This window comes from Ixodes scapularis, unplaced genomic scaffold, assembly GCF_016920785.2.
Source record: "Ixodes scapularis isolate PalLabHiFi unplaced genomic scaffold, ASM1692078v2 ptg000340l_1___fragment_2___debris__unscaffolded, whole genome shotgun sequence".
Lineage (NCBI taxonomy): Eukaryota > Metazoa > Arthropoda > Arachnida > Ixodida > Ixodidae > Ixodes > Ixodes scapularis.
In genome coordinates, this window is record NW_024609974.1 from 6,526 (window position 1) to 150,704 (window position 144,179).

At 45.9% G+C, this 144,179-nt stretch overlaps 3 protein-coding genes across 4 annotated transcripts in view; 1 reads left to right on the forward strand and 2 right to left on the reverse strand.

Annotated features, from left to right (window-relative positions):
- Window positions 1-22,030: 22,030 nt before the first annotated feature.
- Window positions 22,031-76,231, forward strand: LOC8024579 (putative tyrosine-protein kinase Wsck). Of its 2 annotated transcripts, none has more exons than XM_029991563.4 (17): window positions 22,031-22,522; window positions 29,043-29,116; window positions 35,024-35,133; window positions 37,089-37,278; window positions 39,339-39,435; window positions 40,830-41,076; window positions 42,193-42,280; window positions 43,760-43,935; window positions 50,568-50,814; window positions 54,770-54,886; window positions 55,280-55,443; window positions 58,438-58,539; window positions 64,176-64,246; window positions 64,726-64,766; window positions 66,920-67,016; window positions 68,448-68,544; window positions 71,486-76,231. In XM_029991563.4, exons 1-17 carry the CDS (start codon window positions 22,458-22,460, stop codon window positions 71,555-71,557), a joined length of 2,055 nt encoding a protein of 684 aa, XP_029847423.2. In that variant the 5' UTR covers window positions 22,031-22,457; the 3' UTR covers window positions 71,558-76,231. The 2 variants fall into 2 exon arrangements, with proteins under 2 accessions (XP_029847423.2, XP_029847425.2); XM_029991565.4 differs by having other exon boundaries at window positions 22,033-22,522; window positions 50,598-50,814.
- A 4,004-nt stretch (window positions 76,232-80,235) lies between these two features.
- LOC8024578 (protein patched) lies at window positions 80,236-123,930 on the reverse strand. The gene is made up of 19 exons (XM_029991562.3): window positions 123,848-123,930; window positions 120,748-120,840; window positions 119,076-119,197; window positions 116,029-116,176; window positions 112,533-112,688; window positions 111,384-111,638; window positions 104,420-104,688; window positions 101,937-102,091; window positions 100,575-100,717; window positions 100,038-100,350; window positions 98,635-98,780; window positions 97,270-97,490; window positions 94,904-95,135; window positions 94,143-94,280; window positions 92,832-92,974; window positions 91,721-91,820; window positions 88,350-88,676; window positions 84,372-84,591; window positions 80,236-81,782 (listed from the first exon to the last, which is right to left on the reverse strand). Exons 1-19 carry the CDS (start codon window positions 123,854-123,856, stop codon window positions 81,703-81,705), a joined length of 3,270 nt encoding a protein of 1,089 aa, XP_029847422.3. The 5' UTR covers window positions 123,857-123,930; the 3' UTR covers window positions 80,236-81,702.
- A 12,764-nt stretch (window positions 123,931-136,694) lies between these two features.
- LOC120849018 (protein patched-like) overlaps window positions 136,695-144,179 on the reverse strand; it is a 22,075-nt gene continuing 14,590 nt past the window's right edge. The window contains exons 3-5 of the mRNA XM_040221108.2: window positions 140,605-140,794; window positions 138,871-138,940; window positions 136,695-136,796 (exon numbers count right to left, since the gene is read on the reverse strand). Coding sequence (XP_040077042.2) covers window positions 136,695-136,796; window positions 138,871-138,940; window positions 140,605-140,794 — 362 coding nt within the window. The remainder of the gene's footprint in view (window positions 136,797-138,870; window positions 138,941-140,604; window positions 140,795-144,179) is intronic.

Genomic DNA, 144,179 nt, shown 5'->3' on the forward strand with positions numbered 1-144,179 from the left:
AGCCGAAGAGGGACAAAACACCGTTCCATAAGCCACCGGCGGAACAGCCGGACCACAGCCGGAAAAGCGCAACCCGTCCCATCCAAATCAGGACGTCCGGTCGCTCCGGGTAAGAAGCCAGAAACACTCACAGTGTGTGCAGAGGGCCGGGGTCACGAGGAAGAGGTCGACCAGGCGGTGTTCGCGGCGGCGTCTTGGAGCTTGCACGGGTGGTGCTGCGGACAAGGAAACGCGCAAGGTCAGGCACTCGAGTCGTGCTTCGACAGCCGCAAATTCACATCCACCACACAAATTATGACTCCAGACACGTTCGAAGCGTACGCATGAGTGAAGCAGACGTGATTCGAACAAGCCCGAGGCGTGTCTGCAGCAGATGTCACCTTTTGTGGCGTGTACGAGCAGCGCGACTGCCGCTTTAGAGACCTCTCTGCACTCCGTCGTCCTCGATGAGCAGTCAGCGTTCAGCCGATCCGCCACCTTTTCTATACTTCCGGCTCGTTCTGAACCAACGCTCTAACCAGGCGTGCTCTCAGGCAGATGTGGGATCGGACGAGTCTTCAACTCATGCCGTGGTCCTCACCGCAAAAGTTAACGAACTAACGAACCGAAAGTTAGCAAAAAACTGACTTCCGATTCACTCGGTCAAGAGGTCGGGGCTCCTGTTTGACGCAACACCCGCAACGCCACCCCTTCGAATTTGCGGAGACGGGTGTTGGGGTGTTGGTGGGAACCTCTTTGGGACTTGCATTATCATTCTTTGCGAAAACTCCCGCTACCTAGAGTGTGCGCGTGCACTTTGAGCACGTGTCGAAAAGCGACAAGCACGTGCAGGAGGCCTGGCATTCGAAAGAGGCGCCGCTTTCACTGCTGGTGGCTCTAGCGAACACCCCACTGCACCGATGCACGCACACAACCGTCACAGCAGAGAAATTTGCACGCTGTATAGCTAGGGCTCGGAGAGTTCGTAACAGGTCCGAAGAATACGACTTTCAGTTACGGCGGGCCGAGGATGGACGGAGTAGAGATCGGGCATGGGAGTGCAATTGAGAGCAGAAGCGAAAATTGCTAGAAAATTCTCAGAACTGTGTTCGAGAGGGAGAAGTAGAAATGATGTTGACGCGAGAATGAAAGGAAAATGTGTGAGCGCCAAGCTGTCGTCGCTGTAGCACACGTTATGCTATGGTGTAAATGTGATCAAATTTTTCATTTCTTGCCACTACTATAGTTTTTGACAAGGTGAAAAGGGCAGGGAGGAGCTTTCGAGAGCTTTGTCCTTTGCTCGACAACTGACTCGCCGCCTTTTTATTTACTCCGTGTCCATGCACTACATGGTGGCATAAATAAATGCCACAAAACTTTTCCAATGTCGTAAAACATAAAGTGAGAACTTTGTGCAGCCCAGACCGCATGCCTTCTTGCATAATTACGCCAAAATTTAGGGCAAATGTTTAAAGAGACAATGAAGACAATTTTAATTAATTTTTTAAGAGGTGTTTTTAGGTTTTTTGGGATCCTAGCACACTACCCAATTTTTTTGTAGACATTTGTGATGCGTATGTCTGTGTCTACAAAAGAATTAAAGAAACCAAAACAGAACTATCTCCATTCTCATTTCTGGGTTTCCGAAAACGGACGTAACGTAGGGAGTGATGTCAAGTGTGAATAGTCGGTATCGGTAGCATTTAGGAGATCAAGATTCTGGTTACCGCGGTAGGTTACAGCACCACGGTGGCACGGTCATTTCGTTGGATCTGTCAACATGGACGACAATGCCGCTCTCGCGAGCGACTTCGGGCTTCCGTTCAGTGACCTAACACCGACGTAATGGGAGTACATGAGTGGCGGCCTCCGCCATCACCCGACGGTGACCACCTAGCCGGCAACGAGCGGCCCGCAGGCTCTGAGCAGCGAGCAACATTCACGCGGGCGAGACGAGAGCGGCGCGTTGCCAAAGGACAGGGACATGGGGGAGATGCCGACAAGAAAGCGGCAGCGACCCGTTCTGGGAACCGGTTCCTCCGCAGCAGACACTCCCCAAGAAGAAGAAAATAAACTGCACCATTTTTGCTTTTCACCAGAGTCAGACGTCCTCTCTTATCGTGGTCAAAGAACACAAACAGCAACCCATACGTGAAAACTAGAGTCGCCCGAACGATTACGGGTCTTCAGTCGACCGTTTGAACAGCCATCTACAGCGCACAAATTTGGCATGACTACCACTTTGCAGAATCCTTAGAGTACCGTGTTCCCAAAGTAAACACGACACCGACATTACAAACCAAAACCAAACGCCTCCCGCGTTTATTTTTTTTTATTTTTTTTTTTGCTTGCTAATAATTGTTTGTTGTCTGTTTCGCGTCCAGAGTAATAACTACAGTCTAAGCTCGTTAAAACAGACCTTGATTTTGACCAAGATTTCAGTCTGTTGTAAGAGAAGTATGTTGTATGCAGATATGAAGTTGAGTCAATGGCATGTAGAGGAAAACCAATCGAACTTCACAAATTGATATGTTATATCCATTTGTCTGTTAAAACCAGGACTTTTGTAATGAGCTCAGACTGTATGCTGTTTTATTTCCGGCTTAGTAATCATTTCCGGTTCGATTTATATTTCTCATCATCATCATCATTTCATCATTTATTTTCCTTGAGGGCCCGTGGGGCATTATACAAGGGGGTGGCAATAGAACAAAAACAAATAGAACAGTAAACACAATTATAACACTGTAAGCTAGCTAGGTAGGTTAGATAAAAAGAGGGTAATGGCTTCAACAAATTTAGTAGTATCATTAATACAAACGATGTTATGAGGTAGTGAATTCCAATCCTCGATGGCCAATGGTAGTGTGGAAGTCTGGTGAGAAACAGTTGATGATCGAATTGGACGTAATTTACATAGGTGATCTAGACGCGGGAAAATACGATGGGGAGGTGATAGCAGTGATTCTTTAAGGTGGCTATTGTGATAGAAAATTCGATGGAGGAGAGAAAGGCGTGATACTCGGCGGCGAAGGGAAAGTGAATGAAGGTTAGCTGAATGGCGTAATCCTGATATGCTGGTATATGGTGAGTAGTTGTTATAAATAAAACGAAGGGCTCTGTTTTGGACGGATTCTAGATTATTTGCAAGGTAGGACTGCCATGGGGACCATATAGATGAGGCGTATTCTAATTTCGATCTTATAAGAGTAGTATACGCTAGTCGTTTTACGGAGGGTGTAGCAAGTTTAAGGTTACGGCGCAAGTATCCGAGAGAACGGTTAGTATCAGAAATAACAGAAGTTATGTGAGTAGTCCATGATAGGTCAGAGGTGAGATGAACACCCAGGTACTTATAAGATGAGCATGCTATTACTTGAGTGTTAGAGAGGTAATACGAAAATGGTGTGGCACGCGAACTGCGGGAAATTGATAGGGATCTACATTTATTGAAGTTTAATGTCATCTGCCATTTTTCACACCAATGGATTACAGACTCTAGATCTTCCTGGAGAGCATGATGATCATGGTTTGAAAGAATGGGTCGGTAAATGACACAATCGTCGGCGAACAGCCGCACAGAAGAAGCGATATTAAGGTGGAGATCATTAATATAGATTAGGAACAGAAGGGGGCCCAGTACGGTTCCCTGGGGGACACCTGACGTTACGGTAGAGGTGGGAGATTTTACGTTGTTAACGGAGGAATATTGCTTACGGTTAATTAGGAATTCAGAAATCCACTTAACAACAGAGGGATGAATATTAATATCGTTAAGCTTTGTTAAAAGACGTTGGTGGGGTACTTTATCAAATGCTTTGGAGAAGTCAATGAAAATGGCGTCGGTCTGAATATTCGAATCAAAGCTTGAGTAAATATCAGTAAGGAAGGCGGTTAGCTGGGTTTCACAAGAGTAAGATTTACGAAACCCGTGCTGATGTTTAAAAAGAAGGTTATGAGAGTCAAGAAAGTTTATTATATTTGAGTAAAGTATATGCTCCATGAGCTTAGATGGAACACTGGTGAGAGAGATGGGACGGTAATTACTTATTAGTTGGCGATCACCAGTTTTGTGAACAGGTATTACGTTAGCTATTTTCCAGTCACGTGGAATTATGGAAAGCGTGAGCGATTGTGAGAAAATGTCACAGAGAAAAACAGAGGAAATATGTTTAGTGTTTATTAATACCTTCGAATTAATTTGGTCATCTCCAGAGCTCGAGGAAACCTTTAGGTTTTCTATTGCTTTCAATACACCTGCGTGGTCAATTATGATAGGATTCATCTGGGGGTGAGTTAATGGGCATGAGTCGGGAACGTTTAGCAAGTCTTCTTTAGTAAAGATTGATGTGAAGAAATTGTTAAGGTAAAGAGCGCTATCTTCGCCTGAAAGTGGGATGCCGTTGTCGTTAATGAACTGCAATGGAAGAGACAGAGCTGGGTTGACCACTTTCCAGAACTTTTTGGGTTTATTTGTTAAAATGTTGGGGAGGTCGTGAGTATAAAACTTAATTTTAGCATCAGCAATGGCGGTTTTGTATGTTCTAGCACACGCATGATATGCATCCCACGAGGCTGCATTGTTGACAGATTTCGCTCGTTTATAAAGTCGCTTTTTCTTGTTAGCATGACTATGCACCGTTTTGTTATACCATGGGTGACAGTTATCTGATATGATGCGGGTCAATGGGATGAAGCGCTCAACTAAGTGGGATAGCTTATTTTTATAGAGCGTCCAATTTTCATTGACGGTTCTTTCCTCGAGATTAACAGAGAATGATTGGTAAAAGTCTTCGAGGCATGCGTTGATAGACACATAGTCGGCCCTCGCGAAGTCGCGAATGTATTTGCAATAATGTGATTTTCGAGGAACAGCGAGAGAGAGTGTTATGTCGATGACAAGATGGTCGCTGATTCCTGTTAAGTAGGTAACGTTGCTAAAAAGAGAAGGATCCTGACTTAAGCACAAGTCGAGTATATTGCTGCAGCAGTCGGTAATTCTAGTAGGCTGTGTGATAATATTTGTTAGGTTATAATCTAGGCAAAGATCTATAAATTCTTGAGAGGAAGTGCAAGTGGATGTGAAGGTAGACCAATTAATATTCGGGTAATTAAAATCCCCAAGAAGTACAACAGAAGCGTTAGGATATTGAGTAGCGAGTTCAGAAAGACACTTATTAAGCTCAAAGGTGAATTCCTTATTACTATCAGGTGGCCTATAACATACGCCCAGTACAACAGAGGGCGCCGTAGGGAGATAAACCCATACGACTTCTAGTGCGGTAGAAAGTGGAATGAGCCGAGACGTGATTTGATTATTAATAGCCAAAAGTACGCCTCCCCCCTTTCTAGTAATTCTGTCGCACCTGTACACACGAAAGTTTGGATAAGGAGGAAACAATTCAGCATCTGATATGTCGGGATTCAACCACGTCTCAGTAAGAACAATGAAGTCGGCGTTGCATGTTTGAATCAAGGAATTCACATCATCTCTCTTTGGGATTAGGCTTCTAATGTTAGTAAACAAAATAGAATGAATAGAAGATATCTTGTTGATAACGTGAGGTTTGGCAGTTTGATTGTGAGTGGGCACACGCGAAGAACGCTGGCATTGCTACGTACATTTTTCAACAACCGAGCCGATAGCGTCATCGAACACAAAACACTTGCCATCTATGAATAGTTTATCGTGACGCAGCCGAAAAGGCGTTCCCTTTGGTTTGGCAAAATCAAGAAGACGACGTCGTGCGAGCCTTACAGAAAGTGGAAAATCTTCACTAATTGCAACGCGTGAGCCCTTAAGCTTGTGCGCAGAACCAAGAATGCCCTCTTTTTCTTTGAACGATGAAAACTTGACAATGATGGGACGAATTTTCTGCTGATGGAATGCTCCTAACCGGTGAGCTCTTTCAATTCCGGAAGATAAAACTTCGATACCGAGTTTCTCGGAACACAGGCTTGTGATCAAGCCCTCAGATTGAGCCCAAGTTTCTTTGTCAGTGTCAGCGATTCCGAAAAATATTAGATTAGAACGGCGTGATCTGCCCTCCGCGTCATCGCAGCGCGCTTTTAATTTAGACAGCTCGTTTAAAGCCTCCGTAAGGTGAAGTGGAGTAGATGTATCGCAATCACCTGTTTCTTTCCGGGAATTCAGTTCACTTGAGAGCTGGTCTACGCGCTCCTCAAGGGCCGAAACGGTCGCTTCGTACTGCTTTTGCTGCTCTGTAAGCTGAGTGACTTCCTGCTGAAGCGTAGAATGACTCGCCTGAAGTTTAGTAACAGTGTCTTTAAGATTATTGAATTCTTCTATTTGGGCTAGAGACATGGGGCCTGGGTTCCTTTCCACATCGCCGGAAAGCAGCAGCAAGACTCTAAGAAACTCGATACAGGCTTTGCATGAAAATACAAAAATGACTGCGTCGCAAGAAAGGGTTAGTAGGCGCTTCATGTCGATGGGGCACGACATTTCAAAAGGTAGGGTGTTATTTGGTTGTTTCCAATTTGCGTTTTGCATGTAACTAACCTGCGTCATGGTTATTCAAGTGGAAACTGGAACAGCGTTCATAAAAATCGCGAACCAAAATGTGATTGAGGGCACGTCTCTCGTTTCGACCAATCGCTGACGCGTCTTTTGTGACGTCGCGCTTCTTGGCCCCGCAACAGTCATGCGAACTCCGCTTTTCCTGTTTCTCCCGCAACTCTCAAGGCATCGCTGCAATCGATCCCAGTACGATTATTACCACGACTGTTTAATTGATTTGTGCGGCACACAAGCACCGGTTTCGACTGAAATTTGGTCAACGTTGCCTGGAACATGCCTGGAACCCAGTTTACCCGCCAAAAAAATAACCGAAATTGCCTTCATCGTCCCTTTAACTGATCTTTCATGTTTCCTTGTTGTTTTTTTTGTTTTCTTTCCACTGGCCTTTTGCTCGATGACCGTTGCAGTTTTTTTTAAAAAGGGGAACCCTTTATCACCATGCAATTACCAACAATTCTTTTTAACCTGTACACTGCATGGCACTGTTAACATGAACAAACAATTACTGTGGTTTTTTTTGTTTTTTTTTTTTTCACTTTTTTGTTTAGAATTGAAAGGTGGTCATCAAAACTAGGGGGCTCAAAAGTGCTCATTCAGGGCACCAATGTAAACGGTAAAACTTGGCACTAAACAGCCGTTTATGAAGAGTGGAATGGGGAAACCAAAGTTCCTGGGTGTGGTCCGCTCCCTTTGTGTTGGGCCCCGAAAGCCAGACTGCTCGTACATGATACAAAAGACATGGCGTTGCTGCAGACAGATTCAAAGCACGTCAGAAGCTTGGTTGCTTCGTATGTATGTACGCCTTGAGCATGCCTGTAGGTAGTTCTTCTGTGACCAATGACGCCACACAAGGAAGAATAAGGTGCACTAGCAGCGGGATTGCAGTTTGAAGGAAGGAGGCGGCAGGCGCATCTTTTACTCAAAATTGCCTTCGTAACAATGTAACATTCTGTCTTGCACCCATAGTGAACAGTTGTTCTCTAACAACGTCTAAGGGAGAACACTTATATTAGAGCTTTCTTCCTTGTTTTTAAAAAAACAAAAAATAAATTCACCACAAGCTTGTTAAAATTTTTGTGATGATTTATTTTAATGAATAGTTCAGTTCTCGAAAGAATTATAATTCACCCGCCTTTGTTTTTAGAAACAATGCAGGGCGCAAGTTTGTTTGCTTCTTGCACGGGGGTTGCGATGATGTCAGGTCACCGAGCTCTTAATGGCTGATCTAAAAAAATACTGGCATTGAGGTCCCTCGAATCAAAGCCAATCAGAACTCTGTGTCGTTCTGATGACGCCGCAACTCGTGCGCAGGAAGGAGATAACTTGCTCTCCGCATAGTAAAAATACATTTAAAAAAAAATTGTGTTTTAACATATGACCAGATGCTACAAATTATGAAGCATAAAATGTTCGAAGCACTTTTTACATTGAACCATTCCCAGTGACTTTACAGAACAGTGAAGTTCAGTGTTCAATGTGTGGCTACCAAGCAATAAAACAATAGTTCAATGAATATTTTCCTGTTCCTATGTTGAAAAATCTACTTCCAACATTGTATGTTTAGCTTCATGTTGCTACTAAGGTTATATTTGTCTACCTTAGATGCTAAGATATCCCACCCCTGAAAATTTGCAGAAGAGTACAAAATTTGTGTTCTGAGAAAGTGTTCTTTTCGCATCAACTTTGCCGCAATATCAGCTCGCATAGATATTATGAAGTGATACGATGCCTCGCATATTATTCTTCAAGATAAGAAGTCTTGTCAGATCAGAAGAAAAATAGCCGTAGATTTCAAAATCATCATTTTTCCAAAAAAAAAGTTTGTGTTTTTTTTGGGTTTTTTTTCCAATTTTTTGGGTCCAAAAATGTTGTCTGCCTTAAAGGTGCCCTAAAGACGTTTCTGAGACTGCCTGTTCTTGGTTACAACTCATTGTACAGAATCTTAGCATCACAGAGATCAAAAAATTATGCTCGTTCGACGTTTATTTCCCTGCAGCTAGTGCCACGCCCCTTTCTGAGTGAATAACTCTGGAGCACAGAATCCAGTGGAAGTGCCGGCGCCATGAAGACGGGCGCGCGGGCTGGCTAACGCACGCCTGTCGTCACGCAAAAAAGTTCTATTCGAGAATATGTCAGAGGCTGGAGGCATATAGACATCAATTAACTTTTTTTTTTACCCATAAAATAGTGCATCTTTTATAAAAACCTGCACTCAAAGGGTTAACCTGTCACCGACTACATAGGCTGTTTGTTTTAGGCTTTACTGATTTGTTTTAAAAAAAGCTGCGAGAGCTACACTAATGCAGTCTGTGCAGGTGATTTATATGGCCAGGGGTATATAATACAAGGGGCTAATCGTTACAACAGGTCTGTCAACTAATATTTGTTAATTCACTTTTTAATTAGCAAAGATAAACATATGGTTCCAGTTAGAAACTCGCTGGTCATCATCAAAACCACTAAATCAGTAAATTTTAGAAATACTCAGACCGTTTAGGAATTGCGGTGGTGCACTGAAGTCACCACTTGGAGTGAAAATGCACACGCATGGTTTCTCAGTCTCTTATGATCCACGTTTTTGCACTGCCAGCCTCGCACCTGTAGCTCGAGTGGTAACTTTAGTGCACCATCACACTTTCCACACAATACACGTCTTTCTAAAATTTACCAATTCAGTGGTCTTCGGTGACGCCCGGCAAGTTTCTAGTTGGCACCGCATCATTACCTTCACCAACTAAAGGGTCCATCAACAAATTTTAATTAACCGATTTATCGCAACGATTATCCCCCCGTATATTATGTCCCCCAGACCGTATAACTCCCCCGCATAAACTGCACTGGTGTAGCTGGTACAACACTTTTTAGGGACCACTAAACGCATCGGTTGGAGACGCCGGCACGTTTACTGGCTGCACCACATCCTCACCGGCGGGCGAAGCACCGAGCTCGCAGTAGCCGGAGTCGTTTCCTTCCTCCCGGGCACGGGCGGCCGCGACGGGCCCCGCCGCGGTGCGCACGAACGACGCGGGGAAGTAGCCTGACTGCCCTGTGCGGCGGCTGGTGCCCAGAAGCCAGCCCGGCGCCCCCTGCTGGTCCCCCTTGGGCACCTCCAGGAGGTCCCCAGGGAGCAGGGACACCTCCCCGGGACGGCGGGCCTCGTAAGCGTACTGCGCCTCCCACAGTGTCACCGGTGGCGGAGGGTCCTCCATCGCCGACTCGGCATGCCACGTTCGGGGGCCCGCAAGATCGCTTCCCTGCAACTGGTTTGTGGGGCTTGCTTTACCAAAACTGTTTGCGATGGCGATGACGCCGGAAAAAAGAAAGCAGTGAGGATGATAGAAGGCACTTCAGACGACGACGCGCCCTGTTGGTTGTATTGTCTTCTATGTCCCACTTTTGTTTGTTGTAATTCGAACACCCAACACACTCAATTATCTACATAATAGTGAACACAGAATTTAATGCTCATATACCTCCTTTGTTTCAAAAGAAGCAAATAATGCCTTTTAACTTTTACTTTTAACACCCAAGAAACACATTTTTTTAAGTACCTGGAAGGGACGCATATGTAACAAAATAAATATATACACTCACAAAAATGCTTTTAGTGCAATTTTCGAATTGTGAAAATCATTTTGAATTGGGAGCGATTCTGAATTATGCATGTGTTTTGAGACGTCGACTTTGAAACAGAAGCAGGCTTTATAATTACTTGTTAATATTGTATATAATAATAAAAATATATGTAAATATTGTGCATTTTCTTAATAGGGAGGAGATTCATTTCAAACATGTGGCACCTAAATTTTTTTTTTTTTTAGTTCAGTGTTTTTGGTGTTTATTTTTATTTCAACAAACATTTATTGACATACATTGACATACATTTATCTTTTTGATTTGTTTCAATCAATTGGTCGACAACCGGTTAATATATATTATAAAACTACCGTTAAGGCTAAAACGCATGTAAGCAATTTCGTGAGCAACGAGACGAGCGACAGCGCAAGCGATAGCGACGAGCAATGGAAATTTCTCACTGCCGCTCGTCGCGTCACTCGGTTTTTGAATTTCTAGAAAATGTCGCTCATCGCCTTGGTCGCTTGCTCCCGTCGCCTTCATGCGGTTTGCCTTGTCGTGCAACTGGTCGAACGACAGCGAAGCGGGTCGCCGTCGCTTGTCTCGTTGCTCGCCAAATCGCTTACATGCAGTTTACACTTTATGATGCACAACATTTTTGTATAAAGTACATTTTTGCAATTGAAAGCAATAGACCCTTTCCGAAATTCAGTTTGGCCACCTTGATCACTATCATCATCTGTGGAACGGCACCTATGCCATACCAATGGCGGCCTTCTAGTGACTGATAAAGGAAGACGTTGAAGATGCTCCTAAGCGGATCTTGCGAGGCCTGTACATTCAGGGGGTTAGTACGACGCGACGTCAGAATGAAACACAAGAGCTATGTAAGTGTTCATTTCAAATAACTCGGATTCAGTCAATCTGTGGGTGGCACACAATTGGGTTCAAAGCACTTTGGTGTATGGAATTTTTTAGAGGCATCCGAGTGGGCTGAAGCTTTGTTGTGAATGCAGGTTCTTGGTCACCATCGAACTGAAAGTGACCGAGAAAGAACTCACACTGAACAATTCCTCGCGTGCCGTTGACTTGCAAAAGTCACGATGCCGATACAAGTTCATTTCCACCATTGATATGGCAAAACCTAAACTGCTTTACAAACCATCAGATGGCATTGAATTTTGGAAAGGGTCTATTGCTAGAAATATTCTTTAAAATAATTTTTTACATACTATTACCTCGCAATACGGACAACTAATGATACAGTGTAGGGGAACTAAAATATGATATCCCCTAAGTAAAAGCATTAAAAAAAGCAAAACCATCATTACAACACTTAAAAATTTCTACGATGAGCAAGTAAGACATTAGTGTTACTTCTACCGTGCAATTATAGGTACTGGGAAACCCTCGCATACAAATTACCATACTTTTCGGTGTATAAGCAAATTTTATCCCCTAATTTCCAGTGGTGCATCTTATACAATGGCGCGCCTTGTACGCATTTTTTGTTATTAGTATGAATCTTGAGAGTGTAACATATAGGCCGGATCAACATTTACGGCAAAGGACGAATGGCAGAGCACCTACCAATGGCCTGCTCTTCCGGCGGTTAAAGACAAAGGGTCTGGTGGAACCTTTAATGTTTGAAGCAGCCAAGACGCTCTTGCCAAGCCTGTTTTACACTGGCACTATCGCACAAGCTTTACCACTTTGACCATTGCATGCGTGTAAAGTTGTGCCACTTTGCATTGGCTTTTCGGGGAAGCAGATCAGTACTGCAGGGTTGCCACTTCAGATTAGGAAAAGTTCCGGAATCATTCCACACCCCTGTGACCCCAGGATGGGAATAGAATGGGCTTGGTTCTTATGCAAGCTGCATCAATCTACAACTAGGGCCTACATCCTGCCAGCTCAATGCTAGTGCACAGTCAAAGTGGCTCTTGAAACAGCATCATTGCACTTCAGGTGACTGATGGATTGCCTGTCTAACGGGCTCATGCTCCTTTGAGGATGAAAGCGGCATGCCCCAGTGGAGCAACCTAAACTGGAAAGTTTTAGACAGACAAGGTGTCGTTCCCAGCACCGAGAGACACAACAAAGCGGCTCTTGTAACCATGTGCAATAGACCGATCTAACCAAGCAAACTGCCCAGGCACACGCATTCCAGAAGTGGTGGCGCCGCCATGCAACTTGAGGTCATCGCTTTCTGACTTACCGGCTGTATAGGGATGCGCTGCACATACATTATTGTACATCAGCATGTGGCACGCCCCGGTATCGGCTTAGATTTTCCTGTCGTGTGTGCTTCATAAGACTGTGTTGTTTGTGATGCCTTAGTTTGTCAGCAAGCACAGAAAAGCAGTTGCTTTTCACATTCCAGTCGTTCACGCGGTGGTCCCACTGCGGCCACGGGAAAAACAATGACGCCAATACTCGAGCACTCCAGCTGCTCGGATGTCTGAATGAACTTGAAAGCAAGTGAACATCTAGTTCAATGCCACAGAACACGAAAATCTGAGGAACCACTGGCTCAGTGTAACAGCACGGAACAGCACTGAGTGCGTCAATGGGAAAAGGAGCTTGGTAGTGCTCAGGCTTGTGCATAATGTTTATTCGACAGTAAAGTAAGAAGACCTAATTAGACTTTCTTGGCGAGCGATAGTTTTTTCAAAATCGTTTCATTCTGGCTGACAGCCTGTGTGACAGGGTACAGATCAACTACGGGGAGAAGTCTGCACCCAACTAAAAACAATCTGCAAAAAGACCATGCCTGATGCGCCGTAACAACTTGCATCTATCAAAAAGCAGCAACCATGCCAAAATCCTTAAAATATTGGGTGGAGAAGAGTTTTCGTGTACAATTTCAATTAAATTTTATTTTGTTTGCGCAAGCTTCGAACGCTAACAGTCACCTGATTGTGGAAGCTTATTTCTGGGGCCTCGATTGGTGTTAATGCAGAACAGATCAGTAATGCCAGCCAAAATCAAGTATGGCATTATGCACCACCACAAGGAGGGTGAGGTTCTCTTGTCGCCTCTCTGGTGGTAAGTGTTGCACTTCTAAATTGCATTACGTGACATTTTCATGTTTTGTTCGGAAAAAATAAAGACTGCTTTCGAAAAAGTTGGTTTCATTTCAAGCAATGTATATCGGGAATAATTGTTCTTTTTTGTGATTTTACTGACCTTCTGAGGCACAATGGACCTTTTTCCAGTAAGCTTCTGCACATGCGCCCATTTTCCGCTGTCGCCATTTTCGCAGGACACCGGGATACGGTGCCCTGTGAAAATGGCGACAGCAACGTTGCCAGATCTATCTTCGCGCATATTTAGTCTATTTTGATGCTTTGTTTTTTAGTATTGGTAGTATGGAGTATAAAAAACACTGAAAACAGGTACAACGGCACAATGCTAATGTGTTTTGACGAGCAGAGACATGTTGGGCTGCTCTTCGATTGCAGTTTGCAGACAACTCCCCAGACGGTGCTCGTTACTCAAAAAAGGTCCATTGTACTTGAAACATGTTGTTGCATTGACAGTTATAACCACCAAAACCAGTGTTGGGAAGTACTTTAGTACGCTACTACTTCAAGAAAATTTTAATACTTGTACTTGGAGTACATTCTTTGAATATGTACTTGTGCTTTATTTTAAGTATTTTTTCTGGTACTTTCCGAGGTTAAAGTACAACTCCCGACTTCGATGTAAGCTTCCCAAATTTGGTCTCATTAAATTTGTACCACAAAATGATTCTTTGTCAACTCTGAAGCCACTTGCCTTTTTCCAATATTCGCTGCAATTTCCAAAAATAACTGATCCACCCACCCGATTGCCCCTGAAACAGTGCATACCAATTAAAAAAAAAAAAACTTTATATAAAGGAATGAAAAGGCATTATGAAGGATTGCGTTAAAATGTACTTTAATTTGAAAGTACATTATATTTACAGTGATGTGATTGGCCTAAGCCGTTTTGGAGCACCTTTCGGAGCAGCCAAAACAGTGTTCTGGAGCAGCAAAAGTGGCTTTTGGAGCAGCTAATACAGTGTTTCGGAGCAACAAAAGTGGCTTCTGGAGCTGATATTTTTGGAAAAATAAAAATATATGTTTCAAGTGCTGGACAAACAAAGGGCACTTTGCTCGCCGCAGTAAACAAAGTATAGTCAAGTTAGACTACCTGGGAGTTTTTCAACATTTAACTGAAATTCCAATGCCATGCCACATTTTGCAATGCTTCAGTTAAGTGATACATATAAATGTACCCGCTATAGGTAGATAAGAACCAAACTGCACATATTAAAATTTATTCCAAAATGACCAGCTTAGTGTTAAATATCACAACATTAGGTTGACTAGCTATATAATAAATAGAAGTAGTCTCTAACTGTCGATACACGTGACCACTGCAGTGCAATGCGAAATTGTCACGCGAGCGGAGATGGTTGTTCGATCGAAACCATGCCACTCCGCTCCGTCGCCAACTAGTTCCCAAAATTGAACACAAAATGTAACTGTCCAGCATACGACAAAAAACAGTCAGTCCAGCCGTACGTGCTTCCCAGACTGGCTGGCGAGGTACAAGCTAAAAAAAAAAAAAAATTAGCACATTGATGCAAGATATTGCGAGCCAGTGTCAAAAAGTTCTCGGAGCGCTTTGTGCAACGACTGAACTCGAGACAAACAAGCGCGCTGTGCGGGTTCACCGTGCAGACATTGCCTTCTTTGCTTTAGCTCACTTTTCTTCACTAACTTTCTTTCGCGACGGATTTTTCGCGCACCGGGGTCCCCCGAAAAAGCTTCGACACAACAGTCTTCGAGCAAGAGGTTTTTTTTGTAGTAGCGTATTAAACAAGAACAAGGATGTTGATGAACATTAGGGCGATCCTTACGTTTCAGTTTAGAAACCATTATATCTGCAGCGACATGGCAACGGCAACAACCGACGTCGCGCGACCACGGCAACTTGCAGGCAGAGAGAGACCACATATAGTTTTCCCACGGCCGTTGGTTTGAGGAGCAAGTGCTTCAGCTCAAAAAGTAACTCCCGCCTCGCCAAAACGTGGTTTCGCTTCACAGCATGAAGGCGTGGCTGGTACCCAACACGCTAGTGTCGAAGCGTCCACACATGCCCGCGTCCATCCCGCGTCTACCGTCTACCATTGAAAAAGTTTAAAAAAGACGCGAGACGACGAGAGCGCTAAACGAGAGACGGCGGGAAAAACCCAGTGGAAAAACCATACAAGACCGGATGAATCACGGCAGAGCCGTAAATGTAAAGAGTTTGGCCATTCGTTGGGAAGTATAGGAGACAAATGAGGAGGCGCCATTGGCCGAAAGCAGGCTGGGCGTGCTCCAGGGCGTCTTCAGAAATTTGAATGTGACCAACCAGAAGCAGGAAATAATACCCTGGCGGTGGTCGCAAGAAACAAACCTGATAACTGCAATGGAGTAACTCTCAATGGCTGAAAATATGGTACACGTATGTTTCAATCACGTCAATCCAAAATGATGGTGGACGAGTGCGACTAGCGGAACGATCGACATAATCCGTACGCCAAGCGCCGAGGGCCGGGAATCTGCCGTCCGAGCGGTCACACTCTGCCCGCGCAAAACAGATTTGCGCGGCGCATTCGGTTCTTACATCTTTCTGCATGATCATGATCAAAACAACACGTGAACCCTATTTTCAACCACAAAGAGCTACTACACTTCACTCTTACGCGCTTGTTAAAACCATATACGAACATAGACTTTTGATCAGAACTGTTTGCCGCTACCACTGCTAGGGGATTCTTTTCGGCTTCTGGTTGGTCAAGAGAGCAAGCCAAGCCCTCTTTCTGACTCTGCCGCACGCCCTGACACTGCCCGCGCCTCCCATTGACCAAACTCTCTACATATACGGCTCTGAATCACGGATGAACGATTGATGCTGGGCACTTTTTGTCGGGCGGCCGCTTGCGCCACCTAGCTCACGTGTGCTCGTTGCGGTACTCAGTTTAGTCTCGGTTTTGAAAGGCGACCAAATTTGGTCATTTGGCGCAGGCCGGGCGCAGATTACCCATATTTCGTCAAAATGTAGCAGGATGTAGCAGAGTTAGACCCTTGGCGCAGTTTGGCGCAATTGGCGCAGCAATCACATCACTGTATTTATAGTACTTCAAGTACATTGCACCCAATGTACCTACTACTTTACTTGAAGTATGAAACCTCTAACTTATTTTGTACTTTCACTCAAGTACTTTTTAGACATGCTTTACCCAAGGCTGACGAAAATACATAAACCAAAAGTGTGTTAGAAGCAGACGCAGCAAAGCAGCACCGAGGTCGTGATTGAGATAAGCTGCTACGGAACGAGTGCTCATGGAGATTCCAATGTACGGAACACTTCGGCACACTCTACCATATCTCGTGCCCTCTAACCTCACACTCTTTAGGCAACGTGCAATGGTGTGAATACGAATTCTGAAGCAAATAAAAAAAAATCTAAAAACGCAGTTTATTCTGTTGCTCGTTCCAGCTTTGTTTACCTTTACTTAGTAACTCATTTTAGAGGCGGTCTTCTTCAGGGAAAACAACGTCCTATGTCTTTTTGCCTGGTGTTGTAGCACCCTGGCACAGAACAGGTCAAACCACCCTTTAAAACCACGAGCAAACGCTTGATTAAAAGTCTCCTGATAACCCAAAAATTTCCAAACGTCGGACGTACAACACTGACGTGGCCGGACAACTGGGGAGAAGTACAGGTATCAGAATGCATCGTGACAGTGCATTATCCTGGTGAGATCGGTCTATTACCATGTAGCTTTCAAACCTAGCAGATCCTCTAGAGTGTGTGAAAAACAAACAAGGAATTGGATTGCATATGGTAAGAAATCGAGAGAATTATGCAGCAAGTGTTAAAGTATACTCTTTAAGGCAGGTTCAGTAATATGGTCATCCAGTCCCTTGTGCTCGCCTATAGCGATTGCACTTTTTCAGCGGTTTCGTGTGTTTGTGGCAGTGCATGAAGATTTGGGGAAGGTGTATGCGGCATCCCTTCTGTCAGCGTACTAGAGGTGCTGTTGTGCAGGTTTTGGAAACAGAAAGCAAGGTAGCTTCTTCTTCTGCCACATACAGATTACACACTTTTAAAGGGATACTACAACAAAATTTCGGCGCTCATTTTTTGGTCTATATGTGTTCAAAGGAACAGCATCACATCGAACATACCAATATCTTGCTAAGAAAGTCACGAAAAGGAATTTTAAAACGAATTAAACGATTAGCAAAAAGCACCTGGTGGATGTCGCTAACGCCTTGCTTGTAATGCCAGTCTAGGAACCTTGACAGCTAGTGACAGAGGTTGTCTCGCCTCCGGCCACGGGCCACGACGAGAGAAGAGGGGCAGGAGGAACTCCCCTCTTCCCGAGAATGCCTTTTGTGTGTCGCAGAAGTCGCTATTGTCCCCCTACAAGATTATAGGAGATTAACTCGTCACTCAAAATTCGTACAAAAGCAGCCGTTTCGGGGGCTGGAACGACTAGGCCATCCTCTCGACGTCAAACTCGCCGTAGCTTTGCTCGTCCTGAGACGACCTACGTCACGATTGCGTTAAATGTTACGTGGTCTCCGCTGGGCCTTCTTAGAGCGCTTGCCAGAGTGGGCCATTTATAACGAAAAATACAGCCACCAGGCTCAAAATACAAACGTGCGATTGTCATTTACGGATATTGTGGATCATGTTCAACCTATTTTTGAACACGACGGGAATCTTTCAAATTTCGTTTTTAGTATCCCATTCTGCAATACTTAAGCAGTGATCTGATGGGTCGGAATCATTTTGGAGCCCCTTTTGAAGCAGCAAAATTAACTTTTGAAGCATAAGCACACATTTAGTTTTCCTTCATACCAGAGTGAACAATATGTTAAAATTCATATGTTGGGCCGTCCAACTGAAAGACGGTGTCTCCTTTGTTTTCCCACTTCTGTGCAACCTTTTGTTAGCATCAGTTGCATACCACTTTCGATTCCCTTGAACGCAGAACAAGCTGCTTAGTTGTGTGAAGAAGCACTCAGCATGGCAAGAAGATGCTGATTAACGAAGGACAATGAACTGCAGTGCAAGAGAAAGATTTACAGGATCCCTAATTGGTGTTGTGATCAAATTCTCAAGGTTCTTTTAAAACTGCAATTCTTAAATTAGGTAGAAAACAAAGTTTCTGTATTTGATTACGAACATCAATAACATTATATATGTAGAACTTCACAAAAACAAAACTCGGCATGTGAATGATAAATATGCCTTCTTAAAAACAATCCCTACAGACTTGCTAAGGTTGTTCCCAAACTTCCATCCACTGCTCCAGCTAATTCAGTTTCAATTTACTGTATTCATTGTGCCATCGAACAGATATGAAGCAGTATAAAGGTAATAACAAAACAAGAGCGTTGACATAAAAAATAACCAATGCGCCGAGAAACTGAGGGAGAAGCGGAGACAAGAGTGTGTGGGGACGTTAAAACACCGAACTCTGGTTGGAACGATTAGTGGCTAGACCTAAAGCTAGCTGACTTTGTCTCCACTGCACTCATCGAACGCGTTAGAACCCGGAACGCCGGCGTTTGGCTTTTTCATTCAAATGCATTCAACGAGCACAGTGGAGACAAAAGCAGCTGGCTTTAGGTCTGCCTACTAATAATTCTAACCAGAACTCGGCGTTCCGACACCCATGCGCGTTCTCAACTGCTCCTCTTACCGAGTTTGTCGGCGCAAGAGCAGTCCATACAAATATCTTAGCAATATTCAAGTATCCTTGCTAAATCTCAAATTTGAAAAACATTTAGTGACAACATTGCAGCCCATTATTTATATATATAATAATAGCTACAGTTTTATTCAGAAATCGTGTCATGTTCTGCTCTGGAAGAATGCTTTCCCCTTAGCACGTGGGTGCGCTGTGGCAAAGCAAGATAGGCAAAATCGCAATGTTCCTTTGCAGTTGTCACTTCACTGCAGAACACCAGTACACAGTGAGAAGCGCACTCAACAGAGCTAGCTAACCTGTCAGGACAGGATGAGAGTCGTGATGCATGCGAGTTGGATCATGGTAATCGAAAATAGCTGCCCATCTGCCCAGTGCCTCAATGAAAAACAGAGAGCTTGCCTACAATGTGGCCTCTACGGTATCTGGTTATCTCGGCATTCATTGCCGCGATTGTGGCTGTATTCCAGAGTTCCAGCGACGTGAAATCGTGAAATGCCATTATGATCAAATGACACGTGAAATTGTCGAGGCATTAGAGATATCTAGATTAGGTGCTGAATGTGTCAGCTGCCCGTCTGTTGCCCAATCTGGCATGGGAATAGACTTCCTTGTATGTGACTAGTGTAGAATGTGAGTGTGCGATACGGTTTTTGTGGTGGTGATGTAAATCATTCAGACATGGCCGTCTTATCTTTTCGTGTTTTCTTGTTCTTGACCAAACAGGTATTTATGGTGCAGTTACGACCAATAAGATATAGTCGAGAGTCGGCGCTGTGCCTCTGTCCTACTTCTCGTCCCTCGTCTGTTGCACTGTCTTAACTTTTTTATCATGTTGCACCAACAACCCAAAGCTTCAACCATAGCTTCTCAAAACCTTGGGCTTATGAAAACAATATCTGTCAGCTCTACGAACAGCACCAGATAAAACGTAATCCAAGAGGATTGATAAACTACAATCTGAAATCACCCCAAGATGCTTCATATACAGACACTTCGCCCCAGGTAAATGATACCAATGGCATCTCGATTGTCAATCTCCGCCCTGCCGGGAAGACAGGTTTATGTTAAGAAATGTCTTCAACTGCAGGGCCTTGCTACGATTTCTGGAAATTCCAGAAATGTACAAGGTTCTACAAATAAAAATTTATTTCAGTCTCCAAATAATAAAAGTTCTAGTTTGTACTGTACCCGGCTACTTGTCTTACAGCCCTCGTATAGTACATGTTGAACATGTTGACAGATTAGATCTAAACAGGCACTTCCTAAATTGCGAACTATGAACAGTTTATTACCCTCTGACATGTCAGCTGTTCTCCTCACACCCTACATGTTTCCGGAACACGCCGACCTTCTGGCTGTCAATTTGCGAAACCATCGAGTGCCACGGCACAGGCTCTTCTTTGCGCTCGGCAACAAATCTTTACCAACCACGTATTCTGTCACATCGCCCACAAATTGAAGGGCACGATGACAACCATCCCAAACCCGGAAGTGAGGCAACGTCAACACCGCTCGACGCTAGCTCCGAGCTCACTCTCCCCCGCACTTGGACGCGCCGACAAGATTGAGTCCGTAATAACCTCGTGGCAGAGGCCCCCCACTAAACAGCAGAAAATGGTTACGGGAGTCCATTTCAAACTTCAGAAACGCAATAGAGGCGTTCCTTAGCACATCTTGAGTCGTAACTTCGACGAGTGCAACGGCCTAAGCCTAATCTCAAAGTCAATCGCTGTGCTACGGTATTAAGCATTCTGCTGTCAGAAAGCGGTGTACAAAACGCGAGAGCAGCGGGTTAGTAATCCGCTCCAAACGCGTTTTGAATCGAACAGAACAATCGGCGGATGTGCAGTTGCTGCACCCACGGCGAGTGCACCTCGCCGAACTTTGAAGCGCGAAATCGCACAAACCGGAGCCGTTCAAACACCGCCTCCGTTATTCTCGGGCTGTCAGTAGTCCATCTTCGCGGCGTCTTACCTGGGAGTCGATTTCCCTTCGGTGTGGAGCGTTTTAGAGGGATTTTCTAGGATGAGACACAAACTGAGAGTCGAAATCACGACGCGATTATTTGAACGTGCTACCCGTGTGGCGCTTTCACGCTTCCACGAGCTTTCGACGTGACCCGCGAGAGGCGTTGTTGATTGTTGAGAGCGGCGGTTGCCTTCCCGGATAACAGAGGGCACGAAGATAGGACTAAACATCACTATCATCAAACCGAAACAAGAAAATGACTGCAGTAAAGACGAAGGCATAGGCGCGTGAGCCTAGCTCAGCAGTACCCTTCAAAGTAACGCATTTTTGCCCATGCCTTTGTTTGCACTGCAGATATTTATGAGATAGAGTATACATCGAATGGCTGAACCGGTTCAACCGCTGCTCTCCGTGATGAAGAGATCAGGAGGCTCGACGGCACATTAATTCTTTATTCAAATATTACCCCGGATTGCCCGAAGGCGTTACAGCAGGGTTTACGGAAGATTTTGTAAAAACAAGTCTTTATTGGCAAAGCAAACTTGCTTGTTCGTCCTGACGCGGCATTTTCCGACTTCAAAGGCATGATCATGCCGATGAGAAACATAATATGTTTCTTGATATGTTGCGCTATTGATTCCTGTTTGGTTATTAATTTGAAAAAAAAAGAACCTTAATCGCAATATTGTTCGTCGAGAGGACAGCGATCTCCAATTTAGTTAATTTCTTGTTAATGATGTTTGATGCAACAGTGGATCCGAAAGACAAACAAGCACCCCAAAGAATTGCACTCACTCAGTGCTAACTGAGTGTTTTGAAAGTAAACATCTTCGACAGAAATCTGTCTGGTTTGGGGACCCCTGAAGAAGGAGTCAAGTCGACCCCGAAACGTTGGGAACTGTTGTTTCTAAACTTTTGGTTTGAGTTTTCTTTTTTTCTAACTGAGTGTTTGTGTGCGGGGTGTGTGCTTGGTTTGGGTTTTTTTCACGCACCATAAGCGTGAACCGTGAACCCCCCTACCGCTCGCCCCCCCCCCCCCCCCCCCCCCCCTTTTCTGCCTATAAAACTTATCTGACTGTTTGGGTAAACGATTGTGCGTGCGCGCGCTAGATCTCTGTGCGTGTTCCTTTGTTTCGCATCATTATGCGATTACCACCTGGACATCCGTTCCCTGACCTTCACTTTCCCTGGCTATGGAACCGCCTTTTTTTACTTCTGTTCATTGTTTAAAGGTCTTGGCAGGCATGTCTGGCGTCAGCGTGTGACAGCCGGTAAATGGCCCGTTTGACCAGTTTTCGCTCAAGGCAAGCGGTTCCGTTTAGTGCCGCTCATCGGCACCAGATGGCAGCACGCTACACGCACGCGTCAACAAGCGTGCTGGTTCGACTGGACGGGCTGATGATCTGCTGATGGCCGAGTTGGGGTGGAGGCAGGAGAAACGTTTGATGTCATCATCTCCAGACGAAGATCGCCGGTGACTGCTCAAATAGTGTGTACCGTACTCGTGAACGTTGCGACCACGGTGATTGGAACTATCGCCTGGAAATACTCTGGCGGAGCGCGACGGGATGGCAACACCGCCAGCGCGACCCGCACTTCTCGTCGTCCTCGACCAAGCTTTTGTTTGAGTCGGGCGTCCAAAAACAAATGCTCGCGGCCTTCAGCTCTTCAAGCGTGTCGAGCAAAGCGAAGTCAAGATCGGACAGAAACAAGTGAGTGTTGCGTCACCACTTAATTCAACAATGGGCTCGAACAATAGCGGTGATTTCGCGAAAGCAATTCGCTCCGAAACAGATCTCTGAGTCACTGTCATGATTACGACTGGTGAAGGCGGATTTCTTCTGACTGGACCACGGTCCCGCGGCTGTGTAGGGCAGTGTGCATCACTAGAGGCGGTCACTACTGATCGCCGATGCTGTTAGAAGTTTAAGTAGCCTGATGAACGTCCGAGGTAGGAATATGTTGCTTGAGCGGGTGTGGTCAGTGTCGGCTTCGCGCTTCGTTTGAGTTGTAGCGGGAATAACATGCATCGTGTTGGCTAGCGATGCGTGACCTCTTGGTTTTGTTCCTTCCGTGCGCTTTTGCGGCTAAAGCAAAAAAACTATAAAAATTGCGTAGCGTGCTTCCTCGCATGACTGGGTTACGCAAACTGCGCAAACTTTAAAGTTGAAACTCGTCTTTTTTTCTTCTTTTTCTTCTCTCGTTTGGTGTGTAATTTGATTTTGGCCACGTTACAAGGAGGAACTTTTTGCCGACAGTCTTGACAGGTCCCAAACAATGACGTTAAAAAACAGCATAAAAACGTTTAAACTTCAAAGAAGAAGTAAGAAAATAAATAAAAAGGAAGGCCGGTAGTGTACGGGTCGACCCAACTCCGGTATGACAACAAATGGAGGTGACACAGCGCGCTTCAAGAACCGGTTACCGTTGGCGTGATCCTTATTAATAACCTGAGCGCTCTGACACCGCATTTACGCAATCACTCTACATTTCTATATGCTGAGGCAGTACACAATCTAATCGACGTTACAGGGTGTCTCAGAAATTAAGTCCCGCCTTGGACGAGCATCACCACTAGAACGCGTTTAGTGGTTTCGCTCGTGCTCGCACCTCGCTTCAGGAGAAAGCCGCAACAAAATTTAAAACCCGAGTTTGGCATTTGCTCCAAGTGTCAGAAGCGAAAAACCAGTTTTTTTTGCTGCTATGCTAATTCAGGAACCCTTGCGGCAGTCGCGGGAAGACCCTACCAAGAGTTGGTGCTGCTAAGCGAAGTAATGGTTGACTACCTGGGAGGGGCGTGGCTTTTATTTAATTCCGGAAGGTGTTCGGGGAGACCGTGGAGCGGAAACGGGGAAGGGAGGGTAGGTTGCATTATATGTTTTAGGTATTTTCGGGCTGAGAGTGCATATATTTTTATGACTGAACAGTATGCACAAATAGACTTATACTGTAACTATTCAAGAAATGCCCAATTGTGCTATACTTATTCATTAGAAACTGAAAATCCTCTAGAAACTAAAAATTCCAGAGTCAACCTGAGTAGAAAACGTGAGTGGCTTTTAAGTTCAAAGCAAATAGTGGTTTTAGTAGAATAGTTTCTGATCTAATAGTCTCTACGAAAACCCAGCTGAACTTGTGAAGGATTTTTCTAGGCTCCCAGTTGTTTATTTCTGAGCTAAGTGAATTTTAATCTATATTTTTGGACTGTCGCCTTAGGAAGTCCAATGCCTACATTGGGAGGGCAAGTAAATGCTGGATTTGACATAAAGTTAAACCTATGTGGAGACCAAGTCGTCTGCTTCTTGCGCAGGGGTTACAGTGATGTCAGAAGAACGCTGAGCTCTGATTGGCTTTGATTGAAAGGATAGACTTCAATGCTATAAATGCCTTTAGGTCTACCCACTATTTTTTTTTTTTTTCAGTCAGCCAATAAGAGCTCAGCATTCTGACATCATTGCCACCCCTTTGCAAGGAGCAGACGAATTTGTGCGCCATATATAGATGCCAGTAGAATAACAGAAATTTCTCAGAAAAGAAGTTATGTTTTTTCCTAAGCATTTTATGTTTTTTTAAAGGGGTACTCCGGCAATTTTTTGAGCAACCCCACCTAACTATAGTTTCTAAATCGCCATCTTTTACTCTTTCCGGTATGCTATTTAATATCGCAAAGTTCAAAATAGTTATTGTGAAATTGGCAAATGAAAATGACGCCAAAACCAAGATTCGAATATACCCGCACTTTTCATTGCCATGACGTACGGGATGGCAGGTTTGGGGTTCGAGCGGGCTGTCTAAAAATTAACTATGCCGAGCATTTGTTTCGTGCTGCTGCAAGAAAGCTTGAGCGACCTTCCAAAGCATTCATTTGACGCCATGAAACTGTAATCAGTTGGAAACCAATTCTACAGCCCAAAGAGTGAACCCCTGCCCTCCCATGACGTCACTTTTTCAATGTTGCCAGTAGAGCTTTTCACTTTGAAAAACACGATGAGGTCCAAAATTGTAAATTCTATAACTTCACGAAAAAAAGTTATTTTGGCCAAATATTTGGTTTAGTATTTCGGCAATGTTTGTTAATGAGTTTAGCAAAACAACGTTAATATTTGTTTTATTATTGCAAACAACTGAAAATGGTTCCCAGGGATAAATAGCAAGTATAAGATTTGCATACTTGCAGAGAAAAAAAAAAAAAAAAACATTTTAATGAAATTTGATTTGAAGCTCCCACCCGAATCTATGACATAATTAGTGAAATTGTGCACACCTTCTCTTTTTGGAAGACTTTAAGCAGAAAGTGCCTTAACTTTCTCTCTTTTTTCTTCTTATCGTTCGTGGGCACGCAACACCCAGCCAACCACGAGAGTGTCTTGCAAGACCTTTCTTCGCATGCAGATGACGCGTCACTTTTAAGGGCCGCTTTTTTTTAGTAGTGTTAGTCAGTCGAAAATTATTTTTAAAAAGGTAAGGAAGAAAACAGCGTGTAGCAGCCCTTGGTGAGCGACGTGAGGGGCGATGTTGTAAAGATGCTGCGTAGTTATCCGGTGCCGAAAAAAAACAACTCATCCGAGCCGTCCTCGACTTCACTGTCATGCGCATCCCTAACACCCTCAGCACATTCGCCGGGTGCTGTCATGTTGAGAGTATGAAGAAAAAGCTAGAAGACGACTGATGATTCGTCATGAACACTTCCGGTCTCTGACTTTAATTTATAGAAGTCAGCATTCTAGTGCCTTTACAGTCGTCGTAAGAAAACATATTTTATGAATGATAGTAATAGTTATTATGGAGACGCAACTTGCGACACCTCTTAGCTTTTTTTTAAAAATGCCTGCACCAATTACGTCACCAAAAAAAAAAAAAAAAAGAAGCAAGGAGGAGCTCAAGCATTGACAATACTCTTTTGCATGTGGACTTTTTTTTGCAATGATTTTTTGTGTGTGTGTTTTACCACAGATTTTTGAAGTGTTTGAGATGGTTAAAAACATATTCATCTTGGGGTTGTCAGTGGCCCTTTAATGTTTCTTATGAGCAACTTTGGACAATTTCAGCACGACTTCATGTCAAGGACTCAAAGCAGTTACGACCTTAAAGAATGCACCGGTTCATTTCAAATTTTGCCCAGTAGAGGAATGTGTAGCCAGATTTGAAATATCTCTGCACCTCTTCTCGCAGTTTTGAGGCTACTAATGCACACCATCATACCTCACATCCACTCTTGGCTTTGGGTTTAAAGGGATACTTACAGGTTATTTATGCTTGCCAAGGTTTTTATTTGTACATAACATATGAGAGCGCAACCACCCAAACAAAATTTGTGTCTTGAAATTCGTTTTCTTTGAGCCCGAAAACCGCCGATCGAGAACTGACCAGTTTGAGTCGCGTTCACTCTCTTCTCAGTGGTCACGTGCCGTTTTCCACGGTTTAGACAAAACCACCAAAGATAATCGAAGTTGTGGGTCATCGAAGGCACACACTCACTATTAAATATAGAAACAAAATATGATTCATATTTTTTGTGTCTTCTAAAAAGTTGCAAATACATTGATTGAAGAAAAAAACAGTTGCACAGCCACACGTAACTTCCTGCAACACTCTTTTTTTTTCTATATTTTGTCTTCCTCCCCAGTCCAGTTTCAGTTTCGAGTAGCGTTTTTTTTTTTTTTTTTTTTTTACTTTATTAAAAAATACATGTGATGCTGTAGTGAAATATTGATTTGGTAGTTTTCTGACACCATAATGGCTCGCCTAACAAAAAATTATAAGAAGATATCTTGGGGGGTGTCAGTGTCCCTTTAAAGGACAAATGATCAGTTTCGACATTGAAATCGATCCTTCCTGGCTAGGTGCAGGTATCCTTGCCCTTGCAACAGAGGGTACTAAATTTATTGAGGCACATATGGCATGAAAGAAAATAAATAATTCTTGAGTTGTTGCTTCTTGGCAAAGCTGAGCATTAAAGGGTTAAATACAGGCACTTTTTTGTGCACCATTCCAATTTGAAAGTGTGCTTTTCTCCTAAGCACACTACTTTGATGTTCATTCTTTACGAAACATTGATTGCCGTGATGTTGATTGTGACGGGTTAGCTCGTTAGCCCATTGAGCGCGCCTTAAACCGAGCACCGGTGCGCCGCAGGGAAGTAGCACCCGCTAAGCTCGCTTTCGCAGGTGTTGCTTTTCCGCAGTACACCAGTTCTCAGTAAGGAGCATGCTTAACAGGGCTAAGGGTCTGTCCAAACGGGGTACTTGAAAGCGCGTGAAGCGACACAACACCGGCATATGAAGTGAAAGCTAATGGCCTCCCGTCCGTCTTCTGTTCGGACATCAACCATGCTAACATAACGGTTTTCTTCCTCACCTCCTCTGCTTTTCTGTGACGTCGGTGCTGTTCCGTCTTTGGCCGCTGTCGCCACGGGAGGAAGGTCGAAGAGGTCAGGCCGTTCAGGCTCGGCTCACGTAAAGGGGCTTCGCCTCCTCGCCCTCGTATCCTTCCCGACCTGAATGGCATCAGAGGCCTTGATGACAGGCAACAGAGTGTGTTAGTGGCTGTCCGGACCCACGGGATGAGCAAACTCTAGGCCTTCGTCAATAACAAAAAAAAACAAAAAACTTTTCTCTTGGGGGGGAAAAAAAAAAAAAAAAAACGGACAGAAGGAGATTTTAGCACGTCATATGGTGAAGTTGTGTTGCTTCACGCGTTTTGAAGCGTCCTGTTTGGACAGGTCTTAGCCAGCCGTCATCAGCTCTTTGAGAAGTATGAATATCGCAGTTCATCAGAAAGCGAATATCAAATGGCATGTTATTCAAAATTACTTTTTGAATATTCTCACCGAGTGGCCGTGTTCTCATGGTCCTAATAAACTTACTATAAATCGAACAAAAGTGACTATTAATGAGCACCTACTGGAGCTTGCTGATGCCTCCCTGTTGCATTAAGCCACCATTTGTACCAAAGCATGGATCCACTGCTCAGACCGTTCAGGTATTGAGTCACTCAGGTATTGATGCTGGGTTGCTAAAATATTGCGTCTTACAGAAATTCATTTCGCTACTTCTGAGGCTCTGTGACTCTTTTGTGGCAGTTGTTTGTTCCAACCCCATTAGCCCGGCTAAAGGGTTATCCAGCAGTAAGAGATAATCCTCCCCCTATTGGTTCATCTGCCCTCAAGAGGGCGGCTGGTGAGCAACAGAGAATTGTGAACATTGTCACTGCTTTTTACTTGTTCCTCAAAAACCACCTTATGTAGACAAAAATGTATAGCTATTTTGTGCTTTACGAAGACAAAGATATTTTGGTCAGCACTATTCAGACAAACTTAAAAAATAGCTGTATGGTCAGGTCAAAAAAATCTTCCTTGAATACCAGCTGATGGTAGAGGAAAATCTGACACAAAATATAAATAATTTTGTCATAGTAGTTTCTCGGTGTTATCATGCAACATAATTTAGTTTTTATTGTAGCTTGGAGTCCCTTTCTGTATTCTGGAAGTCAAATGTGTCAAAATCGACATTCAACTGTTTGGTTTCACAAACTGCGACACATTCATATAAAAGGGTGTCCGAGAGAAGGAAGATGTTGCTTATTGTGAAGGTACCACTGTTGCTGAGAGTTCAAGAAGCACAGGCTGTGGCAAGTTTCTAGCATCTTATCACCTCTACGTAGCCAATCAGATTGCTGCATCAGCCAACAAGAACGCCGAAGGACCAATCACGAGTGAAGAACCTTGATCATAATAGGCCCCACCCTGGTTTCCGAAATCTCGGGGATCTCATCGGGTGTAATGACAAGCAAGCATGTAAAGTGGCGACGGGATGCAGATCCTTCTCTCTCTTGGTAGGTCATCTCATTTTGAGGTCATTAATGAGGTGCCCTTTGCTGAAATTGATCTTTTGCGGAGGGTGCTTCCCTTTGTCCGCCTCACTGCTTCCAAGGCCTTATTGTCCCACTGTAGGGTATCTTCAGCTCCATGTCCGGTGGGATTATATTCATCTCTTGAGGATTAACCTGCTCGGGGAATTGTCCTTTGGGGACGGATAACTCCACTGGAGGTGTTGGCCTTTCTCGAGGGACAACCCGGCATTTGAGGAGAAACAACAAATTCGAGCCTCACCACTGCTTTCTTTTTTTGTGTGTTTTATGTAAAAGTGCTTACATGGTCCTTCAAACAACTCCACCTGAGAACTTAATTCATAAACTGACTTGACAGTTGGGGTTCTTTTTTTTTTTTTTTAGGTCACTGTGTGCCATTATGGGTTCAGCTCAGGTGAAACCTACCTGCTGGCTCTTACTACTTGTGTTCCTACAAGGTAAGTAGAGTCTTGTGTTTTTTTCTTTTATATACTGCTTTGGTACAAGTACTTTGTTGTTAATGTTGCCAAGAGTGAGTCGGTATTTTTCGTGTTGCACCCTCCGTTTAAAATTAGCAAAATGCTATTATATACTTGATTACTGGCAGAGGTGCTTTGCGTGACTAAGAATTATTTTTTTATTGTAAGATAATTTTGTTTGCTGTCTCTGACTGAAGGTAGGTGGCTCCTTTTACATTTGTCCATATTTTCATGCAACGGCCTATATTTAATGTTTCCAGATAGGTTTAAAGATGAAACTTGAGAGACAGTTACTTTAAAATATTTGGAAAGCAAGTGAATTCAGCATGGCTTTTATTAAACCTTTCTGATGTGCAGCATTGAGTTGCATGTAAGAGCAAAGAATCCAACATATTAGTAGCAAATGCATGACTTGCACCGGTGTTGTTTCTGCGACGAGATAAAATCATTTGGGATTCATTATTTGAGGAACCAAATCTGCAAGGGGGTGCGTGTTGAGTGCCTTCACCGTGGACAAAGAACAAGGCGAGACAGAAGTTATTTTCCTTTAGTCATTTCTCGGAACACTGAGAAACATTAGCATTATTGCTAGCCAAATACACTGTGTGACACTATTAACTTTGAGTCAGCTGTTTTATTTACGTTTTTTCAACGTTGCATTTGCGGTGAGCAAACAATGGCAGTCCACTACAGCAATCGTATTCAATAAATGTCATGCTTTCATATTTTCAATCATTTTGCCTTTATGACATCTGCAAGTTTTTTTGCTACGGTAAATTTCGTAGGACCCAGTTATCGGAACAAGTAGTGTGTAAAAATGCTGTGATTTAATTGTAAAGTGAAGGGCAAGGCCTACAAAGCTCTTTCATGCAGCTCTCGTCCTGCCAATGACTGACCCGTTGTCACAACATTCCTGTTGTCATTTCTGGTGCTGCTTAGCATTCGACTCTCAACACTCAATTAGTTGTTGAGTTGTGCTTTCAATGTACTTCTAAAAAGCTAGTGGACTGTTCAATCATACTTGCTGTGCAGGGAAGGTTAATGAGTTTTTGCACAGGGGTGGAAAGAAAGAAAGCATTATGTTTCAGTTGGAGAGGCTATTGCACAAATCTTAATGTAAAATATGCATATGTGCTCCAAGATTCCTTTTCGCTGCTCCAAACGAAACGCCCCTGACCAGTCGCATCACTGACATTGTCAAACACGGCATCTTACGCTTGCGTGCAGCAATTTCTGAAAGGGTGTGTTGATACTTCTGCATACTTGCTTACTATGTGCCTTCACCCAGATCACTAATGGTTAGGTTACCAATCGTCCCGGACTTTGCGGGACTGTCCCAACTTTTTATTAAGCGTCCTGAGTCCCGCATCGTCCTTGTCGGGACAGCTACAGGTCCCGGATTTGGTTCAGACCATCCAGTTAAACATTTTATATGTGGTCCAATTCATGCCCAACAATGAGCATCATGCTGCAAAGCACGGATCGCACGAAGCAATGCTGTGCTAGCAGCGTTGGCTGTGAGAGGCCTTAGCCACTTTAGCATGCAAGCAACAGCAAGCCGGAAATCGGGGTGACATTGGTGCCGGGCAGTACCTGTTATCACCATCATCGTTTGTACAAACATCTCTGTCTCCCTTCTTCTTCCTCAAGCTGCCCCCTCTCCTGACTTCCCTCATTGAAGAGTTGGTAACCCTACTAATGGTGTTTTTTTACTGTGGTAGTTCTCGTAAAGGAGAAACGATAAATTTGCAATTACTTTCATTTTGTCTCAAAATTTGTGAATATATATAGTTTTGTTGCACGATGTGAAGAGTAAGGGATTTGAAGATGTTAAATTGCTAGGCAAACCTTGAAACGGGTCAAGTTAATTCTGCTGTGATTTAATTTCCAGAGCAAATAGTTAGGATACATTAGAAGCACTGCAAAGTTAAAGGGGCGGTGCAACAATTTGCGGACTTTGGCTAATTAATTGCGGGAATCCCGGCCACATATGAAACGAAGGACCGAAAACTATTCTTTCCTGCTTGCCCTAGTTTTCATTAAAAAAAATAAAAGAAATTGGTATCTGTGGCACCCCTCAACTCAACATTGAAGCGGCACCAGCTTCACCTGTGACGTCGTTTGGAGTGGCGTTGGTTTCCGGTTGGGTTCTTCTGGCTTCCGTTTCCCCAGCGCTAGCCGGCTCGCCAGGCTCGCCGCTCTCCCGCTCTCCCGCCGATTCCCGACCAACATGGCGGCATGGGCGGACGGCCTGAGCGACGTCGAGCGCAAGATGCTTGCGACGCGGCAGGCAGTCGAAGTCGAAGTCGAGGTCGAGACACCAGGAACAATAACGATACCACGATACTACGGACCACGACCAACGCACTCCGTCGAGCGAGGGAAAGACAAAACGTCCGGGTTGCTCATGTAGCCGCCGTAGGCGCCTCGGACGTCGACGGATGACGGCGACGGCAGGTTTGGTTGACTTGCGGTAGATGGCGTTACAAAAAATTCATACCCTTTTAGCGGCAATATTAAGCTTTTGAAGCGTTTCTGCATGCCTAAACAACAAGATTTTTTTAAACTTAACCTTAAATCAAGCTTACAATCGCCTAACACTATCACTTACAAAAACCACTCCGAATGACGTCACACCACAGGTTCCATTTGCGGCCACCATGTGGCCGCAGGTTGGGAAAAAAAGTGTTTTTTATTTTACGATTGTGCAGTGAAATAGAGGTATTTCGCAGTATGGTGGCACTTTTTCTCTTACTTATGCCTAAGTAAACAATATAAAAAATACAAGCTGCACATTCGTTCAGTTGTAAAATCATTGCACCGCCCCTTTAAGAAGATAATTAAAATTTTGGATTGAGCTAGTTGGTTTATCTATTCTGTTTGCAGAATTTCTTTTATGTGTTTAAATTTAATTTTATGCAATCTTGTCGTAAACATTATATGCGAATACTAAAAGGAAAAGCCCTGTCAAACCCCAATACCTTGCAACTGACCTCATCAAAAATGTGAATACGAAAAAGAAAAAGCGCTATCAAACCCTAATACCTTGCAGCTGACTTTAAATTTACGAATTCTGAGCCATCAGAGGTGAAGCAACTTGAGTCTTGCATTACTCAAGTGAAATGACTTACCATTCAAGATGTGCTTTACCCATAATAAACTTCATGTTTTCCGGACTGCAGCCCAATTCTGGTAAATAGTCCGCAAGGTGAATCTACGCTGAAAATTAAGCTTTTGCTTAGATAGTCTGCACTTGGTCCATATTCTGCACATAAAACAATTCTTCTACACAGCACACCTTAAGAAGTGTCTCCTTTAAGGCCCATTCACGCACTTGCGACTTCTTAGAACGGAGTAAAAACTCTGAACATTTCTGAGGACGAGAGAACACACGGGCAGACTGGCGCCATTTATGCGGTGACCCTGGAACTGCATTTCACTAGAGCAAAGGTTTTGCGGGATTTCCAAGGTCAAATGTGCGTAATACCTATGAGAAAGGCTCGTTTGTAACGTTGACAAAAGTGTTTCGAGCCAAGAAAGAAAAGATAATGCACGAGAGAAATAGGAAATATGCGGGACCGCCAAGTTTCCACTGCTACCCAACAGATGATGTCACAAATTAAGCGAACTATGTACGGCGGGCAAAGTAACTAAAACAACATTCATTTACACTTCACCCGTGACACCCGCGATTGCGGCCTTCTCGAGTGAAACCTCTTCAGCTTTTAGCTGAGAGCGCGTGACTGTGTTCGAAAAGGTAGAAGACGAGAAAAAGAAACCTCGGCGACGTGAAAAAAGAAGAGAAAAAGAAGAGAATTGAGGCCAGACAATGATGCTGAACGGGCGGAACACTAGACTGATCGCGAACGGAACGGGCGGAACGCCACAGTGATCAGCGAACGGAACGCCAGCTGAACGCCAAACAGTGAACGGAACGCCTGCTGAACGTCAGACAGTGAACGGAACGAGCTGAATGCCAGTGAAAGGCAAGCAATCGGATCGAACAGGACGGATTGAACCAGACGAACGCCATGAACTGACTGAGAATCTTCAACTGTAAATATTTATATGTTTATTTTATCAGTGTAAATACAGTTTTCGTTTTCTTCTAAGTTATCGGCCATTATTATAACGACGACACCCACTCACTCTTTAATTCTGAAACAGATGATGCCAGTGTATCCTCTCTTCAAAAGAGATATTAAGAGGCTCCAAGGCACTCGGTCTTAAGAAGTCGCAAGTGTGTGAACGGGCCTTTATTAGCGCACAAAGAAGCTTGTATCAAACAGGAATCATCATTAACATAATCTGTCATCCACAAAATTTATCACATCTCGTCATAAGTAATGATTTAGAAAAACCAGATCCTTGTATGCTCTGCAGTTGTAGAGAGTCAGCACTGCATACAATTTCAACCTTTAGACATGCATAGTCTTATAGTCCAGAAAATATGGTAGTTGCAATGATCCATTTGACTGCAAAGTTCATCTCTTACAGCAATAGCAGGGTTCTCTCCGCAGTGGGCGGCTGTGGTTTTTCTGCCCACCAGTTTGGCTGACTGCCCATCTTTACCATATTCAGCCCACCTCTTCATGCTTTGCCTGGGCTGGACAAGACGATGCTGATTTTGACAATGCACAACACCCCAGATTGCCGTGTTTGGCAGACCTGTGTGGCACTATGCAACAGAACTGTAGAATCTGTGTTAACAAAACCACTGCTGCGTGGCAGAGAAAGTGCCGAGAATACAAAAAGTGGCTGCAATTGCCCCCTCCTCCTCCTCCCAACACCCCAGAAATTGTCGGGCATCCACACCACAAAATAATTCTGGGGAGAATCTTGAGTGATTGCTGTTGTGGGCTCTTCCACCCCACTTGAAATCATATAATAGTAGGGCGTCCATCGTAGATATCGCCAAATTTTTGAAAAAGAAAATCCCCGAAACCTGCCACGGTTTTCTCAGGATTTGATCCCAGTTCCACCGATTATTAACTGGGCGCTTTACCACAAAGCCAAAACAGTTGGTCTAATGTGCCGCCCAATAAACCGCACGTGTTATGGACATCTGCACATATGAGTCTTGTGCAACGCCCGCTAGTCGGCCCCAGTTCGGTGATGTCGCATCACAACACCCGAATCTCACACCGCGTCCGTTAGAGGTCTTCCGTGTGTATAAAATAAACGAGTCTCACACTCCATCCGATAAAGGCTTGGTGCACACGTGCAGTGGTGTCACAAGGTCCTCATGGATTAATCCTAAAGTCATTACAACGTCGTCATAAGGCAATCACGGATTTACTCTGAGATATACATAAGTCTACATCATGAGATGAACCCTCAAACTTTTTATTCACAAGGGACGCCTATATTTCCTGATAGATTTAGCCAAAAAACCCCTCTCAATCTTGTCATTGATGTAATAAAGCAGTGCAGAAGCCTGCAGACCTTGTAAGCAATGATGTACATTCTAGGGAATGTCTGACACATAGTCAGACATCAGTGAATGGCTTAGACCTTACAAAATATTGCTTAAACGGGATGAACACTTAACTTGCGGGCAGGGTCATCTGACAAAGTTTGAGAGCTTGAGAAACCCCCCGGCTACTCCGGGAAACTCCTGGGGCTTTAATCTCTGTGGCAGGACCAAGAAACCGGGTCATTGCCGCCTGCTGCGATTGGCCAGCTCCGCACGGTTGACCAATCGCAGCAGGCAACAATGTCTCGGTCCCTCTTTGTCCCACCGTGTAGGTTAGGGCCCCTGAGTTGCTAAGAGCCCAGTTTGATATACTACACTTTGGGGTCCGATAGCTATGGCTGTGACTGTGCCGTCAATTCATGCAGGACTGACCAAGTTTTTTCTAAGTTTGAACACATTTATTTTTAAAGATGGCTGCTGCCTCAAGGGCCCGAGACTTGTGGAAGTGGAGAAGACGATGGAAACTCAGGTGGACATAAATTGGACCCCCGTGGCTTCTTCGAAAGTCACTCAGTACACAGTGAGTCTGGCAAGCTTCCTCTCTCTATTTATGGGGGTTCTTCAGTGCCACAGGAAAATGTTCCCGGTCACCCGTCTCACAATTTTGCTGCATTGATGCACAGTTTGCATTAATTTGAATGCTCCTTTCACGAGAGTATTCATGTCTCGCATACTACAGATTTCCTTTGGTAGGGGGGGGCGCTGCAACACAAAAGTAATTTGTATTTGTATTTATTAGCCATTTGGTGGGGTGGCAGGGATATAGGGTGAACAAAAACACCCGACAAAGGTCCCATTCCCCATACTTGTTTCAGCAGGGCACACAATATACAGAACACTGGATGTAGAAAAACGAAAGGGTTGATACTTCGCATGCGCATAAAACCTAACGAAACTTGTTTGTCACCAGCCCAACCCAAAAACCAAAGGTCCAATTTAGAAAAGGGAGTTGTTATTATTACAAAAACTAAAGAAAGCTGCAATTGATTTCCTCCTTTGAAAGTTGAAAAAGAGAAATCATCTAGAAAGCAACGTGGTTTGTCACCTAGTAAACACCGCCAAACAGAAAGAAAAACAAGAAACAAAATCACCTTACTAATTAGTGCCAAAGATGAAGCTAGTAACTAACAAAGGGTGGGGGGGCAAAGGCTTTGCCATATTGCAGATTTTATATAGAGGCTTCTATTGTTTACTAGACAACAGTGCATGAATGAAATCGCCAGAGAGTGACTGATTATGACTGGGGTATTATGACTGGCGTTTAACGTTTTCTGAAGTTTTTCTTCTTTTCTCTACAAGCCATTGTTTTTTGTTTTTTTTAATAGGGCAGTGGTTTTTTATTTTTTTTTTTTTTTTTTTTTTTTTTTTTTTTTTTTGGGGGGAAGGCATTTTGAGAGCGCGTGACAGGAGAGTGCATGTCATGTGAGTGCCGAACGACAGATGCAGTCACTACGGTGCCTTTCCCCGTGGCAGAAGGTTCAAGTATTGAATCCGCTTCTGTAGTAACTGGGTCGTTATACATTGAATTAACTGTTATGCGAAAGCCAGCACAGCACAGTATGTGAGTGCAGCTTCATATTTTGCCAATATTCGTAGGAACTAGCAGATTGATTTCTAGTGCGTTTCAAATTTGATGTTTTCCCAACGTTTGCCAGAATTGAACATGATAATGATGTAACACCAGCATGCACAGTAGTCTCCTGTAGCCCTACTCAGTAAAGAACTAAAATTTTTATTCCTGAAATAAAGGCTAATCACCAAACCCATTTGTTTTTTTTTTTTCACCCATATTGATATGTGAATTGATTTTTTGTTTCTGAAGGACAAAAATGACGAGTAAAATTGTCTCGAGGGCGAAAGTATTGACCAATTTAAAAAGGAGCACTCTATGAGCGGCAGCGATGACAACTGCGCGGTAGTGACTTCCCACAGGTCTCTGCACTCCGCCAATTAATTGACATCAAGCTTTTAAAATGCAACTCCCTTTGGTGTCAAAATTTCTACTCCGTCAAAACATGTGTTTGAAGATCCGAATATCGATGATTCCCAAGGTGCTCACATGCGCTTTTGTGATGCGCGCTCTGATGACATGCGCTTTCATGTTGCGGCGCTCTCCTGTCGTGCCCTCTGGTGTCATGGCACTCTGCTTTAGTGCGCGTGTGCTCTGCTGTCGTGACGCTCTCCTATCGCACGCTCTCCCGTCAATGCTTTAGTGTCGTGCACTCTCATATTATACAGCCATTTCTTTCACAGATTTGGTGTTTTTCTGGACCTATTTTCCTTGTCGGCAGGGAACTGGCTTTTATGGGTAATGTTGAAGGAAGCAGGACACGTCACTGGGTTTCCCCAAACTTCAGCTCCAATGCAGGGTTTTGCAGTTTATAAAACAGGCTCAGGGGTTACTTTGTAGAATGTTATCAACAAATACCAAAGACACGGGACCCGGTTTGTGACCGAATACCGTTGGGAACCCAGGTTCGTGCGGTGCCGCTGAAGAACTATGCACCCCACCTGGGCGGTCCCCTCGAGTGGAAGTACACAGATGCCAGCCGTGCCGAGCTGTTCGGGCTGAGCGCTGGCACCCTCTACAACGTCAGCGTGTGGGCCGAGACCTCGGACGGGCCCTCGGAGACAACTTCCATCTTTGCCTGGACTCAGGTTGGAGGTATGCGCTTCCTGCCGCGGCCACGGCCACAGCTTCTGATTGGCACCTGTGTTACTTAAATTGGTTCTTTATGAGGCATTAATCGGACCTAAGCTAGAAAATGTAGCCTCAATTTGGGATCTCGGTTGTGACATTCTCGTCACTCTATTAGAGACCATCCAGAATAGATTGGCTCGTTCCATTTTATCATCACACTGCAAATGTTGCATCGATGAAAATTAACTTATCTTCACCACCTCTTTTCTTTTCCGCTGTAAAATTTATCGCAAACGTTTACTTCATAATCTTTATTTTCATAATCCCACCTTACGCTATCAAATAATAACGGTCCCTTTTTATATCTTATCTCATGTTGATCATCAGCATAAAGTTGGAGTCCCTAGCTCGTGGACAACAGCCTTTCACTCTTTCTTGCACAGCACAAGAATGGGACCATTTCCTTGTTATGATTGCTACTATCCCTTAGCCTGTTTCCAAATGGTATCGCTAACTATTTTTGCAATGATCCATGACCTGTTTGATTGCTGTTTTTGTTATATTATTAATATTGTTAATACATTACAGTTTTACTATCCGTTTTTCTTTCTGCTCTTTTTCTCTACAATGCCCTCAGGATATGTTCAATAAATATAAAAATAAACTGTGGCCATGGCCACGGCCGTGTTGCATCTGTTCGGCGACTGCATCGGGTAGATGGTAGTGGTGTCTGTTTTGCACTCGCAGCATGTCTTCAGTACCAATATGGTGCCTGAAACCTGTCTCTGACCTGCATGTTTACGACGTCCTAAAAAGCGGTCCGTCGATTTCTGCCTGATGATGTCGTAGAAATGTCATACTGTCGCCAGCCGTGATCCATCTGGTGTCGAAGCAGCTTTGGTGGATTTTGCAGCCAGCAGTTGGGAAGCCTCCATGACGGCAGCACCCACACAGCGGGACACATATTGAGTGAAGATGAATTCCAAAGTGTGCTTCTGTCACGGCACATCAACTCAAAGTAGAAGCATAATTCGGAATTTCTCGGATAAGTCTTAAAGTGTAATTTTGGCGCTAAAATTAATTTTTTTTTTTTTGTGAAAGCTTATTTGTAATTTTAATACCTGAACACAAATTTTTTTTTTTTAGTTTAGTGTCTTTTTAAACGGATTTCCACGGTCACCTCCACCCCTTCCTTTTACCCCGCAGTGATAGTTTGGTCAAGTTTAGCACTTTCCTTGTCCTTTGTGCTTGTAGCAGTCTACTAGCATTGTATAGGATACCCAGAATACACCTGGGGAAAAGGCAAAGAGGTTACAATTGGTGGATATATATCCAGCGTTTATTTATAAGAGAAATCGGTGGAAGTTTTCTGGTGTTTAGTTATTAAATTCTTCCTTCAAATATCGGCATATATTTTGGGGATTTGTTTTGGACGGACATTAAAAATTTTGAATATTGATGGAAAAATATTGTACGATGAACTAGCATTTCAAGTCTAAGAGGGGAGGTTTTCGATAAAAACAGTTATAGCTGGAACCAAAATTTTTAGATATCGGTGTTTTTCGGATTTCATATTTTTCGCGCCAATAGATCTTTTTGCGGTTTTCACCAATTTCCTATGTTAGTCACCGACAGTCGTTTATTGGCATTTTTTTTTGGTTAATAGCAGAAAGTCTACGGCCTAGTCATGATGTCAACAACATTGGAACAATAAATTCAGTGAGCTTGTGCAGCCACAGCAGCACACACCAAGGACCTCCAACGGCACTTCCTTGACCGCTGCAGCCTTCGGCCATAATGTTAATGTTGTGTGTGCAATACCTTGCACGGTCCAACAGTTACATAGGCCACCGTTACATTCTTTTGTGTGAGATTACCCGGAGCAGCGACATTGCACTCTGCAAAAGCGTGTGGCAGGAGCAACTCCTCTGTTTCCCTGGTCGTTTGGCAGGTGGGTACATAATGAAAAATACACAGCGCAAAAGGACATAAAGGGAAGAGACACACGGATAGAACCAAAACCAGCTAGCCCAACTTTCTACTTTATTAAAGGGGGGTACAAAGCGCGACCGCACCTTTTGCAGAGCCTGACCGCCCTCCGCCGGTCGAGGTGCTGTCCAGGGACGGGCCCAGGATGGTCGTGCGCGTGGCTCGAGGAACTAGCACCAAGGGCCCGATCACGTGAGTGTCTTGGACGGAGGAACCAAACGGGACTTTGTTCCCCGTTTGGTTCCTCTGCGAGCCTTTGGTAGTCCCCGCTTGGACGAAACTTTGGCCAGCTTGAGGGTGCTTGGCTCACATCTCATTTCACTTACTTTTGGTGTCCGACGTCCTGTAATGCCGGCTCGAACCATGGTGCTTGGAACACTTCTTAACCGGTGTGTCTACTGTCCTATCCGGCCTATCCGTAGAAATGGCGACGAATTGCGTCACGAGTTCCCGTGGTTCATGCCAACGGATGTCGTGATCCTCGTGGTTGGTCATACAAGTACCGGCAAAAAGCAGGAGAGAATGCGAACATTGCCATCGTCTTGGCGTCCAAACTCCCGGCTGCCGAAGTGCTTGCGAACTGTCAACCTGGTTTCGAGCTACGAACATTGATTTTGACAAAGAAAGCTGAGTTGGGGTGGCCGAGACGCACGCTTCGACGCAGGAATCTCCCAAATCCACCCGAAGCCGGACCTGTTTGGCCTTCCTGCCGAGGCGACGGCAATAGCGAGGTCGGCGACTTGTGTGTGTGTGTAGGCATTGTAGTGAAAGTTGAGGGGTAGGAGAGGGTCTATCGTCGGCGACTTCGTGAGCCGCGGGAGAGACAGGCAGCAGGCACACCATTGGCAGGTGGCGTGTGACGTCAAGTCTGACGAGCACCGACTTCAAAGAAAAGTGGAGGGGGCGATGAGGAATTTCGTGAATTTGGCTTGGCCGGTGTCCAAACACACATACGACTGACTACTGGACGCTTCAGTTTTGACGATTTTTGCAGGAGTTGTGTGGCCTGACGATTTTTGTAGTAGCCTGTTTGGACAGGCCTTTACATGACATCGTGATGTCATCTTACATGAGGGTGTCATGTGACATCATGGTTTCACATGACGTCAACAATGTCACTTAGTGTCGTGATGTCACGCAAAATATTGTATAGAATTTTTTACAAATCCTATAAATTACTTTTAGAAATCTTACAGAAGTCGAGTTTGTAGGAAATCTATAGAAATTAATTCTATCCAAATTCTAAAGAAATCATTGCATGATGTCAACTAAGCTATAAATCTATCTAGATGGAGGATGTTATAACTACATCTATTTAGATAGATTTATAGTTATAGATAAGTGTCCACTCTCCAAGCAGACGTCGATGACGGTTCCTCCACGTAACATGCAAGGTACATCGGATACATTAGGGTCCGACAAGACGTCGCAGTCATTGCTGCGACTGCACCATGTATTCCCCCGGGGCTCCTCTTTTTTCACGCCTTCCATCTCTCGTGTGCGAACGGACGTCTTTTGGCATGCCCTGCCCGAAACGGGGTGTAGCATTGCGAGTGCCGGCTGCAATGCCCCTCTCTCCGGCGCAGGGGCTACCGCCTGATTGCCTTTGAGGAGAGCAGCCTGATGTCCTTCAAGCCCGAGAGGCTGGTGGGCCACAAGGAGGCCTCGGAGGCCGGCACGCCCTTCTACCTGGCGGCCGAGCTGGGGCCCGACCACGGGGGCCGGGAGTTTGTACTGGGGGCTGGCAGCTCCCACGGTGGCTTCTTCAACGCCCCCCTGCTGCCCGGGGAAAAGTACCTCCCCATCCAGGGTGTCGCCAGCACCCTCAACGGGGTAAGCACGTGCCCGCGTCTGCCCGCGCTCCGGTACGCGGACGTCGGATGAAAATCGAGGGTCCATTAATGAGTAGGCGCGAAATGCACTGCTTGGCAATGCCAGACTTAGCCTTCTGCTGCCCTTGACAGGCTTCGAAAGCACCCCCTTTTGGGTTGTTGAAAACCTGTGTATGTATCTAATTGTGCAGTCTAATTTCCCGAGATTCTAAAAGGAGTTCCATTTGCACCAAGCCATGTCCACGCGGTTCGTTTTGAAAGGGTTGACATTGCTGTAGCCAACCTACGAAATTTGACACCCCTCAAAATCTGCCACCCTAGGCAGCTACCTACACTGACCATTGGTAAGTCCACCCCTTCCACTTGGGTATACGTTCCAGGTGCTACAGAGAAAGCATAATTGATTGCCGTATTTTCTTGCGTGCACTCACAGATTTTTACGAAGAGCTGCCCGTCTTGAGGAGCGTCTGGGAGCTTGTCATCGTGATTTAGAGAAGAACACCCGTAACTGTGTGAAGTTTAGCTAATGGTTTCTGTTAAGCCAGCAAGCTGCAGTTGCTGGGCACGACATTTGCTTGCTTCGGATCGAAATGCACTTCTTCTTTACGGGAATTCAGAATTCAGTTGTTGTCCATGCTTTGTCATTCACTGTACTCCTTCAATGAATCTCCGTGATTGGCTCTTATGTGTCATGTGCGAAACACTCACAAAATCTAAATCATAGACACAAAAAGAGGAAGAAGACGCATAAAAAGGACACACACATGCTCACCATCTCTGACACGGAGCTCGGCCAGAGACAATGGGTGTCCTTCTTTGGACGTGCCTTCATCCTCTTTCCGTATCTCAGGTTTAGTCATGTTAAGTACTCGTCAGCTCGCCTGCACACTCACTCATCTTTCAGTTGCCCAAGAACACCCCCTTTCTTGAAGCTGTCGGGCAGAAAATCCAAGTGCTTGGCGATTTTCAGCGGACCTGACTTTAAATCCCTGAAAACAAACGTCACCATTTACTGCGTGTCACTCATGCTGGTGTCGGCGATTGGCGAAGGCGACAATCACCGGGCGCCTGTGTCGCTTGAGAAATAACGCCCTGTGGCAATATCTGTGTCTTTCAGATAACAAAGTATGCCTACTCTGTCGTGGCACCCGACGCCAGCGCAGGTGGCGCAGAGGAGCAGGTCATGACGGGAGAACCGCCTCGGGGTAAGCAGCAAGGACAGTTTTTCTTGAACAGCCAAACGTGTAACGTTTCGAGGGATGTCAGTGATGTGACTGTTGTCACGTGACACCAAGCATGTGACCATGTCGCATGACATCACGTTATGGTGTCATATGAAGTCGTCAGCATGACTACTGTCATGTGACACCGATCACATGATGCAGCATCATGTGATGTTTTTGTGTTCCAGTGTGGACTCGTTACATTAGTTACGGGACACCATGCTATCTGACGTAGCGTGATCCGACATAACTGCGTCAGAATGGGGTCAAAAATGTTCCAGGACTATGCGATATATGACGCCAGTGTGCCAGTATGCCCTATAGATCACGAGTTCTCAAACTACCGTAAAATACCCGGGGAGCACCCCCCTTCCTTTTACTGAAAACCGGGTTAATCTAGACATGGGTGCTTGTCCAGTCAAATCGGGCACTTAACGTATCATTTGCAGAATCCCCAAGTTAGTGAAATGTTAATAGTGGACACTTAAACGGAGGTGCACACTTCCACGGTATTTTACAGTAGGTTCCTAGGAGCCGAGGGGTAGCCTAGAGAACCTTGACGGTTTCCTCGAGCTCCCAAACTTCCTCGACTGCCACTGCCCCTAAGTAAAGTGCTCCTCCAGTTTATGCACTATTTGAGCGGATCTGAGCCACTTGCTCATACATAAGTCTAAACAGAGCACTCCATGGTACGCACATTATTGCTTATGAGGTCTGTAAGCTTCTCCACCGCTTTATTGCATCCATGCCAAGACCGGGAGGGGTTGTTTGGCCATCATTCGAGGCAAACAGACATTCCTCGAGATAAAAAAAATTTTGAGGACATCTGCTCTAGAGAGCCTAGATTTAAACGGGAAAACAACTCAAACCACGGAGTATGTTTGCAATTTAATGGCAAACACCTCTTGGGCAGATAGGTCGCAAGTGTGCGTGCGTTGCGTTGTCGCGTGGCAAGGAAGAAACCAGGTGAGGAGGCGGAAACGCTTGCAGACGATCGACGCCTTCGTCACCTCCCTGCAGCTCATATTGCAAGCGCGACTTACAAGCCGCATGACCCCGATTGAGCGGTTGGAAGTGCTTCGAAATATAGGCGCATTATACTTAGTTTCGGCTAGTCCAGATACAGCCAATGCTACAAGGTAGCGGGACCAATCGAGCGGCTTTGAAAGTGCAAGTCACTGTGCCTTTTTTGTTAACGATTGGTTCGGCGACGATAGAACATATATATAAACATCAACAACGTGATGGTACGCTTTTGACCCTGTCTGTTTGGTGGCGTTGACTGCGTCTTGGCTTAAGGTGAAACAAACTGTAGTGTTCTCTCGTCGTAAGCGGTTACGGGAGAATGCAATGCATTTGAGCGCACTCGGACGCATACGTGTCGACTGACCTTTACGATGTAACTTCGCGTCGTGTCGTCGCAACCGCCGACCCTCTCGCGAAACGGCAACTCCTTTCTAGGGCCGCCCACGAGGGCAGCCCTGGTGTCGCTGCTCTCGGTGGCGGTGGGTGTGTGCACCTTTCTGCTGGCGGCTTTCGTGGTGGCCTACCTGCTGCTGCGGCGCCACTACGGCAAGAAGAAGCGGCGCTCGGAGGAGATGATCCTCCAGTGCCACCCGCCGCCTGACCCCGAGACGGTGAGTCTCCCCGCCCGGAGCCGTCGCCATACTGAGAACAGCGGGGTGCGTCTTTCGAATGCCCGAACTCCAGCACACTTTAACTGCATGTGCGCACACAAAGTACGCAAGACATTGAAGCTTCGTCGAAGTTTGCGCTGCACCGAGTGCCAAAAGGGTGACGCACGGAAGAAAATTGGAATGTGAAACGCTGACACAAAAAACTGTAGCTATTTATTGACTCTATTCTCTCTAGTAGAATCTTACTTATTCCACGATGTGATCATGAGTGCTCTTAAGTTGTAAAGAAAATATACATATAAATCAACAGAGTCCAATAAAACTGCACAAAGGTGTTTTTAGGTTATGCATTTCTCATACTGTAAACGACTTAATTTTCACGAGGACCTAACTTTCGCAAAATTCGCGAATCACCTACAATTTGCAAAAAATAGGTCCCACAAGCAATTCCGGTAAAATGTAAACAGATTGGAATCTATATTGAGATCCCAACATGTCGCGAAAATTAGAACCCATGAATTATTCCAAAACTTCAACTTTGACATAAATTGCGAAATATTGAGCCCGCAAAAAATAAGTTGTTTACAGTACATACTCGAATTTCGTGAGTGTGGGTTTCTGGGAAAGAATGCAAGAAAAAAAAAAAAAAAAAAATTTAAATTCCTAGGCACATAAAAAAAAAAAAAAAATTTTTGTTTAGGAGCACTGTTGCGGCAAAAAGCCATTGTTTTATAATCTATTCTCGGTACATCAATCCTTCCCGCTAGCGACGAGAAGGCTAAAAATTGTTATTCTTGAGAATGGCTCTTGAAACATAAATATGGCTTGCTTTCGTGACTTTCAATGTCAAAATGTCTTATATTTACATTTTAATTAGCAAATTATCAAAATTAGTCTTTTGTCTGTCAGTGGTCCTTGCCCTTTAAAGACCGACGTGTAGAGTCAGCCTTGTGCGAGGGAAAAAATTATTTTGTGTTTCTCCGCTCCCCGTTTTAGAAGGCAGCCGAAGAAGGGAACTATGGAAAAGGGACATAACTTTTTTACGCTATCAACTCGGGGGGGGACTTTAGTCACTTACAAAACGGCAGAAGTTGCTGGTGAGCCACTCTTAAAATGATGCAGCCGAAATTCGGTGCTGATGAGAAGGTAGCAGAAAACACAAAATGACCAGGGCTAAGTCTCAAATTGGCATTTGACTCTGTCACTCTTGTCTCGTGCTCTTTGTCGGCGTTTTCCTCATTCCCGAGTTTTCGTTATGGTGGCAATACTGAGCTCATCATCTCTGCTCAGGTTGGTTCAAGAGCAGACACTGAAGAAACTGGTTCCACAGAAAGTCTTTATAATTTCAGTAAAACAACCTGAATTTTGTTACCTTTCTAAATTAAGTGCAATTTGGCTTTTCTTTTACCGTATATTCATAATAAAGGACTTAATAGATTCTAAATTTAACAGTTCTGGCAGTCCAAAGTGTCAATGACAGAACCTATATGTACAGCCACCCGCCATTTATTCCAACAGTTAAACGTCCATTAATGGTCATTCCTTTTGGAATTTTTCTTTTGAGGAGTACAACACTTACCACAGTTGGAAATGTCTGCATTGGGGAAAGGTCACATGTGTCGTTGCTAGTTTGCTTTGCTGCTGCGCATGGCTTCGGATTGTCCGAGGCTGCACTAACTGCTCGTTCGAATTGCATTGCCGCAGAATGCAGTCTCGATCACTCTTAACGCGAATGCATCTTAGTGCCACTCGTGAGAGTTTGGTCATTTCGTTTTCTTTGGGTGCTTGTGCACCTTGCTGCATGCTTTTTGTTTTGAGGGGACATGCAGGAGAGTATAACAACTGTGACCCCAGGAACGCATCTCCGACTTTTATCGTGTCCTCAATTTCTTCCTGCTGATGTCACGCTTGTGTTCTTGCCTGCTGACATCACGCCGCAATCCTGGCGGTGACACAACAGGGGGGGGGGGGGGGGGGGGGGGGGGGGGGGGGCAGTTTCGTCAGGTGCCCATTCAGATAGAAGTTGCTCTCCAGCTAGGATTGCCACCTTTCCTCGAAGAAAAAACCGGCCATCCCCGAAGGGGGGGGGGGGGGGGGGGGGGGGGGTAGTGTAATTATGCGAGATTGAACTGGTAAAAAGAAAGACGCAGAAATGGTAGTCCTAATTAATACACAGACTCAATTTATTTTGATACAAGCTTCCTAAAATGAAATAAATTAATGCGGATCTGTTAATACATCATAGCACATGTAAGTACACAAATACACAACACTGAACTCAATAACATACATAGATGCATACGATTTAGTCAAAACTAAAGCGCCAAAAATAAATCTCGTACCTCTATTCATCCTGTGCAGCAGGTGGAGAACCGGTTACTGGAGTTTACGTAGAAATGGCTAAGAACTAAATAATGCTTTGAGTAAAAACATCTCGAAGACACTGAGCATGATGCTCAGCACGCAGGTTTCGAGCGTAAATTTATCTTTTTTAAAAATTGATGGTTCCAAAGGTTCTGCTAATGAACACGGGTGCAGACCACGAGCACCGGCATGAGCTTGAAAGCTTTTGATCACTCGTGAATTAATGTAACACGAGCATGTTTTCATACCTCTCGCATCATGAATTACGAAATAACTGTGTCCTCGGATTCAAAGTGATATCTTGCTCGCCATTCTCTCGATCTCCTTTGGTAAATCGAAAGTCTCTATATGTGCTACACTGAACAGTAAACGCACCAGACTTTTACGAAAAGGATGTCTTCTTTGTAGCTAAAAAACAATTCCACGTACCAAGACAGTGTTTACAAAACTAGCTTAAAAATAGAGTACTATGCATATGCCTATACCCAAACTACCCCTTAAAAAAAAAAAGGAATTGGTACTTGGGCAGTTAAAAAAAAAAGAAACGGCAAATCAGGGCCGGTTTTAGATACATACCGGTAATCGGCCTTTTACTCATAAAACTGACAGTGCCAGTGAAACACCGGGCAGGCGGCAACCCTATTTCCAGCATAATAGCTCACTGCAGCTTCAGCAATCCAGAATTTGGGATGCTGGGACGACAGCGGCTCTCGTGTTCGCTTGTCTTTCTTTCCGGAATTTTACGGCCAACCGTCAGGATTGCGACGTCTGACAGCGTGACACGTCGATTCCTGCGACACATTCTGTTGTCCCTTCGGGACCGACCACTGTTAATGCGCGGGCGGTATAAGACGTTAAATACACCAGTCGAAGACGCATTCCAGGAACAGTGTTAAAGGGACCATGAAATGATTTTAAAATCGAATTTCATCCACTGCACGTCGTAAAAGGTGTGAAAAGAAACACAAAAACACAAAACTAGGGAGCCAAAAAAAATTATTTGCTATAGAACTTTTAAAAGAAAACTGGACTCTTTTGCGACTTCTTTCCTTCGAAAGCTCTGCCTTTTCACTACGATGCATCCGCAGAAACGGAGCACGTCAGCCGAATCCACGTCGCCTATTGGGTAAGAGCCTACCTCACCAGCACCGCGATCGTAAACAATAAATAGCCGGCGAATGTTTCCTAAAAGTTTTGTTAAATAATATTCAGATCCACATTTTGTAGCATAATTAGAGATGTGTGGCGAAAATTGCCAAATTTGATAATGCTGAGAGCCAAGCGCCATCTATCGTGTGGTAAACGAAGCAACTACTGCGCGTGCGCAGTGGGGCAGGGCCGACTTCAGAACAGTTATTTCCTTTGGTTTCCTTCCTCTCAAAACTCTGACTGACTGAATGTTTATTTTTCTACGTGTTCAGCTCGCGCGTGCCGACTTCAAGCAGCAAGAAAAAAATGTACTTAAAACAGACCACGACGAACAAGAACGCTGGATCCACAAACACCCGAGAAGAGCGACAACAGCCGCGAATCCCGCTCCGACGAAGCTCTCAGAATATAGGCCTAGCAGGCACTCCGACTCGGCGCAGCGTTGCTTCGTCGCAAGACCGTCTGTCTGCCTACGACCGGCTGGCGTGCTGAATGGAATAGGCAGTGTCTATTCTGCCGGCAGCCGGCAGAATAATTTTTCCGAAATTCTACCGGCAGTCACCTCCGGCGCCTTTATCAGTGGGGAGCTCGTTAACGTAGCACCCCCCCCTCCCCCTCCTTTAGCGGCTCATTAGAAATATATTGACCTATTTGGCCGACCAGTACCACCGCATTGCGGCGGCGTGCCGGCCGGCCCAAGCCCCGCTGTCCTCCATTCACCCCCAAAAAGGAAGTGTTTCGTCAACAACATTCGTGTTTTCTTTTTTTTTTTTGTGTGTTCTTTTTTCAGTGTTAATTCTAAAAGAGAGATGTCGTAAATATCGCCTAATACCTCAACAAAAAACAAAATTCCGAAGAAAAAAAAAAATTTTTTTCTCAGGGGATTGAACTAAGATCTTGCTGTGTATGAGGCGCACATCTTACCCACTGAGCTAATCCACAGCTTAGAATAGGCGTGTTTACAATCCCTTTTATACGAGACCCAATAGGCGACTACTGCCGGCACTTTTTCCCCCCGGTTATTGTGCCGGCTGCCGGCAGAATAGACACTTCCAATGGAATATGCCCGCGCTACCCTTGTGGACCCTTCCCGTATTATAGTTTGATCGCTGACCTCAATTTAGGTTAAGAGGTGAGGTCAATCTCTTCCCCTTGTTTTCCGAGGCAGTGTTGACGAACACTCGTCGAAAAGGGACCCTCGTCGATTCTCTCTTCTTGTTTTGTGTGATATAGAGCTGAAATAAACGCTGTATGGATTACCTTCGTAACACGGTCACTTTGTTATTGGTATGCCATTTTTATTCTGACAGACTGCACGTCACTGCCGAGCTGTAACAGTTCGTGGGAGGTATAAGTGCAATACCGGTCCAACCTTTCTTTGCCGAGTGTCGCTTCAGTATCGAGTTGCAATCGTAAAAGATCGGTCCCGAAGCGCTTACCAACAGCGCGAATACAACACTTCCATCAAACGCGCGCGTCCGCTCCGAGTGTGAACAGGTATTTACGTGGCTCTTGCTGACACTCGTTGTTCAAACGTATCTTTTTTAGCGTTGGCTCGTTCCTGCATCTCCGAGACCGCGAAAAATCGCCGCGGCAATTTGTTTCCATCTACGTCGCTTTGCAAACGACTGACACTGGCCGCCTTTTACCAACAATGACAGTTGGGTTGACTTCTGGAGTCTTCACCGAGCCCCATGCTGTCGCTGTAGCGCAACATATCTCATTGAATTTCGCTCAGCTGCGATGCAGCGATGAGAGGCGCCGAATCAGAAAATACGTTGGTGACATCGGCGCAGTAAAACCTACCGGCGCACCCCAACTCGTCGCCGCTAACGCTCCCATCTCCTACTGCCGAGAGAACTTCCGGTTCCGGAAACAGCGTACGTCACGGCTTGTTTTGCGGTCAAGAAAAAGTCGATATTTCATTAATTTTTTGCGTAGAAGTTAATAAACCGAGACGAAAACGGATGCCTGTTCGGCATTCAGTGAACATTAACGGTTTAATGTAAAAGTTATCTGGAAAAAGTAAAAAAGTCATTTCATGGTCCCTTTAAAATCGAGTCATCGACTAACCGCAGTTTAGAAACCTGCACGTCTAAAACATGTCTTGAAACTGAAAAGATGTGAACAAGTAACCATGGAAAGCTCGGGTTTGGCTCAAACGCAGGAATTAACTTGCACCAACAAAAACCAGTGCCTGTTTCACGCTTCACAATCGTGAAAGTTTATCACGATGGCTAGTCAGCCAAAGTCTGACGCTAGCGTTGTGGCTCCTTGTAGGCCCTTTATGAAATTCAGTCCGACTGTGGCGTCTGTGCCATGCTAATGGTGGCATTTTAATGGCTGAGGAAGGAACAAGTTGAAGACGTGTACCAGAGCGAGTAATAGAGAGCCTGGATGTTCTAGCCATTAGCCCTATATATGACGCAGAAATTGGATATAAGTACCATGCCAGCGTTTATTTCAGACTCGCATCGAGTCAATCAGTTGACTGATGCTCTACTCACAGGCCCCTCGAATGTCATCAACAATTTTGAACATTTACTCGGGTCAGTGCTTCGTAACGAGCAGCAGTTTCTCCGTCACCGTCGAAACTAAAGCGAATCGAGGAAGAACCGTAAGGCGAAGACTATGTTCTTGTCTGCCGTTGACGTACAGTGCATGACACTGTTAGCATGAACGCAACATTGGCAGTTTTCTGAATTCTATTCGCAAAATACTGATAGGCGACAAACATTACTGCTTAAGGGTATTGCTTTTATTAATTAAGGAGTTTCCGCCACAATAGTGGCTCCTAGGGCAGCTGTTCAGTTTGAAGAGAAAAGCATAAAATTCCGGTGATCGCATCTTCGAGCTAACAGCGTCGCGCCGTGTATAAAAGTCGCAGTGCTTAACAAAGTGCAACATTTTCGCCACCATTAGGACTAAAAAGTCAGTCCAACATTTGAGCCACTAAATGGCGCCGGATTTCGGAAAGGGTCTACACAGAGGCCACCCCTCTCAGTTTTGAGACCGACGTTTTGCACATTCTCGTGGCCATGGTGGCACGTTTCTCCCGCTAAGCCTTGCATGCCCGGGCAGTAACGCTCCGTCTCCCGCCGGCGTTCCTTCGGCCACAGACGCCGCTGTTCGCTCCCCGACGCTCGCAGGAGGACGGCCCCTTCTGCGCTGGAGCCCTCCAGTTGGGCGAGGGCGCCGACCTGGGTGCCTTCTACGGCCAGCTGCGCGCCATGTTCTGGCAGGTGCCGCGCCCTCAGCTGCTGGTGCGGGACACCACGCTGGGACAGGGGCGCTTTGGCCCGGTGCGCGCCGGTGTTGTGCACAGGGACGGCAGCGACCTGTCCGTTGGGGTGCAGCGATGCTCGGGTGAGGTTTTAGTTTTGAACGCGTGCATAGCTAAGGCCAGTCTTGGGGTTTTTTGAATCCGTGTATCTAGCCTCAGTGATGTCACACTGTCACATAATTTATACAAGATTTCCCCTAAAAACAATTAATTTTTTTTAAGTTAAAGAATAAATTATACATTGTTAAACGCTCAGTTTCTGACAAAGTGTAGCACTAGCAATCCGATGATGCCGAGGTTTCGAGACATACCGTTGCCTTATTAAATATTTGCGAGATGAGATGCCTCGCAACTTTGAGATGCCGAGGTTTCGAAACATACCGTTGTCTTATTAAAGAGTTGTGAGCGATTTTTGGAAATTTTTTGATGGTAACATGATGGCCGACGACGTCCACGAAAGCGTGGGGCTGAAGGGTGCAAACTACCAAGAGGAAACTACATTTTCCCATTGAGAGTTTAGGGAAATTACATATAACTTTTTAATAGGATACGGTTATTTTTGAAATTTCGGCACCTGGTCCCGACTAGTACGTCACATTTCGGTGGAGACTGAGCATTTGACGATGCTCACAGTGATGTAATTGCTGCACCAAAGTGCTTACCTCGCTACATCCTGCTACATTTTGACGAAATTTTAGGAATTTGCTTTAACATTGCACCAAAAGTCAATGTGACTTAATTGATACTGAAAATATAATAGCTCAAGCCTCACTACACGGCCAGATTGTTATGGTAGACTTGCGGAAATTTTCAGAACTTCTGATTATTGCGTCAAATAATGTACTACTTGATTTCTTCTCTATCAAACACTGGCCGAACTCGGCAGTTTCCCAATATTTCTCGTATGCGTGATCCGTTTTGACAGGTTTGTTAGCTTTGTTGAGTGCGTTTCTCACCATGCACTGGTGTGTTGCAGTGAAGTGACAAGTGCAAAATGGACTTGATAAGGATAGATAACTGGGCAAGTTGGTAAGGATTCATGTTGAAAAACAGCGTAACTGGGACGAGGACAAAAAGACGAAGAGAACAAAGCTTGTCTTGTGTTCTCTTTGTCTTTTTGTCCTCGTCGAGGTCGCACTGTTTTTCGGCAAAATGGACATTACAATTTTTCGTACCTTGTTTTGCCGCAGTGCATCGGTGTACTAAGGGGAAAGCATTTTCCTAGAGCAGAATGTGACACGATTTCTGAATAAAGCTGTATATATAGTGGGCCGCAATATTCTGACCATATTTTTTTTCGAATTTGAGATTTAGCAAGGATACTCCAGTATTGTTAAAATATTTGTATGAACTGCTCTATAGGTTTATTTGTTACGTCAACTCTCCTGTTTAGTTACAGTCAAATGCCTTTATAACGAAGTCCACAGGACTGGCAAAGTTTTTCGTAGTACAGGTTACTTTGTTTCAGTAGCTGAGCATGGAAAATCTATCGAGCGAAGCCAAATTTATGCTATACAGACTGACATATTTGCACGACATTCGAGGCATTTTAGGAAACAGTATAGCTCCAAATGTAGCGTGAGCGATGTCAGAAACAAGGTTCTGTACAGGACGCATAGCAACGGAGGCCACACTGGATTGGCTGATTATACGGGGCGATACCGTGACGGAACATTTGTCATTGATGATGCTGCAGGCGCTGCCATCTTGAACTCGGTTGGTGGAACTCCATTCATTTAAACTGAAGTAAATAGAGAGTTTTAGAATAGCGTAAAGACCCTTACGTCAGCACTGCGTACAACGCACACTAGCTGTCAACTTAACGTTACGGAGCACATTGAACGTGCACTTTTAGTATAGCGGAAGGCAGATGCATACGTAACGATACGTAAAGACTTGCAGCGCCATCTAGATGTGCTCTTACGAACTGCCTCAAACAATCCAAGGCGGGTATTCGGTAAAGCCAATTTAACACTGGGAATCTTTTCGCTTTGCTACGAAGTGCGTGATTCTCTTTCCAGTTGCCTGTTGTGAACGTTTTATGTCTTTTTTGTAGGGCTGTGCGACCAGCAGTTCGATCTATGGTTCGCTTCAGTGTGTTGTGGGATTCCTACTATCTTATGTTGGCCTCGTCATTTGCTTGGAAGTATGCAAGCAATATGTTGCACCGCTCGCGTACCGACTGCAAAAAAACACCTTTTTGGGTTCGACGGCATCGCCAACGTTCTTGGCTACCGACACCAGTCTTTGTGGGCGCTCGAAAGGGTTCGTCGCACTGATTTTTTTTTAGGAGGTTGTGTATCGCCTGCCAATACTGCCCGATCAAGCCGAGTTCCACTCGCTTCGAGGAAGTCACACGGGGAAGCGCTACTATTGGGAAAAGGTTTTATCTGTACTTAAGTTCAGAGTCTGATGAAGAGGAGGGCCAAGGCTGTCTAGTGGTCCGGGTCTTCAGTTGGAGGCCTTGCTCGGCACCGGCTCTTTCGTCTGTCTCCATCTCCGAACTCCGCTTATCCTCACCCGCCACGAGCCTCGCCCTTTTTCTCTTCTTCTTTCTCTTTCTTCCACAAGGTTGAGGTCACCTTCGATGGTGAAGCGAACCCGTACAACGCGCGTAGCACTTCGACTGGTTTGCCTCACCGCCGCTATTTTTCAAACTGGAGAAGTCTCGCGCTTTCCCGTGCGTGGCGAGAGCAACGAGAATGGTACGCAGGGGACCGCTACGTACGCTCGCAAAAAGCGATAGCGAGCGTACGTACGCATAGCTTGCTGCAGTACGTACGTTTGGCTCATGCACAGTATGGAGGACGCAGCGTTAACACTAACGTAGGGGGCTTACGTTTGCTGCTATACGTATTACTAAAACTCTCTAATGATCTCCATTGAGTTCAACCGTCGTCTGCGACTCAACGGCAGTTGACGCCGCTGCATACCGTATTTGCTCGCATAATGAACACACTTTTTTCTAAAAAAATTGACATTACGCTGGGTAAAATTTTTGCATTTGCACTCTTCGTGCAAATGTCACATTAGGTGCCAATATGACACGGCAAGGTACTGTGGCACGTCTCCGCTGGTTGGGGGCACGCCACAGTAACCATGCTTTATAAATTGCAAACCTTTTTAGGGCGCTCTAGGCATGCCTTTTGCCGAAAGGAAAGCGCTCTATGAAGCTCACTCAGCATGGAAAGCAACATGACTGTTCTTAGGTGATATATGTGTCTAGTATTCGGTGGTGCGCTCAGGTATAATTCGCGACTACGCGTATGAGAACTCTTACGAAGTCCAACCGCCGACCCCCAAGGCCCGCTCCCACAGATCAAGTTTCGTTTACGGAGACTGCTCTTACCAGACACACCCAACGCGTGCACCTCGCTGCGCCGTTCTGTTACCGATTAAATGCATGGATTTACTTAAAGTATGTGAATTTACACCTAACCACTTTCACAATTTCGCTGTCCTTAAGCAAACCACAGACGACGGCGTGTTTGTTGACATCAATGCATTCGATAGGCAGAGAATGTCTGGGGCTGGGCAATTCCTCGACCCAAGCTTCGTCAAGTGTGCGCACTGCTCGGGTTTACGGTTGGTCACTTCTGCAACTAAGCATTTGCGGCCATTATGAGAGCGACTTGGCTTGGTTTGGCCTGACCGCTTGGCTGCAAAAGAAAATTGGCTTAGTGGCTAGCTAAATTGGATGCAATGCGAGACTCGCGGAGCCGAAAATTGAAAGTGCGTTGATTGCACGAGGGAAAAAAAAAGTCCAAATATTTGTACCCGTCGTGGGGGGTGCGTTCATTATGCGAGTGCATTCATTATGTGAGGAAATACGGTAGTTACAATCGTTCGCTATCAAGTCATCTGTCATTTTGACTCAATAGCGGTTGTACGGGCCCGTGTAACAGGTGTTACACGAATTTGATGCCATGCGGAGGGCTCTGGATCGGCCAAGACGGGTCACAACATTCGTTCCGGTACATCGTGAGGTGAAACGGAGTTTGGAAGGGGCACACGTTTACACCCTGCCCGACTGTGCAGCCCAGTGGATGTTGCCAGACCGGGAACGCAGGCAGCTGCTGGCCGAGATTGAGGGCATGGTCCGCCTGGGAGTCCATCCCAACGTGGTGCTCTTCATTGGGGCGTGCGAGGACCAGGGTGAGTCGCTCCCCGCAACGCATGCTTATCAACGTGCAATGTCTTCGAGGGCTGGGATTTCCGAGGAACACGCGACGGAACGCCACGAAAAACCGTCACGAAACATGTGGCACGGATTTTAGGGGAATCATATGTACGCAAAGGAACAGATGATAAAGAAGGAGTAACGTTCCCTTATTCTCTAAATTATAAATTGCGCTTTTTCTTTTTCTGCAGTTTCCGTTGGTGCGTAAACTGCTGAAAATAAAGCTTTTAAAAATTTTTTAGCATCTTCAAATTTAGATTGACCCCGATCGTATCATCGAGATTTTACCCTATGATGCATTCTACATTAAATCAAAGGCTGTCGGTTGGTTAATGGTGACGAGCGCCTTCCTGCCCCCGACGTTGCAGAGTTCCTCCAGCTGGTAGTGGAGCACCCCCCGCGCTCTCTGCGGGGCCTCCTGCTCACGAGCCGGCACAGCTCCGAAGGCCGCGTCTGCTCCCTGGAGGAACGCCAGCTCCTCGAGCTGGCCAAGGGCGTCGCCGCCGGAATGTCCCACCTGGCACGCCACGGGGTGAGTGAACCTCCCGGGTAATGAGTCCATAGTTCTAGCGCAGAATGTGTTTTTTTCTGCATTTTTCATGTGGAAATGATCATGAACGAGCATCATAACTTGCGTCAATAACGACTGACACGCCAGAAGCATTACAGGCGTTAAGGTTATATATAAAATAATGTATAAATTTTGAGCCACCAGCATGACTCAAATCTGGGTCGGTGTTGTGGCAGTCGGATACTGTAGCTTCAATGGCCGCTCCAAACTAGTAATTTGCCTGCTACAAACCCTACTATGAAAGTTTATACGTTGCTTCCAACACTGCTCTGAGCTACTTGCTCAGTGTAGTGTTGGAAGCATCAGTGCATCCTGAGCAAACGCCCACTAAAATTTGGAGATAATCATGTAAAACTGGGGGATGGGTGCTTCTCAGGTCAACAATTTGTAAAGACATGTCCTTTGTGTATTTTCCGAACATTACGAAATTGAGGGGTGGGCGCTTATTGCGCATTGGGTGGATGCTAGGTATATATTTTATGATAATAAACTGATAGAAAAAACTAGCCCAAACGACACACGGAGTGTGGTTTGTGCAGAACATTTTCTTTGCTCCCTAGTCTTTGTCAGCGCGATGAAGCCGGTTTTCTACGAACCACATTCAATGAAAGTGAAAATACACAAAATAACTCCATAATGGTATATATAAGACTGGAAACAAATTTAAAAAGAAAGTACAATTATACACATTGTCTCAAAAGACAGCTACCGATTTTATTTTACACTGTCAAATTAATACAACCGTCCACCGGAAGCTTACCAGCGCCTCCTTGCTAGAGGATAACAAAGGAATGAAGAAACAGACTTGCAGCTGCCCCCAGATTACTCCAAACCAGAGGCCTGACCAACAAAAGAAATGGACACTCGCTACGCCGACCTTTTCCTGAACCCCATTAGTCACCCCCAGAAACCTTTTCATTTCTCTATTCAAGAATAAAGTCAGCAGGCTTACGCAATTCCCGCTGCTAACGATAGGCATTGTTAGCTGCGGTGAATCGCTGCATGACGGCAACGAGTGCCGTGACACTTGTACCACTGCTTGATTCGCTTCATTGGATCATAGTGCCGGCTGCGGTCAAACTTAAAAAACACTAAACATAGAAAAAATAACAAGTTTGTCTTTTCCACTTACCGTAAAATACCGGGCAAGCACCCACTCAAAATTTAAAGATGATAGCGAAAAAATGGGGGATAGCTGCTTGTCTGGTAATCAATTTTACATATATGTACTGTACAAATTTTTTCAGATTTCACAAATTTGGGATTGAGTGCTTAATGTGGAATGGGCGGATGCATGGTATCCTATGGTAATTAGGAGAGGCACGCTTCAAATAAAATGTGTTGAAAAAAAGGTTGTTTTTTTTCCCAATATTTAGGATAGAATACAAACTTTTCGATTTGCGGGCAAAACCGAAACTGTACGCCTGTGGGATGTTGATGATAGCATTTGTCCCCATCTAGTTTGCACTCCGAGGTCCAGTGAACTCTAAGCACACACAAGTCGGGTACAAACGCTATCATCATTGTCCCACAAATGTATATAATTTCGGTTTCACCCACAATCTAAACATTTATATTGTAGAATAAATATTGGGCAAAAAGAGTATTTTTTGTGAGGAGCATTTATTTTGAAACATAACCGTCGTAACAGAGTATAAGGAAAATAAATTTTGCAGCGAAGCTGTAAACCTCTACCTTTCAAGGAAATTTTCGTGTCATTGGCATTGTAAGCAAAAGACTCCCGGCAAACAATTGAAGGCAAAACAGCATATCTCCTTTGAAATCAGGCATACAGCATACAGCTCAGTATCCGTTTCAACAAAGAAAACCTCAAAGAAAACAACAAAACAAGCTTCAAAACCACACGATGGATGATAAGGCACGTGTGAGCATAAGAACACCCTCCCACATGTTCCGGTAAAGGTTAGGTCTGTGGCTGCTTCGAAAAGGGTTGACGTCATTCGAAGCCCTCGTGTGAAGTGCAGACCACATAATGGATGATGACGGCGCCTGCGAACAATGCGAAGCACGTTCCTTCTGCCCGCATGTGTTTTCGTGTCGGTGTTTCATGGAAAAGAAGACTTCAGAAGATTGAAGCGAAAAGTACAAACACCACGCATACAACATACAGCACAACATTCGTTTCAATAAATAATAAGAAGAAAACAAGCATCCTAACTATATAATGAATGATAAGGAGCTCCTGAAAAATTGCAAAGCACGCAGCACTCACCACATACGTTCCTGGTGAAGATTACTGTTGCCCAAGCTGCCGTGGCGATGGCAGCTTGCGACGTGGGGAGTAACGCCACTAGTCTTTCATATATAAAAGAAGAACAGGCCTATACCCCACTTCAACTTACGTCCGGACGCAGCGGATGCTTTGAGCTATCTTAGCCAATCCCGTTCTGTAGACGTAGCCCGTGATGCTGTCCGTGCGTCGCTGTGTCCCCTCTCCAAGGTCATGTGACACTCACATGGCCTCCGATTGGCTCTGATGGCTTGTAACATCCGCTGCGCTCAAACGTAAGATGAAACGGAGTATAGCAGCTGATTTCATTGTTGCTGCAGCACCGCGATGAATAGGCCACACATAGTTAGCACTCCCGAGGAGGAGCGTGAATACTAGGAGCGGCAAAAGGAAAAGAAACAGCAATACGACCAGCGGTGGCGTACTGCGACAGGCGGCGGCATTTCGTATAGTGCAGTAGGCAATTGTTGCAGGTGATACCACGGCTCCGCTGACCAACCACCTTCACTAAGTAAATTGGGGCCCCAACTTTTTTTTTCCCAAGTTTAGTGTTTCTTTAAAGTGAAACGGAGGATAGTAGGGGGTCGGCCGCACCACTGGTCATCATCAGCGTCCACATGCTCATCTCTCGGTGCCTTCACCTTCCTTTTTTTCCTTTCGTGGTGTAATCACGTGTTCTTTGTTTTTCCGCTCGTCTGCTGCAGGTTCATCACGGGCAACTCTCAACAAGGAGCATCACTGTTGTGGACGACTTGGTCCCCAAGATATCCAACTTTGGCTTGGCAAGATACACTCCGCTCGGCAAGGTGGGCATCTACTTCGGCTTTAACCAGTGCCTCCTCTATAGGGTAACGCCTGGCAAGAAAGTCCGAAGGGCACGTTCATGCCCTCTCGTAACCTCCTTTCTCGCTCAATGCGCCTTGCCGCCAGGCGCGCTCATATCTTATCGCTCTGTGTCGACGCCGTCAACGCCGTGTAGGCCCAGCTGGCCGTGCTGGCTGTGTGGAGCCTCGGAGCGAGATCGTTGTTTTTTTATACGGGAATGTATAAAAGAGCATGGGCTTTCGTGTTACATGGAGGATATTTCTGTAAGGGTTAATATTAGTTGTGTACTACTAGCGAAGAATTATACTTCGTTCACCCTTAAGCTGAGACTGAAAGCTCCGCCTTTCGCATGAGCTCGCTGCCTTCCCCAGTGCTTTGGTTGCACGTGCCTGCGCGTTCCCACTTATGTTAGCAAGGGCAGAACGCTCACAGTGAAGGCGAAGCTTCTAGTCTCAGCTTAAGGGTGAACACAGTATGGGGGCCTGCGGCCGGGTATGTTGGCCTGCTGGTAGGACATGGGGAGCGAAAGTGCAAGCTGCAGAACCCAGGGATCCCAGGCTTGATCCCTGCCACTGTTTGTGCCGACCCGAATGAGCGTCGCACTGGGGAGTGGTCAAGTAATCACTGCTGCGGGATGCACAATAACTATGCCGCTTAATCATAAGCGAAGAAGCTACGAAAGCGTGAAATGCCTGCTGTGCACCCGCGCTCGTGGCATTATGCTATATACTATTTCGTCACAAGTGTGGGCGACACCGCTGCTACAATCGCGAGCATGACGCATTGGCAACGCTTGCATTTCGCGAATGGATGAGCTCATCACTACCCTTACAGCACTGAAAAGGTGGATCTTATTACAGCACAGAAAAAATGTGTAACCCCTGCAAAGCAGTGTGGAACGCGCTATGAAAGTATAGTGATGGAACTTCTCATTTTGACGTGAAACAAGACGATAGGCAGCACACTGCACGAAGTTTGTCAAGTCCCTGCCCAAGAACTATGCAGTTACGCAGCTGACATCATGGACTAGATACCGATCGTGGCAAAACTGTATGATTCAAAACCCTTATCTAGGAAGTTTGTGAAGCTAAACTAATTTGATTGGAATAATTACTTTTCGGAACTCCGTTTGTACTATTAAACTATTTTTATTTAGGTAACTGCAGCAATGAAATCAAACCACTGCATCAATGTTTTTTTTTTTTTCTTTTTACAGTGTTACAAAGAAAATTTTGATTACAGTTTCTTTAAATTGCTTTTTAACTTATCATTTTTGTTTCCCTCACATACAGTGTAAATTTTATTCCTGATTCACACCTTGCATCTGATGATTTATTTTGAAGACACCCCACGAAAGAGCATAAAAAGCTGCGCGAGCGGTTTCTCGTGCTCCGTTGGCTCGGGTCACTGGGATAGGATGCGTGTGCCGCCTGGTGTCGCAGGCGAAGAGCCGGACAGCCCGGTCCAGCTGGGCAAGAGCGGGATCTGACAGGCATTATCCTAGAGGAGGCGCTGCTCCACTGCGTATCGCGAGTTCCGAAAGTTGGCTTTCGAGGTGCTAGCACACAAACGTGCACATTGGTTTAGGCCTGCAAATTGTCTCGTTCTGGATCTTGAGACATAGACCATACGCCTAAAAAGTGTCACAGCAGCCATTCATTTCCTATTTTACTCATTGGGTTGTTTGCAAAATATTAACGAATGAAAGGCCTCTTTTTAAGCCTATTCTTAGATGAAACCAGTCTGAAGCAAAACTTCCGCGCTTGATGCGAAACAGCATGGCGCCAGTACGAATGTATTTCAGGAGTAGTACATACCATAGTTTGGGACGTGCCGGAAAGTGTGATACTTTTTTTTTTTTTTTTCTCATTTAATAAATAGTACATTTTTTAGCATGTTGAAGCACTTCGGGACAGCACGGACCTTTACCCCTTTGCCTACGGCAAAAAGTTTGAAAAAAACAATTTGAAAATACAGAATTTTTTTATGTGCCCAATATTTATTTTATTTATTTATTTATTTAGGAATACTGCAGGCCAATTGCGGCCCAAGCAGGATTGGGGGTTACAAAAGTTAAGTAAAAAAAGAAAAAACGCAACACCAGGTAATCCGTAAAATGGGAGAGGGGAACAGGGGAAAAGTATGCAAAAATTGTAATAAAGCACATGTAATAGCTCACAACAAAGTTGGGAGGAGTGGCGGTAGTGGGGAACAGGAAAATAAAACACAATGCAAAGAGTTACACATCAAACAAACGCTCAATCGACTCCAAAACATTGTCAGATATGAATATGTGATGAGGTAGGTTGTTCCATTCTGTTATGGTTCTGGGAAAGAAGGAGTATTTAAATGCATTTGTTCGAGCGAATACTGGAGTTATTTTATGCGGATGGTCATGCCTTGTGTGCCTAGTCGAGGATGGGTGAAGAAAGGACGACGATCCAAGCCGGAGTTTTTTAAACCAGAGTTGATAAAGAAATTTTAGTCTAGCTAGCTTCCTTCGTGATTCAAGAGAGATGATGTTGTTACTTTGAATTAAGGCAGCAGGTGAGTCATGCGGGTGGTAGCGATTAAATATAAAACGAGCTGCTTGCTTTTGAACATCTTCCAGTATCTTGATATCTTTTTTTGTGAATGGATCCCAGACTGTACAGGCGTATTCTAACTTTGTTCTTATCAATGTGTTATAGGCTAAAAGTTTCACATGAGAAGGCACGTGCTTAAGCTTGTGCCTTATCATACCTAGTTTTCGACGGGCAGCTGCATAAACGTGTTCAATGTGTGAGGACCAAGATAAGTTGCTAGAAATTGTAATACCAAGATATTTAAAGCTCATCGTCCGAGAGATGTAGTTATCACCAATAAAGTATTCATACTGATGAGAGGACTTTTTGTTAGTGATGCGCATGTACAAGGACTTTTCTTGGTTAAGCTTCATCTCCCAACGATCGCACCAGCTAGAAACTGCATTAAGACTTTCGTTCAGAACAACTTGGTCCCTAGTAGAGTTAATATCCTTGAACAATAGACAGTCGTCCGCAAATAAACGAATACTCACGCTTTTATCTATACAAAAAGTGAGGTCATTAATAAAAATTGAAAAAAGAAGAGGGCCAAGGACACTCCCTTGCGGAACACCCGAAATTACAGGAAGAGGATCAGAATGGTGACCGACTACATCGACGAATTGTTTTCGCATTTGAAGATAAGCTGAAATCCATTGAACAACTGTGCTGGGAAGGCCAATCTCATTTAGTTTGTATATAAGACCGGAATGAGGAACTCTGTCGAAGGCTTTGCTAAAATCAAGGAAGATGACGTCGACTTGACCAGGCCTATCTACTATAGAAGCAAAAGAATGAATAGTTGAAATGAGCTGAGTAGTAGTAGAAAGTCCCTTTCGGAACCCATGCTGAAAAGGCGAGATTATTTCATGTTTATCGAGGAAATCATTGATGTAATTAGAAATTATATGTTCCAGTAGTTTGCACGAAGAGCTGGTAAGTGAAATTGGGCGATAATTCGTTAACATCGTACGGTCTCCTTTTTTAAAAACGGGTACAACCCGAGCAATTCGCCAATCTGAGGGAACAACGCCGCATGAAAATGACATCTGGAAGATAACAACAAGGAATCTAGAAATCCACTCAGCGTAACGACGAAGAAATGCATTTGGTATATCATCAGGACCATTTGACGATTTAGGTTTGAGGTTAAGTAGCATAGAAAAGATACCTTCAAATGTGATGAACTCTGAGCTTATCTCAGCTTCTTCGTTAAAGGAGGAATGTCAGACTTCGAGAACACTGACTGAAAGAAAAGATTAAACTCCGTAGCTATTTGTTGTTTGTCGTGAACCAACATTTCCCCAATTTTGACATAATCGACAGTTTTTTGTTGATTTGAGCTGAGGTGTCGCCAAAACTTCGCTGGATCTGTCTTAAGGAATCGTGTGAGTGTATTGGAATGATAGAACTGCTTACTTGTGCGAATTTTAGCTGCCAGTGCTCGCTTTAGGCAGGGGAGGGAGGAACTGTGAACTGGACTTCTACGGTTTCTTTTTACTTTCCGTACTAGATGAATTATTTCGCGTGTCATCCAGGGGTTTTTGCGGCGCACATATTTACTTTTATTAGGAATAAAGTTTCGAAGACAAAAATGACAGATTGATTTAAATTTATTCCACAAATAATTAACGTCGTTCCTAGAAAATGTATCTAAGGATAACTCAAGGTAATCTAGAACAGATTCGTCATTCGCCCTAGAAAAGTCTTTAATAGTTTTGCGCTTCTGAGCCACAAAATCATCCGAGCTGCCCATGAGGCAGGAGAAAGAAACAAGCTTATGGTCGGACAAACCATCCTCCACTGATACCTGTACCTCAGACAGAGACCTACTATAAAGGACAATATCTAAAATGGACGATGAAATTTAATATGCAGTACAAAGTACAAAATGGACGATGAAATTTAATATGCAGTACAAAGGCCAAAAACAAATGCCAAAATATTTATTATATGAGAAATCTTTGAACATACTGCAAAAGAGACTGAAGTTCCGCTTCACTGCATTACCGCAGACAGTTCACATCACCTTGCACATGGACGTTCAGGCCGGGCGTAGCAGTACTGCAGACAAGTTTACATCACATTGCACGCAAAGTGAACGCAAAACGTGGAGGGGCTGGAGGGGAATTTTCTTCACTGATTCTAGTCCATGCCGGCACGATGTCCTCATGGAAATCGGAGTCGTCTGAGCTCAAATGCAATAACTCAGTTGCATTGCTCTCGTTGTTCGATGAAAGGTTCATCTCCTCGTCTTCTGAATCTAAAGAGACGTCGCAGTATCTTCGTTTTCGCCCCAATTTCAAGGCAAGATCGTCACTATGAATGCAGCGACCAGAAGTTGTCGCCATTTTTAAATCCCCTGTTGCCTGCGTTGGAACAATTTTCTGCCAAATTCAGAAATTTACCAGGTTTTTATTTTCCGTGAAGTGCCATCTATCCACGGCAAAGCTCACTAGAAACACTTGGACTAGCCCTGTTTGTCCATGGTAGCGATTGGAGCCCAAATGAACGTGGACGAGCCCAGCTCGTCTTCGGGGGGAGCGGTACAAACAGTGTGGACGAACTCAGGTCGTCCATGGTAGGGAAAGGGTTAATGTGTACAGATCAGTTGTGTCCATTTGTTTTTATTTTCGGCATCTTTCTAATTACTCTTCCTTTCTGTGGCGATCTAAGCAGTTGTATGCCAAACCGCACCTTTTTTGAGATTTGGGCTTAGGGAGTTTACATTGCATATTCAGTAGGTAAAAACATTGACACTTTTGGAATTTTTTTTTTTTTTTTTATCTTGGACATTTTGCCGCTTGCAAATTCAAACTTACTTTCAAGCTGCAAGTGCAGAGCAACATGTCAGTAACTCGAGTTCTATAAGGGACGTCTAATATGTGCATTCTCACAACCATATCCCACTACTATAATCTTATACTTTTTCCTCTTCGTGTGCCTCGGCTATCCTAAGTATCACGCACCAACTAGATCAACACGAGCCCGTCCCATTTGCAGAAAGCTGCATGTGGTCACTGTGGCATCGCGTCGCTTTTCGCTTTCCGCAGAAACTGGACTTCGCACGATGGCTGGCGCCCGAGTCCGTCAAGACGGGCAGTCACACGGCCAAGAGCGACGTGTGAGTGAAACGCACAATGCGACCGCCTTCGTTATAAGGTACCAAACGCGTCTCCGACTCGTGCGTGTACCCCGTCCTTCTTTGTGGTCCCTCGATTTCCGCTGGATGATGTCACGCATGCGTCATGTTGTTGTCTGCTATGATTTTTTGGTGGCACAGCAGCAGAACTGCATACGACAGAGCCCCATTCCACCGTAAGTCGCTCTGCAGCTTGACAGTCTACAGCGGCTTCGGCAGCCAGGAGTCGGGATGCTGTGACTTCTATGGCCAACTGCAAGGACCGCAACGTCTGACATAGCGACGCACCGGCTCTTGCGACGTAATCTGTTGCCACTTTGGGACAGCTTCTTGTGTATGGGTGGGACGGGACGCTAAACACGCGAGTCGAAGATGCGTTTTGAAGCACTGTACCTTCGTTTGTGACACCTGGGCGTGGTGTGGTAAAAGAAGATTCCATGAATTCCCGTCTGTCGTTCCAGGTGGTCCTATGGAGTGCTTCTGTGGGAGGTCTTTACTTTGGGTAAGCCTGCGTCGTCCCTTCTACTGCAGGGACAGTTTGCACTTTCCTGCATGTTTCTGAGCGTGGTGGCGCTTCGTGCAGCGAGCTATTTGACTTCCTAAAACCCTGTTTCACTTTCAAATATGAAATGCCTCCTTCTTTTGCTTTTTTTTTTATTTTACATGTGATATTATTGTGATTGGTGTTGCAGCCCAATTTTTTTTGGAAATAGTGGACTGTTCATTACTGCTGCGACCCAGGATGTATTGTCCGCTTTTCGACTAGCCGGGATACTGTCGAGACCGGTTATTACAAAGTCAACGGGTATCAAAAATCACTTCACCATGATCTGCTATTTCGCTATAACCGACTTCGTTATAACCGGTCTGGACAGTATTTTCACATTTTTTATTAGCCTTTAGTATTTTTTTCTTACAATTTCAGATATTAGTGCACTACACATAAGGCTTTTAGCTGTTTGTGCATACTTTGGAAAAATAAAGTATTATTTTTAACTATAATTAATTAATATTAACCTAACTATAAATTTAAAAAATGTCATTAGTGACTCTTGCTAGTATCTATACCATATTGAAATTCCCACCCTGAAATTTTGTTATCTGGTAATAAAATAATTAAGAAAATCTAACTGAGATAAATCCAGTGAATTGCACAGGGCACACCGGGAAATTCTTTGAAATCAACTCTGTTTACTCACAATCTCCGTCTTTTCACTTGATTGTTTATATTGTGCTAATTTTTTTGTTAGCTTCGATATTTCTGATGCACAACAAAATTTAATGAAGAACAATTTATAGATCAATATGGGACAATGATTAAGAACAGGCATAAAAAGTGGCAAATGGAATTGAATGCAGGCAAATATGGGCATATGCAATTTTCTAGGAAATTGTCAAGCTTATTTTGTCGACAAGTGTATGCGTTGGACAAATAATCGTTCATTAGAAAGTGTTTCTAGCATTCTCTACTTTGCTGTTATTTTCTCCAAGATTTAGCGGGGGCATGCATGCCGATTACTTTACTAAAAACACCAACATAATGTTCGACTTTCTCAAAAGAAATTTTAGACATTGTAACAAAGAACCGGGAACCACTTTGTACTTTACATTTATTTGATCAACTCTAGAATATGCTTGTATTGTATGGAACCCTCTTACAATCATGCCAATTGACAACATAAAAGAAATACAAAATTAAAGTGCTCTATTCGTTTCAAATAGCTATCATCCGCATCAAAGTGTTTTAAAATTAAAGACAGACTGATTTGGCCGTTACTATCTACCCGACGAAAAAACTTCGGGCTGAAATTTTTCCTGGATTTTTTTCCACAGCCAAAGGATAATTCAAAAGAAAAACTACCTGATGACGTTGAACCATCTATCTCGGAGTCTGAATTTCCCGTTTGAAGTTGAAACTCTATCAGACTGTCACTCGTCATTTTTTGTTCATACTGTGATAGACTGGAACCGCTTGTCTTCTTCACTATTTCCTGTGTCATATATACACCATGCTAATTTTTCATCTACCCCTGTCCCTGCTATAATGCCCTGAAGGGTGCAGCAGGATCAAGTGGAAACAAATGAATAAATATAACTTGCCTGGTTACATACCAGAAAATCTGGTACTCTTTTTCATCAATCGGATCCGTCTGCTATTATGCTGGAAGTGGGACAGCAACCACAAACCATGGGAGCGGATAGGCCTCCCACTAAACTTTTCCTAACCAATTTTTCACAGCTTCGTACCGAGCCCAAAGTTTTGAAACTAGATATGGTCACTTATCTGTGGCCACACCAAACTTTCCTGGCATGTTGTGGCCAAAACATAAAACCGAGGAATGCAAGGTTTTGCTGGGGTTGCTAACACTATAGCCAGATAAGAAACATAGGACAAACTCCTCTCAAAAAGCCCTCCACTGTTTCCACTTTAGTAGAGTGAATGTTAGAGAGGAGGAAAGCATCTGTCATGGCGGGCAGCAAGCTTTGTGAGAGGGGCTTCTGCTATCCTTAACCCGCAGTAGAGTATAACCGCGTCGACGACTTCTCTACAAAAAGCGGCTTTGCCCTCTTTCCAAGCGTAGCGGAAAGCTGCAAACTCTGTCTTGTTCTGAACCTCGGTTTGGCCGATGTGACCGTGCCCTCTTGGTCTTGCAGGCGGCACTCCCTACGTGAACCTCAAGACGGCCGAAGTGGCCGAACGGGTGACGAGGGGTCTGCGGTTGTCCCAGCCAAAAGGGGTCCGCGAAAACATGTGAGCGCTCCCCGTCTGCTCTTACCGCCCAGCCAAACACTAAGTTTTACCACTGGTTTACGCTTTGAGGCTAATCCAGACATTTGCATTCGAGTGTGAGTGACGCGTCGTCGCTTCGCTGCGATGCATTGCATGAACCTCGATTGCCATAATAACCGTCCCGTCACGTGCATTTGTAAATAGTCGTGGCGCAGCCGGCCACACCGAAATGCAAACGTCCTAATCAGCCTTTAGGTTTCTGTATCAGTGGTTTGGTTTCAAAAGGGCGACATAATCAAGCTATCTAACCGAGTTTGCGAATAAATTCGGAAAAAAAAGCATCGCTTTCTTACCTTTTCAACAAAGTCATCTTCGAACGGAAGTTGGTAATTTAGCTTCGATTTCAAAAGCTAATGTTTAATTAAGCAAACCAAAAATTATGCGTTTGTAATTAACGCCTTGTGATTCTGTGATTATTTAACGGCAGTTGTTTCATGTGCCGGTTGTAAGCCAGAAACCTGCGATAAATGGCAAAAGCAGTATGTGACAGCTCGGTCGTTGAAAGCATCCAATCCGACTGCCTGTTTCTAGAGTGTGTGGTTGTTGAAAACAGTTAACCCGAAGAAGCAGTATCCGTTTCTTCGAGGGCACAGCAAATAATCACTTATGGTTTTCTTCTCTGGTGAGCAAGCAGTACTGCTATTTACTCAGTCGCAACTCAATATATAGAGCACAGAAAAAAGGAAGAAAGAAGATGTTACGAATCGAAAAAGAATGTGTCCATGGCACGAGACCACGTCCCCTTTTGGTTTGTATCATCTTCTATCTTCCTTTCCTCTGTGTTTATATATTGAGTTGCGAGTCAATGCTTGTCCTGTCTATTTTCTTCTGCTGCGTCTTTGTCTCCTGTGCACCTCTTATCACCATGTTCCATGCATACCAGCTCACCCAACTCGCCACCTCGCTATATTTACTTCGTGATTGTATTTTGGACACCAAACTATATCTCACTAGTTGCGCACAGTGCTACCAAAGGTACAGGGTCGGGAGTTGAACCCAAGCAGCTGGAGAGGAGGAGAAGGAGGAACTTCCCTCTTACCCGAACCCTCTTTTGTGTGTCTGGGACATCAGTTTGGCCCTCTTGGAGATTAGCCAGTCGGTCAGAATTCCTACGAAAGGGGTTTTCCTCTCTCTCCTGCCTGTGGCTTTCCCAGCCCTGCACTCAACAGGTGAGATAGAGTATAGGAAAGCTTTATTTTCTGGCAATTTATCTGCATTTTTGGATAGATGCAGGTTAATAATGATTGTCACAGTGCGTACTCAAATAACTCCACATCTGGGATCTTCGTGAGTTTTGCACCGTGCTAGACTGACGAATTAATGGAAGGGTTACACACAGTAGCGGGAGCAAATGTCTCATATTGGTGGTTATTGTTTATCTTTGCTTTCTAGGTACCAGTTGATGCTTCAATGTTGGGAGCTTGACAGGGATGAAAGACCCACTTTTGAGCAGATGCTCGGCTCTCTTCAAGAGATGCTGTGTGGAGAGGTGAGCAGTTCTTTGCGTCGTGCTGCACCATGTGGATTTCAAGTGCTGCCTTTAGTGCGTGGTGCGAGTTGTCCCCGTATGTTTATTGCATGGTAAAACGCAAATCTGATGCATCCGCGATCTGCGGTATTGGTTCCCACGACATCCGTGTTTGTGATGGGTTCCCACGTGCCCTTCGTGCCGTGCAAGGCGAATCCGCTGGGTCCACAATCCGCGATACTTTTTACCATGACACAGGAGTTTGTAGTGAATTCTCGCGTGTTTATCGTATCATGAAGTGCAAATTTGCCGTAAGGACACCCACCCAAAATGAAGAGATAAATGGTGAAAAACATGGGGTGGGCTATCATTCGAGATGCGACAGCAAAACTTATGAAAAAAAGCTCAAATACACCCAAGCACCTCTTATGAGCTCTGAATGCGAAAGCCAAAGATGCACATCATTCCTCCGCTTCCTTATTTCATCTGCAGCGTATTCGCGTCGACGGCAGAGCGCGCCCTCTCCTCGCTGCTCTGACCTTGGACGTTTCGTGTTAGCAGTGCACCGACGGACACGGAGCGCTATGAGATGGCAGTCGTGGAAACTAACGCGCAGCGGCCAATGGGAGCCTTGTCGGCGCACGCCAGCCAATGGGACCGAAGCCGAAAATCTATCAGTTTTACTTTGCTCCTTTGGGATCAGGGAATTTAGGTGCCGTCGTATACGCTTTTCATGTGGTTTCATAGCTGGGAGCAGGCTTCATTTTGGAGAAGGAATTTAAGGTGGCGTTTGGCATGCATCAAAGTTGATGACGTCGGCTCGCTCCATGGGACAGTTAAGCTCCATGGGACAGCTTTTGATTAAAAAAAGTGATAAAACACTGGGACATCTGCTACAAACCATGTGAAATGGGGACTGATACGATTGGCGGTGTCCACCCCCATTTCACATAGTTTGTAGCGGATGGATGGCCCTGTGTTTTATCACATCTTTTTATAAAGCTTTGCTGTTGCATCCCGAAAGATAGCCCACCCCATGTTTTTCACCATTTATCTTTTAGGGGCGAAGCTCCTTAGGGTCTAGCCTTGTCCGTCCAGCGTCCGTGCTCACATCAATTGCCATCCCATCTGTCTTCTCAAAAAAAAAAAAAAAAAAAAAAAAGAAATGTTTGTGCAGTCAACAGGATTCAAACCTGTGCGGGGAGACCCCAATGGATTTCTAGTCCATCGCCTTAACCACTCAGCCACGCCTGCAGCACGAGTGGGGGCTCTGAGATATGGTAGTAACTCAAGAGTTGGGGATGTCATGGATGAAATATTGCATGTAGCCGCTCAACGTCTATACAGGAGAGGGCGCTGCGGTCAAATGCGTATATAATCGCGTTAAGCTTTGCATGCATTGGCTCAACGTTTATAGATGAAAGGGCGCTGCAGTCAAATGCTCAAATGCGTTTATAACCACGATCCATACCACACATTCTCTTTCTGACATGGACCGTTGACTTAAGCGGTGGAGATTCGTTCCCACAGCTTCTAGCGGATCCAAGCTGATCCGCTAGAAGAACCACTGGCTCTGCATTTCACTGACCATAAAGCAGTAATAATGAAGTCGAAACGCAACCCAGAACTCGGCACTACCTATGAGCAATAAAAAAATCAGCACCATCAGCACTACCTATGAACAAAATCAATATCATCAGCGCCACCAGAGCTTTGCCCCAATCAACATTATTCACCACGTGGAAATGCGGTCATTTTTTTATTTTGGGTGGGCGTCCTTACAAGATTTTATGGTATATGAATTTTTTCAGCAGAGAGGATTTACACACTGAAGAGCTTCTTATTAATGCATCAGGTGATTTCAACTAACGCCTGTTTCCTGAAATTCCACAGCTTCTTTTAGGCCCATTCATTATTAGTATGGTTGATTCCAAGTAATTCAGTTACTTCATTCCAATTTTTGCTTAGTTTGCAGCACGGGTATGGTACCAGCATCATATGTACGAGTTTTTTTTTTTTTTTTTTTTACAGTTAAGGAAAAATTACATAATAGACACTTTCCGAAATTCAGTCTGGCCACTGATCGCTATCGTCATCTGAAAAATGGCATATGTGCCGTACTAATGGCGGCCTTCTGTTTTCTGATGAAGGAAGACGTGGAAGATGCTCCTAAGCTGATGGTTCGAGGCCTACATACATTTGAGACGTTAGCACGATACATAGCTGGAATTGCATGCAAGAGCCGCGTAAGCGTACATTTCTAACTAGGCTTCAGAGAGTCTGTTATTAGCACGCAATCGATTTCAAAGCCCCTTGATGTATAGAACTTAATCAAGGCGTCTATGTGGGTTGGCGCTTCATTCTGACTGGTTGCATCTTTTTTGTGGCCATCTACACTGAAAAAGACGATCGAGGAAGAACTGTACAGTGGAGAGCACATTCTCGTCTGCCGTTCACTTGCGAAAGTGACGGTGCCCGATACAACACTGCAAACCAGAAGTTCATTGCCACCATTAGTACGGTAAAAATTAAACTGCCATCTGAGCCACCAGATGGCACTGAATTTCGGGAAGGGTCTATTAGTGGTGTAACTGTTTCATAATTAAACAGTTGAGCTTTAGGAGGCGAGCAGCCTGCTGCTGCCGATGCAAGTACTTTTTTCTTCTACTGTATGTTTGCTTATAATAAAATATGCAGATCAAAAGGACAAGCACTCCTAGAAAAAGCAGGACAAGCACTGTCCTGTCTTCTCCTTGTGCTAGTCCAATTGTCCTCTTGCACTGTATGTATTTCATTATATCTGGCCAACTAACCCACCACTTGATTTTCATGCTGTTATTCCTTTGAGGTAATGCTCACGAGAGTTTTGTGCACAACGATTTTCCTGCTGCACCAGCTGAAATGTAGAACATGTTCTTTGATGTGCCTAACCTCTTGCCTCTCATTGCGGTTCCTCCCACAGATACCCGTGAAGTTCTCTCACACTCCGGGCTACACGTACGAGCGGTTTGACCCCCTGGCCGACGAGACGTGATCAGTCCGGCTACCAAGCCACTTGCCAGTCAACCAAGCAGCCTCCAGAACCCCGGTCACTGCGTCAAACGCACTGTAGCGCGAATCTGCTCAGCGGACGTACGGAAAGGTGGCAAATCTTTCCTGTAAAGTTGGTGCTAGAGCCGCCGGATGTTCTCAGAGAACCGCAATTTGTGTCTGCTACTGCCGTAGGCGGCTCTCCAATTGGTTACCGGCGCACATAGCTAGAGTCACTGAATGTTTCCAGAGTACCGAAACTATGAAGCTTTTTGTGGTAACCATGTTACAGCACGGAGATCGATGGCCACAGTATGGTGGCCCCTGTGTGATCAAATCAAACCATGTTTCACTTTGTGTTCTGCATTCTCTTTTTCTGCGGGCCTGCTAGTACCACTTTGTTTTTATTGATCTTTTTTCTTTTGCTCTGAGCAGTTGTGTCTTACCTCTGGCTCCTCGAGGCCCAAGGGTCACCCAAGTCAAGGCCTAGCATTTTAAGCCCTAGCATTTTAAGCCATGCGCTTTAGGCATATAGCATTCTAGACCTAGCGTTCTAGGCTTAGCGTGTTAAGCACCAGGTGCAACCAAAGTTGGCAAACATGCCGAAATTCTTTTTTTGAAGACAATATTACAGGCTACTTGACATAGAAAACCTTAGCAAGCATTAATGTGCCTTTTATTTTCTGTCCAGTTGTAATTCATAGACTGTTTGTGGCACTCCTGTGTACAAAGTGCCCCCCCCCCCCCCCCCCCCCCCCAAAAAAAAATATATATATTTACGGGGTTTTTGTTACTGCAAAAATAAACTATGCATTGCCGAGCACTCGTTCTCTACTCAAATGTAGCGCTAGAAGTCCAGACCAGAGGCACTAACCGTTATCTTATTCAAAAGTTATAAGTGATTTCCTGAAATTTTGATGGAAAAATGGCTCTATGGCGTCAGTTACCGAAAACGGAAAAAAATGGGCCCTATTTTTTCATTGAAAATTTCAGGAAGTCACATATAACTTTTGAATAATATAATGGTTTGTGCTGAAACTTTATTATCTGGTTTGGACCTCTACCACTACTTTTGGGTGGAGAATGAGTGTTCGGCAGTGCTTAGTTCATTTTTGCGGTTAAAAAAACCTTGGTAAATTTTAAGGGGGGGAGGGGGGGGGGAACACTGTATATCTTTTACATATGTTTTCTTTATTTTGATTTTCTGGCACCTATATGACCTACATCTGCCACCGAAATCTGCCATTCAGAAAGCTTGGTTGGCTGACACTTCTGGAACACTCAGTGACTCTACCCACACATATGCTGGCTAAGTTGATCAGTCTTGCCATATATTGACTCTAACGGTTGGCTCTAAATATGACTCCTGGCAAACTGCCTCTAACTTTATGACAGTAAATGAGCTTGCAGTCTGTTCATCTTCAGACATGATTATGGGCGCCTAACTCTAAATCTTGTTTCAACAGTAACCATCCGCACTCAAAGTTACTGATGTTCAGCCTATTTACTAACCATCCGCAAATCTGTGGTGTGTTCAATCATATCAGTAAGTCAGTATTACTGACTGACTGACTGGCATTTTTCTAACTTTTTACAATGTACAATGACTGAAGTATACAGAATGTTTTAAATTGCGTGTGAGCTTGTGCCAAGGAACTGCGTAGAGCTGTTTCATTACAGCTCCGGTTCTGTCAAGTGTTCGTCAGCGGAGCCCGAGACGTTTTGGTACTCTCTGGACATCCTGTGACTCTAGCTGCTCTTACACTGCCTCTCTCTTTTATTTCTTTTTTATTTTTGCTTGACACTCATTGAAACTCAAGACTCTCTTGCTGGATCTAATATGAGCGGTTGTACACAAAGAAGAATCTCATGTTTTTCATTCAAACTAACTTCATAATTGTGTCGGGGGTGGCAAGACACCGTTTTTGTAACCCCTCTTGAATGCTACGACGGTAAATGGTGGGCGCATAATTGCTTAGTTTACATCAGCATAGTCATTTGTGTAGACTTAGTTTTTATATTCTGAGAAAGTGTCCGGTGAAAAGCAAGTTTGACAGAGTTGCCGATTACCCTGGGTCATTTCGTCTGCACCAGACCAGAAATGGATGTTCCACACGACTGGCCCATGACACAAAAAGAAGGAAACCAGGACAAGAAACTGCAGCAGCAGCTATTTTTCCTGGTTCGCTCCTTTTTGTATAAACTAAGAAGGGAAATAAGAGCCTTATCACTACAGTCTTATTATTATAGTTAGCAGACAACTGCTAAGGTAGCAACGGGGCAACGGGTGTACTGGCAGATTCCTGAGCCTTTGCTGATTTTTAAAGGTGGCAAAGGGACCGAAATTAAAAATGATTAGACTGAACTGGGTCATCTTATTTATATCAATCTAAAAAGGAGTGTTCCACATAACTTTCTGTTAGCAAATAACTGCCCCGGCAGCATCAATAGAACCGGCCTGTTCCCAAAACCTGACTAGTAACTTTTGATGGTGGCATATCACAATAGTTTTCCTCTTATGCGTCAGGTAGTCACCAGGAGACAGCTCTATTTTTAAGTTTTCCGAAAAGGAAACTAGTGCTATTGGCATAGCACAGTGTTGCTTCCAGGTCTTGTCCAACCGATATGTTAATCTAGAGCAGCTCAGACAATGTTGACAAAGTGCTTCTAACGAAGTAGCTCAGAGCAGCTAAAGTCACTAAATCCTGGGAAAATAGTTACAAGGTAACCATTTCGTTTTTCGAAGTAGCACTTTATCCGGTCAGAGCGAACCAGTCAAAGATTGCAGGCATGGGCTGTTTCACAAAAACATTTCTCGTACTCTGACATTTCGTTAGCTCTACAGTCGATTGTGTTATCCAGCACAGGCAATTCTTTATTGATCTCCAACTACGGGGCTTAAATCATAGGCATTCTATGTCCGATTTGACGAAAGAAATGGTTTCGTGAAGAAAAAAAGAATCGTACAAACAAACACAATGCGGCCCTATGCTGTGCTGGTGCTTGGCAGGGGATGTGGTGGTATTTCTAAATAAATTATGCGCAAAGAAAAATGCACAAAGGATTACATAATTTTAAGAGATTGAGAATTTGATTGCATGTACGTTGCCAAGATTAACAAAGGACGCTTTCTACACAATGATGCCTCGCCACAATCTGCGCGCAGCTGGTTAAGAAGGATCCCCTTTGTGGTTGCCATGGCAACACGTGCCTCTCAACCAATGGCAAGCAGGGAAGGCAGCTGCACTACTTTCCTGAGATCGAGTGACTTTAATAGCTTTGAGGAATGGCATCTGCACCTAAAATTTTTACCGGGCTAAGATGCGCGCGACATTTACGGAAACTTCCTGTCACGGGGCTTATCCCGAAATAATAAGCTCCTTAGCTTTGTGTTTCGGCGCAGGGGAAGTAATTCGGTGGCTCGTCGATTTCGAATGTTATTTGAAGAACTATGGAAAACTCTTTTAAAAGCTTGCTTTTGTTGTGTGTGTAGATGTCGGCAAAAAACAGCAAAATGGTTGCATGTGGCGAACGGTATCTGCCATCCTCTCGTTTTGTCGTGCTACCTTTTGTTGCTTTCCCGGTGTATAGTATGGTAGTACTGAAGTGGCATGCTTCATTCACGGTGTAATACTTTCTTGCTCAATGTGATGCATCATTTCTGTGGAAGCTTTTTTTATGTAGATTGCAATATAATACTTACCATATATTGCTGTGTAAAGGTCGACTACAAATATAGGCCTAAACCCCCCCCCCCCCATTATGACCAATTCAATTGTTTTCTTTTTGTTAAGTTTTTCTTTTCACTTATTTTTGGGATACCCTAATTTGAGATACCCGTTTCTGAAATGATTGACTTATACGCAGCAATATATGGTACTTACTGACATGAACGGGCATAGAGAATGAAACTCTACTCGAGAAATCCCCGTGACTGAGCATTAACTGATAGAAAAGATTTAATATTTAAAGAATCAGCTGTCAATGGTGTTTTATACTCAGAAATTAAATAAACTACATGGCTGTGCTAGAGAAACCTTTTTTTAGCTCCTTGTTTCCATAATTATAATTTTGGAGATTGTACAGCTATTTCTGGAGTGTATGAGGCACTGGACAAAGGTTCATGCTAGTTAAAAAATGTTTCTCATCCGTTTAGTTCACATACAAAACATGGCAGTATTGCTTCTTATTTAAATCACGCTTCCTTATTGGAACACAAAAAAAGCTATGGTTGTTAAAAGATTTGAGTTAGATAATTGACTGTGTGAAAGGCATTGAGTTGTTTTTATTACTGACACGAACGATGCATTGTAATTTTAGTTGATGTTTGGAAATATGTCCGGTTATATATATGGTGCCACCATTCCTGGCATGCATCTGATTGAAGTGACTCCTCAATCACAACCGAGATTTCGATGCATCATTTCTATTGTTGCATTCCCATTTTCTCTTCTCCTTTACTGAAGAGCAGCTGCCTTTTTTTTATTGTTTCATGTGCATGCCATGACCAGGTGCAAAATCAAAATGTTTGCTTGTCTTATTGTGTCCATTGGTCGCGCGCCCCGTCCAATGCGTTCATTGACGTGTTTTCTCCGCAGTTATTGTCTCGGCATTTTTGTACCGTCGACACACGTCAGACATTCCATCTTGCTATTGCAAATAAAAAGTTATATCAAGACGTGAGGCTAGTGTATTTCCTCTCTAGTGTATGTACTGTAGAATCTCGTTGATACATTCTCAGTTGACACATTTTCCCGGCTGTTACATTAAAAAATGCCGGTCCCGTTTTACTTCCATAGAGTATTAGTTTCCTGCCTGTTACGTTTCCTTTCCCGGCTGTTACGTCCAAAAGTGTCGATATCGTGGAGCGCCAGGCTGCCACGCTGGCTTCGAAGCGAAACTAGCGGAGCAAAACCGAACCATGCAATGCGGGTCGCATGGCACGCGTGGGCAAGCAGACGCCTGTCTTCCCTTTACTCCTTTCACCTTCTTTTCCGTCTCTGTCTCCTCGAGCTCTGCCACAGCTTCCCATCTTGCCCGGGTGTGACCTTGGAGCACTGCTCGAACGGGGAGCGAGGCTGGCGAGGCGACAGACGCTCGTCCTCTCGCTTTTCCGCCGCGCGGCCGGTACCGAAGGTAGGCAGCGAGAACCCCAGAGAAAACGAAACCGAAACCACGCCGCGTACGTTGGTACGCATTGAAGTCGGAGTGGTGCGGTTGCGCTGGGTTCACAGCATGAAGTGCTGCCTGTGCTGCGTCATTAAGTGCTTCAATAGTTATGCGTCATATCTCGTGGAGACAAAGTGTCACAGTTTTTCACCTCGCCGATGTTTTGTGGGACAGCGACAACGATGGAGCCGTGCCGTACGACGTGAGAAATTTAGTCTCCTGATCATGTCTGCCACTGTGTCGGCACGGCTGACATATTCTACACTGCCGCTTTGCGCTCTGCGTTTGTTTTCGTACCAGTAACGCCTACATGTGTCAGCGCCGATGGGACGAACCTACACTCGCAGGTATCCAGTGCCAATTTCGTTGGAGGAATGCCCTCCAAAGAAGTTTCGTCCGGACAAGTATGGCACGCAACCTGTACTTCATAAAGAAAGATTAGAAAGGTTAAAAAAGTGGCAAATATAAATCTAAAGAAAACAACAATGAAACTCGGAATCACTGGAGAATCGACGTTTGAGTATGGAAGTTTATGTGGTGTGCTTTCTTTCTTGACCAGCCTCCTTTTGGATGTGGAAACGCTGACACGTACCCAGAGTTCTGTAGACAACATTTTTTTTTTTCTCGGCTATAGAGCCACCTATCGCAAAGTGGTTCAAACTGGAAGTACCGTCCACTGGTCCCTTCCTACCTGTAAAGTGTGCACCTCCCACGATGAGTGGTATTATCTGACAGCCTTTGACGGTCAAAGCCAGTTCCCATTTAGTTACGCCGCCCAAACTAAATTTCCACCTGGTCTCGCTATGCCAACTCTTTTTGTTATAATAAGTGTTGTGCCAAGTGACGGTCATGTCAAAGTACCTGTGCGCCGAAAATCAGCACCTCGCACAAGAGGTTATTACACAACAGCTGACCGCAAAAGCCCTTGGCGGCCAAACCGTGTGTTGGCCGACAACTTTGTTTTCTGGGGTTAGGAACCACCTTTCGTAAAGTTGTTTCAATTGGAAGTACAGTCCACTAGTTCCTTCCTACCTGTGAAGTTTCCACCTCCCCCGACCAGTGGTATTCTCTTGACAGCCCTTTCATGGTCAAAACCGGTTCCCATTGAGTTACGCCGCCCAAACCAAATTTTCACCTGGTTTCCCTATGCCACCTTTTTTTTTTTTGTATAATAAGTGCTGTGTCATGTTACTTTCAAGTCCAAGCACCTGTGTGCCCAAATCTGCTATTTGCACAGCCCACTATAACGCAACATTTTGGGTCCAATATTGGATATCCCGTACAGCTTTATTTCTTTATTCGTTAGAAACATAACTTTCACACCTGCTGTCTTAAAGAAACTTGGCACTCTTCGTGCACAAACTTAGTGAACATCTCGCTCGCCTCCAAATATCATTGTTCCAGCAGTCCTAGGTTTACAGCGACGAGCGAAATACATTTCCCACTCAGAGCAATTATGGTGGCGCCCGTCTTGTTTTTCGGAAAATTGCTCCAACTCCTTTTTCGGCCGCAACTAGAGAAATTACCCCTAATAACGACTCAAACTCAATATATAAGAAGTGGAGAACAGCTAAATGCCCTTCTGCCCTAGCACTCATGCAACGTCACCCTCAACGTATCGGCTCAAAAAGCAAAAGTTTCGTCCGTGCGCGCTTCCGCCGCCACAGCTTGGCATGCGAAAAGGCCCCACAGGCTGCTGAACGCGCCTCACAGTCGAACGCCAGCTCCTCCGCTAGCGGCGCTGCGCGCGTTTTTCAAAACGCCCCCTATAGTTCCCGCACGGAGTGTATACAGTGAAACCTGTTTAGAACAAACCCACGTACAGCGAATTATTGTCGATATCTAACTCACTGAAAATTTAAATAAAAAAGCACGTAAAAAGTACTCCTTTATAACAAACAACCATATTGGCTATATCAAACTTCTCCCCCGGGAAGGCTTCCAGAAACGCGCAAACAATCGTCTTCTAGCCTGTCCCTCCCCCCTTCCCCCCCCCCCCCCCCAAAAAAAAAAGTGGTAAAGAGAATTTTAAAAGCTCAAGTTGCAAAAAAATTTAGCGAAGAGAAATGATTCAGAAGGGAGAAAACTAAAAACTACTCCGCACGCACGCACAAAAAAAAAAAACAAAAAACTTTTAATCTTAACGGCTACCCACGAAAACAAGCAATTCAGAAGGGGGGATAATCTAAAAAAAACACCTCTGCACACATGCAAAAAAAAACGAAAACTTTTTAGCACGTCTTTACAAGGTGCAAGCAAAGAGATGAGAAAGAAAGAGAAGCTCTCGCGTTACAGCGAACGCATCGTGAAAGTTCGTTGTAAAGGGTTTTTGCTATATTGAATTACTTGCTATATCGAACTGATCGTAGCATTTCCTCCCGTTCGTTATAAACGAGTTTGACTGTAGTTAGCAATTCCCTCCACGAGTGATATGGTTCTTTTCACGAGTGATATGGATGACCGTATCCAAGGGCGTCGACATACTCTGAAGGGCAGAGTACTGAAAAGGGGTATAAAAAATTGCGGCGGCTTAGCTTGGCCATGCCAGGATATACGTAGCGCGAGCTTGTGCGCACAAAATGAGAGACGCTACCAAGTGGCTCCGGTGCAGCGTCAGACTTGGCTACTGCGCAACGGATGCGCACAGCTGGGCACGCAATGGTGCCAGTGCATCTGCCGCAGTTATGACGTCACTCCTCTGGAATGCGCAGACCGGTGAGGCGGGCGCGGCAGCGGCAGAGCGCACGGCGGCTCTGGCGCGCTAGTTGTGCGCCGTGTGACGTCACTGCTCCTCGCGCATGCGCGACACGGAGCACAGCTCATTATGCGAGCCACGCGAAACTGCTCAACCTCGGCCAGTGTAGCTCATGCTACAAAAATTAATGCAAGATCCATTGGTGGGTTTTTAGGGAATGAATTAGCATGTCCCTTTGGAAACGCCAAACACGTCACCCCTTGGAAAACGCTAAAGGCTCGTTCACACAGTTGCACTCGAGTACGACTAAGAGACCAGACCGGTTTTTAAGTCTCTTGAGACGTCTTAGAACCAGCTCTGCAGCGGCGCATCCGGTCCTAAGACATCCCAAGAGGCTTAAAAACCGGTCTGGTCTCTCTCGGTTGTAAATGTGTGAACGGCGCTTAACACTGGCCCCGAAACGAGGCCAGAAAGAGGCAGTAAAAAATAGAGAAAGCCAAAGCAGAAAAGTGAAGGGGTCAGCATCAGCGTTTCTCAAAGGGGGACGTGTAGCATTTCCCAACGTCGGTCATACTAATGCATTCGTTAAGAATCTACCAATGGATCTTCCTGTAATTTTTCTTTTCATCCTGGGAATCCTTGATCCTTTTTTCCACCAGGTGGTGCCAGCTATTTCTAATATCACGGATTCTAATTAGATTACCACAAAGGATGCCATGGAAAGAAACCAGAAAAAAGAAAATGTGTCTTACCATCTTCCCGTTGTTGCATCAGTGTTGCAATCTCGCTCAAGGTCGAATGACAACTACAGACAACAGTTCCAGCTGAAGTGAACTTTTACTTCATTTCAATATATAAAAATAATTAGGGAAGGTATTTATTTGTCAGTGGTCCCACGCAAAGAAGCGTGCAGTCTCTGGTAACGAAGATGGGACAGCGAAAATGAGATGCTCGCAATGTAGAAAATAAATAAGGTGCCTCTGCATTGTTTCCGCAAGCACAGAGGCAGATACGTTCTGAGCGTGGCCGGTCGATTTTCCTCGCGACACAGAATGGGAGGTGTATGTATAGAAACACAATAAATATACATACATATTATACATGCAGACATCTCCTTGGTTTGGTTAAATCTGAAGAACTGAACAATCATTTGGACACCGCCACAAAGTTCATTCGTCGTTTCCAGATCAAAATCTGCTCGTCCAAGATGACATCTCCATCGAATCAGTTCCAAACCAATTTGCATTAAAAAAAGAATGGCCATATGTCTCGCTGGAAAGCTTGGAGCTTTTTCTGACTAACTTGCGGCGCATGAGAACTTTAGAAGAGTTGGATGAGGTTGCCGTCTTTGGTAGGAAAAAAATCTGCTGCAATTTTCTCACCGTAATTCTAAAGTGCTCGCAGCCCCATTCACGAAAAAAAACTGACATCGCCTGTCAAAACGAAATGTGTGCGTGGTCTGCAACGGCATGAGGAAAAACTCTCTGCAAAACACAACTTATAGACTTTTACCCGTAATAAGCCCTGCTTTGCCTCTGTCAAAGCAATGGCCAACATGTTACTTACTCGCTTCACTTCAAACTTTAAAAAAAAGGCAAAAATTGCGCGTAAGTTGTTGAAGGTTTTGCACTAATCAACGACAAAGTCGCGACAGTGAAGGCAGAGTAGCTACCTGCAGGCCTCCAACTGAGTATAATTTAGTTTACAACTGGTGGCCCATTCCTAGTCTCCTCGCAGAAGTTGTACCATAAAAGAGGCTTGCAAAAGACTCGTAGCACGACACCACAAACGATTCCTGCATTCCCCGGCAAGCTGCAAGAGGCGCGACACTGGGTTTGGATCACTCTACAGACACACTCTTTGCTCCCTGAGGTAGTTGAGTTAGTCGAGCAGTAGATGCGGAACGTTTCTTGTCCATGGAACTTTGAAGGCCACTCCCACGGCACACACCCACACGCGCCGTTCCGTCTGAGACAGAGTCCCTTGCGCGCTATGTACAACGTCGGCAAATAAATACTGCGGCCGTCTTGACTCGTAAACCCTGCACTGATTGGACGATCGCCGTCCTCCAAGGAACGTCGATCCGACGTACGCCACTGCGACTTCGGTCACACTCTCGCACGTGTGGAAAATGGTCCCTCGACAGAATCGCGAGTCTGTCATGCGAGTCCGCACTGGAGCGTTCCGAGGTCGTTGTCGTCCAGAAGCGTATTGGTGTACGACTTGAAGACAGGGTGGCGGCGGCGTTGCGAAAACATGACAGTTCGCTGTCGGTAGGGTAGGCACTAAGACTTGGGGTCGTGGTCGTAGCTCCGGGAGTAGCCGCCATCTCGCCGCCTCCGGTGTTTGTGACTCCGGTCTGAACCTGATGGAGCAAAACAAGGAATGGTCAGTTTAGTCTGACCCCCTCACCAACATTATTGGATCAATGATGTTGGTGACACCGTACTGGTAACACCATAATGGCACGATTCTAAACGTGTACTGTGCAAATTCAACGCTGAAAACAACATTTTTTTTTAATTGGCACAAAAAATGTTTTAACTGCAAATTGAGCCACAAACAATTTTAGCTTTTAACACCAAATTTGTTTTACCAGCCAATCTTCATGGAGTTCTGCGATTTTCGGCTGTAACGGCCGGCCGTAAATAAGGTCCCTATATACTGAAAGGTAGAGCAAACCTTTGTCCGAGACGGGGTCGAGAAATTCCTCCTCTCCCGCACCCTCTTTTTCTCAAATGCGATTGTTTTCTTATCGTGACCCAAACCCTCCCATGAGCCCGCGCGAATTCGTCTCCAGCTGGTTGTCTGCTTCGAAACAATGCCATTAGGGAGTGTCGATGGCTGCTGCTCTGCTGTTGACAACACGGCCGTAGGTTTTTTGTTTTTTTCTTATAAAGCAATCTAGATGGCAACACAATGCTGAGCTGTTGTGCTGTGGGTTGTGCAAATAGTGTAGCGAAAGGACACAAGCCTTTTCTCATTCCGTAAAAAAAAAGACACAAACTTTTTTTCTCTATAAAAAAAGAATAGCCATATCTATGTGAAGGGATATTGACATAAACGTTAATGTCTGTTTATCAGATTAGTTCTGTGACCTGTATTGCAGCTGCCTGTCACTTAAGCTGTCAGTGGCCCTCATCACATAATCTGACCAATATTACTTTGATATTCTTTGGAAATGATGCACAACCAGATTTACCAGAAATTTCAGCAAAAATTGGCTTAGTTTCGGTTTCTGGATCTAACTGATTTTGGGGAAAAAAAGGAACTTAATTTTTAACATTGAACAACTGCTTAACCAGCAGTCTTGTTTACTCACTAAATGTACCTGCATTTAACGCAAACGAGGGGCATATACAATCAACGAATTTGCAAGCCGTATAAACTATTATAAACCTGCACTTGCGTGCGCATGGTTGCAGGTAGCGTTTCATGTTCTTGGAAATGCGTCCGGTAAATAGAACCCCTGGTTCAGCGGAACAATCGGTAGCACTAAAGATCACCTAAAATACACCGTTTACATGTGTCGTGGTATCTTCTACCTTCAGAACCCGAGTAATTTTGATTCTACAAACAAACTTCATTCTTTTGTTTCCTGCACTCAGGAAATGATGCTCTTTATGATCTGCCAGCCCTCAGTATGCGTTAAATAAACGGGTAAACACAATGTATTCCTGCAGTGTGTGTCGATGTCCCAAAAGTATTGGTACAGCATTGCGATTTCTTTAAATTGCCTGCATTTGAGTGAAATTGGAAAATATGTTGGCTTTAAACTCAAGCGACTCCAATTCTGCTCGCGATAACATTAAGCATTCGAGACATCCTCCCGCGTGTATGGACTTGAATATAGGTGCAGAAACACTAGGCTTTTTAGGTTGCATAGCAGAACTGTCCTCAAAATTCAAGAACCAACTTCTCCAGGCTGCTGCACACGATTCCACACGATTAAGGCTGGTTCACACAGCCCCATTTTCTTACATTACGTTACGGAAACTTGCGTCTGCTTGCGCACAAGTCACTGGGACATACGTGCTTCATATTAGGCGTTCAAGGAGATAGCCTTTCACGCGACATTTGGGACACAAATGTTTCGGTGACTTAAACGTAACAAAACGGAGCTGGGTGAACCAGCCTAGGTGCGCGTTGCAGATCACAATCTCTAATGGCGGGGATATGGCTGCTAGGAGTAAAGGGCGAGGAGGATTTCCCTCGATGGAAAGGAGGAGATGGCACAGGAGGGAAGGTTTGCACTACCTTTCAGTATATAGGAACTTTCGCCGGTGGCGGCCGGTTGTAACGAGGATCTGAACTTGCCACCTTCAGATTGTTAGCCAGTGCTTTGCCGACAGACCAAGAAAAAGCGAGCTCATTCACACTGCGCGTGACTGAGCTTGTGCTCTTAGCAGGCTTTCCTCTTGTGCACAGCCATCTCGTGGCGGCACGTGTCAGAAACAAAACTAATCTTCGGTAGGCGGTGCCGTTCCAGACGCCCTTCTCTTCTTTCCTGGAAGGGCTGTCACACATCTGTGCCTACCAGTCTTTGTTCGCAGGATCAAGCTCGTAATGTTTTAGAAGTAACTTTTTAATGAAGCAAGTTTGCTTTTTAGATAATTGCTAAAACAGAAACATCCGAGCTGCACCTTTGTGCTAAATTACAGCATCAGAGCGAGCGAAACTGATTTTTGAGTTCTATTTATAGTGGGTTCAATGCACCTTTGCCCCCTAAACCTCGTCACTAGTAAATCCAACCAGCGCCACCTAGCTCGCATGAGCGTCGCTTTCAGCGCGTCTTGCACTGTCTCGCTTTGCGGCCACTCGTCGAACTCGAGCGTGTTTGCCGCTCGAAGCGGGTCGGCGATCCACCAACGATGACGCTGTACAGAGACCTTGTGTTTTATAGGTGGTATTGGTCGGGCCCTCGCCGCGGCGATTCTGGCGTGGTGCGACTCACCGTGAACAGGTGCGTGCACCTCGACCTTGACCTTTGCGGTGACCTTGGTGGTGACGTTGGTGGTGGCGGAGCCCGGCTGGGAGCTGCAGTCGGTGCTCGTCTGCACCACGGTGGGCGCCGACGTGGCGCCGCCATTGGGGGTGGGCGAGCGACTGGAGCTGCTGCTGGTGCTCGTGCTGCTCTGCACCGAGGCTGCCCTCTCCCCTCCATCCGCGTTTCCCTGCGAGGAGGAAGGGGCGGTGTCAACATCTTTGTGACACCTCCCTCTCTGTCGCCAGACAAGTTCTATAGATACTTTTCGCGTTCACAAGCACAAGCCGTGCCTTGCCTCCCAAGAGACTTCCGGTCGCTCTGCTTCTGCAGGCCTTTCGAACCTGTTGATGTTACAATTCTTAGGACGACAAAAGTTTTATAGAAATCACGATGTTGGGGATTTAGTGAGGTCCTTATGCTGCACATGCTATTCAACGGGTAAGAGATGATCAGTTAACAAATATCTCGCTAACCGGTCCTTTAGCTAACCACCTGGAGAGCTGGTCATACAATATTTCCTGGACATGGCAACGAGCGGTGCTATAGTGGTACTCCGGGGTCTCAGAAGTCGCGCCATTGCTTGTTTACGTTTACCTAGAAATGCAGTCGATTCTCCTTAAATCAAAGTCCAGGAAGTCGCAGACTTTAGTTTGAAATAACAAAAGTCTGAATTATAAGAAATTCATCTCAGTATGATGTGAGGCAAAGTAGCTATTTGCAATACGGTGTTTTCACATGACGTTTATCTGTCATTTTGTTGTTAGTTTGTTTTTCAAACAAATTTACTAATTTGAAGAGTTACGTGCAACCTGTTGAGGAGATGTCAGCATGGTAAGACATAAGCTTCTGAGCTCTACGCATTTGAGGGGTCATGTAAATCCTTGAAATGCTCGCCTTCGGCACATGCGAAACAGCTGGCAACAACAAAAAGGTGGACGAAATTATGCCAGCGAAAACACTCTATAGGAATAGCTAGACATATTAAGCAGAGTTTTGATACTTTCCCCGACAGAGGATTATTTATAACCAGGCACACGCATAAAAGATTGGTGAGGTTTGAAGCAAATAGTGGTTTGTGCCAAATATTTTCTAATTGAATATCAAATAGCTTCTCCGCCATTTTTACTACCTTTGTACTAGAGCACTGCACAGGCCCGGGCCAGCCCGAAAGCCCGAGCCCGGCCCGGCCCGCGGGCCGGGCTCGGGCCGGGTAGCACGTATTTTCTCGGGCCCGGGCCGGGCTCGGGCTTGAACAAAAAGGTTCTCGGGCCGCGCCGGCCCGGGCCGGCCCGGGCCGTGCCTGGGCAATCTTGTGCCGTAAATCATAAATTGTTGTTGATAGCAAGAAGTTTGCTCATTAATCTTTTAGGCTCATTGAATACAAAAAAAAAAGCGAAGTGCAAATTCACTACAGCGTCGTTAAAAATAATAACTAAAAGACGTCTTGAAGCTATAAAGCCTTCAAGCTTTTTCCGTGTGAGCGAGGGTTCAGTGTTATAAATTGTAAACAAAATGAAGTCCCTGTCATATGCTTGTCAGCCTGTCTGATTCATCGCTTTCAAAAATATCTAGTTCACTATTAGGAAGATTTAGAAAAACGTACGCAAGCGCTTTGGGTGCCGTAAAAATAGCGTTGCGATGTAAAAGCTATGGCGATGCTAACTTTAGCTTGCCCAAAGTGCTTGAGTACGTTATTCTAAGACTCCCTTATTGCACAGAGCGCGACACTATATTAGCGCAAACAAGTGATCGTCGTGTTTTTATGTTTATCTCATAGAATGAAAACGCTGTTTTCATAATTATTAGTGTCTTTAAAAGTGTTCATCTGGGCCACAGACCTAAGCGGTATACTTTGGTGCCTACTAACACCATTTCGAAGTAAAATTCGAAAAAATAGCCAACGTCGTGTTCGCGGTATCAGTGTCGCGCAGTGTACATAGTCCGTTCCGCGCTTGCACGTTTTGGGAACCATCTTGAAAAAAACGTTTTAAGGGGTTAAGTAGGAATATATTAAACTTAAGCTTGCCTGAAAGGGTTGTATATTTTAAGAACACGTTGACATGTAAAGCTACTTCAGAACATATTCTTGAACAGAAAAGGTGCGCAGACCAGGCTTAGAACGATGGAGACTTTTTGCGAAGAGGTTGCGATGGTGCAGGGCCTTATAAAAGTAGGTTGAAACGGGACGCGTTCAAACGCAAAGGGTGTTTCGGAAACTGGTTCAAATAAGAAGGGCGTTTAGGGAATGGGTCGAAACAGGACAAAATCAAGCGAGAAGGGCGTTTAGGGAACTGGTCGAAACGGGACGGGTTCATATGGGAAGGGCGTTTAAAGAATGGGTCGAAACAGGACGGGTTCAAATGGGGAGCTCGTTTCGGTAACTGGTCGAAACGGGACGGGTTCAAACGGGAATGGGTTGTTTCGGGCTACAGCCATCGGGCCAAGTCGGGCGGGGCCTAGAAATTAAAAATTTTGTTGGGCTCGGGCCGGGCCCGGGCCGTGTCTCTTCCGGGCCGGGTCGGGCCGGGCCAAGAAATTAAAAATTCTGTCGGGCTCGGGCCGGGCCCGGGCCGTGTCTCTACCGGGCCGGGTCGGGTCGGGCCGAGCCTAGAAATTCCGGCCCGTGCAGTGCTCTACTTTGTACTACCATGCTTAAATGAAAATTCAGCTGAACTCATGTGCCTTACCTTCCACTTGTCCACTCCTAAGCTCATTTAATTTTAATATAACCATACCAATGAACTGTGGCCTCAGAAAGTCCAATGCCTACATTCGATCGGCATGTAAATAACAGATTTTGCGTAAAATTAAACCTAAAGAGACGCCCAGCTATCCTAATCGAGGGAATTTATAAATTTGCCCGCTATATGCAAATATTTCTTTCTTAATCTCGAATTCAACTCCTGAGAAATACAAAGAAACAAGCCTGAATAATGAAAGCAGATTGTCAGGACAGGGCTGCTTGCATAATTGTGGTAGGATAGTCCCATCAAGCGCGCATCTCACCGAGCACCCACGTCCTGCAAAAAAGCAATGCCCGCTGGCTTGGTGAGAAGTGCACTCAACGGGGTAACCCGTTGCAATGAACGAGTACAGTCTAAGCTTATTACAACAGACCTGGTTACAAGAGACATTTGGATCTAGCATACCGATTTGTGAAGTTCAGTTCAACATACTCCTCTCACAACAGACCGAAATCTTGGTCTAAATCAGGGTCAGTTATAATGAGCTTAGACTGTAGTATGAATTAAGCGAAAACACTGCTTCAATCAAGCAGCTTATAGATGCATTAAAAACATAGCGGGACAACCAAAATTTTTAAATTCGTTTGAATTAACTGGAAGTATGAAATATCCGAGTTTTAATTATCGCGAGTCCACTGTACCAGGTATAAGGCCTTTTTCATTCATCACGCACCGAAAACCCTTCACACTCATCTACGCTTACTTTGGTTAATCGACCCTTTTCAAAAGTCCATCGAACAAGATTGGGTGCCGCCTTTTCTCAAGCACTAGGCATGGGATTGGATCCAAGTCCTCGCCAAACACCGACATACCATTTGTTTTCCGTACGAGCTGAGCACAGCTCACGCTGAACACTGGTGCAGCTCTCGTGCCTAATAAACGCTCAGGGTCTGTGCCCAAACAATAGTCGAGTCAGATAACTGGCGTAGTAGCTACTATGGTCGGTCACAGGCTAAGAGTTCGGGGGAAGCTCCTCCCACCTCTTTTTATTTCAGCGGAGCGAACGCTGGGGAGAAGGTTGCCTCCTCACCAGCGTTCACTCTGCTGGGGTGGAAAGGGGTGGGACGAGCTTCCCCTCCACTCTTCACCTTTCACCAACTACAGATGGTGCAAACTTTTGAAAAGGGTCTATTCTGGCGCCGATTTTCCACGCGAGAACGACGCGGTCAGACCTTGACCGGACGGCGGGTCGGGCACTCACCCTGGCGCTGTGGGCATCTCCTCCGCTCACCGCGGTGGTGGTTGTGTTGGTCACAGTGGTGGTCTCGACCACCACCTCTGGGTGGAGCACGATCTCGCGAGAGGAGCACGAGTGGTACGAGGGCGGCTCCTCCGAGATGGTGCTCAGGGAGTCCGCCCACGGGTGGGGCTGCTCGCTGCGGCGCATGCCGGCGCCCAGGGTACAGCCGCCCCTGGCGCCACCCTGGCCAGCCCCAGAGGGCCTCGAATGGCGCGGCCGCATCCGCGGCTCGGGCGACGGCTGCGGCGACGGAGTCGAGATGCGGTTCGAGTCTCCCTTGGGCACCACCTGCGGAGGGACGACGACGGAGCGTCACGTCAGTGTGTGGCCCGACGTCGGGGTGCTGTGTCCCCGAGGCGGCGAACGGAAGGCACCCCGGTCAGCTGCCGTTAACGCCGAGATGGTTCAGTGGCGCCCTCTCGGGACCGGTTCACACATGTGTAACTGCTTACGATCGAGTGCTTTACAACCTCTCGTGATCTCTTCCAACGAGAGAGCGCAGTGGCGTCATCTGTCGGGCAGTCATGGAACATTCAACATTTCCGGATATTTCTTATTTTTTTAGCACATCCCCGTTTCTTCATTGTCTGGAAAATCTCCCGACAATGTAAAAATAACATTTCTCGTAGACAGCACATACATTTGATCTTGCAAATATGGCAAAACCTTTGCTCTAGTGCATTGTACCTAAGGTTTACGCCGAATAACGGGGACAAAAAGCGAGGGGTAACACGGGACAAGGTGTTGCTTCTCGCTTTTTGTCCCCGTTTGTTGGCATAAAATCTCCATATGAAGCGAAACCAACTAGCCCAACTTCTAGTCTCGAAGGAGCACTAAGGCGGATATTGTGATTGTCGGTTTAGGGCACAAACTCAAACTACACACCCCGAGCATCCTATAAAACCCAAAATTACTACCGTGCGTGTCCTTTTTCACCCTTAAAAACGCGACTGAACACCACAACACGGCCCTTTTCCTGTGCTCAAAAAAGGAAGCACGTCGCAATGTTTTGTCGTGTTTTTAAAAGCGAAAAATGCCACGCGTGATTGTCATTTTGGGTTTTATAGGATGCTTAAGGTGTTTAAGGTATGTAGAGTGAGTTTGTGCCATAAAAAGGCAATTTTAAGATCCACCTTAGAGTCCCTTTAATTCGCTCTAGTGAAATGTAGTTATAGGGACCCCTCGTAGATGACACCGGCATGTAATTATGTTCTATCATAATAAGAGAAGCAAGACCCCGCCCATAGAACCAGCCTTTATCGTTTTCGTTTGCAACGTCATGACCAGGATTTGCCTCACTGTGACGTCACAAGTTGTGCTTTTGGCTACTTATCATCAGCGTGAACTACAAGTTCAATGGTGCATGTAAATAGCGCAACAGAAGCTGGGAGTCACCAGATTCTTAAACCAACACCGGCAAAGTTTGCAGTCGGGTGTTACTCTTTTATCTGTCCAATGAAAAAGCAAAATTATTACAACTAAGACTTGAATGCCGACCATAGATGCTTTTATTTGCGAACGCCAACAAGATTCTGTTCACCCCTAAGCTGTTGGTGCGATGGAAGCTAGCGTCTGTCTGTCAGCACCTGTTTATGCGCGTAAAACAAAAGAAAATCAACTAAAATGTACAGTCCATGGCCTTAGCATCCAATCAAAATGGCAAGAATGCATTCCTTTCAGCTGGTTTGTTTGTGTTTTCTTTCATGGCGCCTTTTAGTAACATGAGGAAGCGTAAGAACAAGAAATCGAGACGTGACCTAAAAACATTAGATTTTTCTAGCGAGGGGCGCTGGTCAAAACTGGAAAGCTACAGGCCTATAGCCAGCGAGGCTGGTGGCCAAAAAGGGTAACTTTGGGCAGGCCTAACCATTAAACAAATCAGCACGAGCGCTGCGTCGGAGTTTGGCAGGGCACTCGGAGATTCAAGCTTCAGGTCGGGTCCAATGAATGTGGCCCCAAGCTGTCTCAGAGTTGTCAGACCTAACTTTACTGCCCACTCGATAGAAAGGTTAAAGAGCACTGAGCTCCCCAAAAAAACATCCTTTTTAATTGCGCCTGGATGGAACATGTAGGTCGGAAATTGTACCCTTTACTGCAAATTAAAAAAAAGTTGCCCATCATTATTGTTGTTAGAATCACCTTTGACATGGTTGTTCCAGTTCTCGCCATTCGGCTTCTCTCTTCGACAAACCTAGTAGCACCTAGAGTTCCTGTATAGGCTCCCTACAGAAGCCAGAGTTGCGTGTTCATCCCCATAGCGCCAGCCTTCCTACACGGCCCGGGATTCTGTTCGTGACGTAACTGAATTTGGCGAACAATGGCGCCAGGCATAGGCGGCACGCAGTGCGCTCCTTCTTTTCCTTTCCTGGGAAACAGGAAAAGAGGAGGGGGCAAAAGCAAGAAAACATACACCGGAGTGCTTGCAACGTCGGCGAAGCGGTCACATCAGTGGCCTTCCTGCACGGCACTTGGATTTTGCTCCTCATCTCGGCGAATAGCGAAGCGGTGGCCCGTGGAAAGCAAATGTGCAACTAAGCTGCCGTAGGCAGCATATACAGGAACTTTACTAGCGCCTATAGCACAAACTGTAATTTTTTAACACTGCAATGCTTCGCACAAGTCTTTAAAAAAATTTACTAATCCACCTTTTTCCAAATATGTGCTGCCACCTAGACACACGACTGGGTTTGAGGTTAAGTGGCTATACACAAGTGCAAGGCCTCTCCCATCCATTCGACACCCAAAACGTTAGCTGCATCATGTCTGCCCATTGAGCCGCTGTGACCTAGATACGGCTCCCATAAACTTTGCCTTTGTCCCCAATGTGGGTTATCTGCGGCCCCGAAGTTGATACAAAGAAACCAAATCTGACCGAGCAGAGAAAAATCTTCCCTCTCTGCTTGGCCAGAAGAAAGAGAGAAAGGGCAACAAAATTTATTTACTCAAACCGATATTTTTGCAAAAAATTCATTTAGTGGTTTTCAATGCCATACAAAAGATCCTAGTGGGAGCAATATGGTTAGTTTTATCAACTGAAAAGTTGATTTTAGTAAACTAATTAAGAACTTGAATATCCGAAACACTATGTACCTCACTAAATTGACATTTGGCAGTGACCGATACAGTGCCAATATATATATTTTTTTTTGTGCAATGCAGTTTTTGTTGGAAAATTTTGACCAATGTTTGATGAAAACAACTAATATTTTCACCTGTTACGAATTGAAAGTGTTCAATTTCTACAAATGCTAAAAAAATTCAAATTTGTGAAAGCTCGACTGAGGTTCCATAGGGCACAGCATCATATCGATGATGACGATGACCTGTCTCACCTCGCCAGGGGGCCCAACCAGGGAGAGGATGATCGGCAAGAAGAGTAGGCCATTGAGCAGGCCAATCACGATCAGCGCTGACAGCACATAGAAGAAGTGCCTGCAGAGTTCACACATACAAAATCGAATTACATTCAGTTGATTGGTTTTAATACATCAAAAACAAAGATGTTGAAAACTACTATTGCAGATAGATGCCGCCAGCCGTGGTGCTGTATTTTGGGTTTTTATCGAAGCTAGACACTGATCTCAGGGTATTGAAAACGGTACTGAAAAATAGTTTATCATGTTTTTTTACAGTGATCACAATACAAATCTCGGCTCTGTTTTGCATAAAAGCCTCAGGACTTAGTACAGTCACATGTCTAGTGGTCAAAAATGTACAACATGGTGGCAGCCAGGGAAGGTTCAACTTACACAGTCGGCGGACGCCTTCGCCGCGTGATCGGGGGTCGATGTTGGTGGTTTAGTGATCGTTGCGATTTATTTTTGATAAGTGAGTCAACTTTGTTGCGTGGAAGTTTGGACAGTGGGAAGTTAGTCTTCAGCAAGGAGTGCCTGGTGTAGATGACAAACTTTGCCAGTGTTACGGCACAACCGCTAGCCCGGTGGCTTTAAGTTGCATCACGCAATGGTAAGTACATAAACATGTATCAATACAATTTTCATTTATATAAAAAAAAAATAATAGGTAGTAATCGAGCTTACGATGCCTGGATTCTGCAGTGCGAGTTTCCAGCTCATCTGCTAGTAGACACGGTCATCAATCCTCCTTCTGATAAGTCGGTTGTCAATGTACAAAACCTTGTTTCTGATGTCGCTCGCACTATATTTGGCGCTATACTTTGTCCTAAAACACCTCGAACGTCGTGCAGAAACGTCAACATGCGATAACATAAATTCAGTTTCATGCAGTCGATTTTTTGCGCTCAACCATTACAACTAAGTTAACTGTACTACTTCGAAATATTTAGCCCGTCCCGCAAATTTCGTTATAAGGGCTTTTGACTACCGTAATGCTGCTTTTTGCATTGCATCCACGATAAATGGGACAAATAAATTCGCTTCTTAAACTCTCTTCGCATAAACCTCGAAATTAAAGACGGCTCACCTGACGATGAAATCGAATTCCGAGAAGGCAAGCATGAGGACTCCCAGAAGTGTAGAGACTGCACCGTGGACGACAGGCGCAAACATGGAGTCCAGGCTGAGTGCCACTCGCCGATTTCGGCTGCCGATGCTCGTCAGAAAGCCCTGCATCAAAAGCACCGAGGCTTAGAGCGCGCGAGAGGCACACGAAACATGCATGCCTATGCATAACATACGAGATCTTCCGAAGTGAGGCAGTTAATAAATAGGAAACACGTAACTCGGCCCAGAGCTGCCTTTATGTGACAAACTTATTGACACAAAATCATTTGCGGGTTTCCTTTCGCATATATGCACGCGCTTTGCACAGGGCGTGTGCACATCCGGTCGAGCGGAGATTTATCCACACAATCACATCCGGAACTCTTAGTATGCTCAAAGACTAGCACAGATCACATTTTCGAAGACGGGCATTTCCTCGTGCCAAATCATTGATATAAAAAATTTATTTTATGCCTCCATTGCTTCCACAACGACACCCCATACGTTTACATTGCAGTTCACTGCCATCGTAATCGAGGTTGCCTGTTTTTTATATTTACCAAAAACATTCAACAAAAGTACAGTAAAACCTCGTTATAACAAAACGGGATATAACAAACTAATGGATATAACAAAGCAATCATAATTCCCCTTGCTTGCTAATAGTGGGAAGAAATGGACATCGGCTATAACAAACTAATGGTTATAACGAAATAATTACGACCGCTCCTTCAACTTTGTTATAACGAGGTTTTACTGTATCCTAAAATATTATTTTCATGTGCAAGAAAACAAAAAAACTCACTACTAATTTAACTGACTGTTTAGCGTTTATTCTTATGAACATTCCCGGTACCTTTCACATAGGTATTGCAGCTTTGCTACTGTAGAGTAGTATATCAGCGACATGAATGTTGATTTATTCGATCATATTTTCTAATACGTTCAGTTTCCAACAGTATGAAACACCCGATCGCCCGAACAGTTTATGTAGCAGTGCTGGGTGCTCGTTGTCCCTAGGTACTTTATACCTGAAGCGAGAATGGAACGAAGGTTTCATTTCTTTCTTCACCTGGAGCAGTGCAAGCCCGGTCAAAGTGAATCCTGCACAGCTGCCTGAAACTGCGTTGTCGAACGGGTCTTTCCCATCGTTGGAGACTGTACATGAACGCCGAAGACAACAACTACATATGCTTACGATACAGCCGGTAGGCTACCACAAGGTGCCGGTATAAAAGCAATGCTTTCAAGATGGTTGGACGGTAAAGTCTAGCGGTACCCCGCTACTTACCACAGTGATGTGAGCGGTAAAGTGGACTCCGATGCCGACAGCAATGACCAGCACGACCGCCGGGACAGCACTCAGTCCCACGCCCAGGAACCCCATGGCTCCGAAGAGCTCCAGAACCATGCTTGCCAACACCAGAACCTAAAAAGGACAAGAGACAAAAGCTTTGAGAAAACAAACACATCGATCCTACACATAGGGTGGTTATACAGTGAATCTTGCACCATAAAACAAGTCGGAAAAATCGGCGCATGCAGGTGGAAAGTTCAAACTTTCACCGATTGCAAATTTAAGTGATGGGGTTTAGCGTGCAAAATTTCAAGGCGCACATGTTTTCCCATAAAAAACGAGACCAACAGTATTGCCAAAGTCATCGAAGAAGCGATGAACGGTACTTGTGGCGCCACCTCCCAGCTGGCACCACAAGCAGACAATGGAATGCGTCTGCTCGCTGCACTTTTCGGGAGACGGCGCTACGAGTTGCACTTGCGCCTAACTCGGTCGTCCTTGAATGTGTCCACTGCCAACTTTGCCAAGTTTGTTGGTCTCGCTCTCACGGGAAGAGAAAGGTAAACCCCGCCACGTCGAAGTCGAGCGTCGACTGTCGAGCTGGAGATCGACCCATGGCAGAATGGACGTTTGCCATGTCCACCTCCGCTGCTGTGGCACTGCCAGGATCGCGGCAGTCAGAAGCGCGACACTCCTACAACGTCATTGGGTGGAAATCGAGGTGGCACAAAGGAGAATCGTGTGCGACCACTCACCAGGAGGCAGGCGGCCCAGAGGTTGAGGAGGGAGAGGGCGACCACGAGGAAGACCGCCGCGAGGGCCAGGGCGAGCGCAGCGAGGAGGTGCGAGCGCAGCCGCAAGTGGTGCTCCCAGAAGGCAAAGGGCGCCCCACTGGGGAAGTTGGGCAGGCCGCGGGCCTCGAAGCGGCCACACAGCGCCCACACGCTCTCCAGGGCACGAGACACTTCTCCGCTGCTCCTCAAGCCCCTGGGACCGGTGCGAGACAATCTTCGTCACGCTTGCACGAAGCCGCGAGTTGTACTCGTGTTTCGGTGAGATCGAGCCCATTCACACCCCTATCTGCCTTGAATGGCAGCGGAGGAACTCCTCCTGGTCCCAACATTAGGGCAGTGAAGCAGTATGAAAGACGGTCACCCTTGTAAATGATAAGGCTCATACTGGGGGGGTGTTTGGCTTAGAGTTAAATGTCAATAACTGGCTCAGATCTTCTAAGATAGTACTTAAGCTGAAAAAACAATTGGGGAAGGAAGAGGAAATTCGAGACCTTGGGGAACCTATGAGGGCGTTTTGGGAAGCCCTGGGGTTCCTATGAGAACCCAGCTTAAGAATCTGCGGCTTAAAGGGGGGGTGCAACGATTTCCGGATTTCAATCAAAAATTTGTGGAAGTTGCCCTCTGACACTTCTGTAATAAAGACCAGAAAACCGATTTCGCCCGCTTGTCCTAATTGTTGTGCAAAAAAAAAAGATAAATATTGGTGTTTCTGGCACTCCTCAACTCACTCTGTCTTCAGGATCACACCTGGTCGCACTCCTAGTGACGTAATTCGGAGCGCCGTGTAACTTCCCGTGTGCTCTCTCGGAAGACGCTTCTTCTCCCTCTCTTTGCCGACATTAGCGGGCATTATGCTGCAGCTTAGAGCCGAGCGAGGTCACATAATCTTCTTGCCGTAGCAGTTCCTTCGGCTGCCACTTGCGGCTGCAGGTGGGGGAAAAAGCTAGACTTTTGCTTTGCGATTATGCAACGGAATCGCAACATTTTTTAATGAAGGAGATGTTTTCTCTATTCTCCTCGACATCATAAACAACGTAAAAATGACAAGATGCTAATTCTTTTAATCTTATGATCGTTGCACCCCCCTTAAGAAACTAATAAAAAGCTTGGAGCAAAGGTTTTGGCAATTCAAGCTTTACCTATCGAATCAGAATCAAGCAAACAGGCAAACGACTCACTGGCTGTGTTCGGCGCGGTCAGATCACCAAGCACCGCCAGTCGCGTTTGTTACGTTAAGACACTGAACTGTAAAGGGTCTGCATGGTTTCAGCCAACGTGACGTCGCCGTGCCGCATGTGCATTATGTAGGGGTATAAACAAGCCTTAAAGATAGACCAAAGAGGTTTTTGAAGAAGCTTGCTTTTGTAGTTATACTGTTCAGTACATGTCGGTTAGTAAATACAATTTGTTTTAGATAGCAAAGCTGCCTATTAAACATCTGGCAATAGAAATAGATGCAGACAATATCTGCTTTGAAGTCAACTGCCTGGCCCTGCCTTCTTGGGAAAATTGGACCAATGAAAAAACAACGTATACGGATTGTGAGCGTTATCTTCGTAGCACTTTTGGGATATGTTGTGGGTTATATTTTGACAAACACGCAAAATATTTGTGATATAAGAAAAGTAACACAGCAACTATTGTTTCGAGAACAGCAAACTATATGTTTTCGCCTTGCCTGCCTCCGCACCGCGGAGTGACGTGTCCCCTTGTCTCCTTCGTGGAGAGTGTGTCGCCTTTTTCAAAAGTTCACCGAGATCCCACTGCTTTGTCTGCATCCTGTTCAGCACGGATCCTACCCCCCACTGTGCTACGGAGTCCCAACATGATCGGCAGAGTCCCGACTGTACCGACAGTACCAACTCGAAAATCACAAAAGTCGCCCCGCCGCAGGCAAGGACAAATCGGCGTTAGGCTCTCTCGGAGAGGCGGCTCGCAATAGGTTGACAAGCGCCCATCGTCGCCGCACCGACAACGCTGCTAGAGTATGCCTCGCCTTTCCTGCTTTTCCGTTTTACAACAAAGCTGTTAAGGGCTAGCTTCCCCAGTTTTGTGTCCATGGACAAATAAATCTCGACACAACCCTCTGGACAGCTACCGCCATCCATGATACAGCTCCGCTGCTCTTCCTTCTTCACCAGAGCGGAAAGGCTAAAAGTTTTTTAATAAAGAAATCGTCGTCGTGCGATCATAAATTTTAGGTTTTTAGGACGCTTAGGACGCCCGTAGGATCTGTTATGACCAAGAACAAATGATTGCAGAATCCTCTTTAGTGACCCTTTAAGGGTAGTCTGGTCAAGACTGCCGGCTACCATTTCCTCACCCACCTGAGGTAGAAGGGCATCTGGGCGTAGGCGAGCGGTGCAGACTTGGGGACGCGCAGCTCGACGTCTTCCCGCGAGTGCACCCACTGCCGTGGCTCAGGCCGCAGGTTGGCCTGGGACGCTGCGTAGGCCAGGGCGTCGTTGGACGCCCACGCTGACAGGTAGTTGTAGAAGCCCTTGGGGTTCACCAGGCCCTCCGCGTCCACCAGGCGGCCCTTCAGCACCTGTACAAGCGAGCAGAAAAGGACCAATCGAGTGGCTGCCAAACATCGATGGGCATTTAGGCTCGGCACAATGGTAACAGGTTCACCCAAACCTAGGCCAACTGTTTCATAAAATGGCTCGTTGGCTTACTTTCTCACAAAGTGCGTAAAAAGCCCATCAGTTTATAGTTAAAAGCGCCGAAAAAGACAAGGACAAAGAAGTGGAACGACACAAGGTGCTTGTGTCGTTCCACGAGCACCTTGTGTCGTTCCACTTCTTTGTCCTTGTCTTTTTCGGCGCTTTTAATTATTTAAAGAACCATGAACCAACTGGCTCAACTTTCCACTTTGCCCCATCAGTTTACTTTTCACAACACTTGCAAGAGGCTAATCAGTTTACTTTCCTTGAAATCACACAAAAGAGCCAATCGGTTTACTTTGCTGCAAGGTATCCAAAGAGCTAACTCGTTTACTGCCTTGGAAAGAGGGAATCTGTTTACTTTCTTGCAAAGCACCTAAAGGACCAATCTATTTTACTTTCTGTAAAGCTTGCAAAGAACCAATCATGGCAATTTAAGAAGGAGAAAGAACAGAGACTGATGAGGCACCAATAAGGTTGGGGCTCGACTCTAAAATGGGGCCTGTGTAGGAATTCTAAACATGAGAATGTCATGACTGGCATGTCAGCGGAGGTCCTTCATTGGGTGCCTCGTCATTTGCTGAGCATCTTTGACTGCCATTTATGGAAGCAAATTAAAGAAGGTCACTATTGTTTCCTTCTGTATACGACAGTGATTGACTGCCATTCAATTCTCCAAGCAGCAGTGAGATTTACTTTCATAAATACCAATGGCTGACTAAAATCTACTTCCGTAAATAACACAATACGCTGTTCCCATTTATAAAAAATAATTGGCAGCCAATCCCTGCCATTTACAAGAGCAAAGAGCAGTCAATAGCAGCATGGCATTAGTTGGCATAGGTTTCGTCTATAAAACGGTCAACCTAGATTAGAGAACATATGGTATTGTAGGATCAAATTTATCTTCAAGTTTCCTTCCCAGTCTCGTGATTATCGAAAGACTGTTGCCAACAAAGAGGCGATAGGATGCTGCACTCTGTACTGTGCCCCACATCCCGGCACCGCCTCCCCTGAGGAACGCACCAGGGTCTTGTCGATGGGGTTGTCCACCCTGCCCGTCTGCACGAGCAGCTTGTAGGCAAGCACCCCTTCGTCCGAGGCGTTGGGGAACCACTGCTCCCGCGTGATGCAGCCGCCTTCCCAGTCCTGGTCAAAGGCAGCCTGAAGCTCTGCAACAGGAGAGACGAAGCAAAATGATACAAACAGCTTTAGCCACAGCGTGCTAAGAACTGACAGCAACAGCCGTTGCACATAGTAACACACACTTTTATTCATATCCACCCATATTTACTCAATGACTCACAACACAACCTTGTGGTCACTGGAGTATGCAGGAAAAGGAACACACACTTACCTAAGACTAAATTGAGATGGGTTTAATTCAGCTATTACTGCAAGTATCATATGTAAGGGCAGAATGTTTTGCTCCAACCCGATTCAGGCACAAGCCCTGTGGCATTGCCAGGCACAAGGGTGCACTCGACATTTCGCAGCCAAGATGTGAACTACTCTGAATGCATGTGGTCGTGTGATTTGATGACGTGGGGAAGGACAAAGTCCAACCTCACTAAATCGAGCAAAGAAAGCCAAGAACGAACGTCCAGTTGCTGTCGGGGTTCCGAGCATGATTTCCTGCGCATTCTTCTCATGCACTTTCCGAGGCTCACGCCTCGTGTTTCGGCCATTTTCTTAATTTTTTTACACTGGGTGTGTCGCTACTACGTCACAAAGATTTCTGCCTAGCACAATGCCACAGTGCAAAGTCTTTACAACAGCTATTATGTTGTAAAACAGATGAAGGATGGGAGAGCAAGTTTTAAGACGCCCTACACATAGACTTCTTTGTGCCACATTGTCGAGGCTAAACTAGGGGGCAAGTTTCTGTGGCCTTTCTGAGGAGACGAGGCAAGCGCACTCGTAACTTTAGTTGGCGTTCAGTCGGAGAGCGGACACGCGTGCCTGTGCCTTTACTGAATTGCCACAGAAAGTTGCGCACAAGTACAGTGTAAAGTGCGACCAGTCCGAGCTGGCACCCATCAAGCCACATTCGCAGTTGGACGAGCCGTCATATGAATCAAAGAAGAAAACGTGCCATTACAATGCCCGAAACGCGTCTCCGATTGTACAACCGAGTGTGGCTCTCGTTGTGGCGTCCAAACTACCGACTGCCGACGCTTCCGCGCAATGTCGAGCTGAAGAGTGACCTGCAACAGAACAGGCGTCTGCCCAAATCCACCACCATTGCTGCGACACTGCCAGCGACAGCATGACACTTCTACAACATCGTCAGGCAGAAGTCGAGAGACTGCTTTTTTTGACGCGTTAAGCACACCGGTCAGAGACTTGTTACAGGTACCGTAGCACCATGTCTGTGTATTCCCTCTTCTCAGCGCCGTGCCTCGCCCGTGTTATCCTATTTTCCTCACCGAGCAGCCAGTCTCGAAAGAGGGTGAGCCAGAAGTCCGGCAGGCCTCCGTCGTCGTTCTTGATGACGTGCTCGACGGAGGTGAAGGCCTCGTGGTACTCGAGCAGCAGGCGCTGCTTGGTCGGGTACTCGAAGTTGCCCCGAGTCACGGCGAACATGTGGAAGAAGCCGAAGTAGCGACCCTGGGCCCGCAGGAAGGCCTGCTCCTGGCTGCCCCCTGGGACCACCTCCGACAGCGCCAGCCCCTCGTCTGCCCGCAGGGCGCCCCAGGCAGACGCCGACAGCAGCGATGCCAGCCCCAGCACCGTCAGCACCTGCGGAAGACGCACTGTCGGCACCCTTCGCCTCGCAGGGCCGGAACAAGTGGCCGTCTCAAGTAGCAGCCAACGTTACGGTAGTCGCCGACGAAGTGAGAATGCTGGGACGTGGCTTTCGAATGCCGGCCTCCGGCATGTGCTCCGTGCCTTTTGAAATACTTTGGCCGGCCTTTCATCAGCCACAGAAAATGTAACAGTCTGTGTACAGTTACAGCACTGACCTTGATTGGTGTCTGCTGCAGGAATGGAGCGTAGTAGTACGACACGAAGTAGCTGAGAGACCACCGGCGCCACTGCTGCAGCGGGTTGTTTGGTTTGGGCAGCAGGTCCTCGCTGACGGCGGCCATCTTGTCCCTTGGGCCGTCTGCAAAAGGGTAACACATACAACATGTCATCTCTTGGATCTTCGTGATCTTTGAGGTAGCTGATAAAATCATATCAGTTGTATGAACGACCATATAACAACACATCAGTCTGCCTTGATGTGACGACTTGTAAGTTGTGTCTTCACTTTCGAAATAAAACACTAGCTAGGCAAGGCACCACCCAATTCAAAGAGTCTATATTCACTTTGTCTATCCATGCAAAGCAGCAGTTCGGTCAGTGCAGTGTAATGCTAGTGGCTTTTGCATCATGCAGTATGAATTATACCGAGGCACGCTGGTAAGATGAGAATAACAAAACTGGCAGGGAAAAGAATCAAACTTGTAGTTTGCAGCATGGGCTTTTACTTTAACTGCTGCCAGCTGCAATGCGTTAACACGTGGCTTCCAGTGAGGGTTTTTGATTAGCGGCCGAGCAGTTCTGGCACTGCAACATCAGCAGGGAAATATTCTTTCGAGCAACTATGGTCATGTCTCATGAATGTGGGCACCTGTGTTCCCTAAAAAAATTGTTTACAATGCGAGTGATACATAATAATGAGACAAAAATGTATCTATTTATCTGTTTACCCAGTTTGTCCACACTAATTTTCTCTACATATAGCGGAGTGTTCATATTACTGTCGAGACCGGTTCTAACGAAGTCAACGGGAGTCGGAAATCACTTCGCTATATCCGCTATTTCGTTATAACCGACTTTGGTTATAACGAAGTGCAAAAGAGAATGGGAAATCGTGATTGCTTTGCTGTAGCCGCTATTTCGTTATAACCGACTTCATTATAACCGGTCTCTACAGTAACAGGCCCTAGATTAAAGATACGACTGTAATCAACCCTAGGATCGCTCCCTCATTTTTATACCTCGCATCTCTCTGAAGCTGTTGGATGCTTAGTCACACATTTCTTGCGCAGTAGCTCTAGCTCCATCCGTGCTGTTTTGTCATCTTGGAATATCTCACGATCCTCCAGCACTGTTGCATGCTCCCACAGCTGAATTCTTGTACGCACAGCCAAAGCCAAGTGGAAGGCAACAAGCACATACTGGAGGCAGAGCTTCTGCTGCATTCATAGCCTGTCACCGAGTACATCTATAAGTGAACTAGTACACAGACATATGCCAAAGCCTAATCCAGAATTTGATGCTTCCGCCGCCCAACTGCTAAAGAGACGGAGGAGTGACAAACGGTGCCGGCAACTCACCCATGCCCACCCAAGGCTCCAAGGGACCCGCGGGAGCGAGCACCGTGACCACGTGACTTTGGTCCGGGGGCAACGCCCTGGCCAGGGCTTGGCGCTTGGATGGTGCCTGGACTTGAGTCTCCACCGGGACTTCTTCGTCGTTCCTGTTGATAGTGCTGTCGAAGAGGGACACTTCTAGTGAGCCCCTGCTCACTGGGACCCACCTTCTTTCATGCGGGCCTACCCAGAGACTGCCGCGTCATGAAGCGGAGTCATTACCATGACACCATTGGTTAACCCACGCGGTGGTGATGAACTAAATAAACATTGTGAGACAAGTACGGACAAGACAAAGAAGTCGACCCACACACCACCGTGTGTGTCTGCCTCTTTGCCCTGTCCGTGTATGTTTTGCACCATCTTTTTTTCGTTGTGTGCACCAATCAGTCAAGCTACACACATTTGCAGCGGGGGTAAGTATGTGGCTGCCGCTTTATTACAAAACAAAACTGCCATACTGCTTGTTTGAGGCTATTGCCACTAGGGCAAATGCTCGTCGAAAAAATTGGGGTCTCCTGAGCCACTTCAAAGAGCACACTGATTCCATAGGTCACGCCATTCTAACCACCGCGCAACTATGCAATGCTCGATAAAATATCTCTCAAAGGGATATCAGACCCACAAATGATGGCTCAAAAAGCCATAATGACACACTCTCTTAATTCCCTCACAATTCTCTTATTTCTTTGCAGCCTTGTCCTTGGAGCAGAAATGCGAGAGTATTTATAGACTTATTAGTTTGCATGATCCCACACAAGCTTTCAGAATGATTATTTTGATTTTATACAGATGCGTGTGTAACTTAATAGCAGGGTGGTGGTAAAACCTTCACCGCTTACGTGGGCAGTTGAAACTAAAGAACCGTAAATGACCTAACGGCTCTTGAACATCACTTCCCAAGCATTGACTAGGAGCAATAGTGATGGTGTAATCCATTTTAAGATACTGTTTTATTTATCTTGCACTCTTTTCTCCTCTCCCCAAAGAAGCAGATCTCTGAGCTAGTCCTTGCAGAAAGGAGGAGAATGTCCTTCCTCAAACAGAAAGACGGAATCGAGGAAAAATGTTTCTTTTTTAACTGTGGGTAGGGCATCTAATCAAATAATGAAGCAAAAAGTTAAATTTCAGCCTTCCTTCGTGAGAGAATGGCATCTTGCCACCTTCACTCCACCCCAAAGATTTGTAGCGTAGTGGTTTCCAATTTTAACGGTGGCATCACAGCAAAGACAGCCAGACCAGCCAGACGTAAGGACCAGCCCACGGTACTATGGTAACAATGCTGTAAAGTGGTAAAAAGGCTAGGTCGGGTGTATAAGGCCAGTGCTAGTCACAAAACTTCCAGGAAATGGTCGATTTGAACCACAAAACGTTATCTGAGCGACAGAAGAGGACAGAACAGAGTTTGCAAGCAAAAGAATTCTATAAACAGACCACTGCAATGAAAGCTTAAAGCATAAACCTGAAGTGTAAATCCGGACAGCAAGCCCACACCGTATGGCGCATGCAAGAGTCGCCTTAACCTAACCTTTATATTTAAAGATTTAATCGAGCTTTTGCTAAATTACCCAAGCACCAAGGAGCACGCTGGGAAATTAGGTGCACATGCTGAAAGCACTCGCCTTATCTGCATAAAGGTTCAAAGTAAATGGTAAAATAAGGCCAATGCATGTTTGAAGTGCAATTCGTTTTTATGTTTTTACTTAAGAACAGTTAGTGCTGCAGATGCCAGCTTGAGCATCTGTAAGTGTAACTACACTTGCAAGAGGCTCCTTAGAGCTTGGGTAATTCAGCAAAAGGTCTATCATGTTTTATGTACCTAGCCTGCTATTACCATATTTTGCAGACTATATAGTCCGCAGACTACACATGTCAAAAAGTACACATTTTACTGTCCACCAGGTGTGGTCTGGGCATTGTGTGCGGACTACCGTAAAATACCGAGCAAGCGCCCACCGATATTTTGAAGATAATCGCAAAAAAAAGGGGATGGACGCATGTGGGGTCATCAATTTTACATATATATGTACTGTGCTTATTTTTTCAGATGTTTCAAATATTGGGGGTGGATCCATAGTGGAGAATAGGCAGATGCACAATATTCTATGGTATGTACAGGCTGCAAACTATTCAAGAAAAAACATTTTTTTTTCATTCGAATTTGGGTTTTGCGGATCATACATCAGGTGTAAACTACATAGTACCAATGCACAGCTCTGACGTCGCGCCACCGCAGTGGCGCTGCTGTCAGCACGGGGCATGCACAGACGCTTCACCTCGCGTGATTTTGGTTTCTGCACTTGCGCAGTGCCTCCACTTGGTGTGGGCAAACTCCTGCTTCTTTGTAAACAGTGCACTGGACTATAGCCCCGAAAATACGGTACCTCGTGAAGGGTCACGGTATTTCTAAATGAATCGCTAAATAAATGAAAACGGAGGCAGCGCACCCTTGGCCATCGGGGAGGCAGGGGGAGCCACCGCACCAGCAGCACAGCCGATGACTGCGCCGTCTGCGCCGAAGGTCGACGCTCACGGCGGCCGGGAAGAGGAGCAGCATGGCTGCCACGGCAAAGGTGTGCAGCAGGGCCGCTTGGAAGACAAAGGCCCTCAGGGCGGGCACCGGGATCAGGGCTGCTGCCACAAAGCCGCCCACCGTGCTCGCCCAGACCAGCAGCACGCTCGTGCCCACGCACTTGAGCACCTGCCCTGTGCGCTCCTGCAAGAAGAGGGCGCAGGCGTCACGCCGTCGTTTAGCCAGACTGGTTCGCATTGTTTCGTCGACACTGCACTGTTTTGTGGACACATGCAAATGCAACGTTTCGTTGACAACGTATTTCTTCTTACCATGTGCGTAATCAGATCTGACGGCCAATAAATGGTAGCACGTGATTTACTGAAGTGTGTTTATCTAAGTTCGGACCAACCAACCGACATCCCCCCCCCCCAACCCCCCTCCTCTCTTGCCTTGTAAACCAGGTAAGACAGAAAAAGTTACCGTAGTTAGAAAAACAGCAGGGTTGAGTTCGACAAAATGTTGCAAGGTGTGTCGATAAACAGAGCGTGGGAAGCCTTTTTATTAAACAAACAGTAGACAAAAAAATCTGTCAACGAAACATAGTCCGACAAACGCATTACCTATGTTGCCAGGGCTCTAGGGGTTAAAGGGGCGATGCAAGAACTTTCGGACTTTGGCCAATTAACTGCGAGAATTAATCTGCGTCAACTATAGAACGAAGAACAGAAAACTATAACATTTTGGACTAAACCCCGAGACTGGGGGGGAAAAAGGACAACACAACACAAAGTCTCAAACACAGCTGAAGTTTATTGGACAGAAGTTTGCGCCCTAACTTTTTGTTCGTAGAAAACTATGTTTTTTCTGCACGTGCTAGTTTTTATTTTAAAATATTTAAAAAAATTGAAGGCAAAGCGCCCCTCAACTCTTTCACCGTCTTTTGAGTGACGTCTCTGAGGGATCACCTAGTTTCCTGTTGGGTTCTCTCTTCAAAGGCTCTAGCAGCTCCCTCCACAATTGTCAACTTTTGAAGGATTAGCGTCACCGAAGGTCGCGGTGAGCAATCGACACGGAAGACGGTTCGCCACGGAGCTAACGGCAAGTTTAGCAGGAGAGGGGGACAGGTTTTGTTGACTTCTGCGTGCCTCTCAGTGACGTTCCACTGTAGTTCTCGTAACTGCCACAGGCGGCTGCAGATTGGTCAATAATTTGGTCTTTTTTTTCGTGATTACGCGGCGGAATAGTAGTTTTTTGGGGGAAGGTGGCGCGTTTTTTGCACTTGCGCCTAGATAAACAAGATAAAGAATACAAACTGCAAATTCTTTTAATTGTTAAAATCGTTGCACTTCCCCTTTAAGGCCCAATAACGCTGAACTGTCTACTTACATTTTCTTAGTTTACGCTATGATACGACCACAAGTCAATGGGACATCCGTGCTTTGCATTCCGCGAGCCAAGCTACTCCTCGAATCCACCATTTTTAAAACAAGTGGTGCCACCTGGCAGAAAACAGGCTTCGAGAATTCCCAGGACGAAACAATGCATACATTAGGAAGGAGACGGGTTGATTGAACTTGGGGGCAAAACAATACACAAAGAGACAAAAAAAAGCACACATTAGGAAAGAAAAGGGGTTGATTGAACTTAGATTGAACTTGGGAGCAAAAAGATAAGCCACAATAGGCACGAAAGAAAATTTGGGGGTGTCCAATCTAGGTCACTGCAGATCACTGAAGCCAGCAAAATTTAGCTCCCTTGGCCGACGGAGTGCCTGCGCTGACCTGAACACATACTTCCACTTGAGAAGCTCCAGAGCTGGCGATTTCCAAAAAAGATACATTGGTTGTCACACTTTATAAAAAGCACAGAGGTCCCGGCGACCCACGGTCATAACTTGACACAAGCAGACGTAAGCTCCCGTAACATAATGCAATGTAGCCCTTTAACATAACGCAATGCAAGTAGACGGTGCAAATTGAAAGGGTGGGCTTTTAATCCTATACAAATGCTGCAGTGGTATGGGCCAACATGTGTACCACGAGACACTTTGCAAAACTGTTTGTGCCTTGCATCTCAAATATTGTGTACAAGATTGCCCTGACCTGTGGAAAATTCTACATAGGCCAGACAAGGAGATGCGCCTCAACGATAGGCTATGGGAATGCGTCTATTCTCTGAAGGCCACGGTGCAAGGACTTCTGCATTTGCACTGTAGAAAGTGCTTGAGTCAGCCGGGTTTTGACAAGGTCACGGTCAAAGAAAGACGCAAAGAAAAGACCACCCGCAAAATTATCGAGGCCTTCTTTATTTCGTGCCCATGGACTACTAGACATGTCAGCGAGCCGTCGGTGGCTCATATTTTATAAGGAAATATCTTTTTTTTACGCCTAACCGTAAGTAGCACAAGCAATGTCCAGTAAGCCCCCTTTGAACATAACAGCCATGTGTAGAGCGTTCTGTTGCCTGGCCATCACATTATCTGATAATGATGCACTAGTATGCATCTTTTTAAGTAATACAGTTCAGTTGCAAGCACAGCTGTTGTCCTGTCATAGGTGTTCCTTTAGTGGTCCTGGTTTTTTTACGTTGTTGTTCCCATTATGTTAAACTATTATCAATTTGCCCAGTTCAACACTCTGACTGAAACACAGGAGTAGATATGTCGCAAACTCTCGTCCAACCTCGAGGTTCGACTACTTTGGCAAATCTTCAACCATTTGTCAAAATTACACTATTTTTCCAAAAATTTAAAGAATTTGTGGCAAACTGCTAGGCAACTGTTTTGCATATGTGAAACATTCTAGCATCATGTCTAGCCTGTTCAGCCAGACGCCTACGTTCACTGTGCTCTTCATCAGACAATTTAACGCGTGGCATTTGTACACATGAAATGGTAAGCTTGGTGATCGTCCAGAACCTTTCAACCCACCCCTCCTTTCGCACTTTGCCTCATTGCCTGCCTGTCAACCAATCAACGTCGAGCACCTCACTCCTCCTCTCTCATCTGTCAACCAATCAGTGTCGAGCCCCATGGCCACGCTTTTATACAGGCTTCACTTTTGGGCCTCACGAAATGCCGAACATATAGCCGGAGAATGTTTCACATTAAAATATAAAAATAGTGCACAAAAGGCGCAGACAGATGAAAGAATGCACACAGGACCAGTGCCCGTCCTGTGCACTTCTTACGTCAGCCCATGTCTTTTGTGCGCCGTTATATTTATTCCAGAACTAGAAATAATGTTTTATTTCCCACTTCCAATTTTATTTTCCCCCCAAGCTAAGGCAAGACAAAAAATAAAAATTAGAAAAAAAAGCGGAATCACGGATTTGCGTGAGACACCGAAACGCCGAGTCAAAACAATTCGACATCGCGGCTTTTACGGTGCATTACCTCATATCAGGCGCACGCCCCCCCCCCCCCTCCCCCCCTCCTTTCTTCCTCTCTAGGGCGGGGGGGGGGGGGGGGGGGGGGGGGAGGCAAGCACTTTTGCTGTTTTCTTCTGCGTGTAGCCGGAGAGCGTTATCGTTCCGATCCTCTCCTAGTATTGACTTTTGCTTCTATTTCTGAGCACCCTTCGAGCGCAAGCACCACGGCTGTCTCGTCATTTGGGGAGAAGGGAAAAAGGGGGGGGGAGCAGAGCGCCAAAGTGTAGTCTCATGCGGAACGGCAGCGCGCAGCTGCGTGCTCGCGGCTACGCTCGTCGCCGCACGTAATCGCAACCGCCGTCGCCGCCAAACACCGCCACAAACTACCACAAACAAACCAATGGGAAAAAAAAAAAAAAAAAAGAGAAACGGCCACCAACAATGGCGCACCAACGACGCACCTGGGGGCCGACCATTATAATGTAGCTCTGACCGTCGACCCGACTCGAGGGAGAAAGAAAAAGCCACCGGACGCCGGAGAAGACAATCGCGCCCACGGGGTCGGCGGCAGGTCGCCCGGTGATGAAGACATTATCTCCGGGGAGAAAAAAAATATCAGGCGGAGAAAGAGGGACGGTAGAGGCGAGGGCCCATCGGCTGGGGTGCTCTGCTGGGAGCCGTAAGTGCCCCCCCTTCGCCCCAAAGCCCGTCCGTCGGGGGAAATGATGGTCATTGAAGAGAAGAAGAACAACGAGAGAGAGAAAAAATAATAATAAACGCGACGGACCGTTTATGCGGGCACGTGTTGCGTTACGGTGCGGTTTCGGATCGCGTTTTGGCGCGCCGGCCCGACGTTTAAAGTAAAGGGGCATTAACTTGTCGCCAAAAAAGCTATAGTTCTTTTGGGAAGTCGGTTGGCCACGTAGGGCACAAAATATAGCCCCCCTTCAAAAACAAAAATAAATTATCTAAAAATTTACGGCGCGAGGCACATACCGAGTTGGAAGCGAAACCAAAACTACGTCGTGTTTCTTTCAACTGGAAATATCTTCCGTTTCACGGTCCCTTTAATAATCCTCCCCCCCCCCCCCCCCCAAACCAAAAAAATTAAGTAAATGAAATAAAATAAAAATCTAACATTTTTTTAGATATCACTTTGAGTTACGAGCGATTCTGAAACTTTTATTTGAAGACGTCGATCGTCAAATAAAAGTTGGTTTCGGAATGGCTTGTAACTCAAATGATCTCTGCCAACGTAAATATTCCACACAAATTTTTTTTTTTCATGCACGTTTTACCCAAAATTTAAACCCCTTTTTATTTATTTATTTTTAATATATATATATATATATATATATATATATATATATATATATATATATATATATATATATATATATATCTTTTTTTTCTTTTTTGCGCGACGACGCAACCACCGAAGCAGAACGTCCCACGACTAGGGCCTCGCGTGCGCTCGGAAAACACACGAGGCAAAAACAAATAAGAGGCCGCCAATTTACTCGAAAACGGCAACCGGCACTGCGAAACGCACACCGCAACGCGAGAAAAAAAGTACTTTCAGCAAAAAAAAATATCGATCAACTTTGCCAAAAAAAAAAAAAAGATAAATATATATATATATATATATCGATCAACTTTGCTGTTCCTCGGTCGAAGGTACGCGGGGGGACTTCCCGTCGGTCGACGGGACCCCGGTCATTACCTCACCCATTGGTGCAGAGGCGACCGCGAGTGCACGTCGGATTGTCGGGCAAGCGACAGGCCCCGCGCAGTGCAGGGTGCCTCGAAAATCAAACTGCTGCTGGGACAACGGGCCATGGGCCACGCCCACGATTCCCCTAAACGCCGAAATAACTTAGTCAGAAAGAAAAAAAAACAAAACAAAAAAACTTATATGCATTTTTTTTATATCATCATTCAATCAAATCAATCAAAGAGAGCTTTATTGTGTTTCCCAAACAGCTTTAGGCACCTCTTTTAGGGTTACACTTGACATAATAAAACAGCACTGAGCTAGACAAACTGCAAATTCTGTTTATATTTACAGCGAATTATATTTACAGCGAAAAGAACAATGAGTGGAAGAAGGTTCCTCCGTGAAAATGGCAGGAGTTTTCGAGTGTGCTCTTATTTCCACGTATAATAAATGTGCTTTCAATGAAACCTCTCGGCATATTTTGAAGTCTCTTCAAAAACACACGGTGCTTTCTTGTTTTTTCTTCTTTCTGTTTCGATTTTCACAGATTTATTTATTCGGTACCAACAGCACATTTCGGCATTACACTAAAAAACCTATATAAAAAAAATAACAGCATATAACAGTGATAAAACAGAGTAGAAATACTCGCATTGAAATATTTTCCAGAAAATAACTTTTTACAATAAAATGTCAAAAAGCGCCGATGTCATGTTTGCAATAACAGTGTTGCGCAGTGTCTGCGCGACACATCATCGCAAACGCAACATCAATGTGTTTTTTTTTTTTTTTTTACATGGTTGCTTTAGTTTAATTTTAAGACTATATTAGAGCATCCAATGTCAGCACGTCCAGGAGAGAGCGCGCGCTCTCCGGCGACGAAAAGTATGCAGCAGACGAAATAAGCGAGCGGACGAGCGGCTTTGCACGCTTTCGCATTCACAACTCATAAGAAGTGCTTAGGTGTACCACGAGCCTTTTTTTGTTTTTGTTTTTCCATTTGAATTTAGAGGTAGAAAGTGCTCATTTAGAGCACTAATCTAACCAGTAAAGTTTGGTGCAAGTAACATATGAAAAAGCATCAATGTTGTGTTAGTGCTTTCAGTGTACTGCTGCAGAAAAAGTAAATAAGTAACAAAAATTGAGGGCGCAATTAAGCAAGCTGGTGAAGTTTAAACATGCTGACTGAAGTTTTCTAAAGTAAAACACGTTTTTTAAAGGACGACATATTTGCAACTGTATTTCAATCCACCCATCAAATTGACACACATAGAATTGAGTTTTATGAGCAACGCAGTGGACGCCGACATCCAGTCTCGAATTTCCTGGCACGCAAAGTCGTGTCTTTTAGCATCGCCACGTCTTCCTTTTGAACTGTTGCTTTTCATTTATTTTCAAAACACCTTAGCATCTTTGATGCGCGCGACAATGTGCGCTGCAAAATATGAGTTTACTTTTGTAGAAGTGCAATTCTGCATTAATAAAAGAATTATAGTTGTATTTCGGTCTATCTATAAAACTGGTCATCTCATACAGAACTGTCGCGTTTTTACATCGCATCTCCTTTCCCGTCTCTTCTATATCGCAACCACACGAAGGATGCGCAGACTGAGGTCGGAGAGTGACTCTAATGTGTTGACACCTGACACGCGCTAAGACGTCCAATTAGTTGAAGGCGCAGGAGGTTTGCAGGCAGCCTACTCTGCTGTCTTCCACGCCCATTCCAACGCACATTTTCACGCAACAGAAAATCTGGGTTAGCTCCCGTTAGAATGCCACCGCGCATTAATGAAGGGCTGAGGCGACTCACCTGCGGCGGAATGCGTGCCTTGGCTGCGTCCTCGTAAGCATGAGCAAGCAGGAAGAGGTTGTCCAGCCCCAGGCCCAGGGCGAGGAAGGGCAGCACTCGGGTGGTGGCCGCGTTGAAGGGCAGCCCTAGCAGGGCACACAGGCCCAGGCCGGCCCCCACGGCCCCCACGGCCAGGAGGACCCCCAGGGCACCCAGGAGACCACGCGACCCTGGGGGGTCCAGGGGGCGCCACAGGACAACCCACGCATACCCCATCTGGAAGGGGCCGCAGAAAAACATAAACATCAAACGTTCAAGTTTAGACAGCGTAAGGTCGGTCTGCCTTTGAGAATGGCAAAGCTAGTTTTCGCTGTAGGCGAGGATTTTAGCCAACGTGTTACCACTGCTATACTCCATTTCACCGTAACTTGGCAAACGGCGAAGGCAAGGTCCCAGTAAGCCAATAAGTCACGAGTGAGAGGGAGAAGAGTCGCTTCTGTACAAATTTTAGAGATGGGCTAATCATCCAGGGTGAGAAAAGTGACGTTTGGAACAAGTAAATGAGAGCCTGGGTAAGAGGGAAGTTTGCCCTTCCCCTCTTCTCCAGCTGGTTGGGTTACACTCTCACCCTCTGTGCCTTTTGTAAGGGCTGTCACGCGCTTCATCTTTGTCGTTCTGGTTCATTTAAAGGGGCCGTAGCATTCGCTCTCTGCCAAGTTACTTTGTAACGAAGTATAGCCTGGGGTCTTTAATGTGCATCATGTGATAGTGACACATGACCACACGCCGGTGCGAGGCTCATCCAGATCAAAATGGGCAAGGGTGGGGATTGAACCCAGGATGCCTGGGGTTTGCAGCAAAGCGAGCTTTTGCTCCACGGGCTTCAGGCTATGACGTGCAAACACACTCAACCACCAATCCCCCAAAATGTGCCAAAATAGAAGCACATTTTGGGAATGCTCCTCGCTCAAAGTGAATCTCACAATGTAAATACTGTGCTAAAATATATATGCTTTTTTTTCTGTGAAAGTTCACTTTGTGAGTGTAGGTATCAGTAAAGAGTTAGTTTAAATGTTGCTGCCATAGGTTTGCAATGCTGGCAAAGGAACTTAAGGCAAGGATTTATTGAAAACATCAACGAAGCGAGGAGTTAGAAACGAAGGAGCTCACCATGAGCAGGCACCCTAGGGCCACCCTGGTGGGATTCACCTCCGAGAAGTCCTTTATGACGTCGGTGAGTGAGGTGCCGGTGAAGACGTGCATGTCGCCTGCAACCTTGCGGCTCACGTTGGGCGGCGATTCCGAATCGCCCTCTTTAAGCACCTCCTGCGGGACAAACAGAGAGTCACCGCGGTGCGTGCGGTTTTTCCCACCGAGGAAGGACACTGCGACACGGATGAACAGACAAAAGCGGATGTTCCAGTCGGTGAATATTCATTGAGAGATGGGCACCCAGCTCATTTTACGGCTGGTTTACACACTTGCATTGGACCACGACTGAGTGAGCACCCAAACTTTTAGGTCTCTTATGACTGCTGAAGATTGCCTGTTTAGCAGCACAGTCAGTCAAAAGCAGTCACAAGAGGCTCCAAGCCGGTGTTTAAGCCTCTCCAGTCATAAGCAGACGCAAGTGTGTGAACTAGCATGTAGAGGCAGTTCAGTGTGCCTGTCGTACAAAAACAGAATGCAGAAAAGAGAGAGACGAGAATGAGAGAACGTAAAACAAGACAGAGAATGAGTAGATGAAGAATGAGCGAACATGTGCGCTGTGCAACATGACTAGCATGAACAAGTGGTCTCTGATATTTCCTGTTTTTGTCAAAGATGTCATCATGACTAGCAGTGTGAAGAAAAATGCTCATTTGATGTACCAACCTAAGTGGTAAAATTGGATGCTCATCAATAACTTGTCGTAATAAAATTTTAAAAAGCGCCAAAGCCATGCTCATGCTAACTGTGACGTGTAGTGTGCAGGTAAAGGAAAGTTAAAACAAAAAACATATCTTTGCCAAAATCATCACTCCCCAAACACAGCAGTGGATATGCCTCAAGAACAAGCCGACCATTCCTGCTTACGTTCCCTCTACCGGATGGTTTGTAGACCTATGAGCCAGGCAACTGAGACTTTATTTGCTACTTTGATTTCTTTCATTGCTGCGAAAAGGCTCGTTTGACAGTATTTTCAGCGTGTTAATAAAAAGGCCGAGCATAGCTGGTAGCCATGAAAGAAGATTTTGCAAGGTGTGCTGTGAGAGCACTAACCACTTCTCTTAAAGGACTTTAAAAGAACACTAAATTCCCCCAAAATGGTATTTCTTTAAGCGCCAAGATATGATCCATATGTTACAAAATAAAGTTATTAGGAAAAAGAAAAATTGCATAGTATTTACATGGCAAGACTCATTTTCAGTTCAGAGCAATTTAGAAACATGCCTCTATGTCGATATGTTTTTAGTTATTTTGTGATGTAAGTGGATTAGGTCACAAAGAAGCTCAGAGTTCCTCAAAAAGACTTGTAGTGAAACAGACTCTAGGGTAGCGTTGATGCAGAGCAGTCTCCCGGAAATAATACAGTCGAGACCTGTTATTACGAAGTCAACGGGAATCGGAAATCACTTCGCTATATCCGATATTTCATTATAACCGACTCCCGTTATAACGAAGTGCAAAAGGGAATGGGATATTGTGATCGCTTCGCTGTAGTCGCTATTTCGTTATAACCGATTTCGTTATAACCGGTCTCGACAGTATGGCACCATCTTCTATGAAGTCTCCCTGAACACTTACAAAGCAGCGACATGCCTGGGAACGAGATGTTAAAGGAAGCGGTGTACTGTAGGACACTGTGGAGCGGTAACCGTGTCAAGAAGGACGGAACGAGCGGGCACAGGACCAGCGAGGGCACAGTGTGAAATTATTGGAGGCACCGGTACCTGAACATGCAACGTTTCCGGAAGTCCTGCAGGCGTGCATTGGATGGAGAAAAGGAAAAAGAGGTTAGTCGGTGCTAGGTTAGTTGGCACCATGTCATTACTAGAATAAGTACATACATCGCTATATTCTTGGAAAGAAGTGACCAAGAACAACGAGGAAAAGCAAGCATCCGCAAGTTCTTTAGAAGCAACTCACAAAAATGAGTGAAAAGATAAATGTTAATACTAGGCTATAATGACTAAACCTTACTCATTAGTCGCTGAAAACAAAGCATGATATGATATGTTTGCCGAGAGTTATCTGTTAGTAATTAGAGATAAAATCTGTAATCAAACAACTGCTGACACTATTCACGGAACACTTGTCACGGAACATTTGTTAACCGTCATTCATTAGCGACTAAAGAGTGCCTGTAATGAAACAGTTGTTAGGATTACATCATTAGTGATTAGACAGAAAGGTTAATAGGAAAACATTGCTAAGCATTATATAGTCATAGACCTTTCAGGAAAATCTCGCAAGGCCTCTCCAGTGGTGTATCCAGAAATTTTTTTTTGGGAAAGAGGGGGGGGGGGGGGGGTAACTGAGGTGGCTAGATGTTCATGACTTGGTGTGTGGATGGATGGGGGGGGGAGAGAGGGGAGGGGATCAAAATGCATGTGCATATTATAGAGTCGGCTGGATGTCAGGAGGGGCTGAGGGCCCATAAGCCTCCCCCCTGGCTACGCCACTGGGCCTCTCACCAATCTAACATTGCACCGCGCGGCATGGGAAAATGTGGGGCCGTTCGGATGTACGCTCAGGAAGAGTTAAACACTCCATACGTCATGGAAGCGGTTTAATTCCTTCTCTCTTACCCATGGGGCCACTAGGGTCAGCGGCCCCCAAGGCGATTGCCTGCCGTGACCCCATCTATTAAACGTCTATTAAACTAATGGTCTACTAAACGTCTGTTAAACTTCTTTCATTAGTGACTAAAAAAGGTTTTTTTATCAAGTGTTTGCTAAAGATTATTCATTAGTGAGTGACAATGTCAAGTGCAGGATGTTCTCTCAATAGCGCAAGCACATGGTGAATATTACTGCACCAGTTTAAAAGCATAAAAAAATGTGGAGGACATAAAAAGATAACCACAAAGTACACTCTTTCATTTAGAAACCAATGATTCCTGATATGGCGTTTCTCAACGAAAGAGTGTGGTTGCCTTTCTCTGTCTTTTGTGTTCTTAATTCTACCGAAATAGTTGAGAACATTTGTTAAGTGCAGCTCATTAGTGATAAGAGTCAATATTCAGTATAAAACATTGCTGGATGACATCCATTAGGGACTGGACAAGAGGTTTACTAAGCATAGTTCAATTAAAAGAAAAGGCAAAGTTTGTCACGATACATTTGCCAAGCATCGTTTATGAGTTACTGTGAAACGATTCATAACTGATTAAAGATTAAGCGTGTTCCAAACAAATAAAGAAGTGAGATCATGAGAGTAAAGTGAGTAAAGCCCTGGCAGAGTTGGTGACCTCTGCCAGGATCCTGAGATTCCATTTTTGGACCCAGGCGTAACCTGGGCCTCGTCATTTGCCGGTTTCCTTCCATAAACCGCAATGATTAGATCTCAATGCACTATGCGAGGGGAAAATGGGCCTTCTTGAAACAAAGCTTGCTTCACACCGAAGTGAGCGGTACATTCCTTTCTAAAGGAGAGGAGGGTTAGTCGGGGGAGGAGAGGGTACCTGGGCAAACTTGCGCTGCCAGGCCTCGAGCACAGCCCGGGCCTTGTCTATGCTCCAGTCCAGCTGGACCATCCGGTAGTGCCCCTTCCAGTACTGGTACATGTCCCGCTCTGCCATCAGCTGCACCACCGACTGGAGGGCCTCCGCACTGCACACACAATGGGGAGAAACACTACCCTCACCGGGCTGCCAACGACGACCATCAAAATGAATTAGTTACACTGGCTCATTTATTGATTTCTGCATTTCTACATTTGGCTTTACTTTCAGAATGATGTTGCCTTCGAAGCTATGCTAAAATTATTGCTTAAGACGAGACGTCGTGGATTTTGAGATTGACAATCCAGGGTGTTTTCGGAAACGCGGGCCAAATTGCTCTTGCAAGAACTATGCATCACGCAGAAAGAGGGTCAATGCCATAATGGTCTGTGCCAGAGGGCTCATTAAGGAAAATTATTAGTGGTCAGTATAATGGGCAATTAATTAATTTTAGTGATTACATCTTTAATTATTAACTTTAGAGGTATAGTTTCACTTACAAGCTTGTTGCGAATCGTTTGAAACTATTAAATCCACCAATATTACGATGACATAGCCATGGGCAGCATTTTATGGCGTTCAGAAAAATTAGACTATTTGGATGCGTTTCTATACACCGCATCACTAGCTCTGTGCAGTGCAGGCGAAGGCCACGCCAGGCAAAGAGAGAAAGGGCGAGCACTAGAAAGGCAAGACAGGAGGGGAGGGCAAGGGGAGAAAGGGAGAGCACTAGGAATGTTAGAGGAGAGGAGGTTTCTCTCCTCCTTCCCAGCCTTCCTAGTGCTTACCCATTCTCCCCTCGCTGGCATTGCCTTCGCCTTTTCTGCACGCAACTAGCAAAAGAGAGTTTAAGTTTCGGTTTTTTGTCGGAGCCGACCTCTGCACAAGATATCTCGCCCTTTGTCGTAAAAACGCTCAACGTGCGTGTGCCACCACAGGTCGCACATGGAGGTGCATCTTTGGACCGACACCAAAGGGCAAACTTCGTGGGGCCGTCCAGAGGCTTTCTTAGCTAGCCTCTTCTACATCAATATGTGGCGGCGCACATACGTTGCGAGATTGGCCACGGGCAAAGAGATTGTTGGAACAGAGACGCACTCCAAAAAGAAACTCAAACCTAGGAGGCGTACAAATTAAGCATTTTTTTCTAAACGCCGTAAAATGCTGCGCGTGCCTTACATCATTGTAATCTGGATGGATTAAGTAGTTTTCTATGATTTGCATCAAGTTTCTGATGGAAACTATACATTTAAAATGATTAAGTAAATACTCAATTACTGAAAACTAATTAATTACTGAATTATACTGAGGGTAATAATTTTCCTTAATGTGCCCTTTGGCACAGACCTCTACGATCATCAAACTTTTTTCTGTGCGATACATAGTTTTCTCAGGAGCGATTTGGCCAATATTTCTAAAGGCACCCGTACGATTTATGAACAGGGCCTTCGTTTTCAAGAAAAACTTGATATTCCCCGATATTTACGTTCCGAATGTGTTTCTTGAACATCAAGTTTTCCCCGAGTTTGGAAATTGAATTCTGTTATTTTCCAAATTGCTCTGCTCAGGAAATATTCTCTAGGTAACAAAGAGTATGTAGGAACATGTGTGCTAGCTCCAGACCTTGGAAACGAACATAGATTCTGTTGGCTTCAGTGAACTTCAGTGCATACACTGAGCCCCCAAATGTCGCTTTTATGCCCATTGTGAAGTATTATTTGCCCTTCTCCCCTTTTGTTTCAACCAGCACAAAAACAAGACAAAAAATGAAAGCCGCTTACAACTCCCTGTAAGGCCGAATTAGAGCGCAGCTCTTGAGGAGGAGGAGGGGAAGGGTACCGAGGGGAAGGTATATCCTTCCTCCCTCCTCCTCACCTCCTCATCCTGTCTGCTACTCCTCCTTCCGAGCGGCGTCGCCTCACCTCACGAGGGTCATGTGACGTAACCGGGGTCACGTGACCCCTACGAGGTCATGTGACGATGACAATGCGGACGATGTCATCAGTGACGTCATTGATGATGTTATCAGTGCTGATGACGATGCCGATGACGTCATCAGTGACAATGACGATGGCAATGCGGATGCCGATGACGCATCAGTGACGTCACTGATGACGTCATCAGGGACGATGACGATGACAATGCGGATGCCGATGACGTCATCAGTGCCGTCACTGATGACGTCGTCAGTGACAATAACGATGATGTCACTGATGACGTCACTGATGACGTCACTGATGACGTTATCAGTGAAGTCACGCGTCCCATAGTGCACCGCGCAACTACGTCGACAGCGACGCCGACACCGCTCAAGCCGGAAACAGGCGCCTAAGTGCTGCGCTCTAAAAAAAAAAAAGTGAGAAAAGAACTAGAATGCGAAACTACTCTAAACATTTATCTTGACAAGAACAGCTAGCTGATATTGTGGCCCTGTCGAACTGAACTGATATTGTTGTGCATTTGTGTACTTTGTGACATGATTGTGAAAAAATACTATATGTATTTAAACCTATCAATGCTCTTTATTGTTAATCACTTATACATATATATATGTCTAAATACAACCTGAAAAACCCAAATTCCTGGTTAATTTATTTAAAACCCGATTTCTCGCCGATTACCAGTGTGGAGCAAAGCGCCCACTGATTTAAAAAAAAAAAAAACGAAGAGCTTTATTTATGAACGATACAAGCTTCTTTTGTGGGCTAATAAAGCGGGCCTTTGTCAAAGTGTGCTGCATACGAGAAGTTTACATGTGCACTAGACAGCTGCAAACTATGCACTTAGTGTGGATTATGAATGAGGTTCAAACAACTTAAGGAAAATCCTTTTTTTTTCCAACCTAGATATACATTGCTTCGGAAAATACGGCGTATGAGCCAATCGGTGAGACACTGACGATACGCTGTCATGTGTCTTGCTTCCACGCTCCGATTGGCTTACTGGGGTCAAAGCTTTCACCATTGGCCAAGTTATGCTTGCGATGTAGTGTATGGGACAACGCTCACCGGACAATGTGGCCCGACCGATTCTTCTGAACGCCTCCGACGATAAGGTCCTCGGGCCAGTGCATGAAATTGGTGGCGAAACCGTAGCAGCCCCCGGTCAGCTCGGCCCCAATGTCGGGAGGCTGGTGGGACGGACAGACGAGGGACAGGTCTTACGACGCAGTCAGCCAAGGTCAGAGGACCTTAAAGGCCTGTTCACACAGTCAGTGCTGAAAATGGCACTGAGCTTACGCCAGTGCAGCAGTGACTTTGGGCTATATCAATGCATAGTGCTGGTAAGGCACCACTGCATCAGCACAATTTCTAGTGTTGATTCAGCCCTGACCTAGTGATGTGCTTTATGCGTGAACCGGCCTTTCAAGTGCACTAAAGATGCCTCTCATCTCTTTTCTTTAGGGCAATATAAAAAAACACAAATTGTTATCATGCACGTCCTGCCTCCCTATCAAAAACATAATCAAAAGTTCACATCCTTGCTTTGACGTAATATTTTTGTTATAACATTGTGTCCCATTAAAGTGATGTGGGACATTTTTTGGGGCTCAGGCCTTGAGCAGAGTTGGCCTTTTAAAGAGAATGTGACAAGCAAAAGGTTAATTATTGTTTATGACTAATGTACACATAGAAAGATTGTTCCCCCCCCCCCCCATACGTGTAGAAAATAAATAAATATTTTTGCTCCAAGAATCAAATGCTACAATTTAATTCCCCCCCCCCCACCGAGAATGATGATTCCTAGGTTTCCTATTGGCTTCAAGAATGATTGATATATGGAATGCTTAACTGCAAACTCTATGTCTAAAAAAATCACTATCACGATTAAACCCATAGTATTATAGTCAACATTCTGTAGGTTCATCATTCTCGCATCCCAAGTAAGCCCACAAATGATCAATCTCAAGAACTGCGCCTATTTTGGAAGAGGGAAAGAGAGAAGATAACCAAAATTTCAATTCAAAATAGAAAATTTACTGTGCCATATATACTTTTTATTTTTTTACTGACATTTTAATGGGCTAATTAAAAAAGATGTGCTTGCTTGTGAGCGGTTATTAATGTATAGATTACTCGTGGCAACAATGTCAAGGAGCCCCATTGTAAGACCGGTCAAGAAAAATAACTCAAACCATCCAGCCGGACTGAGATGCTTGAGCCAAACTGAAGCATCTGGCAGAATTGGAGATTCTAGCCTTGGTGTCTCATGAGGCGATTGTTTTCATCTTTTGCACAAAGGACCTTTTCAACCCAAGGGAACATCAGTCCTACTGCAGCTAAATTACGGAACTGGTCCCAGCTGGAAATGATACAATGCAGCTCAATCCAGCTAAGGCCAGTTCCATAATCCAGCTATGAGTGAACTGATTTTCAACTGGGAAGGTTCCCTCCACTCCTTCTTTGGAAAAAGAAAAGAAACTGAAAACTCAAACTGGGCATTCAGCCGAATCGGAGCATTCTGGCCGAATTGGAGATTCTAGCCAAATTGGTTGGTTCAGCAAAAATAAGTCCTTTCGGCCAAAATAAGCCCTCAGCCAAATGGATACCTCAGCCGGATCAGAATGACACTCAAGAAAGGGCCCTGAGGAGACAATGCTCTCTCAAGAACTAAATCTTAATCTTTATTTGCCTTAATTTTAATCCTGGCCAGCCCCAAAGGCTTGGCGAAGAGCCTCACCCGTCCACTCTGCTTGTTGGGGGCCGTCTTGGGGCAGCGAGGATCCGCAGGGTTCAAGCAGGGCTTTTCCTGGTATGCCGTGGTAATTCCAGCCTGAAACACCAAAAAACCCTTCAGCACCTCTAGATTTACCAGAAGCCGGCCTGCGGCTCTCAAGAAGTGAAAGCTGTTGCAAAAGGGCGGTGATTTATGATATTCCCATGGGTTGTGGTTTCATGTATGTTGGACAAACTGGGCGCTGTGTCAATGACCATATTTTTTAGCAGAACAGAGCAGTGGCGTCAAGTTCGTCCCCTTCTGAAATTGTTAAGCACTTCAGTGAATGTAGCAATTGTGCAGCTGCTTGGATGCAAACAAAGATCCTATAAAGAGGAAGGAATCATTTCAAAAGAGTGGTTAAGGAGACCATCTGGATTCACAATGCTGGGAATTGAATATGTGTACAGCCAATGGTGTTGGACGCGGGGTTGCAACCTTCTTTGGCTAGTTTCAGTTGGTTTTGCGGGGTATGAGACATCCCCTCTGTTGGGATGACAGTTATAATTCAGATGATAATGGAAGAAGAGGGGGGTGAAGGGGGGCTTTCATATAAAAAGGTTTTGTCTGAAAATGAATTTCCAGCTGCATTTGAGATGTTATTGCTCTGCTCTCTCTTTTCTGTGTGTGTCCCGTGCCTCCGGAATTTTCTACCGTGATATCTCAAGAGACGCCCCCCCCCCCCCCCCCCAAGAAAAAAAACAAAAAACCACCCCTACTTTTGGCAGGATTTGCTATTTTTCAGAAATACCGAAAGGTAGCCCATTTCCAGTAATTGCAGGATCCTGGCCAATGGTGACCTCAGCAGAAATGGTGTTACTTAGCCATGATGGGAAATAAGTAAACATTGCTGACTGGGAAAAACAGTCGTCTTTGGTTCATCGCCCCTCCCTGCAATCACAAGTTTTGCAGGTCACACTTTTAAACTTTTTTTGATCGCACATTGAAAGTTAGCCTACTCCATATTTTCCCCCAATTTGCTTTCACTTTTAGGTGGGCTATCTCTTGACATATTACGGTAGTAAAAAAAAAGAACTGTAAAAAGGGGCTATCCCTTTTTTTGCAAGGGCTCCAACTAGTCACTAGAAAGCTATGCTCAGACTACTGCTTTCCCCCATAGTCCCACAACGCCCCCACTCTGACAGTCATTCGTCCGTTTGCATCATGTTACATTTACTTAAGTTACGGTGGCTCGTGGGTGTTCACATTTTGGTGCCTACAGCTGCGACGGTTATGGTTAAAAATACCACTCATAAGCGGCCAAACCACAGCATTGTTTTGCTCTGCTGTGAACGCTTACGAACCTAAACCTAAAGCCTAAACCCTACTAAGCGCGGAGAAACCGCGAAGAAAAACATACAACAACACGACTCTCTAATCACGATGGATCCATCGTGATTAGAGAGTCGTGTTGTCGTATGTTTTTCTTCGTGGTTTCCTGAGAATAAACCTTTCGGTTGTTAGTCAGCGCTCGTCCTGTCCAGTTCCTTCCTCTGTCCTTGCAAAAATTCGCGCTGTTCCATTATGAATCCATACCAACTCGCCCAGTTATCCTGTTTACTAAGGCTCAAGGACGCTCAAGCGCAGATGATATGTGAGCTTCGCTTCTGTTACCCACGTTTGTGCAGTGCCAGACTTGCAGCCATTGCATGAGAAGTAGCTTTAGCGCAACACCAGGCTTTTCAAGCACTCTATTGATCTAAAATTCACTTATTTACTGGTTTTGAATTATGCCCAACAAGTCTCTCATTGGAATTATATGTTTGTTTTCACTGTGCGTGTGATATAAGCGAGTGTGCGCACTGCTCTGTGTGACGTCACTTCCGTGACCAAGTTTTCGTGACATCATCCGAGCTCCCAACTTTGCGCCCCCTTCTAAGCGCGGAGAAAGACGTAGCTCAAAAACGTTGAGCTCAAAGGCAAAAAAACCTGTATATTGCGGTGTGGTGAAATATTTGGTGGCGCCTTCTTCAAGCTCGGTTCTTTTTTTTTTCTTTTTATAACAGTGACCCGCTCTCTGCTGTCTTTTTTTTTTTTTAAATAAATAGATGCATACACCGAGCCAGCACGCGAGCGGAAAAGGAGCGGCGCTGTTTCTTTCGTGCGCATATTTATTGTAACTGCATCTCGAGCTCTCCCTCCTCCTGGGGAGAGGGAGAAGAGAAACAAGTGGCAGGGGAGGCTACACACACACAGCACGCGCGCACAAGGACGCGAAACAGAGACGCCTCGCTGCGAGCGGCCCACACAGGCACCTCGCGGGAACTGACAAACCGAGGGAAAGGGGAGGGGGTACTCTCTGCGCTCCGTGTCCCCCCCCTCCCCCCTCGGCTTTTAATAGGGGAACAAGCTCAACTTGGGTGGTCCATCTCGTGCGCCGAGCCGATGGGGGAGAGGAGGAACGTCGCCTCCTCTCAGCGTCAGCGTACAACGACGACCAAACCCCGTAAAGAAAAAAGAAAAAAAAAAAAAAAAAAAAAAAACGGAACGAAAAAAAAAAAGTTTGAGTGCGATGCTGTGTTATGGTAGCGGCTCCAGCGAAGTGAGGTGCCCTCCGCAACAACATCAGATCAAATCGGATTTTGACCAATCACGCACAACATGTCTGCTTTCTTTCAAATTCAATCGAGCATTGGGGAGTTTTAGGAGACCCTTTAGCTAACTCCGATAACGACACCCGATAGGAAAAAAGATGAACGCGCAAAGGTGTCGCACAGTAGAGAGTTTCAGCAGACCGTTCCGATACCCCCCGATAACGATACCCGAGAACGATACATTGCATGCGCGAAGGCGGCGGCACAGTATCGGGTATCTGAGTCATCAGAACGACCTCCAAAAGCTCTCCTTTATCCTACCGATCTACTAAAGCTGTGTCATGACAACCCTCGATCCCTCGTTGATTTTGAATTTGTTTTCACGAACACTTTAATTAAGATATGACCCTTACAATTACCGTGATTGTGACAGGGCCTTATTAAGGATCACGTGGTGAGCTCTAGGCGATATTGATCTACCCCGTAGTTTGACTTCGATTTATAGATTAAAAAGGAGGGGCAGAACTTACCCTCTTCATGAAGTGCTGGAAGGTGTCGAAAGGAAACGAGGACCTGAAGTTGTCCACCTTCTTCAGGTCGCTCACTAGCTTCTGGGGGTTCAGGTCCGTCCACTGCACGCCCGAACCCAAACCCCTGCGAGGGAAATGGACGCGAGCGTGTTCAAGCTCGCTCACTTCGGCTTTTGAAAATGCCGACAGTCTAGCAACCACGGCAGGGAGTCCGGTAACCGAGAAAAGCTATGCTCCTGTAATCTCGGGATTTACCAGTATGTTTGGTGCGGACCGCTGGAGCGAGACAATCAATCTCAGACACCGCTATTTATGGACAGGATCAAACAAACAGACTTTCTAAACAAACTAAATAACAAGCAAACAAACACAGCTGGAAACAGGCGGGACAGAAGAAAATTGGGACTCCCTCCCGCGTGGCTCCAGCCCAAAGACTCAATCCTGACCCACAGTGGGTTCGGTGTTGGGGTGACGCCGACAAGGTTTGACCGAAGGGAGGAAGCGGGGTGCGCATTTCAAGATTTTTTCCCCCCGATTCCCAAAAGGTCGTTTTGGTAACAGAAATGCATCGGCTTTTAGAAGTGGACTCATATTGTTCTTTTTGTTTGTTTAAAAATTTTAGTCTGGGTGGCTCAAGCTGCCGTCCGTTATTCCATCATATCGGGTTGCTAACGCATAACAGACCATGAGTGAGGTGAGAAAGAGAGGGAGAGAGAGAAAGTTGTAAAGGAAATTGCAAGCTTTGACGGCCATTCAGCGCTTCGCGAGTGTAGCACGACGTCGAGCTTACCCCGAGTGCACTGCACGCGCAAATGTTAACCGTAACCCGCACCGCTCAAAGCTGATGCGCTCTTTCGAACTTTGTTCCAACCTTCGAACTGGCAAAACACAAGCAACGGGGGACAAGCACATTTATAGCGGGCAATAAGAGTTTTTATCAATCTCTGGCCACAACAAACAGACGTTCATTTTCGTCGGCGAATCAGTCGAACAAAAAGCACGAAATAAATGGGTAGAATGCTCGTGGCATGCATATAAATACTGTAAGCGCGCAGGCGAGCTGGTGGTAGCTAATCATTTCGTCGACGTTCCTTTCTGTGTAAGTTGTATTCATTTTCTGCACCACAGCCTCGGGTGTTAGACGACATGATGCACGTTTACTTCCCTCAGCCTTGTCATGCTGCCAACCATTGCCCCCCCCCCCCCCCCCTTCCCCAGAGGACAAGGCTGGCACCACCCCTCCCCAAACGTCATCACTACTGGTTCCCGCAGCATAGCTTCCGTCGGTGCGCGTCATACAGCATCTCACGGCAAGAGCGCGTTCTCCAAGGCGATCTCGTACAGCGTCTCACAGCGAGAGCGCGTCTGCACTCGTCACCCCACTGACAGTGCTGGGACAATAGAGTTTTATTCTTCTTCTGCCACTTTGCGGCGTCTCTCATTGAGCTTGAGAGCGTTTGCCGCTAGGGTACGGGTCGGGGGTCCGCAAGCAATGACGTCACGCACAGGCCTCGTCTGTCAACGCCTCGCTCCACAATGGGGGTGACAGTTCTCCCGAGCGGGCACCGGTGGCTTCCACGTCTCTTCTCTGGGGCGGTGATCGACAGGATTCACGCGCAACCTCGTTCCAGAAACCCGTCGAAGGGAAGAGGGCTCACGCGCGCATCCCTTTCCCGAAAAATGCGCGTCTTCTTTCGGTCTCCTCCGAGAGGATGCGTCAGATTTCGCGAATCAACAGATGGCCTCGCAACGTTTGATAAACAACTCAGGGCCCGCAGTATTGGGACACCGCCGCGGCGCGCCCAATCAAAGCACCTGGAGTGAGGTACCTGGAGCACAGTGGGAAGAAGGAAGAGGTGTCCGAGCTAGTTTGAACAAGGTAAGCCAAGGCGGAAAAGCTCGCTCGCGCTTCGCGCATCTCCAGGCAGGGCCAGTGACTCGGCATTTTTTTTCCCTAGTGATTTAAGCTGGGAAGGTGTATTGGCTATGCGGAGAGCAAGCTCGTCTGCTTCTTGCGCAGGAGTTTCGGTGACGTCAGAACGACGCCAAGCTCTGATTCGCTCTGATTGAAGGGTAGTGGGTAGGGCTCAAAGCAAGCTGCTCCGATGTCTACCCACTATATCCTTCAATCAGAACCAATTAGAGCTCGGCGTTCTGACGTCACCAGAGAAAGAAGCAGACGAACCTGCGCTTTGCATAGGAGACGAGATGTTTCGGTGGTGCCCTCTTTATGGTTCCTATCCCTGACGTCGCGACCCAGATTGTTATAGCGAGGGACAAGTTCGATGGTGGGTAAAAAGTGCGGTCACCCCTAAAGGGGTATTCACACGAGGGAGAAATCCCGGGGATTTCTCCCTGGCACGCGCGCATCACGAGATGAAAACGCGAGGCTTTTGCACATCGCAAAGCCCGGCGTTTTCGTCGTGGGATGCGCGTGCCGGGGAGAAATCCCCGGGATTTCTCCCTCGTGTGAATACCCCTTAAGCTGCGAAGGAAGCTACGTCGTCGTTGAACCAGTCAAACGTCTCTCTTTCGCCATGCCGTCACGATCTTGCCCATATACCGCGCAGACAGCCGGGTCGGGTGACGAAAGGGAGGCGGCAGTTTGGTCCCGAGGGCCTCTCACCGCGGTCTCAGCTTAGGGGTGAACGGAGTCATCCCGTTCCTCAATCAAAACCGTAACTGTTGAGAGTCTTGACTCTCATTTCCATCGATGAGAGCAGAACTCATCCTCCTCAAGACGTCATATTGAGAGCTTGGCCAATCGTGGAAGGCCGATCACGGCGACAATCAAGACCCGAAAAAGGAAGAAAAAAAGAGGAGGCATTTACGCAGAGGACGGTAGCCGGGCGCGGCAAAAGGGGCACGTGCCGGCGGGAAAGCGAACAGGCGATCATGGCGGTGTCCAATCGGTCGTGGCCCACGGCCGATCCCGCGTTCCGAATCGCTTGACTCCGGCACCGGTCGTGATATCGCTACACGAGTTTCCGCTCTCCCCATACTGCTTTCGAAAGGAGCAAAACATCCGATTCGACACGCGGCACGGGCTTCGACGCGAGCCAAGTAAAGCCTAACGCACGAGTAGAATAATAGCACGTGGAGACTGCGGTCTGACGCCCCGGATCGCGCGCTACTCTCGCGGCTGCCTCTGCGCACACTGCATCACCAAAACTGCTCTGTTGGGCTGTCCTGCGACGTCCATGGGACATCGTGCTTCGTAAGGACGTCCCGCGGAGCATCGGTGCAACCAGCTTCTAAACCTTGGCGGTGCTTTCTTTCGTACCGAGTTTCGAGCACAGCGACCTGCTCGAAACGAGTCGGCAGTTTTCTGTCGAAGCGGGCCTTTCGCGGGGAGGACGGGTATTAGTGCTGACCATTGGGTGCTTCGTACGTGTGCGTGCGTGTAAATATAATAATAATGATAATAATAATAATTTATTAAGGTCATAAACATGTTACATATGCAGGCCCGTGAAAGCACTGGTGTGCTTGTATGCGGGACCTGGCGTCCAGCGGGTTGCTTACACTAAAATCCTCATGTGTGCATTACTGGCACACATCAAAAGCGAACAAGATGAAAAGAGACAAACGTACGTACTCGCACATATATGTGCGAGTACGTGTGTGCGTGCGTGCGTATATATGTGCGCGTGTGTGGATCCTTTCTTCTGCACCTACTAACCAGTCCCGGGTTGGTCGCCAGCAGGCGCAGAAGCCCAGAGGCTTTCGCCTTTCTCTTCTAGCCTTGCAAGTGCCCGGAGTAACATTCCTCTTGCAAATAAAGATTTGGTATTATTATTATTAAGCTCGTTAGAGGAGGCAGAAATCACCGGGAACACGTACAGCAGACAACCGCACGCAACCAGAACACGGCTGGAATGCCTCCCTCCGGTGAGACAACCGAAGCACAACAAAGCAGTTAACCTATAGATAAAACACACCGGCTCAGAGCTCCGCGTAACCACCAATTGCGACGACGCTCGCTCACGGCGAACGATCCGCTCGCGTGTGCCCAGAGTTTCCCGGAATTTCAAGCTGGAACGTAAAAGAAACCCCGCGAATGCATCGATACAAACGGAGGGGGCAATAAACCTACAAGAAACGGTCCAGGGAATCCGCAATTACGACTAAACGGAAGTATCCTCTTAACATCTCCTTTAAACCACAAAAAAAAAAAAAAAAAAAAATACAACGGGACGTAACTCGAAATATTTCATCCTACAGTAGAACCTCGGACACACGCACCAAGTACAACATAACAAAAAGGGGGTAGAAAGAAGAGGGGGGGGGGGGGGGGGGGGGAGAGAGAGAGAGAGAGAGAGAGAGAGAGAGAGAGAGAGAGAGAGAGGAGAGACGATACTTTTTTATTTTTTTGTCTACATTACGATAAAAAATTTACCAGCTTGTCTCAGTCTTTAGCGCGCGCGCTCTCTTACGGGATATCTCGTATTTTCCCCGAATTCAAAAAGCCCACCTCGGGTTTGAGGTATGGCTCAAGCTGGCAATGTCCCGCTAAAAAAAAGTAATGAAAAGAAACAAATACGAGAAAAACCTCGAACGATGGAAGGGAGACGAGAGGGAACGAAGGGGGGCCCCATGAAAAGAGCGGACCCCCCTTTCCCCCCTTGGGGAGGAGAGAGGGCGCATTTCAGCGAAACCTGGCTCTTCCTGAGCCGTAGGGGGTGCGAGGAGGTCGTCTCGCCGGTGGTCGTCCCCCCAGCAGCCCCCTTTCCCATGTGCCCAGCTTCCGCGAGGCAGTCGTTCGTTCGCCCCCTCACCCTTTGCGAAGAGCGAAACAAAGCTGTCCCAGGGGGGAGAGGGGGGGAAGGGGGGCCGCCAGGCGAGCGGAGGACCTCCCAGGACGCCGGCCGGCACCGGCGCCTCGGACCTCTCCGCCGCCGACAAGCGAGCCGGCAAGATTCGTACGGGGATCGCCAAGGGGCCCCGCGCAGCTACTACAGGGATGCGGCCAACGTTTCGTCGAATCTCGACTAACCCTCCCCAACTTGCGTAAATGGGCAATTAAAGGAAAAAAAAAAAAAAAAAAAAAGTTCGACTCCACGAACAGTGCTACCCGACATTTAAACAACAATTTAAAAAAGTATATATATATATATTAACAGTTTCAATACACACACAAACACACAAAAGAAAACGCGCAACCACACGCACACACAAAAAAAAATTTTCAGACAACTTCTTAGTGAGGTCAGTTCACCAGCTTCCCTGCGCCTTTATTTTTTCCCCTTTAAACATTAAAAAAAATAGCATGTTTTAAGTTTTAGAGCCTAAGCACCAACGCTTACTCAATATAGAAGGCTTCAATATTTTAGTTAGTTTGATGCAGGCTCTGCCAGGCCGGGTGCCGGCATGTCTTCGAGTTGGAGGTTGGAAAAAGTAGGACCCAATCAAATCACAAAAGAAAATTTACACGGTCTTTTTTACCGCAAAAATAAACTAGGCATCGCCGAACGCTCATTCTCCGCCCAAAGGTAGAGCTAGAGGTCACAACCAGATGCCAAAGTTTCAGCCCCATCCGATAACTTAATCAAAAGTTATTAGTGATTTTCTGAAAATCTCAATGGGAAAATGGAGCCCATTCTCGCCCGTTTTCGGTTTCTGGTGCCATAGAGCCCCATGTGTTTGAAAACTCCGTCGGCCGCCATTTTACTATTGAAATTTTCAGAAAATCACTTATACCTTTTGATTAAGTTATCGGATCGGGCTGAAACTTTGGCATCTGGTTGTGACCTCTAGCTCTACCTTTGGGCGGAGAATGAGCGTTCGGCGATGCCTAGTTTATTTTTGCGGTAAAAAAGACCGTGTAAATTTTCTTTTGTGACACCCTGTATATATATTATTTTTAGAGGACAAGCTGGTGTCGAGTAGGATCCGATTTTCAGCCGGGAAAGCACGGTTAAAGGACCGTGCTGCGCCGCAACGTCGTTCGGAAGAAAACACAGCGCAGCACGCAGAAAATGAAAAGCATGCGGCGGAGAACTTCCTGTTTTATTGTGAGCGGATTAAGTCCTCACACGGGTCGTCGGGCACGATGGAGGTTCGCCCTACACACCAGTCAAATCTCTGACGTCACGCTACTGCGGTGGCGCTGATGTCGACAGTCCGCATTGGCTAGGTGGCGCAAGCCTCCCCCCGATTAGAAGGGTTCAGCCGTATCAACCTATCCATCCATTGAAGATCGCCCCCCCCCCCCCCCCCCCCCCCCTCCGAATCAACGTATTTGAAGCTTTTTAAAAGTACAAAAGATTGGTATCATATCTCTTTTCTAGTTTTAATATTGTGTGTGTCTTCGATGTGACCCTCCTCGACTTTGACTATCTTTGGTGGTTGTGTCTAAACCATAGAAAACGGCACGTGACCACGGAGAAGAGAGTGAGCGCGACTGAAACCGGCCAGTTCTCGATCGGCGGTTTTCGGGCGGAAAGAAACCGAATTTCGAGCCGCGAATTGTTTTCTATTTTTATTAAAAAAGATGGGAGCACGCAGAAGGCAATGTGAACCCCTTTTTAAACGTGCATCGAGACACACTGGCCGCCGCCATATTTTTTACATTGCATCCTGCGCGAAACGTACCTGGCCGGGTTCGAGTTGATGCCGAGCCGAGCGCTGACGAGGCTTTCTTGTCGGGTACATCGGGACCCGAATACGCGCCGAACGTTGACGCATCGTTCGACTCGGATCATCGACGCGGCAGTTACCGGAGGTCTATAACTGGAAGAGGGTTTTCGAGCCTCAACGTGGGTCCACAGCGGACGCCGGACCGAGCACTTGACCGGGTTAAGGGGTGTCCAAACAGGACACTACAAAAGGCACGACTCCGACAGACCGTGAAAATGGAAGCGGACGCGCCCGCTTCGCGCCCGCTTCAATTTTCACGATTTGTCGGAGTCGTGCGTTTTGTAGTGTCCTGTTTGGACACACCTTTACGGAGCGGAAACGAAGGGCGAGAGAACGTCAAGCCGCCACCGGATTGCTTCGCCCCAGGCGTGTTTCTTCCTGGCATGACGGTCAGATAGGTCGCACAAGAAACTGTCTGCAGGACATGTTCGAGGCCTGTATGAAGCAAACAAACATGCCCGAGGCGCAGACACTTCTGTCAACGTGTTCTGCAACGTTTTTTTTTTAAATACGGTGCGTGAGCAGTTTGATCCGCTGCACTAGGGAAACAAAACGACAAGTTGAACGTTGCTTCAGAAGGAACGGCGGAGAAGAGAGGCATGCTTTCATCAGGCCTCAACGCTGCACACAACAATGAGGGACGCCGCGCAACTTGGCGCGCTTTTTCGAGTCCAACGTTTCGTTTTCCTTCGTCCCATCTTTTGTACTCCGTTCCTTACACCATTATGTTTGTGTTTTGTGTGCCCTTATTGTATTCCTCTCGCCGCGCGAGTCCACACAGACACAGATCTCTACGATACTGTATCCCGTCAAAACTTTGCAGCTGTATTTACATCGTAACATGACACCCGAGAATGCGGTGCAAATTTATTTATTTATTTCAGTACCCTCAGGGCAACTAGGGCATTAGAGAGAGGAGGGGCGAGATACAGTACAAAATTTAGCAAAAACAAAAGCAAATACAAACGATGTAAAACAAGAGCAGTCAAGGTTAGTGTCAGCAAAAATGATTAGCAATCGCAGTTTTGAATAAATCAGGTAACGATATGGACACTAAGTCGAAGAAAAAGACGACAGTAGGAGAATGTCATACTGTCGCCCTTTTCTTCAGCTCAAAAAGTTTCGTAATTGTTCCGCGCAACAGTCTCGGGTGTTACGGATACATTATGATTAATTGTCAGCGGAGCTCGGCCGCACACTCACTGTTATCCCCTGTGTTTACGCCTATTAATCGAACCGTCACAGGCGGAATGCCATTCATTGTACGAGAAACGGAGCCGATGCAGCCGACGCTCACGTTCAATATCCGCCTCGGCACGCATCGCTGCGCGTCTTTTCAAAGCGTCGCCTCGCGTCGTCTCTTCTTCGGTGCGATGACACGGTGGACACGTGCAGACAGAGGCGACGGATCGCCTCTGCTGTCATCAGCACGCACAGGTAGTTGGGGCTAGGCTGCCTGCACATCTGTCTGTCTCAGAGTGAGGACACCTTTTGGTGCACCGAGTGTTTGTCCTTTAAGTCCCCCTTGTTCCCTTCTCCAGGCTTTATCATCATCATTCTTGTCCAGCTCGCTTGCACCTTTGCATTTATTAGCGAAGGCTACGCGCTCCAGCTAATCGAGTCACACTGGTTTGCGCGCACTTCATAAGACAAAAAAGAAAAATGATTGGGCGGAAGAATGGCTGAGATGGCATCACTCAAGCGGAAGGCACCTTTGCACGAAGGCACTCCGAGGCAGGTGGCCACCTCCGTTACCTTTGTCCCTTGCCACGTTTCAGACCGTCGCAAAGACTGAGTTAGCTTACGTCAGAGCGCAATTAGGCATTACAACTAGGGCTGAGCAATTGATGAATTAACTTTCCGATTCAACCTTTAATGATTGAATCGCGATCAATTTGTTTAATAGGTAGGGTTCGGAGTTGGAAAAATTCGCGGAAAAAGAAAGAAGAAGCCTGCTTTAGTGGATGGCGCTTTTCATTTTTGAAAGCACACTTTCGCCTAAAGTACTATAGCGTTCTACTTGGCTATCATCCACTGTAAATATAAAACTAAAAAAAAGAAAATAGGAGAAAAAGTGAAAGCCGTTTACAACTCCCTGTAACGCCGAATTGGAGCGCAGTTCTTGAGGAGGAGGAGGGAAGGGTACTGAGGGGAGGGTAGACCCCTCCTCCTCCTCCTCCCCTCATTCTTTAATATGCTCCGGGGGGTCACTTGACCTCGGGGGGGAGGGGGTCACGTGACCTCGGGGTGGGGGAGGGGGGTCACCTGACCTCGGGGAGGGGGCCACGTGATCTCGGGGGGTCACGTGACCTTGGGAGGGATCACGTGACCTTGGGGGTCACGTGTCCTGGGGGTCACTTGACCTTGGGGGGACCTTGGTTACGCCGACGGCGACGGCGACGCCGCTCAAGCCGGAAGCGGGCGCCTAAGAGCTGCGCTCTAAAAAAAAATTGGCCCTATTCTTTTCGGTGTACAGCTGAGCCTGTACACCGCCTTCAATGACATATTAAAAATATATATATTTACAATACAGATTTGTACTTTTGACATGTTATTAGCATAACCCTTAGCAAAAAGAGGCCGTACTTCAAACGAAGTTGAAATATATTTAGTACGAATATTCATTTTGTATTTATTCTCTATTATTTTGGCCGCATTCGAAATACGCGCGTAAGGTATTCAAAATACATTATAAATAGGAATCAAAAAATATTTTAGATATACCAAAAATATTATTCGTTCACACTGAAGATGCCATTTGTGCATTCAAAACCGGCTACACAATTTTTTTTTTATTTTCGATTTTGTCAGCAATTGGTGTCCCTATCCCAAGCTACATCAGAAACGAACATAAACACAAACACCATGACGCACTGAACAGCTCATTCACAGTCCCATTGACTGCTCTCGAGCCTTATATAGCCCACATATTGAAGGTAATCATTTTTTCGGTGACCACCTCTGCGCTTATTAAGGTTCCAAGTATTCGACCTTCTCCTCGGGAGTCTGTCAAAGGGGAAACAGTGTTTTGAAGTGCGTGGGCGACATCTCTTACTAAAAGGCCTTGGTACAACTAATAACAATTCGGCGCAGTCCCTAAAACAATATCCACACAAACGGCTCATAAAATACATGCTATTGCTTCTCTGCGTAGCACCACTCAGGACGAAGCGAATCAAGGCAGTTTCTTCACTTTAAAATACTGTAAACGATTTTATTTTCGTGAGGACCTAATTCTCGCAAAGTTCGCGAATCGCCTACAATCCCGAAAAATAGGTCCCGTGAACAAATTCCGGCAAAATGTGAAAACATTAAAATCTATATTGCGATCCCAGCGCGTCGCGAAAATTAGAATTTGCTAATTATTCCAAAACTACAACTTTGACCTAAATCGCGAAATATTGAGCCCGCGAAAAATAAATATTTTACAGTAGTTTTTTTGCCTTTCCTTTTTAGTAGTTGACTATTTAATATGGTAGTTAATGTCACTATATTAAAGTCACTGTTCACATCACGTACAATGGTGAGTATACACGTTCAGTGAACTAACATTGTGCTAACAAAACCACGCCAAACGTATCTGTTCACAGCACCTGCTGAAGCTTTCCAGCATCAGCAAATGTTGTGGTTGTAGTTCCCGAACCCCGTTTGTGATTGGTGTGCAAGGAACTGATCAGGTGTGTTCTTGATAGAAAAAAAGAAACAATAACATAAACTGGGCTGATTTATCAGTGCGATGCTGCGCAATTCAGTTGACAAACTAATAAAATGTTGTATTTAGGCGCTTCAGTGTTCTCCATATCTGCTTGAAGTGAACTTCTAGAAGGGGAGCTTTTCAATATTATGGTAGTTTAATCAAACTACCAAAGTATTGCAGTCAAAAGGTACTTAGATTGTAACACAACAGTATTTACGATTTTGAGGTATTTTAAGAGTATTCTGCACGTATTTTTGATTGCTCCATTTTTTTAGGGTTGGAGTATATTTTGCATGAATTAAATAAATATTTCAAGAAATATATGTGAAAGGTATTTTGTGCCTATTAATTTAGTATTTACATATTTCAAAACGCATGAAGGGAACTTCAAATGTAGTTTAAGTAAAGGTATTTTAAAATGATTTGTAGAAGTATATTTTAGTACTAAGTAAAAAAAAATAAGTTTATATTTTCGGTCTATTTTTCGTGTACTTACAATTATGAACTGTGTTTCAAATACACTCAAATTAGAATGTGATATATTTCAAACGTATTAGTTTTCGCTAAGGGAATGCCTGGAGGTTAACACAACCGATTAATTAATGATGAAAAGGGAGCGATTAATCGGGTTAAAACCAAGTTTGAACTGTAGCCCCCCGTAACGAAACCAGGTGAAACAGAACGAGACGACCCATATCACGAGGGCATCTATCCTGAAGCGGTTCCTCAAATTTGCACTTACAAAAATTACAGGCCTTTCACTCTTTCTCTCTTTGTTGAAGAAGTAATTTGCGAAAAGGCCGAGGGCATCACAACGGCTGCCTCCGATTAGGGTGAGGGGAGCAAATTTCTGAATGAACGCATCGTCCCCGACGGAGTCCATCGCCCCAACTATGCGGCCAGCGCGCACCTTGCATCGTCTAATGCGGCGCCCAAGGGCATGCACGGGGGGAGCAGAAACTTTGAAGTCAACTCGGCCGCTTGGTCGAAAGGAAGGCAACGTTCTTCTGAAGAAGAAATAACTGAGAAAAAACAAAAATAAACGGGCCCGGTCTTCTTCATACTAACAGCCAAGGATGGATAGGCAGTCTCCCTTGTTTCTAACAACAAACCAGTGAGGCTGGCTGTCAAACGAATTGATTTCTCATTGAATTGGAGAGGAAACGAGCTCGCTTTTCTACACCTGTCGCTCTATCTGCCCTCATTGTAAACTCGATCAAATATGATGCAAGAGCGTTTCGCCCGATCTAAAGGGAGCCAAGTATCCATCACATATTCAACCAACACACCAAAAATTGCAGTTAAAAAAGAAAAAAAAAAAAAAAGAAAACGGGGTTTTGTGGGTGCGCAGTGCCCACCGTTTCCGTGGACTCACAGGCTTGTTTGCAAACAATGGGTCGGTTCGTATTGTAGCCCTCGAATGACCCGTAGGAGGTCGGTTTCCTTTCGAGCTGTTTTCCAGGAATTCACTCGATTTCATTCCAGAGCCCGATGTAAGATGTATAGCTGAGGGCACAAAGAACGGGCAACTCCGCGACGCGATCGACAAGATAAAGTCCTAATGGAGCGGAGGTCCAAGGAGCCTCAACCGACAGCGTCTCTGCCTTCCAGACGGCGCAACTGAGAGAAAAAAAAGAAGGAACAAACAAAACAAAAGTGTTTCGTTCCCATGGCAACCGAGCATGCGCTCTTTCCGCTCGGAGCGTCTGCTCTGACCTTGACAGACGCTGGCTCGAACGCCGCGCCAGAGCTCTCCCCACTCCAACGCGTTCATAAAACAGTAATTGCCGCCGTTGAGGCACCAAGCAAGGGTTAATGACGAAGCAGTGTCTAAGCAACACGGGTAGCGCAAGTATACCATGTTCTATCATGACGCGGCGCACCCAGAATGCAATTTCAAAAACGAGCGTTTCTCCCACAGAGAAGCACGGGAAACCGGGCCCGCGACAAGTCACCACTAGCCGCTTATCGAAGGGCCACCTGGCGGCGACACCTGCAACCAAAGTGAGGAGAGGACTTTATCTGGCAACGTTGACGCGCAGTGTCCACACATATATATTTATTTTACATTGTGCCCCAGCGTGAAGGTTTCATACCTTGACGTTCAAAGAGCTACTCGGGTCCGGCGTCGCTCTCCCTGCGTTACCACGTGACGCGAGTCGCGTGGTAACGCAGGGACAGCGACGCACCCCAAGAAAAAAAGTTTTGCACATTGTTCATACGCGGCGCGAAGTAGTTTTTACGATATTTGGTTGTCGGAGGAAAAAACGTTGCTTTTGGTGGTTGAAACGCGTACGTCTTGACAAGACAACATATTTCTAATCTAAAATACACCTACATAAATCTTAATTCTCATCATAAAGGGGAAATTAGTAATGCTCCGCGAGGGGCCGGACTTTTTTTTACTACGGTTCTTAAGGTGAAAACGGGTCTAGTAAAATTTAGAAGGCTTTCTCGGTGGCGGGTGAAAGAGTCACTCGCGAAAAGAGGCGGGTGGATAGAGTGGGCGACTCACATGATGGTGACCGGGAACTCGGGGCCCATGATCTTGGAGCCCTCCCAGAAGCAGTCCAGCGGAGTGGTGATCACACACGGTAGCAGCTTCTCCAGCATCTATAGGTACATGGACCACCAAGAGGCACCGACAGTAAGACAACCGCCGCCCATAATCCTCCATCATCGTGGCCAAGTAGTGTACAGTACAAGAGTACGGGCTAGTTGGTATTCCATACCTGTAAGAATTAAAGCTAAAAAAAAAAAAGACCTGACAATTAAAGCTTTTCTTTTGCTATTTTGCAAAATTGCGACGCCTACTCCACAGCTGTCGCTTCACCGCAGTATACCTGTGCAAGATGAGAAGCGCACTCAACGAAACTTACTAACCGGCCAGAACTGACCACGGAACTTTTGGAAATTCACACAAGCCTACCGTAAAAATCCGGTCGTAAAGCCGGGCCTGCGCTATTACACCTTCGGTATTAATAAAACGAAATTAAGATTTCGCACAATGTTGGCGCACATTCCTCACATTATCATGAAATTGATGTAGCGGGGGTAAGCACGTTGGCGCCAATGGCGCAGCAATCCCATCGCTGCCATGGTGTACAGTTCCCGAATGCACCTTTCAGCCCTAGTCAACCTGACGAAAGATGCCGAGTCACTGGGCTCTGAATACATGCGCAGCATCTGATATTCAGCGTAAGAGAGCTAGCGGGAATGCCGAGAACGCATTCTACAGCCCCAGTGGCAGCTCGAAGAAGGCGGTTAGTAGACGTGCAAACATTATTGCTGTGCAAAACAGCAATCAGCAGTAAAAAAAAAAAAAAAAAAACAACAAAAAACGACGAAATTTTAGAGCGTAACTTTCTAGGGGTGACACATACTTTTAAAAGGGTCTGACCTATCGAGGTCGCTGTATTATACTTCCAGGGAGTGGTCCATTGATTACAAGTCATTCCTATACTTGCTTCCATCATAACTTCGGCAAAGAGCGAACGCTAAGGACCCTTCCAGCCAATCAGAGCGACGAAGACGATGCAGGTGACAGCCTTCACCAAAGGTACGGGGACGAGAGCATACTAACCCAAGCAGCTGGAGGAGAGGGGAAAAAAGAGTTCCCCCCTTACCTTCTAGAAGATTAGCCCTTCATTCAAAATTCGCATCCCCAGAAGTGGCTTTCCCCTCTCTTCCGCCCGTGGCTTTGACAGCGCTTAGGAGATGTATAGAGTACGGTCACGTGCCTTCCTCCGAAGCGCTGATTGGCTCGCTGGAGTCCTAGCCTTTGCTGTTTTCCAACTTAAGACGAGGCGGAGTATAATGACTGTATCGCGCACCTTGTGCTCCTGCTTACTCCTTACGTGCACTGACGTGCATTTGTTTTTTCACCAGATCCAATTAACGGGGGTGCTCGGCTGGGTACACGTCGTCAACGCGGGCACGTCGCACGTTCTCGATGTTGGCCGATGATTGACGTGCCCCTCCTGAATCCTCGTTCTTTCGTCGAGAATTCGCGCTCACTTTCCCCAGCGCGAAAGACACGCACTGGCACATACGTCCGAGGCTAGATGTATAATGAGCGAGCAAGTTTCCCAAAACTGAGCTGTCTGCCAACTTCTTTCCCTGTCCACGCGGCTTCAAGTGCTGTTTCTGCGGCTTATCGTCACGCCCATAAAACGCCAGACCGTCCCAATCACCGACATAACAGAACAGGAAGAACTTTCAGCTGCCCTGCCTCAATGTACAGAGATGCATCCACATTGAAGGAACTTATACTTCTGCCTACAACACGAGTTTCTTTTTTTTTTTTTTTTATCTTGAAGGATGCTTAAGGTAGGCCCTAGGGTGCGGCTGCGCTTTTTGCAAGACTCCGTTGTTTTTCCAAAGAAAACCTTCACACATGTCGTAGTGCAAGAACGTCAGAAATGCACGGTAACGGATATCCGAGAGCAACACCGATGTCAAAAGTGCCGTAAAAAAGCAAAACTCGTGTTCGGCGTTCGTGAACGTTCGGCGTGAACTCGGTTCGGCTCGTGTCGAAAACGAGCGTTGCGTCAACTTCGGCTCGGACTCGGGTCCAATCACGCGCTTCGCGCCCAAAAAAATGGCGACCACCAATGCCACTTCGTGGTCTTTCGACGAGGGTCTATTGTCGCGAGACGAATCTCAGAAGAGGAAGGTCGGTACTCACCGCATCGATGTAGTGCTCGTCGAACACGGGGAAGTTTGGGGCGTAGCAAACGTCCTTGAGTCGCCACGTCCTGCAACGCAAGGACGCGCATTTCAGGGAAACGATAAACTCTTCGGAACTCTACGCCACGTGTTTTGCCACACCTCTCCCCCAGAACGCGGCCGTTCCTAAGTATTGCATTGCGGAGGTGGGTCCAAGTAAAACTTGAGTAATCGAACCAATTTCGAAACGTAAGAAATGCAGAAAGGGAGGCGGTGGGCGCTGCTTAAAAACGAGCTCCACCGACATTTTTTTTTTTTTTTTTTCTTTTTAGGTACCAAAGCTAAACGCATTTTGGGAATACCCAGGCTTTACACAGGCTTTCAGTGTTGCCAGTAGAGCCTCTCAACGTCTCGGACCAAATTTACAATTTCAAAAACTTCGAATATATATATTGCGACTTGTAATTTGGTAAGCGATTTCGAGGCAAATCAGTGAGTGTCAAAATTTCGCCGGATCTCCCCTTTTAAAACGCTGCCCACTTTACGACCGTCAGATTCCCATAATCCCCAAAATGACGCCCAACGTGGAGACCGCACCTGAAGATGTTTGGAACTTGTTCGATGTACGATTGTTCGGTGATCCTGTTTCTTTCAGCGGACGGTGTCATACCCCGTTGTAAACAGTGCCCACAAAACGCCATGTCAGAATGAAAAAAGTACAAAGCAATGACGCCACAATATTTCGGCAAAGCACCGCTCATAACCACAGCCCTAAACCGTTGCATAATGATGGTAATGACTCATAAATAATAATAGTCATAATAATAGTAATAATAATAATAATAATACAATTAAAAATAAGGGAAGACGCTATCTGTAATTACCGTTACCAGCAAGCTCTCCACTTTAGGAATGCCTTTACAAAAGCACTTATAAGCGCGCCAAATAAAGACCCTTAATCTGTTTTTTTTTTTGTTTCTTTTTTTCTTTTTACGTTACGGCAATGAAATCACGTTCGAAGTGATGTCACTGCGGGTCCCTCGGTGGTTCCCGCGTTCCTCCAACCGAATCGCTCGTCGTGATCTGACGGTCCGGGCCGCCCTCGACATGCAGGGCCGCGTCGTCGCGGAACCGGGGAACAACGCCACCTGGAGCGCGTCTCCTACCGGTGTGTTCGCCGTCTTATCACGCTCATATATCGAAAGTAGTTCGCCACCTCAACAAAGACGAGCCGCCGTGTCACGCCATCGGCGGACGCCGCCATACTGACGGCCGGTCGTACGAATTCCGGCAAAAAAGTTCGAGCGAACGCGAGTGTCGCCGTCGTCTCAGCGCCTGGCTGCAGGAGCTTCCGTGAACTTGTCCAGCCGAGAGCACATGCCACAGCACAACAGGCGTCTGCCGCACCATGGCCTCCGAGATGCCGAATCTCGGAAGCCATGGCCGCACGCACCTCCTCCACTGTGCCACCGCCAAAGACGCGTCGGGTGCGACACTACTACGACGTCATCAGGCGGCAATCGAGGGACCATGGGTGGTTATGTTCATGGCTATAACCTTTGTAACAGGCGGTAGCTTGCGTCACCTAGCCTAAGTCTAAAAAGACAAACATATGATTTTCCCCGCCCTTCTAAGCCAATTTTCTCCCCCTAACTATCACTAGGCAGTATGGGATATCACCAGGATGACCTTTGGGGTCACGCGTGTTGTCTCGGCAGACGCGGGTTTGTTTGTAAACAGGACGTATACGTACACGTCGAACATGTCCACCGTGACGGCGGTGGCCCTTCTGAGCGCGTCCAGGTGGGCGAGCAGGGGCTGCGGTTGCCGAAGCAGGTCCCGGCCGCCGGGGGACGTCTGGATGACCAGCTGGCTGCTCGTGCCCACACCGTCGCCCAGGGTGGCTCGCACGTACGCCTGCTCGCGCTCCAGCCGGCCGCCCCCTGCACAAAGAAAAACGGCGGTTCCCGTCAAGAGATCACACGGTCACGTGACAGCAGAGTCCAGAGACCCAACATGGGGGGAGACATCTAACGCATCGAAAGATCCGACATGGGTCAAGGGGTACAATATAGCTGAAGAGATCCAATGAGCTAACAGATCTAACATGAGCCAAGAGACCCAACGAGACAAGAGATACAATGTAGATCAAGAGGTCCAATGATTCGAGGGAGCAAATGACTCAAGAAATTCAGCGAGTAAAGAGATTTAACGCGTCAAGCGATCCAACCAGTTAAGAAATCCAATATGGGCCAAGATATATCCAACAATCACGTCACAGCCGGGCCTAGAGATCCAAGGAGTGAAGAGACCCAAATTGGGGGGGTTAAAAAATACAATAATCACGAGATAGTGATAGTGATAGTACTTTATTGCACTTAAAAGTTTGTGGTGCCGTTCGGTGTGCAGGTGAGGAGGAAAAGGCGTGCGCCCATACACATATTGTGCCCCTTTCACCAACCGGAGGCGACAGATCCAACGAGTCAAGAGATCCGATATTGGACCTTTTGACTCATTGAATATCTCGAGCCGTTGGACCTCGTGACTCATGCCAGTTTCTAGTCAAGAGATCCAATGAATCAAGATATGCATCGAGTCAACAGATCCAATATGGGCAAAAGAGGACCATCGATTTGAAAGATTCAATATGTCAAAAGATGCATATGGGTCAAGAGGATCAAGAAGTCAAAAGACCCAACCAGTTGAGAGGCCCAACAAGTCAAAATATCTATGGCTGGTTAAAAGTTAACTTCACAACGGACTAGGTTTACCTGAGAAAAGGGCGATGAGTAAGAAATTTATTCCTGCGAATGTTTTTTCTTTTTGAGACATAAAAAAAACTTCTACTGGAATAGTGTTCTGAGTGCTCAATCGCGGTTTTTGCATTACAACTGAGGTAACCGTGCAATATTGGCTATCCTGAGTCGTTGGACCTCTTGACTCATTAAGACGAGCCAAAAGGTGCAATGTGGGTCAAGAATAATGGATCTCTTGATTCATTAGGCCTCTCGACTCGGAATTTGAAAAAAAAAAAAAAAAGAGGTGATGGTGGTAAACTTTTTTGATTGTCTATTTCACGAAAGACGACAACAAATACGCAACACTTTTTTTTCTTCTTTCTTTTACCTCTGACGTAGCGTCTGCGCAGAATTTCCACCCCTGCTAGTCTCGACAGAAACGTCGCAGCAACGTGCATACGCAGGCAGACAACGTTTCGACGCGTCTGATAACCATTCCGTCCCAAGAACCAAACACGTACCAAAACAATCGACAGCCCGTGCGATGCACGTAAAAAATAAACCTCGAGCTTTCGGAGTGCAAAGGATTTGGTGCAAGGAACATGTTTCAAAGCGCAGTGAAAACGAGAGTCGGAGAAATAGTTATGCTGAATCCTCTCCATGAACATGGTAGAAATCTACTCAAAACGTTTTCGAGTTTTCCCACGTTTGAGTTCCGCACAATCGGCCAGCCCGTGTCTCCTGGATAAGAAAGCCCTAGTGCTGGATCTTGTATGTCACCTACCGCCGCGCACACCAAACAGCGAGCACCGCGATCCCCCGCGGGAAGGCGAACAACAACTAGGCGTCCCCGCACTCCATCCCACGGAGCGGCCGACGCGCTCACGGCCGGCGGCGTGGGGCTTTCTCATTTCTCGCGCAAGCCACCAACAGGTGTGCGTGCCTCGGTCCCAATGAAGCCATCGTCAGTGCTCCCCTGCCGCCCGAGGCATCCGCCGCGGCACCGGAGTGAGACGTCAAAGCCAACCGCCTCCTCTCCCTCCTCGGCAGGTAGCCTGTCTTCCTGCTTCCTCGTGCCAGAGCGCACGGCCACACGCCTCGCAGAGGGGGGGAGGGAATGCTTCGAGTGAGACCTCAAAGACGACCTCCTCTCCCTCTGGCCAGTTCTCTGGCACTTCTGGCAGAGAGGGACGAGAGGGGGAGGGCGTAATCGTTGGCGGGAGGGTAGAAGAGGAGGAGGCGACCAGGTGAATCGGCAGGTCCGAAAGAAAAGCGGCCCCCCCTTTTGGGTGCTGCCGCTGCCCCCAAATTACCGGAGTACTCCGTGGCGTGGGGACGCGGACGGATGGTTTCTGGCCTGTTCCAGTTCGCCACCTGGAGGAGTTGTTACTCTGTGACGTCGATGCGCTAACCGCGCGCGTGACTCGGCTTGTCCAGTGAAACTCCGAGCACCCGGGGAGTGATGACGGATAAAATGGTGTTGTGCGACGGTTGCGTTCGCAACAACCAAAACGACAGACACGACCAGAACACCGAAACAAGCCTGACTCATGCTTGCTGTGCAAAGCTAACTTTTGGATCGCTTGTTGCCGCGTTGTGTACGGCGAACACTTGTCCCGGTGACTTTGGCGTTGCTGTCGTTTCGGAGCCTGCGAAACGCAACCACACCATTGTATGAACCAGCCTTCAGTCAGTCCTAGAGTAACCGTATCTGCTCGACAATCGCCTTTTGCGCCCTGACATCTTCCTTGGTAGCTAGCACAGTACAAGTCGCGGAGGTGTCGTCCGACCTGCAGGTGCTTTTCGAGATTGTTTTGGTTGCGTCGTTTGCTATCATGCCCGCTTCGGGATGGTAACTACTAGCAGGCTTATTTTCGTTTCCAGCTGTAGAGGCACGAGATGTGTTTGACCAGGCTCGTTTATGCTAAAGTTTAATGCTAAACGAGCATTGGAGATCGAAGAGCAATCCATTTCACCTCAAGGAACCGCGCTATGTCAAATTCAAATGCTTTATTTTTTTCCAAAAGAGGGGAAGGGGAGACAAAAACAACTTAGTAGTTACCTTGACAAAGCCCCTTTCTCCCCTAACAACAACAGCAGCAAATCAGAAAAATAATAGGAAACACACATCTGCCTCGAATGGCAGCGGAGGAAACCCTCTTGGTCTCGGCACTGGTGCAATAAAGCGGTACAGGCACTCACGTAGCCAGGGGGGCGGCCCATGATGCCCGCCCCCGACATCTTCATTTTGCTGGGACCTCCTCTCCCCCCTCATACAGCATTTTGTCATGGGCGGCGGCGGCGGCCCCCCCCCCCCCCCCCCCCCCCCTTCCCCCCTTCCTCCGAAACAAAATCCTGGCTCCCTGCCTGGATGCAAGAGACTACAAACCTCGCAAATAATAATTGGGATACTGTAAATTGTTTAGCTTGTAATTACGAGTCACTAAGTGGCTCAGATCTGCTAACCTTACTTAGGGAGTAGGGAAGGATCGAGAAGATTGGAGAGCTCGGGGAACCCCGGGCTTCCAAGAACCCCATTTGAGAACCCACGGCCTATTTATACTAAGAAAAACAGCAACTTCGAAATGTC

Excerpts from the sequence above, each read along its gene's own strand:
- LOC8024579 (XM_029991563.4), top strand. The coding sequence starts at position 22,458 with ATGCTCGCGGCCTTCAGCTCTTCAAGCGTGTCGAGCAAAGCGAAGTCA. Across the intron at positions 42,281-43,759 it reads GACGGGAGAACCGCCTCGGG|GGCCGCCCACGAGGGCAGCC; the intron begins GTAAGCAGCAAG and ends ACTCCTTTCTAG. Across the intron at positions 64,767-66,919 it reads GTGGGAGGTCTTTACTTTGG|GCGGCACTCCCTACGTGAAC; the intron begins GTAAGCCTGCGT and ends TTGGTCTTGCAG.
- LOC8024578 (XM_029991562.3), bottom strand. Across the intron at positions 102,092-104,419 it reads TGCCTCCCCGATGGCCAAGG|CACTATCAACAGGAACGACG; the intron begins GTGCGCTGCCTC and ends CCTCTTCGACAG. Across the intron at positions 92,975-94,142 it reads TTACCGCTCACATCACTGTG|GGCTTTCTGACGAGCATCGG; the intron begins GTAAGTAGCGGG and ends CTTTTGATGCAG.